Source organism: Staurois parvus, unplaced genomic scaffold (genome assembly GCF_062004578.1).
Source record: "Staurois parvus isolate SC_StPar_1 unplaced genomic scaffold, SC_StPar_1.0 ptg000096l, whole genome shotgun sequence".
Taxonomy (NCBI): Eukaryota; Metazoa; Chordata; class Amphibia; order Anura; family Ranidae; genus Staurois; species Staurois parvus.
Window position 1 is genome coordinate 9,821,261 of NW_028317892.1, and position 144,179 is coordinate 9,965,439.

At 42.3% G+C, this 144,179-nt stretch overlaps 2 protein-coding genes across 4 annotated transcripts in view; both read right to left on the reverse strand.

Annotated features, from left to right (window-relative positions):
- Positions 1-13,347: 13,347 nt before the first annotated feature.
- TRIM14 (tripartite motif containing 14) lies at positions 13,348-109,029 on the reverse strand. The gene is made up of 6 exons (XM_089670890.1): positions 108,326-109,029; positions 44,116-44,211; positions 38,050-38,283; positions 31,545-31,707; positions 29,435-29,527; positions 13,348-16,070 (listed from the first exon to the last, which is right to left on the reverse strand). Exons 1-6 carry the CDS (start codon positions 108,893-108,895, stop codon positions 15,535-15,537), a joined length of 1,692 nt encoding a protein of 563 aa, XP_089527016.1. The 5' UTR covers positions 108,896-109,029; the 3' UTR covers positions 13,348-15,534.
- A 33,341-nt stretch (positions 109,030-142,370) lies between these two features.
- RNF38 (ring finger protein 38) overlaps positions 142,371-144,179 on the reverse strand; it is a 357,368-nt gene continuing 355,559 nt past the window's right edge. For all 3 annotated transcript variants that reach the window (XM_089670891.1, XM_089670892.1, XM_089670893.1), the window contains one exon: positions 142,371-144,179. This exon is cut by the window's right edge and continues 3,889 nt beyond it. The gene's annotated coding sequence lies outside the window, so the exon portion shown is untranslated.

Below are 144,179 nucleotides of genomic sequence, written 5' to 3' on the forward strand. Positions count from 1 at the left end.
TTTCTATTACGTGGAGCCTTTAGGTGCCCAAAGCAAAACCATTTCTTTGAGCTAGAATTCTATTGTTAGGCAAGCCAAAGATGGTTCAACTTTCTTTCTTGCAGCCCAAATTTGCTCAATTTCCCCATCAACAGTCAGTATTGATGGAGGAATCCCTCCCGCAGCGCTATTCTGTTCTGCTGGCCGTGAGCTGGCAGAACACACTGATTACTGCCAGCAGCTATAGCTGCTGGCAGTAATCGCATGGAAAACGTCACAGGCTAGTTCTACCCAAGTGGATCAATGGATCTACTTGGATACAACTAGCCTGCCCATACATGGATTGAATCTCGGCCAGTCCCTGCTGTGAGATTAAATCCATCTATGACTAGCTTTGTCCCCTCCTTGCATTTTAAATTCATGTAACCTACCAATGTACAACTCTGAAGACTTTTGCTTCTACATTTTCTGACTAAACCTCACACTCTGTACTTAGGTTATCTGCATATCCTTCAGCTACCATGTAATATCCACAATAAATATCTATAAATATAACTAAACCACAGTGCTGCTACACCTTAACCCATGTTCTAAAACCTAAATAAAAAAACCATACGTCTTGTGTGAGTTGCCTAAAGTGAGAGCTTCTTTTGTCCACATATAAGGGCTATATTTATTTTAGAAGCACGAGTCCAGTTTTAATGTAAAGTATAGCTGCACTGTCCCAAAAAACTTGTGCCAGTAATCTCCAAAACAGAGTGCAAATTACTGTATTTACTGTGAATGGTAATTCTGCCTGCAGCCTCAGGCTCTTAGAACATGCTAATGTGCTCTTAAAAACTGCATTGGTCAGAGTTATCAACTCCCCTCTTGGGAGCATAGTAGATCCCCTGTCTCCAAATTGGACCACTAATTGTGGCCAGGATTAGCTGGTATTCAACAAAGATGGACACAAATGCAGCAATAGGCCATGCAGTTAGAAACCATTTATCTTCAGTAAAGTTAACCACTTAGTATTTTTTGCATAGGCTGCAGGGACAAGTACAAATTCACATGTTTATTAAAATAGTACAAGTGTAGCTGTATTCCTTTTTATATAAAACTGTAAATATTTAAAAATGTATATCAAGCCAAAAACATTTTAGCTTTATGGTATGGAAGAATTGTAACGCCTGTCTAAAACAGATGTATATTTAGGGGTCCACAAAGGGACACATGACATCCTAACCCTTTGGGCTCTACTGAGGATTGGACCATGGCAAACACAAAATAAGCAGGCTGCCCTGGGATACTCCCTCCCTCTACTACTAGCAGGATTTTCAAGTGAGCATACAGGACATAAATGTAAACCTTTGGGATATCCAATGGTAGTCCAACTAAGAAGTTGGCAACACAGCAAACCATCCTTAGACAGTGCCAAATTCCTGATTATACTGGGGTTAAGGCTCAAACAGCTGTTTGAAGGGCCTTACACCCAAAACTAGCATCAGATGAGGCTAAAATGTCCATCTGGTACAACTTTAGGAAATGGAAATGGTGTATGAACAGGACAGGTGGCAGCCTTACAAATCTACAAAACTGTTGCCTGTTACCAGAAAGCCCAAGCTCCCTGATAGAGTAAGCCTTTACAGGAAGTCTTTCCTCCATAAAGTTGAATGATGATTTGTCTAAACCCCCAAGGAATGGTGAAATGTGAGACACCGGGGAGCTCTTCAAGGACCTATCTAAACTTACAAGAAGGGAATTATTAGTTCTTAAATTACAGTGGCTAAGAGAAACTTGCATAAACAGATCCTGGCAATTGAGGGAAATTTCCTTTTTGATGACCTGGAGCTGGACAGAGGATCGGAAGAACAATGTCCTGTTTGACGTGTAAAGCAAAACTGATCTCAAGCAGGAAGGAAGTCCTGGCCACTCGAGGCAGCTTACACCATATGCTTGATCTGAGAGGATTAGATTGGTGGTGTTGCAGTGATCTTGTGGCCTGTACATGGATATCCATACAGTGTCTGACACCATTTAGCATTTTTTTTAATGCTGTATACACAAGTTGTGTTTTTATCTTTAATCATTACATAAACATCTAAGAAAAGGACTTTTGACCAGTAAAGACTACTAAGGTCCTTTTAAGCTACACTTGTCGCCAAAGGCAACTACTTTTTTTGCTACGGTGACAGCACTTAATATAGTGAGTTTGCATACCACTATTACACATGAACAGAAATTTTTCTATTGAGAAGGAAGGAAGTCCCGGATCCTAACCCCAAGACCAAAAACATTTTTCCAAGACACTGCCAACTGTTTTCTTGCATTGCAGAGGTTGTGGTTGCATTTTGAACCTAGAGACATTCCTCCCTTCACACAGTTTCTAAAGCGCAGAAAGAACCAGATTCAGATCCCACAGACTGATGAAGACCACTGTACGGGGGTGGGAAATCACCCATGTTTTTCTCAAAGAGTGAATCTCTGAAACCGAATAGAAAGCGTAGAAACCTAAACTTTGATAGTGCCAAGTGTAAGATGCTGATTCACAGGCTGCTGCAAAACCTGTCTTGTGGAGAAGCTTCTGATGTGAATGTCTTGCCTTGATGGAAATAGGGACAACCCTGACAGGTAGCACTCTTCAAACTATTTTTGACCGTGTGAGTTGTTTGCTGTAGCGATTAAAACTAACTTTGCAGTAAAAGGATTTACGGTTAATCAGTTCACAGTTGCGCTGTATGCAGGATGACATGCTGTTGTTCCTACAAGACTAGCTTATCTTTACAGTCTGCCTTGCTAACTCTGGAGGAGTTCTGTTTTCCCTGGACTTAAAATAAACTGGGGAAAGTCAGACATGTTCCCAATAGATCCTGTTTCACCTGAAACATGGGACAGGACTATGCATTTTCAGTGGGTAGCACAGATACCTGGGTATTCAGGTCTCTGCTAATGTAACAGTTTGTGCCCTTAAATTTTATGCCTGTCTTGGGTCTCTCAGTATCTAGATTTGAGGTTTGGCGATCCTTACCGTTATCCCTCATGGACAACATCAATGTAATTAAAATTTAATCTGCTTCCCCTCTTCCTATATGTACCAAACACCCCTGTATGGACTCCCTTTTCTCTAATTAAGTAGTTAGATGCACAAAAAGGCCTGTTTTCTCTGGAAAAACAAGCCTCCCAGACTTAATTTCTCCATTTTGCAACAACATCTTGCTTCAGGCAGGCAGTTGGCTTGCATTAAACCAGTGTTTCTCAACTCCAGTCCTCATGGACCCCCAACAGGTCATGTTTTCAGGATTTCCCTCAGATGAAACAGCTGTGGTAATTACTAAAGTAGTGAAACTGATCAAATCACCTGTGCAAAATAATGGAAATCCTGAAAACATGACCTGTTGGGGGTCCATGAGGACTGGAATTGAGAAACACTGCATTAAACCAAGATAATGCCACGGTAATACTCAACGTGGCAATTCTGGGTTCTTGTGAGGTGCTGCAGTTGCTGTTATATAGAGGATGCTGTGCTCCATAAAGCTTTGCTTGTACTATGCATCCTTCTAATCAATGGTCCCTCTACATACCACTGTTCCACAGTGCCCAACCCCAATCCTCCTCCTTTTCTCCACATCCTGGTGTCTGGCGTATAGACGTTAAGAGACCTAAAGGCTAAGTACACTGTTCAAAAAAAAAAGAAAGGAACACTTTTTAATCAGAGTATAGCATCAAGTCAATTAAACTCCTGGGATATTGATCTGGTCAGTTAAGTAGCAGAGGGGGGTTGTTAATCAGTTTCAGCTGCTTTGGTGTTAATGAAATTAACAGGTGCACTAGATGGCCAACACTGAGACGATCCGATCCTGAAAACAGAAATGGTTTTCCAGGTGGAGGCCATTGACATTTTTCCCTACTTTTTTCTGACTGGTTTTCACTAGTTTTGCATTTTGCTAAGGTCAGTGTCACTACTGGTAGCATGAGGCCATACCTGGACCCTACAGAGGTTGCACAGGCAGTCCAACTCCTCCACGATGGCACATCAATACTGCCATTGCCAGAAGGTTTGCTGTGTCTCTCAGCATAATCTCAAGAGCATGGAAGAGATTCCGGGAGACAGGTAGTTACTCTAGGAGAGCTGGGCAGGGCCGTAGAAGGTCTTTAACCCATGAGCAGGACCAGTATCTGCTCCTTTTGTGCAAGGAGGAACAGGATGAGCTCTGCCAGAGCCCTACAATATGACCTCTAGCAGTCCACTGGTGTGAATGTCTGACCAAACAATCAGAAACAGACTTCATGAGGGTGGCTTGAGGGTCTGACGTCCTTTAGTGGGCCTTGTGCTCACTGCCCAGCACCATAGAGCTTGATTGCCATTATGCCAATGAACACCACAGATGAGAACAGGTTCACCCTAAGCGCATGTGACAGACGTGAAAGGGTCTTGAGAAGCCGTGGAGAACATGCTGCCTGTAACCTCATTCAGCATGACTGTTTTGGTGGTGGGGCAGTGGTGGTCTGGGGAAGCATATCCATGGGGGGACGCACAGACCTCTACAGACTAGACAATGGCACCCTGACTGTCATTAGGTAACGGGATGAAATCCTTGAACCCATTGTCTGACCCTTTGCTGGTGCAGTGGGTCCTGGGTTCCTCCTGGTGCACGACAATGCCAGGCCTTATGTGGTGAGAGTATGCAGGCAGTTCCTGAATTTTATACCATTGAATGGCCCCCACACTCGCCTGACCTAAATCCAATAGAACACCTCTGGATATCATGTTTCAGTCCATCCAACACTGCCAGGTTGCGTCTCAGACTGTTCAGGAGCTCAGTGATGCCCTGGGGGCCATACAAACTACTGAGTACCATTTTGAGTTGCTGCAATGAAATTTCAGCAACATGGATTAACCTGCTGCATAATTTTTTCACTTAGATTTTTGGGGTGTCTTTAAATTCAGTCCTCTGTAGGTTGATAATTTTCATTTCCATCAAATGATGGGACATTCTTATGTTCCTAACACATTATCCAGTCCATGTCAATATAGATATCCAGCATGATATTTTTCCCCATTGAGAACTTTTTTTGAGCAGTGTATAATCTTCCAAACTGGTACTTTTTTGATATATACAGCTGCATCATGCATGCACCATATCTCCCAATTTGATTTGTCTAGGACTCATCTCTCTACTATAGGATTGGATTCAGTCCTGAGATCGCAATTTTTGCCCAAAACTCTCATCAATATTTATATCTCTACATCATCCAGCTCATCCGCCACTGAGTATATGTAGAGGATTTTGGTCTCAGGATCTTGTATCTATAGATAATGATGACACTGGGATGATTTTTGGGGCTACCCATTTCAACAACTGGGCACTGCCAGGGATCAACTCATACAATTTAAAAGAGTTCATTGCACCTACCTCAAACCAACAAGGCTGCGGAGGACCTTTGTTAATTACTCAGATGGTCTCTGGAGGTGTTTTGCAGCATCTGCTTACTTGATATATACAGTGCATGAATATACAGTATTCAGACCTCCTTCACTTTTTACATTTTTTCTATGTTGCCTAATTCTGCAGTTGTTTAAATAATTTTTTCCCATTAATCTACACTTATTACTCCATAATGACAAAGTGAAATTTAGAAATTTTTGCAAATGTATGAAAAAAGGAAAAGCTGAAATACCACATTTACATAAGTATTCAGAACCTTTGTAACAACACTTGAACTTTAGCTTACATGCTTCCCATTTGATCATTGCTGAGATGTTTCTACAACTTGAATGGATTCCACCTGTGGTAAATTGAATTGATTGGTCATGATTTGGAAAGGCACACACCCCTATAAAAGTCCTCACAGCTGACAATGCATATTGCAAAGTAATTTCTGCTGCGCTGAAGGTTCCCAAGAGCACAGTGGCCTCCATAATTCTCAAATGAAAGAAGTTTGGCACAATCAGGACTCTTCCAAGAGCTGGCCACCTGTCCAAACTGAGCAATCAGGGGAAAAGGGCCTTAGTAAGAGTGGTGACTAAGAACCCAATGGTCATTCTGACTGAGCTCCAGCGATCTGTGTGGATATGGGAAAAAGTTCCAGCAGGACAATCATCACTGCAGCCCTCCACCGATCTGAGTTTTATGGCAGAGCGGCTTAGCCTCCGTGCAAAACACATGAAAGCCAGTTTACAAAAAAGCACCCGAAGGACTCTCAGACTGTGAAGAACAAGATTCTCTGGTCTGATGATACCAAGATTGAACTATTTAGCCTCAATTTTAAACATTATGTCTGGAGGCAACCATCTCATCACCTGCTCAATACTATCCCAACAGTGAAGCATGGTCATGGCAGCATCATGCTGTTGGGAGTGTTTTTTTAGCAGCAGGGACTGGGAGACTGGTCAAGATTGAGGGAAAGCTGAATGGAACAAAGTACAGAGATATCCTCAGCAAAAACCTGTTCCATAGCACTCAGGACCGCAGACTGGGCCAAAGGTTTATCTTCCAACATATCAACAATCCTAAGCACATAGCCAAAGCAAGACAGGAGTGGCTTAGGATCAATTCTATGTCCTACAGTGGTCCAGCCAGAGCCCTGACTTGAACCCCCTGGACATCTCTGGAGAGAACTGAAAATTGCTGTCCACCGACAGACTCCATCCAACCCGACTGAGCTTGAGAAAATTTGCAAATAAGAGTGGTAGAAAATCCCCCGATCTAGGTGTGCAAAGCTTTTTGCATCCTACCCAAAAAAAATTGAGTCAGTAATTGCTGCCAAAGGGGTTTCAACAAGGTACTGAGCAGAGGGTCTGAATACTTAAGTACATGTGATGTTTCATTTTTTATTTTTAATAAATTCACAGACATTTCTAAATTTCTGTTTTTACTTTGTCATTATGGGGTACTGAGTATAGATTAATGAGAAAAAAATGAATTCAAACAACTGGAGTATCAGGCTGCAACATAACATTGAAAAAAGTGAAGGGGGTCTGAATACTTTATGAATGCACTGTATATTTTGGACATGTGGTGTACTTTATGCTAGAAAAGCAATTGTCCTTCAGTGAAAAGCTCAGGCTCCCCCTACTTAAGATAAGTGGAAATCACTTATTGTACTCCTTCTCTATAAAGCTGCACATAACAGCAGGGCATACTTTACGAAGTTTGAAAAGATTTGGTCTCCTTGGTTGGCGACTTCGGACATTGGTTTTAACTTGAGTCTCTTTCTTCCCAGCAGTTTTTCTCTAATCCGGTAATCCAGTATCTGTTCAGCTTTATCATTGTGAATGCTCCTCACATGCTTTCCTGGTCCTCCCTGCATTCATTATTTAGAGTTTTTTCTTTTTCCTACATCCCCAGCTGTTTTTATGTTCTAGTAATGGTTTCCCATTTATTTTAGTGGTTGTTAATCTGATTGTATACTGGACTCTATATATCGCCTCTGCTGGTCATTATTGCCTGATAATACCTTTAGGTTACCTTCTTCTGCTATTTCAAGCTTGATGTGACGTGTAAGTCTTTTTCTTTTTGCTATGTCTCCTTACATTAATATGTATTTCTTTTTTGTTTTAATTTATTAGAAAAAGAATAAAAGAAATTATTTTTTGCATGGAAATATCACCAAAAGAAAGCCCTCTTTGTGCACAAAAGCATATCTATTGAAGTATTAACTTAAGTAATGACACATTTATTGACAAATAAACAGGCCATAGAGCTGAAATGTAAAAATTACTCTATAATATACCAGCCATAGGGGGTGTGCAGGTGTGAGAGCTGAAGTGGTTAAACTACAATCCTTTTTTCACTGTTGCATATAGTAAGAACTGGTAAAAAATCTCTGTCTGGTTTTGATTTGCTGTCTGGGTCCTGTTAGGGATGTTTTCAATTACTAACCCTAGAACCTGTTTCAGTGGCATTTGTAAAATTTTAGATTTTCCCTTACTTTTAGTCTCAGTGAAAGTGGTCACCACAATAAATAGAGAGTAAGAAGGAGTTTCAGGGTTCAAGGTAATTCTGCAGTTTAGCTGTAGTGTCAGTAAATTAAAAGCTGTTGCAGGGAATACACAGGGAAAGCTGACAAACTGAATAGGGAAAGATTAGAGTCGGTTTTGACATAATTCTTTAATTCTGATTGTTAGCTTCTTGTTTAATCAACCCCTTTATGCCTTTTTTTTCTTAATTTTAGGGACTATTTTGTTTTGTTTTATGATTCTTTTGAGGTCGTCGTTCACCTTTAGCTGCTGTCCCATCCAAACTTTTTTTAAGTCTTCCTTTTTTTAAAAAAATTGGCTTTTCTTTCAGGGGTGGTATGTTGAGGTTTTCATGTCTTTTTATGGTATTACATTGCTCAAAAAAATTAAAGGAACACTTTGAAAAAACTATCAGATCTCAATGGGGAAAAATATCATGCTGGATATCTATACTGCTATGAACTGGGTAATGTGTTAGGAACATAAGGATGCCCTATTGTTTGGAGGAAATGATCAACCTACAGAGGACTAAATTCAAAGACACCCTGAAATTCAAAGTGAAAAAATGATGCAGCAGGCTGTTCCATTTTGCCGAAATTTCATTGCAGCAACTCAGAATGGTACTCTGTAGTTTGTATGGCCCTCACGTGCTTGTATGAATACCATTGGGGCTTTCTCCTAATGAGACGACGAATGGTGTCCTGGGGTATTTCTTCCCAGATCAGGACCAAGGCATTACTGAGTTCCTGGACAGTCTGAGGAGGCCTGGCGGCGTCAGATGGACTGAAACATGATATCCCAGAGGTGTTCTATTGGATTTAGGTCAGACGAGTGTGGGGGCCATTTAGTGGTATCAATTCCTTCATCCTCCATGAACTGCCTGCATACTCTCACCACATGAGGCCAGGCTTTGTCGTGCACTAGGAGGAACCCAGGACCCACTGCACCAGCGTAGGGTCTGACAATGGGTCCAAGGATTTAATCCCAATACCTAATGGCAGTTAGGGTGCCATTGTCTAGCCTGTAGAGGTCTGTGCATCCCTACATGGATATGCCTCCCCAGACCATCACTGACTCACCACCAAAACAGTCATGCTGAACAATGTTACAAGCAGCATACGTTTTCCGTGGTTTCTCCAGAACCTTTCACATTTGTCACATGTGCGCAGGGTGAACTTGTTCTCATCTGTGAAATACACAGGGCTCCAGTGGCAGACCTGCCAATTCTGGTGTTCAATGACAAATGCCAATAAAGCTTTATGGTGCCAAGCAGTGCGCACAGGGCCCACTAGAGGATGTCAGGCCCTCAGGCCACCCTCATTTAGTCTGTTTCTGATTGTTTGGTCAGAGACATTAGCACCGGTGGACTGCTGGAGGTCATTTTGTAGGGCTCTGGCAGTGCTCATCCTGTTCCTCCTTGCACAAAGGAGCAGATACTGGACCAGCTCTCCTAGAGTAACTGTCTCCTAGAATCTCCTCCATGCTCTTGAGATTATGCTGGGAGACACAGCCAACCTTCTGGCAATGGCACGTATTGATGTGCCATCCTAGAGGAGTTGGACTACCTGTGCAACCTCTTTATGGTCCAGGTATCGCCTCATACTACCAGTAGTGACACTGACCCTAGCCAAATGTAAAACTAGTGAAAAATAGTCAGGAAAGATGTGTAGGGAAAAAAAATGTCAGTTGCCTCCACCTGTAAAACAATTCCTGTTTTGGGGGTCGTCTCATTGTTGGCCATCTAGTGCACCTGTTGTTAATTTCATTAACACCAAAGCAGCTGAAACTGATTACCAACCCCCTTTGCTACTTAACTGACCAGATCAATATCTCAGGAGTTTAATTGACTTGATGCTATACTCTGATTAAAAAGTGTTTCTTTAATTTTGTTTGAGCAGTGTATATTTTTTATTGATAGAGCATTTTGTTTAAGTCTAGGATGCTTAAAGCAGAGCATTCAGTTACCATCTGTTCTTTTCACATTATATCCCTAATATTCAATGCACTCCCTATTCTTATAAATAAAATAAAAGGTTAGGTATGCAACAGTTAGGCCTATTATTCCTGATTAAACAGTTCTGCTGCTATCCAGTTATACACTGCTGTATTCTTCACAGTATCTTAAAGTTTTGCTAAACCCAGGACCCTGCATTCAGTATATCTGGTCTCCCACAGTACACAGAACATGGGAGTGCAATTATTTTAGTAAATATAAACTGCAAATACCTTTTCTCATCAGAAGTCAGAGCAGTTTTGTGGCTTCTATCAGTGTCCAGAAGAGCACTAGCTAAAGGAGTTTTCTTTCTGCTCTAGGAGGATGCACAACCCCTGACCTCTTTCTGTACAGTGCTGATCAAATGCAATCTCCCAAGAAAAAAAAACCTCTCTAGCAATACGCACTACACTGACCTGTTGCAGAATGCCTATGGTTCAGTCCTTCTTATCAGGAGATAAGAGGTGGTCGTTTGAAAAATGGGAGGAACAGAGAAGTCAGGATCAAACAGCCTTTTTGCACAATGCACAGGATTAACCCTTCAGGTTCCACAGTGAGTATAACAAGCATGCTTTACTGCATATACAGACTGATTTTACTGTTGTGGGTTTAGTGACACTTTAATGCTTATAGAAAAACCTCAGCCTGTGCTCTCTGTCTCTAGTACGTTTTGGACTAGCCTTGCTTATTAACATCCAGCTGCTACCAATTTTACAGTACTGTATGTCATCTGCGGTCTCTTAAGATCCAGGTAAAACATCTGTATCATTTTCCTTTAGTACATTTGGGCCAATTATCCCTCATTAAAAATGTCCTGCTGCTGGCCATTTTCACACTGCTGTATCACCTGTGGTTCCTTAATTTTGATGAGAGTTTGATAGAAACTGGCCAGCGGCAGGACGATATTGGATAAGAGATAAAAAGGACAACCAGAGCAAACTGCTGACCAGTTTCTATTTACCAAAGCACAGGCCTATTACTAGTTCATGAGAAATCATGTGTCACTGCTAAAGCTACCTGATAAAAGCCTTTATTCACGCTGAAATGAATTAGATTGGGGTTCTGCTGTATATAAACCAAAGCTAATAGTAAAAGAAAAAAAGCCAAATAGGCACTGTCAGTGCATGCAGTTGCTGTTCTGTAACACTGCATGCAACTTTAAGGCACCCCATATTATTTATAGCATTTGTGTAATTTTAATGTCCTTCTCAAAGGTGCATGAAAAAGTCCTCTCCCTACTGTGCAGTATTTAAAAAAAAGCATTTTACCCATTGGTGCATGTCTCCCATGTCTTTATTTAACAGTATATTGCTTTAGCCCTTTAACATGGCCAGAATTAAAGTACAAGATTTACCCATACTGTATAGACTTCAATGGTTTCTAAGTTCAGGTTTGCAGTATTTCAAACAAGATTTGCAGAACCCTTGATAAACTCAAGGCGGGCAGATTTGCCCATTATTGAGAGAGTGAATCTCCACCTTGGAAACACAGCAGTGAAACCCTGACAGGGTTTCTACCGCTTCTCTACCTGGTTTGCCTGGTTTATACCACATGGTGCCTCATGGTTATCATAAAAGCCTACCAGTGTGATTTGTAAGTATCATTCTGACGTGCATCTGCCAAACAGGTCTTGAATCAGCATATGCATATCATTTCAAGGCATTTCAATCACAGAATGTATTCTGTCTATATATTCTTGGTAAGGTTCTTGTGCTTAGCAGGCATATCAGGAACTATGCATATATTAACTGTGCATAAGTATGTATGCATATGTGCTAACAAGCTTTTTTGTTGCCCATATAGAACTATACCCCCCCCCCCCCCCGACCCCCAATAGCCTGGAACTGTTTATCTTTTCCTTAACATATTTAATCATATTGATTTTATTTATAAAGATCTATATATTGGTGCAGACATTTGACAGGTTACAATTTTACAAAAACTTTTTGCTTTAGTCTTTATAAGCATTCTTGGTTCATAACTTAAACAAAGCTGTCTCTTGCTATAACTTTTGTTAATGAATTAATTAGCTCTGGAAATTAATACAGTGTGATATTTTAGAATGCATTTACAAGTCTTCAAACAAGCCACTGTGATCAAAATCACCTGGATTCTCTGTTTTACAAAAAGATGTGAAAGACTAGCTTGGTAATTAAGAAATGATGCAAAATGGTATTGTAATTATAAGGCCTCATGCATACAGATGCTTATCAACTCCTGTGTTGAGGTCTAAAATCACCAACACTTTCTGGTGCCCAGAGAGCCACAGGTGCCATGTAGTCACCAATACAACTGAATGGCTTCTGCATTGTTGTTTACCCATGCATGCAGTGGTGTTTTTAGATTTCGTGCTGCCCTAGGCAACACAAAAATCAGGTCCCCCCCACGGAGAGACCCTGACACCGACCAACACCCCCCTCCCCCATGAAGGGAGCCTGACATTGATCAACAACACCCCCACCTGAGAGAGCCTTCTACTACCACCGCCCCCCATACACTGGCCACCGCACCTCCACCCCGGTGAGAGAGAGAAGACACTCACCTTCACAGCTTCGGACAAGTCAGGCTCTGCATACCACGTCAAGCAGCCACAGCCTCTCTCGGATCCCAACTGATCCCCATGTTGCTGTCCCTTCTTCCATCCCTTCTTCTGGGGGACAGTGCTGCAACCCTGAAAAATGCTGCCCTAGGCAAATGCCTTGTTTGCCTTGTGGTAAATATGCCCTTGCATGCATACATGTACAGCACTTTTTTTTCTATACACCAAAGTACCACCTTTGTGGAAAATCATTGTATGTGCAAGTAAATGTCAATGCAGAATCCAACAGTGTTTATCTGAGTATGTCTTGTCTGCCACGTATGTATAGTCATTCACTTGCATTGCTTTACCCAGCACATGCAGTTCCTCAGGATCTTAAGCCTCGGTATGCAGGAGCTACTAAGTGTCCATGTGCATGAGGCCTAAATGTGGTGAATAAACAGCTATGCAGATAACGCTTCCTTAAGCTGGCTATACATTGTTCATTTTTTTTTCATTTGGCCTGCTGCCAGGACATTGTACTCAGACAGTGAGTCCAGGAATACACTGATTAGCAGCTGCAACTGCTGATCAAGAAATGTTCTCCAGCATGTTCCTTTGACAGAATTCAATGAAAAGAACGACTTCTGGTGAGCGGTAACAGATAGATACTGATTAAAAATCAACTGGTCTCTGATTGACGATATTAAATGGCTTCTAATCATTTTTTACCCCTTTCATTTTGAATGAATAGTAATATAATTTGCAACATTTTTTACATAATTGATCTATATAAGCAATGATTTTAGTGGGTAAGGTACGCACCACAATTCAGTAAATTCAAACTATAGAGCAGAGTGTGGGACTTTAGTGGTGTCAAACACTTTAACAGGAAAAGAGAATTCACACAGTATCTAAAGAGAAGCAAATCAATTTATTAAAAGCCAAAAGCACTCCACAATAGTGGATTAAAACTTTTAGCTATCCAAATGTATGAAATAGATACCCCGTAAACCTCTCCACTCTATATACGTTTACACACTTTATATCGTATAACATATTATGTACAGTAGATGCCTTGTTTCAGAACATAGGCATCCTCATGGATACAGACTGGAAATAGTAGAGGGTGGAATGGTACATCTCAAAATGTTTCGCAAAGAGGAGCTTATTCAGGAGATCATGGTAAAAAATTAATTTATCATATCATAAAGACACGTGGAATGGTGCTGTGTGGTGCAGAATCCCACAGAGGGAAAAGGGAGGGAAAAGAAGGAAGGCGAGAAACACAAACATGGGTGGACTCAAGTGGGTGAGGTGGTCATCAAGGAGTCTTAAACCAAAGGCAAGCCCATCATCTTCCCGCTATAGGAGGGAGCTCATATGTATAGTGTCAGAGAGGAGCAAAGAAACTTTCCATTGGCTATGAGACCAAGCATCCCCCCACACAATAGCAAGGAGGGTGTCTATGGTATAGTGTTCTTTAACCTGGAGACAATAACATGATTGCACAAGCAGTGTGTGTGAACAGAAACTGAATGAGTGTGTTTTGGCCTTAAACAGAGGCCATCTGACCAGGCCATTGCCTTAGAGGTATTCAAAGAGAAGTATGGACAATGCCTTACTTCTCTTCTGGATCACAGGAGTGCACTTACTGTCAGCTGATGTGGCAGAGCCATTCCAGGCTCTGGAAGCATCCTGACTATATTGTTAGGATCCACCCAGCTGCCTAATTGACAGCTGGCTCCAGCTCACAGCCAAAGCTTCCTGCCCCCTCTCCAGCCTGGCGCTACAGTGAGCACTGGAGGAGCAGAGCAGAGAGCGGTGATTGACAATGAGAATTGAGCGATCAGCGATAATGTGATTGCTCAGTTCTCTGCCTTAGAGCCAGCGAGGGACAGCTGCAACATAGGGGTGAGTATGTGTGCTTTTTTTAAAATGAAAATTTAATGAACAATGAGAATTGAGTGATCAGCCATAATACGATTGCTCAAAAGCCACAGGAATTTCAAATACCCAGACCTGGCTTTATCTCCTCTCCTTGCAGGGATGATAGTATGGGCTAGATGGCATCTGATTGGTCAGCACCTTTCATGTGACAGTGCTGACCAATCAAATGCCCTCTAATCCAAACTGTCATCCCTGCAAGGAGAGGAGAGAAAGTGGCGGGGATTTGAAATCCTCTCCTCTAATACCGCTGAGAATATGGAGCATCTGCCACCACAGTATACTGTACATCCCCACATGCTCATTCTCTGCTGCGGGAAACCTCCCTGCACCACTCCTGTGTGAACTCAGGCTATGACAGCCTGGGTTCACACAGGAGCAGTTGGGAAATTGCATGCGATTTGGACAGGAATCACATTCCTGTTTAAATCACATGCTATTATTTGTGGTGCAATTTGCGTCCATACATTTTGTACTGACACAAATCGCACCACAAAGTATAGCTAATCAGTATCGGCGAGTACTTGTCTGAAAGTATCGGTACTCGTCCTCGCCAATACAAAAAGGGTATTGGTGCATCTCTAATTTAAAATATACATATGACATATACCTGTGATTAAATACTTTGCCAATCTGAAAGAAAATTTGTCTGAAAAAATCAAACATATTCTACTGTATGTTGTCAGATTCTTGTGCTCTCATTAGCAAAGTTAAGACATTTGCTCTAAGCTAACCTAAAACCAAATTATTTTTTTCAACACGCAATGAGTCGCAGGGTGCGCTGAGTGCACAGGATTGCAATACGTATATAATGTTAAAGCTGAAGTTTAGCAAAGGTTCCCACAATGCAAAGTTTGCTGTGATTTCAGGTGGACCTTTCAATCTGTCCTCCAATCAGGGAATGCTTTGTATTGTGGCGACTTACAGGACGGGTCTATAAATGTAACACTGGGGAAAAAAAGAGCATAATTGGCACTTCTGATGAGTGACTGTCACAGCCACTAATATTAACCCCTGCATTTCAGCTGCAGGGGTATCTGGGGGCACAGGAGGGTTTCTACTGTAAACAGCAGCCCTCAGTACCGCAAACACATTCTGGAAAGTAGCTTCCCTGGCGCTGTTTAAAAAAGAAAAACAAATCACTAAACTTCAGCTTTAAGTTAGTCTACAGATTGTGACTAATCCATCCCATAACCGTAGAGCAGGATAGAGCGGTTCTGTAAATCTGCAGCGAAAAGTATGCAAGTGCCTCATTCCTACTGTGACATCAAAGAAAGAAAGAACTCCAGCTTCATAGTCCAGGAAAACGCCGATTTTCTCTGGAGGGTTGTTGATATGAATTGATTTCCTTTCTCCTTTGTGGAAGGCCCAGTACTCATAATCAAATCTTTTAATACACCATGATCCACTGGTCCATCCAAGGCGACTGAACTCAGAGTCTCCTTTCCTTTGGATCGATGGGTAAGTGATGCCTATCCACCATCCTTGTCCTGCTTGAAGGACATCTACCTCCCAGTAGTGTGTGCCAGAAAAGTAAGAGTCTCTGCTTAGTATCTGCATGAGTTTATCAAACCTTTGAGGGTGGCTGGAGTTAAATTTCCCTAACCAGACACAGTTTACAGTAAGAAGGTCTTCAGAGAGCCTCAGCTTAGGATGCATTGTGTTGGAATCTAATGTTGGACATCTGGCATCTGAAAAAAAAAAAATGAATTATGAGTTTCATGTTCATAGTATAAGTGAAACAGCAGTGGCTGTGGCTGCGATATGACTAGAATATATTATGCACTACTGCTATCTTGTGGCCACATGAAAAGGCACAGATGTTACAGGAAACCTGTGCTGAGAGAAATCTGGGGGTTGTCATTGGTGACCTTCCTTAACCACTTGCCCTCCAGAGGATTTACCCCCCTTGCTGACCAGGCCATTTTTTGTCATATGGCGCTGTGTTACTTTAACTGACAATTGCACAGTCATGCAATGCTGCACCCAAATGAAAGTTATGTCCTTTTTTCCCACAAATAGAGCTTTTTTTTGGTGGTATTTGATCACCTGTGCATTTTTTATTTTTTGTGCTATAAACAAAAAAAGACTGACAATTGTGAATATTAAAACAACATTTTTGACTTTTTGCTATAAAACATATCCAGTAAAATAATTGTAAAAAATCAAACTTCGTTATAAATTTAGACCAAAATGTATCCTGCTTCATGTCCTTGCTAAAAAAAATCCCAATATGTGTAAATTAATTGGTTTACTTCAAAGTGATAGCATCTACAAATGGCAGTATATATACTGGAATTTTTTTTTTTATACTAGTAATGGCGGCAATCAGCGACTTATAGTGGGACTGCAGGACTTCGGCGGGCATTCTGACACTGGGAGGGAACTGACTAACTGCCACTGACATCCCAATGACACTAATACAGTGATCAGTGCTAACAAAAAGCACTGACACTGTACTAATGACACTGGGCAGGAAGGGGTTAACATCTGGGGCGATCAAAGGGTTAACTGTGTTTTGTGTGTGTTTTACTTGGGAAACATGCTGCTGTGTATTTCTCTGCTGTTCATGTTACTGCTGGCAGGAGAGAGACCTGTTTATACACAGGTCTCTCCTCTGGCAGTGTTGCTCGGCAATCACTGGGTGCTTGCGGCCGGGACCCAGTCATCGACATCCGTAGCTGCCAATGGCAGCTTGGGGAGGGCGGCAGGTGCGCACCCTCTACCTGGAAATGCAAGTCACGTATATATATATATATATATATCAAGGGTGGACTGACAACTCATGGGTTCCCTGTGTCCTTGCCCAAACTCAAAAAAGCCTATAAAAAAGGTACCATGGGCATCTCATGGGGCCCCCTATTGACCCTGGGCCCTCGGGCACTGCCTGAGTTTCCAAATGGTCAGTCTGCCCCTGATATATATATATATATCAATGGGCTACTGTATGTGGCAACTGCAGGTTCCAAATAGTGATTATACAGGCTCTGCATGCTATGTGGCCCCTGTACAGATGTGAGTATAAAGCCTACTACTGATTCTCTGACTTCAATACTTTCTCAACTATTGACCTTGCAAGCAGCAAATGAAGTTACACCAATGTCAGAACTTCTGATCTGCATGCTTGTTCCATGTTAATAAATTTCTTAAAGCAGTAGGTGTTTTCAGTCATTCTTAAAAAAACTGTAATCTCTGGTTTCCGTATTCTTAACTCAGAAAAGTCCCTTCTATTGTACTTCACCTTCTCCAAATCTCCAAATTCCTTTATTTTGCTGCTATGATCTGACTTCATGTTTCTCAACCTTTTCAATGCAGAGGAACCCCTGAAATAACTTAGGGAACCCCTACTAAAAATGACTATATCTACAAATCGGGATACATTAGTATGATGGTCAGTGGGAAGAATGCTCCTTACACTTGTGGTCTTTGGGAAGAATTACAGATTTATAGATCGATATCAGATCAATCTTATCTCAGAGGCAGAAATTGCTCATTGCTCAAAGAACCCCTAGCAATCTCTAGAGAAACCCTGGTTGAGAAACCATGTGTTAGAGGGTGGCTACATTCGTTCTCCATGGTCCCACTATATTTAAGAAAGTAGCTACCCTCTCTTGCTTTCTCCAAAGATGGACTATCGAATTTGTAGTGTGTATTACCGCAAATAGCAAGCACTGCTCACTCCAAACCGAAAAAGTGAGGGAGAAAAAGAGACATTTGAAAGCTCATGATAGATGTAATAAAGAGGCAGCAAAACAAAGTAAGAAACAATTTCATGAAAAAATAGATTACAGGACCATTAATCAGTAAATATATATGGATTATTTTTGGAGAATAAGGATATTGTTCAGTGTTACTTAAAGCAGTGTCCATAAAACAAAAATAAAAAGTATCATGCTGTTATTATTCAATAAACCAGTTTATCCAAAATTGACTAGTGTATTCTTCAAAGTGTACCATATACAAATAACTTCAACATACAATGTAAAAAAAAAACGAGATATATATATATATATATATATATATATATATATATATATACAGTATCTCACAGACGTGAGTACACCCCTCACATTTTTGTAAATATTTTATTCTATCTTTTCATGTGACAACTCTGAAGTAATGACACTTTGCTACAATGTAAAGTAGTGAGTGTACCGCTTGTATAACAGTGTAAATTTGCTGTCCCCTCAAAATAACTCAACACACAGCCATTAATGTCTAAACCGCTGGCAACAACAGTGAGTACACCCCAAAGTGGAAATGTCCAAATTGGGCCCAATTAGCCATTTTCTCTCCCTGGTGCCATGTGACTCGTTAATGTTACAAGGTCTCAGGTGTGAATGGGGAGCAAGTGTGTTACATTTGGTGTCGATCTCACTCTCTCATACTGGTCACTGGAAGTTCAACATGGCACCTCATGGCAAAGAACTCACTGAGGATCTGAAAAAAAGACTTGTTGCTCAACATGAGATACTGTATATATTGATTTGCTAAAACTGGAGAGCGAAAAATCTGGTGCAGCTCTGCATAGAAACAAATCAACTTCCAGTTTTTTTTTTGTCAAAGCTTAATTGAACAAGTTGAAGTTAGAAGCAAATTGCCTACCATGCACAGCTGCACCAGATTTTTTTACTCTGCAGTTTAAGGCTAGGTTCACATATGTGTGGGTGGTACCACTGCAGATCCACACAAAAATCCGTGGAGCTTCACCACCCACACAGAAGAATGAGGACCCGCGGGCGGGTGCCATTAATTCTAATGGCACACCACACGCACTGGAAATAGCAACCGCACTGGGAACCAAGGTTTCTGTGCGGGCTGCGATTTCCAAAGAAGTACAGGGACTTCTTCCTTGCGTGTCCCAGGGCACATGAGTCCATTCAAATGAATGGACTCTCGTGCCCGTCCAAAATGTGGCCCGCAGGAATGCGGATATGTGAACCAGGGGTTAGGAAATCAACAATGTCCAAATCTCATATAGTGTCTAAACAAATAAAAGTGAATTTCCCACAAACTTTGTGCAGTCTTTACCCTCAAGAGTCAAGTTTAATTGTGACTTTATGAAATGTAAATTCAAGCGTGAAATATTTGTGCTTCCAATTGGTGATCACTGGATCTACAGAACATCTCCTCCTCCACAAAAAGTGCTCCCAGAACTCCCCACCAAGTGGTGCACTCACCAGATGTATACAAAAGTGAAAAAAAGGCCTGGGAGCTAAGGTGAACGGTAAGTAGTTGTTGAGCATCAGTTTGTGGCATGGATGGCAAAAATGGCAGCTCATATCATATGTACCAGATGAAGAGAAGAAATACAAGTGTGTAGGGAGCGCCAGGAATTGAAATCCACAATAAAACAGATTTGCCCACCAAAGGAGTAAACAGAGGTAAAATAAATAACACATGTATTAGAGTCAAGCAGGTATTAAAAGCACTGGTGTATAAGGTCACAAACCTTATATGAGGTTGTAAAAAAGCCTGGATTGCCTTGATGACTCAACACCCTGGTCATGAAAGGAAGTGTGGTGATGTCCTGCTGAAAAGATGGAAGGTTGCCAGCAGTGATCAGATCCAGCATGTGTGGACACTGGATGCACTGGGGAGGGCACTGGTAGTGTGCTGGTAAGCTGGTAGGAAGCCGATGCAATGGAGGACCAGAAATGTGCCCCGAAACATGTTGTTGTCTTAGTAACTGGCCGTTTTATTTCCCGCTTGTACATATTAGTTTTAACCTGTCTTCCAGCATCATTTTGAGCTTATTCTGGATCTTTAGCACAACATCACACCAGGACTGTGATGTCATATCTGTCCTGACGGCCCAACTGCTTCCTGTCCAGCAGCCAAGACCTTGGAGGACCCAGCAGGGTCATTTGTCATTTCCCCTCCTACCCACACCAACTCCTCCATTGCGTTGGCTTCCTGCCAGCTTACCGAGGCACTGCTGGTGTTAGGGATCTGGGTATGACCAGAAATGTGTGGACTGACACAGGGAAACGCAGGTTTCAGGTATAGTGTAAATAAGACAATTTATTAAGACTAAACAACACAAACGCAGTGCAAGGTAAACATAACACAGTGCAAACAACCCAAACTCCAACAGATAACCATATATACAAATCAACGTAGTTGGGCAGGCCGGGTCGGTAGCAAACGGGCAAACAGGGTACCAGGAGAGAGCGGAAGAGTGGTCAGGAATAGCCGAGGTCAGGACAGGCGGAGTTCAGAGTCAGGATCAAGCAGAATCAGGAATCAAGCAGGAAGCAGACAGGATGCAGGTACAGGGGCTCATGGGAAACATTACACCAAGGCCCTGATCACAGGCCTGGCCATTCCTTAAATACACCTGCTGCAATCAGCCTCAGGTGATGGCTCATTGCAGGAGTGAGCCTCTGGTTGCTGAGAGCACCCGCTGGCCAGCCCTGGTACTACAGCCCACAAGGCAGGTGAGTCCCACCACCACTGGCAAGTCCATTCCTGACAGCTGGCAACCTTTCATCCATTCAGCAGGACATCACCACAGTTCCTAGCTTGACCAGGGTGATGAGTCATCAAAGCAATCCAGGATTCTGTACAACCTCATGTAAGGTTTGTGACCTTATGTGGTGGACAAATCTGTTTTATTGTGGATTTCAATCCCTGGTGATCCCTACACACTCGTATTTCTACTCACCAGGTGTGTGCCTGTAGAAGTAACTAATGTTATCCTATGTGTTCATGCACATTAGGTAGTCTAGAGTCGTTTTTAAACTCTGTTTTGCATATTTGACAGCGTTTTTCTTAACATTAGCATTTTGTTATCTGCCAAGAGCACTGGCATTTTTTAAGCCCATGTACATGGCACCTAAGAAATGTGCCATTTAAGTAATTCAGATTTGCATGCCGTAGTTTTGGTCATGCGATAGTAAAATATTCATGAGGTACAACAACTATTATTGTGTTTATATAGCACCAAAAAGTTTGCTCAGCGCTGTACAATATAGTGGGGGACTGAACATGAGACAATACAGTGACAATACAATACACGAGGGGTGCGAGGGCCCTGCTCTTTCGAGCTTACAATCTAGGAGGGAGGGGATAGTGGTACAGGAGGAAGTGGCTGTGGGGGATGGAGTGGTAGGAGGAGTGGAGATCGGCTGTTAGGTGAGGGTGGGGTAGGCTTCCCTGAAGAGATGGGTTTTCAGGGTGCGCCGGAAGATGAGGAGGGTAGGCGACAGTCTGATGGATTGGGGTAGTGAGTCCCAGAGGATGGGAGAAGTCCTGGAGACGTCCTGGAGTCGGGCATGGGAGGAGGAGACCAGGGAGCTAGAAAGTAGGAGGTTTTGTGAGGAGAGAAGAGTACGGGTTGGGTGGTATTTGGGTATCAGGTCGGTGAGGTAGTTTGGGGCAGCGCTATGAATGGCTTTGTACGTCAATGTTAGTAGTTTGAATTTAATGCGTTGGGCAATCAGAAGCCAATGGGGGGAATGACAGAGGGGGGTGGCAGATGCAGAGCGGTTGGTGAGGTGGATGAGTCTGGCCGCTGAGTTCAGGATAGACTGAAGCGGGGATAGTCTGTGATGAGGTAGGCCGGCGAGGAGGGAGTTGCAGTAGTCGAGTCGTGAGATAATAAGGGAGTGAATGAGTTGTTTAGTAGTGTTTGGGGTTAGGAACGAACGTATTTTGGAGATGTTGCGGAGGTGGAGCCTGCATGAATTTGTAAGCGATTGGACATGGGGTTGGAAGGACAGATTTGAGTCTAGAGTCTAGTGACACCTAGGACTTGGCTTGTGGGGTGGGACTGATGGTGGCGTTGTTGGTCGTAATGGAGAGGGTGGGCGGGGGCTGGGGGGAAAACTAGGAGCTAAGTTTTGGAAAGGTTTAATTTGAGGAAGTGGAGTGACATCCAGTCTGATATGTCATTCAGTAGGCAGGTTATCAAGTGACCAAGGGAGGAGGTGTAGATGGAGAAGAGAAGGGGCCCAAGGACAGAGCCTTGGGGGACCCCAACAGAGAGGGGGAGAGAGGGGGAGGTGGCAGTGTTATAGGTAACGCTGGGATAGATAGGAGGAGAGCCAGGAGAGAGCGAAGTCTCTGATGCCAAGGGAGTATAGTTTATTAAGGAGGAGGGGGTGGTCTATAACTATAAAACTGTTGTTGCCACCCAGTTTTCCTTTGATGTGTAGTAATTGAGCTGAACAAAAGATATATTTCTTGACTTCAGAATAATAACAATTCTTCAAATTGTGTATGCATTTTATTCCAATAGCTTACCTACCTTATAAATTGTTAAAGTCAGTTTGGTGCCTAGCAGCTGTGGCAAAAAAAATAAGGTATATTCTCCACAATGCCCAGGATTGTATAATTAGTCTGGTTGAAAAAGGACAAAAGCCCATCCAGTTTAAACATTAAAAAAAAAAAAAAAGTTATAATCCTATACCCACAGTTGATCTGGAGGAAGGCAAAAAAACCCAGCAAAGCATATGACCCAATTTGCTCCTGCACTGAAAACAATTCCTTCCTGATCCTCCGAGAGGCAATCGGATATTCCTTGGATCAACTTTACCTATAAATGTTAGTATCCAGTTATATTATGTGTATCTAGGAAATAATCCAGGCCTTTTTTAAAACAATCCACTGAGCTTGAGTAAAAAATATTGCTCTCTAGGTAATCAATGTACATTACAAGGATTTTAATAAACTGCAGGTTCTTACTTTTGCTATTCTGAAGAAATGGCTGTTTGTGTCAATGTGCAAAGTGAATGTGAATGGGAGTGACTCTATAATTATCAATCAGCTGCTGCACTTGCAGGGCTCAAATGAGGAAAGTGGCATGGTCTGCATCTCGTTAGAAGTGATTAATCCTTTGCAAGTATCTCACCAAAATTTAAATGGTTATTGCAGAGAATGTTCAAAATCTGATTAGTATGTTAGTGCAGACTTCTGGGAAAATCAGTAAGCTAATCACATAAACAGAACATTTCTGGGGGGTGTTCCCTACACTATCTGTGTACAGAACACCTCCAAGTTGCCATACTGCTTTGCATTTTACAGAAAATTACAGAAAAGAAAAGGTCATTTTTAATAATGTTATATTACAATATGGCTTGTGTCACAATAGTACATGCAATATTATTATTTTTTTACTTGCGATTTCTTTTTCCCACAAAAGTGGAATTATCTTTTAAAGTGTTACGAAACCCACAACAGTAAAATCAGTCTGTATATGTAGTAAAGCATGCTTGTTATACTCACTGTGGAACCTAAGGGGTTAATCCTATGCATTGTGTAACGCTGCTTGATCCTGTCTTCTCTCATCCTCCCCTTCTCCCAGTGTCTCCCTCTTATCTCCTGACAAGACATATTGTGTGGAATCACTCTGCACATGCTCAGTTTGGTGTGCATTGCTAGAGAGGTAATTGTTTTCTTGGGAGAGTCCATGTGATCAGCACAGGGCCAATCAGCACTGTCCAGACAGAGGTCAGGGGTTCTGCATCCTCCTAGAACAAAATTAAATCTCATCCTACAAGCTTTAACCAGTGCTCTGCTGGACACTGATAGAAGTCACAAGACTGCTCTAACTGCTGATGGGAAAAGGTATTTAGCAATTTACATTTACTAAAATAATTGCATTTCCATGTTCTGTGTACTGTGGGAGACCAGATATAGTGAATGCAGGGTCCTGGGTTTAGTAACACTTTAAATTTCCTCTCTATGATCATATGTACAAAACTACAATAAAAAAAAAATCCAATTATTTTTCTCAAAAGCAGATCAGAATATCAATACTTACTGATAGATTACAATTTTACAAAAACTTTTGCCTTAGTCTTTTTTTTTGTGAATCTAAGTTTTTATTGTCTTATAACAAATACAGTAGGAACAACATATGTAGATGCATGGGAGCTTAAGCTCCAGAAGTAATATAGCAAAATATTCTATAATATAAAAAATATAATATATAGACGAAAGCAAACAATAGCAGACACAAGATAATATTACACAACTCATTTGGATCTTTAGATAATGGCGGTTAGATGGCATACAGTTGGAAGAAAAAGTATGTGAACCCCTTGGGATTACGTGGAGTTTTGCATGAATTGGGCATAAAATGTGCTCTGAACGTCATCTAAGTCACAACAATAGAAGAACACAGTCTGCTGAACATAATACTACACAAACATTAGATGTTGCCATGGTTTAATTGCACATAACATGTAAACATTCACAGTGCAGGGAGGAAAAAGTATGTGAACCTTTGGACTTAATAACTGGTTGACCCTCCTTTGGCAGCAATAACCTCAACCAAACGTTTCCTGTAGTTGCAGATCAGACCTGCACAACGATCTGGAGTAATTTTGGACCACTCCTCTTCACAATTGCTCTCTTAAGGTCATGCCACAGCATTTCAATCAGGTTGAGGTCAGGACTCTGACTGGGCCACTCCAGAAGGTGTATTCTGTGCTGTTGCAGCCATTGTTTTGTTGAATTACTTGTATGCTTTGGGTCATTGTCCTGTTGCATCACCCATCCTCTGCGGAGCTTCAGTTGGCGGACAGATGGTCGTACATTTTCCTTCAAAATGTCTTGATAAACTCTGGAATTCATTTTCCCATCAATGACAACAATCCGTCCTGAAACTTCAAACGTGCTGCAATATTCCTTTTGGACAGCAATGGCTTCCTCCGTGGTGTCCTCCCATGTACTCTATTCTTGTTTAATGTTTTCCTTATTGTAGATTTGTCAACAAAAATGTTAGCATGTGCCAGAGATTTCTGTAGGTCTTTAGCTGACACTCTGGGATTCTTCTTTACCTCATGCAGCATTCTGCGCTGTGCTCTTGCAGTCATTTTTACAGGACGACCACGCCTAGGGAGAGTAGCAACAGTGCTAAACTTTCTCCATTTGTAGACAGTCTGTCTTACCGTGGACACATGAACATCAAGGCTTTTGGAGATACTTTTTTAACCCTTTCCAGCTTCATGCAAGTCAACAATTCTTGATCGTAGGTCTTCTGAGAGCTCTTTTCTGCGAGGCATGGTTCATCAGACAGTGCTTGAAACCAGTAAACCCAAAACAGGTTTGTGTTTTTTAAGGGCAGGACAGCTGTCAGCAACACATCCAATATCATCACACTGATTGGAGTCAAGGTTGGCTCACTCCTGGCTCCAATTAGCTCTGGGAGAAGTCATTAAGCTCGGCCTCACATACTTTTTCCTCCCTGCACTGTGAATGTTTACATGTTATGTGCAATTAAACCATGGCAACATCTAATGTTTGTGTAGTATTATGTTCAGCAGACTGTGTTCTTCTATTGTTGTGACTTAGATGACGTTCAGAGCACATTTTATGCCCAATTCATGCACAACTCCACGTAATCCCAAGGGGTTCACATACTTTTTCTTGCAACTGTAACACCAGTAATACCAGGAGATACAATAGGGTACAATAATCTCAGATTTAGGATTCATGAACAGAGCTCTATCCAGAGGTACCAGATCTTTAAGAAGAAGAAATATGAATGATTGCTAATGGCAAAGGCTTTTTCAACCTTAATCTTTGAATATTCTCAGTTCATTAATGGTTGAAACAAAGTTACCTCTTGGTTTAGCTTGGCATAGGAAGGAAGAAGAGGAAGCAAAGGGAAATCTCCCAAATGATACACAGGTGGCAAAAAAACAACCTGACATGGGTTATAACCTTTCCTTACTATTATCCAAAATAGAGCAAAAAAAAGTGTTGCCTTTAGTTCTACTTTACTAGTAAGTGTGAATAGTATTTGAAAGCAAATTTCTAAATTCTGCCTTGTTCAATTTTATTCCCCACAGCACACCCCTGAATATATCCATCAAAGGACTAGTAAAAAATGACTCCCCTCCAAAATACGGCCAATCCCCACTTCTCACTAAAACACTGGAGCTGAGTATTAGTGAAAACAATGTTTTTTCATTTGCTTTATTGTGTTATCTGTTCAGTACTGGTCTGCTGCCATCTAGTGTCTAAATTAATGTGTTACATAATCTAATCAAAAAATAATAATTCAGTTTAAAGGATAAGTTCACCATTTACAAAAAAATAAATTCACATTTTTTTGCAGGTAAAAAAATCTGCATTTATTATTTTTGTCTTTAGGAGCCTGTAAAGCATTGCACCAGTGATCAGCAGATTGCTGGTGCCATGTAGGTCTGCGGCAGATCTGTTAGTATCAGGGGTGGACTGACAACTCATGGGGCCCCCGGGCAATAAGGGATCATGGGGCCCCTGTGTCCTTGCTCAAACTCAAAAAAGCCTATGAAAAAGGTACCAGGGGCATCTCATGGGGTCCCCTACTGACCCCGGGCCCTCGGGCAGTGCCCGGGTTTCCAAATGGTCAGTCCGCCCCTGGTTAGTATATCTGCTTGCCTGTACGGGATGTACGAGCAAGCAGATATACTGACAGGAAGAATCAATGAACTACAAGCTGACAACCGCTAAGGCTGTAAAAAACAAAAGCATACAGGTGGCACAAACACCTAGTGCATTATCCAAGGTTTATTTAAAATTGTGAAAAAGGACAAAAAACATAGCATGTATGTAAAGCCTGTAAGACCATGGAGATGGCCACACGATGGCAGAGTGTCTGACTGATGGTGTGGTCGGCCTGCAGACACGTTTCGGGGACAAATCCCTTTCCTTAGAGCTATCATGTTCCCTCGAGGCACTAGAGAGTACATATATTTGTCCGTTTTGGTTGTCAGGACTTGTAGCCTCTCATTCACAGATGACTGTGAATCAGTGAACACCCACACGGTCACTTTTTTAAAAATTTGACAGCTAGCGAGGGGAGAAAAGATCCCCCGCTAGCTGTCACAGCGGGGATCGGGGCAGGAGTGGGGCCCAGGCTGATTGTAACATGTTACATGTTACACCCTGAATATGGGTGTAACATGTTATGAAAATTGTATTTCTCCTTTAAAAGTTCACTTTTTGGGAAAAAAAAGTAAATAAATAAATGCATATTTTTTTGCAGGTAAAAAATCTAGCCAATCTGATTTGGGTGTGCAGTAAAAAAAAGTTAGGGAGCATAATTTCAACACTGTGTGAGTCACTGACAGTCTTTCACACAGTGTCACAACTTGAAAAATACTAGTATGTATTAGGCTGTTTTAGTTTAGGGTGATTAAAAAGAACCTGTATCCCCTTATATCAGATGGCCCTATCAGAGTCCCCTTTATATCATGTTCCCATCAGAGTGCACCCTTACATCAGTGTCTCCATTGAGGCCCCCTCTTACATCACAGTCCCCTTCAGAGTCCATCTTAGGAGTCCCTCTTCACATCTGGGTCCCAATCTGAGCCCATCTTACATCCAGGTCCCCATCAGAGCCCCCCTTACTTCCAGGTCCGCATCAGTGCAACCTTTTACATCAGGTTTCCATCAGAGCCCCCCTTACATCAGATGTCCCCATCAGAGTGCCCCCTTACATCAAGTGTCCCCATCCCCCACCAGAGTGCCCCCTTACATTAGGTATCCGCATCAGAGTCCCCCTTACATCAGGAGTCCCCATCAGAGTGCCCCTTACATCAAGTATTCCCATCTCCCACCAGCGTGCCCCCTTACATTAGGTATCTGCATCAGAGTTCCCCTTACATCAGGTGTCCCCATCCCTCATCAGAGTGCCCTTTACAGCAGGTGTCCGAATCAGAGTTCCCCTTACATGTTTTGTTACCATCAGAGTGCCTCCTTACATCAACTGTCTGCACTAGGCTAGGTCATGGATTAGTGGATGCATTCTCAAGGACCTGGGAGGGGCACAGCAAAGATCTGGGGGGGGTCACAGCCCTCCCTAGCAACCCCCTAGTTCCAGCCCTAGGTGGTGCCATCTGTCAAATCCTGCAAGCCAAGTTAAAAGTGTCACAGGTGCAAAGCAAAGCTGGCCTTAAAATTTAGGTGGGCAATCAGGGGGTGGGAGCTATAAAACCACAGTTCAAACCACTTGTTTTTACCACCCTTACTGCCTGTATGAGAGCCATAATGTTACATAGTTAAGCTGGCTGAAAAAAGACAAAAGTCCATCTGGTTCAATAATAATGAAAAAAGAAAAAGCTATAATCCTATACCCACAGTTAATCCAGAGGAAGTAAAAAAAACAGCAAAGCATGACCCAATTTGCTCCTGCAGGGGAGAAAATTCCTTCCTGATCCCCCGAGAGGCAATCAGATATTCCCTGGATCAAATTTACCTATAAATTTAGTATCCAGTTATATTCTGTGTATCTAAGAAAGAATCCAGGACTTTTTTAAAGCAATCCACTGAGTTGGCCACAACCAATTCTTGAGGGAGTCTATTGTACATTTTCACAGCTCTCACTGTGAAGAAACCTTTCCATTTTTGGAGATTACATTTCTTTTCCTCCAGACGTAAAGAGTGCCCCCTTGTCCTCTGTGATGACCTCAGGGTGAATAGCTCTACACCGAGTTCACTATATGAACCACTGATGTATTTATATATGTTGATCATATCCTCCCTTAATCTCCTCTTCTCAAGAGAGAATAAATTCTGTTCCTCTAATCTTTCCTCATAGCTGATCTCCTCCATGCCTCTTATCGGTTTGGTTGCCCTTCTCTGTACTTTCTCCAGTTCCCCAATGTTCTTTTTGTGAATTGGTGCCCAAAACTGAACTGCATATTCCAGATGAGGTCTCACTAATGATTTGTACAGGGGTAATATGATCTCTCTCTCTGGAGTCAATACCTCTATTAATACAAGAGAGGATTTTGCTCACTTTAGAAACCGCAGCTTGGCATTGCATGCCATTATTAAGGTTGTGATCTACCAGAACTCCCAGGTCCTTCTCCACCATTGATTCCCCCAGTTGTACCCCCCCTAGTATGTATGATGCATGCATATTCTTAGCCCCCAAGTGCATAACCTTACATTTATCAACATTAAACCTCATTTGCCACATAGTTGTCCAATTACACAGTGCATTGAGGTCGGCTTGTAAGTTGGAGACAATGTAATACAATATTTCTAGATGAGAAACAAGCATCCAATTGTTACTTATAAAAAGTAAACCCTGCATAAGGTTAACAGAACTTACGTTTTAGGAACAGTGATCTGTCCACAAAGGACCTTGTTTTAACTAACATTCCAGGTTTTTGTGTTGCTCTGTCTCTAAGTCCGCTAAATGTATCTAAAAAAAAAAATGAATATTTTATTGTATTTGTTTAAATTTAAACATAGCACATCTTTGATTACAGTGGTTGATGACCTATCTCAAGGAAACTCCTCTTCCAGACAATTTATATCTGTGTCTTTGGATGTGGAAAAGCATAAAAATAAAGCACACTGGACAGTGCAGATTAAAGCACTCAAATAGGAATAAAATGGACACAATTGCACTTAAACCTCAAGGAAGTGACTTGACCATGGTATATCCCCAATATAAAATCTCTCCAGGAACATCCAAACACCACCAGTTGATGGACAATCTCTCACTAGTCAGCAGTGAGGGAGGATATTAGGCATGGTAGCAATGCTGACATGATCACTAGGAGTACTAAAATGGAGCAAGAGGCATAGATGTCCCAAGTATGTGCTGTGTGGAAGAGGGGATAACATTGTACACTTTCTGTTAAAGTCTAGTATTACCTTACCAGCCTCATCTTTTCTCCTGCTCTTGTAGAAAGTTCTCCCCTGTGTTGTAACTGGTTATTCCGTATTCACTGAAAACGTATTTATTTATTTCAAGTACTTATATAGTGCCACCCATTTACGCAGCGCTTTGCATATATATTGTACATTCACATCAGTCCCTAACCCTTAAGGGGAGTACAATCTAAGGTCCCTAACTCACATTCATACATATACATACTAGGGCCAATTTAGACAGGATCCAATTCACCTGCCAGCATGTCTTTGGAGTGTGGGAGGAAACCCACGCAGGCACAGGGAGAACATGCAAACTCCAGGCAGGTGGTGCCGTGCTTGGGATTCGAACCGATGACCCTAGTACTGCCAAGTGGAAGTGCTAACCATTTAGCCACTGTGCTGTCCAAACTTGAAGTAACCCTGTGAAACTGCAGAAGCTGTCTTGAGCCTACCTTAATATCCTGTCTGAATAACTTCAGTCATTTATCAATCATGTCTCTCCCTGATCAGTAGGTCATTGACCATCCTCTTAAAGCTTTTATCTTTCTCTGCCACCAATCATTTTGTTCCTGAGTTTTATTGAAGAACACATCCCTGATATCCCTTTAGATTGGCATGATTAAAGTATAACTACTGTAAAGGCATAATTATTTCTTTTGTTTTTGGATGGAGTGCAGAGGGATTAAAACACCTGTCAGTTTTTATTGCTATCTGTGCCCCCATTACAGAAATCCCCCCTCTCTATTTGTCCTATTAACCATTATCATTGAAAGTGAATGTAAAGAAAAATCCCAAATTTTGGGTTGTCCTCAGAATGGTAATAGAGGGGAAATCTTCAAATGGGGACACTAGTTCTGATGACCTTGGGGTCCTCAGGGAATTTCCTTAATTTTCAGGGATTTTCTCCCACCTCCTGTTTGGTTATGAGAAAGGAGGTGAAGGGAAATCTCCACAATGAGACACAGATGGTGAAAAAAAAATCTGACGGGTTATAACCTTCCCTTGCTTTATCCAAAATGAAAAACAAACGTTTTGCCTATATTACTTTAACAGCAATCAGAAGTCTTGCACAGTTAACGTCTGTACCATCCAGTATATCTAAAGGGATCCTGGGGATATGTTCTTTCATTGAATGCTTTTGAAAAAGAGGCAGAATGCTGGGGTGGTTACACTTTACAGGAGCCTACCAGGTCCTCCCACCAAACTTGAGCAAAACTCAGCAGAGGCAACCAGTGATGATGAAAATAAAATTATTTGTTGGAAACATTTTTATTGCATATTGATCAGGGAGCATGGGGGAATAAAGGAAGGTGTTTTATGCGAAGGATACAGTTCAACTTTAAGGTACTGTTTATACATTTCCAAAAAATAAGGTCCTGCTGGCTTTTCCTGTGTAGTGTAAGGTAGAAGTAATCCCTATTTGTGTGCCATATTTTGTCATTCATATGCAAAAGAGTACACTGTCTATAGCATATTACAATCCACCAAAAAATGTAATTAAAGCAATTTGGAAATGTTTACTATTTGCAAATGCTTACCTACCTACCTACCATGCTTACCTTTTTGAAGACGTGTTGTAAGGGGCTCCTTGAATTCAGACTTGAATGTTTCTGTGAAGGAGCCATAGTAATTTTCCAGATGCTCAAAAGTAACTGGGACTGGATGCCACTGTTCAGCTGGAGTCATGGAAGTCCTAATCTCCTTCTCTGAAGCTGTATAATCCTGTTTAAAAACACAAGTACCATGTCATCTACTTCACTGAACGAATACTCATGGTAACATAATGAGGTTAGTGATATACCCCGGGCTGGGACAAGGGGTGGGCAGGAGGGGAAGCTGCCCTGGGCACATTGGAGATTTTTGGGGGGTCGTGCTAAAATGGATGATTTGAAGGGGGGATTTGTAGTAGGAGAGTGGATATCTGTTAAGGGGGAGTGGGGGGGGGGGGTAATTTGTACTAGTAGGGATGATTGAAGGGATTTGTGCTAGGGGGGACAATTTTTGGGGGGGATTTGTGCTAGGAGTGGGGATTTGGGGGAGGAGGATTTGGAGGGTGGGAGAGGATTGCTCACAAGGGAAATTTGAGGGGTAGAGGAACTGTGCTAGAAGGGGAGAGTTGGGAGGAAATTTGAGCTGGGAGCTGGGAGGAGGGATTTGTACTGGAAAAGGGGGAATTACTTTGGGAGGAGAACTTTGGCTTGCAAAAGGGAATTTATGCTTAGGGGCAGGTGTGAAGATTAGTGCTCAAATCTTTTGGGGGGAAGGGAGAGGATCTTTACTGATACATAATGCTCAAACATTTTGGGGGGATGGGGCACGCCATTTGGCATCTTCGCCCAGGGCACTAGATGACCTTGTCCCAGAACTGGATATACCAGAACAGAATGAATTACATGCTAGATAAACTAATGCACCTCTGCACTACTATGTTCTATTCACAATCAAATGAAAAGTTTCTAGAGCAAAGACAAAGTAAAGCTCAGCTGCCATTAAAATATTTTCTTGTAGGCTTGTAGATTTTATATCTTTTTAGAGTCATCCAAGCAATACCTAATATTACAGGTCAAATGCAAATTCAATATGCGATATGGCTTGCAATTGGAATTGAAATAACATGAATAATATACATTGAATGCACATATCATTTTATTTGAAGATTGTTGTTGAAATTAAACAAATATATGATGAAATGAAATGCCAACCCTTTAATCAGGAATAAAGCCTTTCAATGGGTGAAACACATTTGTGATATGTCATCACACTATATGTTGTGGCTCCTAAAAGTATATAATATATGAGCCATGGCAGCATATTGGTAAATAGCTAAGGTTTAATGCCGACGAGGGAACATCAGTACAAGGGATTCCGTTTTTTTTTTGTTTGGTCTCAGTGAAGGGTGGAGGCAGTTTGGATAGACGTGCTGGCAGTCTGTGGTCAGTGTTGAGCCCTTTGTGTTTAGCTAGCAAGTGCAAAGCACAGTAAATTCAGCTGTATGGTGGAAGCTGGGTTTGGCCATTTGAGCTTGTTGATGAGCCATATGTATTTTTTCCAGACTTCTAAAGACATTAGGAGTACACATTATTACCTTTCTAATCAGCATTAGGAACATCTGAAGGAGGGCTTATGACCCAAGTTTTATACAACTAAGCAATGTCTATGTGGATCCTGAGGAAGCAAATGCAGAAAAACGCATTGATCCTATATGATTATTGTGCATCTTATATGAATGTAATCACATGCTGATATCATCTTCTAAGATCATTTGGTTTTAAAATGTGCTGTGTGACTTCATTTTTTAATGATGAACCATTAAAAGTGTATATATTTTTTAATTACTGTTGTTCGAAGTGATAGTACAGATTTATCCTCCCAGTGGCTGACACATACAAAGTCCCATTTTTACTGGAGATAGAACAAGACCACCCAGTTTGACCGGATGCAACTGCAGGGATTTTCGATTCCCATCACCCGGCGCCCAGGACTTGTAGGTCCAGGCGCCGGGCAGGTAATTTTTTTCTACATTTAGCTCTGCTGCGGGCAAGCAGCAGGCTCACCTGTCAGGTGGAAGCATTCGGGCGATCCCATTAGGTCTTCCGGGCTCTGCTTGCCCATCTGCGGTCCTGGGACCGGCTCATCGCCATCGGATAGAGGGAAGGGAGGAGAGCGGACAAGTCCGCTCCCCTTCCCTTCTTGTCCTGACCCGGAAATGATGTTATGATGTCACCTCCGGGTCCCCGTTGAGAGATTCCCAGCCTTGGAAGCCGGAAAAGAATGTAATGCGGTGCGATGTGCACTGCATTTCATTTAGTGGAGTACATGGGGAGACATGCAGGGTCTTTTAGACCTTGGATGTCTCAATAAAGAGAACCTGTCACCACAAAATCATCACTTAAGGAACTTTGTCCCCTATGTGACGAAAAAAAAGTAAAAAAAAAAAGAAAAACATTTTTTTTAATTGTAAAAAATTAAAGCTACATAGCTACAAGCACATACCATCCCCCCAAAAAAAATTGAGCCCCCCAACATATACGCACATACAAACATAAAATCACCCACTGGGGCAACTACGCATGAAAACGTCAATTGCGATACACATGTCACATATCGCCGCGCACACATCCGCATTTAAAAATGTCAACCTATAGAAAATATAGGGTACTGAAGTTTGTCGCCATTTCATGAGCACGCACAAATTTAAGGTTTGACAAGTTGGATATCTGTTTACATGATGCAACCTCATCTTTTATATTTTACAAAAAAATAGGGTAATTTATTGCTATTTTGTGCCCTAAAATTAACTTACTTGTATTTTTACTGAACTTTTGTAGTCATATCATGCGACATAAAAAATTGGAACTACCACTATTTTATTCTCTAGGGTCTCTGCTTCAGAAATTAAATAATGTTAGGGGATTTTACGTAATCTTCAGGCCTAAAATAATTTTTTAAACTTGTGCAAAAAATGCAAAAAAGGCTTTGGCAGCGAAAGGGGTAAAGGAAAAGCCCTGACCCACCCTTTCCTGAGAAGCAGCCAATAAGTGCTCATTACACTGCAAGGTCTCTCCCCTCCCCGCTAGTCTCCGGGTGCGGTGCTGGAGGGAGTAACCCCTGGTTCACAAATATGTGGCCATGCGGGCCTCATTTTGCACGGACACGAAAGCCCATTCATTTGAATGGACTCCCGTGCCCTGTGACACGCAGGGAAGAAGTCCCTGCTCTTCTTCTGAAAACGCAGCCCACACGGAAACCTCGGTTCCCAGTAATGTTGCGTTTTCCAGTGTGGGTGGCATGCCATTAGAACTAATGGCACCCGCCCGCGGGTCCGCATTCCTCTCTGCGGATGGTGCGGCTGCATGGATTTTGTGCGGATCTGCAGTGGCACCACCCGCACATATGTAAACCAAGCCTCAAAAAGAGGAGGAGGAATCAGCGCAATGTTAAAAATATTAAACATTTAAGTCACCATAAAGCTTCTTTTGTTTTTAAAAGCCCCAGACATTCCTAAAATCACCTCTGATTTAAATACGGTTTATCTGGACAAGTAGATTGTCATGAGGGACAAGTAGATTGTCATTAGGGACAAGTAGATTGGGACACCGATTTAGTCCCTGGACAAGTAGTTTTTTCAAAAATTTCCACACCCCTGATTTACTGTACATTCTGTTTTTTTTGTTTTCTGTTCTAGACATATGCTGGGATGGTGCCATGCCGGGGGTACATATATTAAATTCCAGACCCATCTTCCGTCCTATAGATACAATGCCTTTTAAATATTCTTGTTGAGCTTTGAAGATCAATTTACTTGAACTGAAAAATCCACCGTTTAATTGATTGGAATATTCTACTAGTTATATAAGAGTGTCCTGAGTGGTTTCTCCTTTCTATTTGGATTGTTTTCGAGATATGCTATTAGGAGGAAATGCACCACACTAATTAGTGTTGGCAAAAAAGATTGGGATGTGGTTAGTATTATACATCCTATTTCTGTTTAGATCACAAAGTACATGTTGGATATATGCAGCACTGAGATAATCCAAAGTATGGTGTTTCCTGAGACACATGGTACAGCAGAAGAGAAATCTTCAGGCAGGTGTCCACTGAAGGCTAATTAATTAATACTCTAATTTAACACATTGAAATCTTATAAAAACTATTTTCAATTTTATGTTGGGTAGTGGGTAGTAGTGTCTGAATAAAACTTTGTCATAGTTCAAATATTTTTGCAGGTAGAAAAGTTTTATTGACTATGATTGTTAGTGGCATCAGATACGTATCTACTCATATTTTTAAAAATCACCTCTTCTACAATAAAACCTAATTAGTTGCAATGGGCCATAGTTTTGAATTAGCTTTAATTGACTCATTCACAGCAGACAGCCATTTACTTTCAAACTACCTAAATACTAGGAAAAGTGTTCCCATTTGTTAATTGGGTTGACATAACACATTCTTAATAAAAATTCCTAACAGGTTACTGAGTTCAGTGGTCTGGGAAATGTAACATATAGCATACTGAGTGCAGCAGTTGGGGGTACATATTATATAGTAATGAGTATGTGATTTACAGCCTGACATGCAGCATGCAGTGATCCAGAATATGTAATGTGCAGTGTGGTGAACACAATGCAACAGTCCAGAGTATGTAATGTACAGAATGATATATAGAGTGCAGCAGTCTAGAGTAATTAAAGTGTTACTAAGGTCGTTTTTTTTTTAAATTAAACTAACAAACATGTTTTAGTCAACTGCTCTGTGCAATGATATTGCACAGAGCAGCTCTGATCCTCCTTTTCTTGGGTCTCCTATCAGTGATCTTGGCTCCTCCTCTTCTTTGTGTGTCCCCATAGCAAGCCGCTTGCTATGGAGGCACACAGTGTCTGCATACTCCCGAGCTGTGTGTCTATGGACTCCATAGACTTACACAGTGAGACTTAGCTCTGCCCCCCATTTCCTGCTCAGTGCATTTGATTGACAGCAGCAGAGCCAATGACTCCTGCTGCTGTTTCTTGGAGTGCTGTGTGAAGAGGAAGAGAGAATAGATGCAGTCAGGGGATCTATTCTCCCTTCTTTTTGCCTTCACACAGGGAAGTGTGGGCAGAGAGATAGAAAACGTTTTTTTACCTTAATGCAAGAAATGCATTAAAGTAAAAAATGTTTTAAGCTTTAGTATCACTTTAAATTTAAGCAAAGTAGTCTGGAGTAGAGCTAAGGAACCCAGCTGGTATGGCTACTATATGACAAACTATGATTCACCCTGATGTGTACACTTATGGGAGACATCTGCCTTTCCATGTGGCCACTCAAGCAGATGTATTGATTCTCCTACTGGGAATGTTTTTAAAATGGTTATAAAATCTTAAGGTTTTTTTAACTTAATGTATTCTATGCATTAAGGTAAAAACCTTCTGTGTCTAAGATCCCCCCAAGCCTCCCCCCTTATACTTACCAAAGCCCCATTGCAATCCAGCATTGTGCATGAGAGCAGCGACTCTCCCAACTCTGTCCGTCCTCACAGAGCAGATCAATAACAGTAGGAGCCATTGGCTCCCACTGCTGTCAATTAAACTCTGACTGTCAAAACTGCTGTCAATTAAACTTTGACGAGGGAGTGGGGGCGGGGTCATGCCTCACTGTGTGTGTGTCTATGGACGCAGGCAGCGAGGCTCAGGAGTGAGCCCACACAAGTACCCCCATAGGAAGCAGCTTCCTATGGGGCACTGGATGAAGAGGAGGAGCCAGGAGCGCCGGCTGGGGACACAAGAATAGGAGAAAACCATTGCACAGAGCAAGTAAGTATGACATGTTTTTTTTTTTTTTGATCAAGACAAAATAAAGCTTTATAATCACTTTAAATTGTTGTTTCATGGCTCTTTCTGTGTGTCACCAAAATCGAATTAATCTCGAGCCCTTGATGAAGAATTCCTTTGAAACCTAAAGGGGGCTGTTCCTATACAGAAAAATTATTTTATGTGAATGTGGATACCTTGTTTCTGAGATATGGGAACATGGGGAGATCAAATCATTTGTGACAAGATGATGCAATGGGGTTGATTAATTAAAACTGGAGAGTGCAAAATCTGGTGCAGCTATGCATAGAAACCAATCAGCTTCCAGGTTTTTTGTCAAAGCTTAATTGAACAAACTGAAGTTAGAAGCTGATTGGCTACCATGCACAGCTGCACCAGATTTTGCTCTCTCCAGTTTTAGTAAATTAACCCCAATATCCCCAATATTTCAGCCATGGGGTTTTATGCTTTTTTTAAATTATGATATATTAGCAATACAATTTGTATTGGTTTTATATATTTAAAAAAATGTTGTCTGTATGGTCAAGAATGCCTAAAATGTCCAATGCTTTGTAATTGTTTGTAGTATATGAAGGCCATGGGGTGCTTACAAACAAACATTCCCCAATTTAACTGTAACCAGCTTGATGTCTGAAGCACCTTCACTGTGGTGTGTGCTATCTTTGCTGTCTGTACTTGTTTAATAATATGACTTGATACAATAATATCAATGGAAATTGTGCTAGCGCAATAATCAAATACTACTACAGTAGCTTACCTCAATGAGTTTTATGGCATCAGGCTGTTGATGTATACTTCTGACTTTGGTTGATATTCTGTCAATGGCCTTTATCTGGTCTTGGCATGTCTCTATTTGACCATCATAGGCCCACAGAACCATTTTAGCCTTGTCATCAATATATCTCTTTGCTAATGTTTCTTCTTCTTCAAGCAGCAGACGCAATTCTGTAAATTTCGAGGTCATAGAATCCTTGCTTGCCAGAGCTTGAGCCTAATGATACAGGTAGGGGTATTGGTGAATGGTGAGAGATTAAGACAAAGCACAGGAGATGAGCTACAAGCATTTACAGTATGTTAAGGTGTTACCTTTCTACATTTCCTGTCTTTTACAAAACATCACCTATGGGCAATTTTGGGTACCATAAATTTTTGCAATTTCACGGGCGTGCACACTTTTAAAGCTAGACATGTTTGATGTCTATTTACTCAATGCAACTCCATCATTTATATTAAATACATTCAATTCAGTGCAACGTTTCCTGAAAAAATTTGCTAAATAGCTGGGCAAATATCATGCAACATAACAAAATTGCAACTACCACCATTTTAATTTCCAAGGTCTCTGCTTTCAAAAAATATTTAATTCTTAGGGGGTTTAAAGTAATTTCTACCAAAAAAAAATGCTGATTTTTAACATGTATGCAAAATTGTTTTAAAAAATGCCCTGGCAGATAAGTGGTTAAACACAAGCTAAGACCATGGAGGGCTAATTAGTCTTCTTGAGATTACACAGCAAGTGTGAACATGATGCAGGGCAGCTTTGAATTTCTGACAAGATCTGCAGGTATTTTTTTGCACTTATTGAACATCATTTTTTTTCTTTAACTTGTTATAGTCCTGAACTTTAAGTGATTGTAAAGGCATATATATATATATATATATATATATATATATTTATTTATTTTTAAATAACAATCATGTAATACTTACCTGCTCTGTACAGTGGTAATGCACAGAGCAGCCCTGATCCTCCTCCTCTCGAATTCCCCGCAGCCGCTCCTGCTCTCCCTCCTGCCAAGTGCCCTCATAGCAAGCAGCTTGCTATTGGAGCACCCAAGCAGGATCTGTCCCGAGCTGCTGTTCTGTGTGTCTGTGGTTCAGCCCCACCCCTTCTCTCATTGGCTCACTGATTGTGAATGACAGTAAGGGGAGGAAACGGGAGCTGCTGAGGCTCTAATGCACATTGAAGGATTGAGAGGGAGCTCAGGTAAGTATTGAAAGAGCTGGGGGATGACTGTTGCACACAGAAGGTTTTTACCTTCATGCATAAAATTCATGAAGGTAAAAAACCTTGAGCTTTTACAACCACTTTAACTACTTCCCCTCCAGAAGATTTACCCCCCTTCCTGACCAGGTCATTTTTTTGCGTTACGGCGCTGGGTTACTTTAACTGACAATTGCGCGGTCATGCAACGCTGCACCCAAATAAAATTTACATCCTTTTTTTCCCACAAATAGAGATTTCTTTCGGTGGTCTTTGATTGCCTCGCCGGTTTTTATTTTTTGGACTATAAACAAAAAAAAAACAATATTTTTGACTTTTTGCTATAAAACATATCCAGTAAAAAAATGTAAAAAATATAATTTCGTCATAAATTTAGGCCAAAATGTATTCTGCTACATATCTTTGCTAAAATAAATCCCAATACGTGTAAATTAATTGGTTTACGTGAAAGTTATAGTGTTTACAAATGGCGGTATATATACTGGAAATTTTTTTTCTTTTAATACTAGTAATGGTGGGACTGCGGGGGAACCTGACCAACTGCCACTGACATCCCAATGACACTAATACAGTGATCAGTGTTAATAAAAAGCACTGACACTGTACTAATGACACTGGGCAGGAAGAGGTTAACATCTGGGGCATTCAAAGGGTTAACTGTGTGCTGTGTGTGTTTTACCATGTAAACGTGCTGCTTTGTATTGCTCTGCTATACAGAGCAATACAAAGCAGTATGTCGGTGCTGACAGGGGAGAGATCTGTGTTGTTTACACAAAGGTATATCACCTGTCACTGTTCCTCGGCGATTGCCAGGTGCTGGCAGGGAATCTTCAGGGCCGGAACCCAGTCATCAACAGCTGTAGCTGCCAATGGCGTTGCAATTAGGGCAGCGTGCGTCCCCTTCCCTGAACTGCAAAATCACATATATATATATATATATATATATATATATATACGTGATTTTGGGCAGCTCTACCGTCCTGTAGCAGTAGTTCTGCTACAGGGTGTCGGGGAACTGATTAAAGAGGAAAGTTAGTTAGAAAGTGAAGTCCTGCTAGATCACAACAGGCTGGCCCCTTTTCCCGGTATGACTATGTAGAACATTTAAAAGTGTAAGTGCCAATGCTGTTTAAAATCCAGTAATACACTATCTCACCCTGCTCTGCACAAGCTCAGTTTTTCTCTATTTTACAGCACTGTGCCAAAAATGTAGAGGCCGATCTGCTGACAAATTTCCTGCTGCTCAGGGGCTCTGGGCTTCATTGAATTGGCAGCCTCCAGTAAGAAGAAACAGGAGCTAAGCTGGAGGCAATTTACAGCACACACTAATTTTGGTAACATAATTCTTAATGTGGAAAGTATGTTCTTTGGTAAAGAAAATCATTTTTTTGTGCTGTTATGGGTAAAGTTGCACTTTAAGTTGCTGCAGATGAGCCAGATGGCAGAAGCATTGAAACAGTATTTCAGTTTGTGAAGGAGGAGTGCATTGACTGAACCTAAGAAGAGAGCCGAAGAGGAGTATATTTTTGTGATCAGGAGCAGGAAGAAAGGGCATGGATGTTGCCCAGTTAAGATGAAAACAAGAAGAAAACAGATCTCTGTAAAAAGTAATACCTAGACTGGTGCTGCCCATTCAGCGCTGAATCATTATAACAGTAATACTTAGTAATTTAAAATCACATAATGACATCTAAGAGTGGCATTTACACATTATAACTAATTACAACCAGTGCCCAGTAATTGTCTATTCTAGAGAAAAACCATTAGCAAATGATGACCTTAAAACAAGAAAAACAACTTTGATTGCGTACATCATCAAGAGACTGATGTATGATCAAGACCCATAACCTGGTCCCTCATCTAAAATATAATTAAAGTGCTGTATGGTATATCTATACTATACAACACTTTCATTGTATTTTAGTGTATCTACACTGTATTCATTTTATCATGCTAATTCAAAAATGAGTTGTTTTTGAGTGCAGAGTGAGTGCAAAGCTGTTATATTGTAGAAGACAGAAAAAATTTAGAAAGTTAACACCTTAAGGTAGGTGCTTGTGGCCCATCCTCAATTCACAAAGCTTCTGGTAAGGCTTCTCTTGGTCATCCAATCTGCTGTCTTGCTTTCCACATCCAAGAAAGTGACCAATATTTATCCTGCCCTAAAAATGTGTCTTCATTAATTGGAACAATATGACAACTATGACTGCTACACATATTCTGTAATCTAATTTACCAGCAATCCTGACTAATATTGCAGAAATAGAGGTCTGTTTATATACTATATCCTTTAAATATACTTTTGTACATATCAAAAATACTTTCTATACAGCCCCACCGAACATATATAGAGTGCTATCACAGAAAAAAAAGGGAAGAAGCAGCTATTTTCTCTCTGGAAATCCAAAGCAATATAACTTGATATAAGGAATTGTATAAGGAAAACAGCGCTCCCTGACACCCTGGTAATATACTCTCCTCAATATATCAAACCTATATAGGTATGCAAATCATAAAAGAAAAGTGCAAAAACAAAAGTACTAAATACAAACACTAAAAAAGTGTCATATGCATCAAAAAGCTCACATATTCTAATTAATATACAAAATCATAGTGCACCCCCCCCCCATCATAAAACATATCACGCTAATATAACAAATTGTGCAAAAATATATATAAAGGAACGCTCAGCCAATGGGTTATAGGAATTATACTGACAGCTCTGCAGATTGTTGCTCCTAGAGTCAATGCGCTGTAGCTGGTTTATGATTTTACCAGTCTGGAGCTCTGGTGAGTCTATTTAATACACCTATATAGGTTTGACATATTGAGGAGAGTCTATTACCAGGGTGTCAGGGAGAGCTGTTTAATTCCTCATATCCACTTTTGTACATATGCAATCTAAAATAACAATATTGTATTACTGTATTTGATCGGCTGTTATGAAATGTGAAAAAGCCCCTTTCAGGATTCCCATAGAAAAAAAAACACTTTGGAGGGAATTCAATAAAGCTGCTGTGCCACTTTTCTGGTGTTAACCCTTTGAGGACCAAGGGACGTATTTGTCCCATGTTTTTAATTGCGTGTATCATCTGATTAAGAACTTAAAACTCTTTTTTTTTTTTTTTGGTTTGAGTCAAAATATTAGTTCTTATCAACAAACAACAAATGGATCTAGCTTTTTGCCAATTATTTCATGAAATGGCTTAGTCACAGCAACTGAAGTGTACGAACTTTAAAAACAAAAAAATTGATTCTTTTGGCGTTCCAAAATCGTACGGTCCTCAAAGGGTTAATCCCTCTTGTTAATGTATTGCACAAATTCATGAAGCATTTGTGTCACTTTTGGTTCTGACAATGACTCGTGCACCAAATTCAGGTAGTTCTAAAGTGTGCTATTTTTGCATTGTGTCACATTGAATGCACCACTTATACATTGTGTTGCACTTGTAGCACTACCCCTTTAGGAGTTGCTGGAGATTTGGGTTCCCCTATAGTCTTATACAGCCAGGCAACATGCATTTCTTGCAGACTTGCATCCAGGAGATGCAACTTGTTTTTTTTATGGAGTTTATTAGGGGAATTGAACTTGGATGGGGTAAGGGGTGTATGGGATGCCCAAGGGAACTGCAGCCAAGGACCATTTTTTGGGACTATGCACAAGTCTTTACACAGCTAAATTATCTTCTTGGAGAGCTCCCAGCCTCTCCTAACGTACCACCCTAGACCCTGGATAAGCCTCCTCTATCCAGCTGTCTGAAGGAATTCCTGGGCAGGGGATCCGGTGCCTGCCACTTTAAGGTGGACAGTCTCAGGCAAGGAGCTAATCCAGTTTCCAACTAGAGAGCTTCTTTCCCCTTAACTGGCCCAGGGGGTGTAGGTCTACTCACTCAGTCCTCTGTCTATGAGCTGGTAGGTTGGTGGTTGCTTCCAGGCCTTCTGCTGTTCCGCTCCTTCCCTGCTGCACAGGTGGTCCTCACTCTGGTGGCTGGTGAGGTCCTGAGCTTTTCTCCCTTTCCAGCACCACTGCCTGGAGGTGAGCCCCTTCTCAACTGGGCCCCCTCCCAGGCTCCTGCACCTCAGCCTTCTCATTCCATCTTCCACCAGAACTCTCCTGCTGCTTAGCAGGCTCCAAAACATTTGAACGCTGCCCTGGCCCATGCCAAGTCTCCTGCTTGGGAATTGGCCAAGGTCCTCCAAGTGTACAGGCCAGCCCCTTTGCATCCCCACCCACTTCTTCTAGAATCTTGCCCACGATTCTAGAGCAGGGGAATTGTCAAGTAACTGACCTGCATAGCCTCTCAGCCCTGACTTGAAATTACCTCTTCTAACTCAGCCTTTCTAGCTAAAAACCTAATCTAGCTCACCTCCAGATATCTAGGAGGGTGCTACACACTGAATGGTCCAAATGTACAAGTGGTGCTATTTACGACCAACTCTCTTTTGGTGTACAGAGAGAAAAACTGTGCTTTCTAAAAGCGGAGCAGCATGAGCCAAATTCCTGTACAAGTTTTAGACAGGTACATGAATTTGGTGCATTTTTCACCACTTTTAGAACGCACGAGAGACACTTTAGCAAAATCTGTCTTTATGATTTATGGGTATGGTATGGGTGTTTATAACCCATACCCCAAATATGCATTAGCAGAATTTAGGAATATTTTGTTAATGCGTGCAAGCTTTGCTGATTGTAGTTGGTACCTTTGCATTACGTGTTACAGAACGGTAATAAAATAGCAAACACATGGGCTACATACAGTATGTGAGTATTGAATTAAACCCTCTGATGTTCTCTTGTTCTTAAGAAATGCCTCATACCTTGAGTTCAGTGGCAGCTTGCTCAATATTCTGTATGTTGCCAAGTACATTGATTGTCTTTTGATCAAGCTGCTCCAGGCATCTGTTCGTCAGATTCTACAAGAAATAGGAAAGTTTATTAGTATAGCACACTGTTTTCAGCAAGGCTATATGGCTCACTTTTTCAGCAGCAGAAGGCCTGCAACGCACTCCAGCAAAATGTGCTTGCTCAGCTGTTACAAGTGCATGGTGCACGATGCCAATCATCTTTGTCAGTAATTAAAAAATGGAAACACTTCATAATAATATGTGCACATACCTGGCCAATGATGCATTATAAACACGGGCAGATTTCAACAGTCATCAGCCCATTACTACGGCCTGCAGTCACACAACCTTTGGCGCCTAAAGTAACAGGTTTTTTATGATCACCTCTTTTACACAGAATATTTGAATTTCAATGAAATGACTGTGTTTTTATTGAAGATGGGGAAAAATGTGTGACTGATAACTATAGAGAAAAGCCACCAGTTGCCTTTGTTGCCCAAAGCTACTGCTGATTTCCTTCAGAACGTGTGAGTTGTCTTGGTGTCACTGTCTTCAGTACTTTTTTAGCCACTTACCTGGAAAAGTTATGCCTCAAGTGAAAACTTCTGTTCCACTTACTTGTTCTGAGCCACTGCTTCAAACTATTGAAGCAGTGGATGATCATGATAGACAAGCAACTGGAATTTTCAATGCATGGTCGGCAATGGCAGTCCACATATTTCTCTCATACCAAATTTCCTTTGATGCTTGTTTATTTACTATGTGCTTCATACAATGTGCTTTAAACACTTGCTGTGAGTTTCACAATAGCCAGTTATTAAAGGTGTTACTCATCTTATTTTATTTCACCCATGTCAAGGTAACCACTGCTCCTGGAAGGGCCTGGGGCCAGCCTCCTTCCTACCAACTATGGACCCAGGACTAAGGAGACCCCCCTATTAGGGTTAAAAGGAACCTTTTCCCCAAGAGTGTTATATTACTTCCCTGGGTACCTGGCAGGCCAGGAATTATACCAGCTACCATTTACATGCAATTTGAGCTAGAGGGACTGTTTCTGGGACCCCTTGGCATACTGTGCATAGTGGAACTGTGTGCAGGGGTTGAATTCCAACATATGTGGGGTTAAGAAACTTTACTTTCTATTACAGGTTTCCTGGCATCAACTATTGTTGCTGTAATTAGGTTTAGGTGATGGGTTTTCACTTTGTTAAATCCCCTCCAGAGTCCAGGTGCTAGGTGCCAGGAAGGAATCCATTGTTTCCTTGTGTTTGATTGTTTATTTATGCAATGTAATTTTCTCCTGGGACTTATAGTTTGAGCCATACCTGTCTAGGGGGAAGATTTCTGTGTATAAATGCTGTGCTGTTTGTTAATATAATCAGTCCTTGTTTTACTCCAACATTGTTTCTGTCTGATGTTTGGGGTAAATTTGCTATATTCTGGTTCCAGAGTGGAGGAAGATGTAGTTTGGTGGAGATACCCAATCAGGGTCTCAGGCAGTCTGTCACAACCCACAACCTTGTGATCTGTTGCTCTGTGACATGCTTCAAATGCAAAGGTGGTGTAAAGTTAGAATTGAGACATCTTAGTTACGAATATCTGTAGCTATGTGTGGTGGATCTCCCTTTAAAGTCTCCATACATGAAGAGTGAAGTGAGCAACCCACTGTAATAAAAGTTTTAGATGCTGGTAGATAACTGTGACATTGGTTTTGTTTGGATTTACATTATTTGCATCTTTCAGCAGAACTAAACCCATCAATTTAGCTGTTTTCCAAAACAGTTACATTCAAGGCACGCTGTGAATGATAGCTGTCACAGTTACTTGTGCTGTCAATAGAACTGTCAAGCCATCAAGTGGCAGGCTTTATAACCTATCACATGTGCAACACCATAGCAACTTCAGATCAAACAGAGGCTAAGATTGCAGCTTCTTTGGCTGTAAAGTATAGGAGGAGTTACTTTCCCTTTAAGTGGCCACAAAACAATGCTGTTTTAAAGAAAATAAAATATTTATCGGAAAAAAATAAGTTATCATATAAACATAGTATAATATGCTTCAATAAAGGTTTGACCCCTAACAAAATATTCTACTCATACCATCAACCTCATACCAAAAAAAACTACTGCCATCTCCTTTCCAGGTAAACGTAAAGACTTCACCTTCTTTGGAGTGGGTCAGCATGCTTTATCATTGTTTTGACTGTTGTTTTGTATCCGAGATATAATAATTATCATAATCATTACAGGCACGTTTTTGCATTTGTTTAAAAAATTGCAAGATTGTTCCATGACATACTATATGTCCTCTGATGACTTTTTGTTCAGGTCTCAAGAGCTTTGGGATCCAATGAGCAGTAATATTTGTCACTGCGATATATTTCAGTATCTGAAAATGTCACACTAATCAGCTTGATTATTGTGTTTTAGTACTGATTTGTACAACTTTTCCAGATTATCTGAAGTAATGGTCTCGGGTTGTTTGCCTCACCAAGAGATATCTTTAACACTCTCCATCTGGTAAATTAATTCCACTATCCACTTCTTTACAGTACTACTGTATATGAAGAGGTAACCAGCCCTAGTGCTAACCCATATCTTTAAAATGTCTGTCTCCACTTGGAGAAACTATTATGCTGATGAATTGTTTCTTCCCTGTTTTGCCTTGTTTATTTACTCTACCAATCTCTAAAAATTGCAAAAAAAAAAGAACACATCTAATAATAAGATAAAATTTAAAAAAATCTGCAACCCTACAACATTACTTTCATGATTGGTCTTTGAACCTATGGGATAATGTTAACAGCAAGCTATATGCAACAAGCATGAGTTACTATATATGAGTTCCTTGACCTGATCCAGGCCAAAAAAAAATTAAAATTCATGAACCACGTAAAAAAATCAACCAACAAACCCAACAGACTCTCTGCATGACATTTAGCTTGCATACGCAATAGTTTTACAAAGTTGCTCAGACAGTGCAATTGCGCCACTTTCCATATGGTCAAACCCAATTCCATTTTATCTTACTGCTACACAAATAATTCACATAGGTATTTTGTAAACCTGTCCAAAATCAACATATGTATAAAATGAGAAAAAAAACAGGCTCTGCTCCTCAATTTATCATTCTCAGAGGGATAGAAGCCTCTGCTCCTCATATGGTAAAGGCCAACCTTTTACTTCGGTTTTGGTCAGAAGAAGAAAGTTAGGAACCCCTGTTGGGTTTTTATTGAGTTAAAGATAAAACAAATATGTCCACCAATCAGTTGTTAATTTTTTTTCAAAAATGTTATATAGTTGGGACTCATCACCTTCAAAAAAATGGTAGCAGGAATGAAATTACAAAGAATTATAGAGTTATTTTACTACAATTCCTGTATCAAACAATTAAATCATTTTAATATATCAGTTGCTATCACCTAAAAGGGTGCACTGCAATTACAAAAACACAGTTTTTCTCTTCATGCTGGTCATAAACAGACTACTCAGCTTCTGGATGTTGGCATTACCCTCACCATTGCTTGCTCCTGATACTTGGCATCTAGTTCTTCATCAGTGAGGACATGTGGATTTCATCCCATTGATTTTCCTATAGGCTGGATAAGCATGTTACACTGCCTGTGAATTACCAGTATTATAATCACATTTGAGCACAGTGTTTATGCAAATATGTACTACTGATCATTGCCTTCTTGCACCATTGAATATGCCAGCTTGCGGCTATACATTGCTGTGTCCTTTGTGAACAATAGATACATCATTCTTGGAGAAAATTAAGCTTATTGTCACACAGTTTTACATTACTTTGGATGCATTCATTATTATGAGGGATAACTTTTTATCTATGTTCCAATGAGTTTTTGCAAGTTGAACCATACATGTTTTCTAAACGACTTGAATAAATTCACAGATGCTTCAAAGGTGTAGTATTTAGAGATGGGAAGGTCTGTAAAAAATGGAAAAATTGGGGGGAAAACATTTTTTCCCAATTTTTCAAAGCCCCCTTTTTTTTCTGGAAAATTAAAAAAAAAAGTGTGGAATATGTTCTTTTACAATAATAAATAATATACTGGGTCTATGACATGGTATTCGAACTATATAACATGAAGACCTTAATGAAAGATATCTGAGACTTTATCTCAAGTCTTAAACTATTGCAAGTTCTCTCAGCTGAAGACAAGGAAACCCTATAGTACAATTCAAGTAATACTGTACGTCTCAATGCAGTTCTCAAACAAGAGAAATATGCATTTTTGCCACTGGGGGGGGGTACTGCAGGGGAAAGGTTCCAGTTTAGTTTGTTTGTGAGCTCCATCTTGCACCTCCTACAGTTGGGTGATTGTCGGGATATAGTAGAGGATAGTTCTGTCCTCTCAGGCCTTAATTGCTGGTGGGTGGCAGCTACAGGCTAGACAATGTACCTGTAGGTAGCCTAGAGCATTTGCATTAGTGCTACATGATCCCGGCTTGGTACCCGGCTGCTGTGAGTGGTCAGAGTATCATGATGACCAATCATTGATCAGCGATCACATGAAATTATGTATGCAAACTGTCATGAATGGCTTTCATTCATGAACAACTTGCTCACTGTTGTGATGCTGTGATTGGTGCACAGCTATCACATGGTACCTGGCACCCTGTACCATGTGATTAGCGGTGGCCAATCACAACACCACAACAGTAAGAAAGCTGGAAAGCCATTCATGACAGTTTATACAATTGCTTATAACAGTGATCCTCGCTGTTATAAGCAATAACAGTGTAAAAAAAAGACCTGTTCACCCCCCTCCCCCCCAGAGTAGTGCTGTGCCACTTTGGTGACACTGAACTACTCTGATGGCAGTATGTAAAAAAATATAGTAAAAAAAAGAAAAGTATGTTTGAAAAATTTAATAAAAATTTATTTTTTTTAAAATTTACATTCTGTCACCAGTCAGTATCCCTGATCACCGCCACACCAGTCATGTAATGACACTGTACTGCACTGGTGACAGTATGTAAAAAAATAATTGTGAAAAAAAACACATTTTATTTAATGTCTTCATCTTCCAAAAAAGTGAGAGAAAATTAAAATTAAAAATGGCTCTTACTTGCCTTGAATTGTCTACTTTCCAAAAAGGTGTAATTTGGGTAAATAAATATAAATAAATATATATATATATATATATATATAAATAAAATTGTTTGTAGACTCCATAACTTTCGCACAGGAAAAATAATATACAGTGATTTGGGTTTTTACCCAAAAAATGTAGCAGACTACATTTAAAAAGAAAGATTACTTGTGGGGATACACGGACACTGCCAATTACTGATATCTGCCGTCTATGCTTTTGACTACACTTCAGCTATCAGCAGGGGAAACCCCTCTGACAGCTGAATGAGTGATTGGTTGTTAGGGAAGCTGTGGCCCCACTCTGGCTCTTACACCTGTTTACCCCTTATGGACCAGAGCAATTTTTATATTTCTGCAATGGACCTGTTTATTCTGCGATAACTTTGTCATTACTTAAATAAACAACATCATATATTTATATTGTTTTTTAAAGACAAACAAGGTTTTCTTTTTGAAAATATTGTCTTGCAACAATTATATTTTTTTCACAATCCTTAGACAATTAAATGTAACAAAACAAAATTCAGTTTTTTTTGCGCAGTGTTAGTTTAAAAATAAATAGTGCTACTGCACATAAAAAAGGCACATTTTATTATGCAATTTGCCCTGTTTAAAATGGCACTAAAATGATGATTCTGGTAGAATCGAAGTTATTTACAAATGAAACTTTTTTTTTTTTCAGTTTTGTGCTTTTTTCAATGTGAAGCGTGTAAATATGTGTTAAAGGTGTAAAAAATATTAGCAAACAAACAAAAAAAAGCTTTAATTATGAATAGTGGATTACTATAATTATTTATAGCTATATAAATCCTGTATAATAATAATAATTTAATGGAGAAAGAGAATAAGGTGTTAATTAGGGCCGATTAGAGTAAATTAAGGGTTAATAAGTGGGTTACACAGACGAATATTTCATTTAAAAAAAAACTACTTTTTTTTATTTGACAGGTGGCCTTTAACTGACTTCATCTGCAGATGGAAGTTCATCCCTTTGATCTGTAGATGAATAAACAAAAAGATACAACATGAGACAATGTTTCTTTTTATCTTTCTGTTTTAGTGGCTGAGCAATGTTGTTGATAAACATTGTCAGGCTGCTTTTTTTTGACAGCTCTAATTGCCAAGACTTGATTACACTTCAGCTATCAGCAGGGGAACCCCTCTGACAGCTGGATGAGTCATCGGTTGTTAAGGATGTAGCAGTCCCACACTTTAACAAGTGGTAATTGCCAGCTTTTTTTAAAATTTACATTTCAGCTGTCAGTGTGGAATCTGACAGCTGAAAGAGCCAAGCCTGAAGGTGTAGGTTTCATGTATCAGAGCATTTGCTAATGCTTAGTATAGGCTCCAGGTACAGGTGCAACCCTAATTATTTGTTTGCAAAATTGTATAACAGAAACGTGAAAACTGTATTTTTTTTAAATGTTGGTCTTTTTTCATTTATATAGCAAAAAATTAAAACACAGTGGTGATTAAATACCACAATTTGCAATGTAAAATAAAATTCTAAAAATCAAGTTTAGTACTTTTATTTCAAGCATAATACTTTTATATACACTTTTATATACACTCAACTTTCCACTGTAACAAAATGACTTGCAATTTTGTAACACTACTCCATACTATTTGTTTTCCATTTTTCAAAAATTCTCCATTTTTTCTGGAAAAAAAACAGGGAATTTTTCTTTCATAGCATTTTTCCTCTAGAAGAAAATAAAACACTGTTGGATGTTCCTGATAGGAATGCATTCATCAGTGATGACCATTCATGACTGGGAACCTGTCTGTTACTTTATGTGGATTTATACATATTATATGTGCCAAAAAAGAATGAACTTCCTTATACCACTATTAACACTGAAATAATATAAAGTGCACACATTTTCTGGATTAGTGCTCTTAAATAAATAAAATTATAGATAGGGTCAAATTCAATATGGATTATTTATTTATTTCATCTACTTTTATAGTGCCGTCAATTTACGCAGCGCTTTACATATATATTATACATTCACATCACTCCCTAACCTTCAAGGGGCATACAATCTAAGGTTCCTAACTCACATTCATACATACACATACTAGGGCCAATTTAGACAGGAGCCAATTAACTTACCAGCATGTCTTTGGGGTGTGGGAGGAAACCGGAGTATCCGGAGAAAACCCACACAGGCACAGGGAGAACATGCAAACTCCAGGCAGGTGGTGGGGATACGAACCAGTGACCCTAGTACTGCCAGGCGGAAGTGCTAACCACTTAGCCACTGTGCTGCCCGCATTTACTTTACAAACGACTGTGGAAAAATTGCATATTGTCTGTTTTGATGAGTTGATATACAGTACCTACTCACCTGTCTGGTTATTCTTCATGTTTGTTATGAAATTGAATATACAGGTGCATTTCAATAAATTATCATCAAAAAGTTAATTTATTTCAGTAATTCAACTCAAAAAGTGAAACTCATATATTATATAGATTCATTACACACAGAGTGATATATTTTTTTTAAATCAAAGAAGAACTTTATTGAAGGTCAAATAATAGATGATCCATAGCTCACAACCAGTACATACAAGGGGAAAAGCATAGAAAAGTAAATTTACATACAGGGGCGGACTGACAACTCATGGGGCCCCCGGGCAATAGGGGATCATGGGGCCCCTGTGTCCTTGCCCAAACTCAAAAAAGCCTATGACAAAGGTACCAGGGGCATCTCATGGGGCCCCCTACTGTCCCCGGGCCCTCGGGCAGTGCACGAGTTTTCAAATGGCCAGTCCGCTTCTTAGTGAGATTTGGAGCACTCTACATTCCTTAGATCTAGCCGGAAAAAACTTGGGGTAACTTGAGGCTAGATGCTGCACCCAGAAACTGGGGGGAAAGGTGAACATGGTATTTTTTTCCCTTGTGGGTGTTTATTTACACTTTTAGTAGTTCAGCAAAAAGGTGATTTCTAGATTCTAAGGTTTGCTTTTAAAAATAAAACAGAATATGGTCAGTCCGCCCCTGTTTACATATATACTTGGAAACAACAAGACACTGAACGTGTCAGCTCTACAGTTTGAAAATAAAAACCTAAATAACAAAGAGTATACACAAAATTGAGACAGGTACATCCTGTACAGCCCATAAAGGGATGGATTTAAGCACCTCCCAGTGAGGGGATCTCATAGAAGCCTATCCAGAATTATGTCAATGGGGAGAGACCCGGTGTAGCCAACCAGTCATCCTACAACTTATTGAATTTACCATGACATCCCTGATGTTGATAAATAAGTTTCTCCAACTGCACAATATAACCCATGCGGTCCACCCATTCTCTATGTGTGGGAGCTTGTTCCACATTCCAGTGTTGTAAAATAAGGTTCCTGGCTTGGAACAGGGCCCGGTTACAAGCAGCACTGGAATGTTCAGTCAGCTGGGGGTCAACCAAGACACCCAGCAGGCATACTTTAGGATCTAAGGGTAGAACAATTTGTTATAACTTGTTTATAGTTTCCAGTATCTGAGCCCAGTACCTATGTAATTTTAGGTAGCACCATAACATATGAATGAGATTGCCCTGATCTCGGCGGCACTTACAAGTAGGTGAATCCAGCAAGCCCATAACATGCAATTTACTAGGAGTATAGTGGGCCCAAAGAATATTGTACAATTGTGAAAGCCTTTGGGAAGTATTCAAGGAGCTAACATGGACAGACTCAAGAACCTTATCCCATTGGTCCTCCTCAAAAGGCACCTACATCCTTCTTCCATTTTTCCAGGGCATTACAATGGTAGCCTTCCAGGAACCCTAGGAGGAGTTCCCTATAACACTGAGATATAAGGCCTTTAGTAAAGGATGAATTCTGGAGTAAATGAAAGACAGGGGTGGGGGACATATGCCAATTCAGGGTGATATATTTCAAGCATTTCTTTCTTTTAATTTTGAAGATTATGGCTTACAGCTAGTGAAAAGTTCAGTATCTCAGAAATATATCACTCTTTGTGTAATGAATCTATATAATATATGAGTTTCACTTTTTGAACTAAATTACTAAAATAAATGAACTTTTTCATAATATTTGAATTTATTGAAATGCACCTGTATATATATTATAATTAAATGGACTAGATTTTTTATACCCCCACCAGACCAGAAGGGCTTGCCTAAGCTGCAATATATTTGCCTCCATTTTAACCTTTGTGGTGTTCAGCTTGCATTATTATTTTTTCATGTTTTCACCAAAGGTAGCAGCCACACCGATAAGGCCACCACTCTGTGCTCGCTTCCTGTCAGCAAGTTCCCAATGTTAGAATGACAGCATTATGCAAAGTAGCCTGACTGCCTGATATTGCTGCTCATTCCTCTGCCATTGTGAGTCCTGTATACATATGTAAGGAAGAGTTAAGCGAGCGCTACAAAAATATTATAAAATGCAAAAAACGCAAATAATATTACAAACTTGTCCCATAAATATTAATCAAAAATACAATATATAAAGCAATAAATATAAAGTGCAAAATACATATAAAACCACATAAGAGTGGCTATAGCGGTAAGTATGTGAAAGTTCAAAGAATGAACTTGGGGATCATAGCAGATCTCAGCAAAAGTGTTCAACCCTCTAAATAAGGTGTGACGGATGGTGTGACTAATAATAAGCGAATAACGTCCCTCGATTGGTATCACTGCATCAGGTCACCTCTAAAATAGACTCTGTGCATGATGAGACTCACAGAGACCCAAAAAAGGATGCCACATAGCGCGATACTGCGTTTATCAAGGAATTTTATTTCCCAATCAGGGTGCATACAACAGAGATAAAAAAACGACTGACCATGTATATCCAAGATGGCCTCCAGTGGCGACGTGACGTCAAGATGCTGTAGCCCCTCCCTGACGCGTTTCGTGCAAAGCATCATTCACAGAGCCTATTTTAGAGGTGATGCAGTGATACCAATCGAGGGACCTTGATGGAAACAGGAACCTGACCATACATTGGAGCTGATGATCTGGCTGACCTGAGGAGACAGTAGTGATCGCAAATGCGTGTTTTTAGCGCACATCTGGTGAGTGCACTATTCGCTTATTATTAGTCACACCATCTGTCACTCCTGATTTAGAGACTTGAACACTTTTGCTGAGATCTGCTATGATCCCCAAGTTCATTCTTTGGACTTTCACATACTTACCACTATAACCACTCTTATGTGGTTTTATATGTATTTTGCACTTTATATTTATTGATTTATATATTGTATCTATGATTAATATTTATGGCGCAAGTTTGTGATATTATTTGCATTTTTTGCATTTTACAATACTGGTATGAGGCTGATTATACCATCATCATTTAACTTTTCAAATTAACACCTTTTACACATTTGTGATAGCAGCACTGCACCTATTTTAATGTTACCTGCTATACATATTATTTACAGGTACAAATTCCTTATATATTCAATAATAAAATTATTTTTTAAAGGAATACATAACTTGATTAAATAACTTTAAATAAATCTATTAAAGTAATATATCTTCTTCATTCTTCTCAATGTGTAGAAGTTTCTGACTGATAAGTTTCCTCATATAAGATGCCATACTCTAAAGAATATTCAGATCAGCACATTTGTAGACATGATGCAACAGATTGTTCTGAATTATATAATAATGGCTTGTAAAATTAAATAATATCTACAATATACAGGGCAATGTAATAGGTTCCTTTTAATAGCCAGCTTCCCCACCAGCCACATGCCGTAGTCCACAAAACAAGCTATGGTGGTATATAGTGGTTCAATAACTTACAACTTATTTTTTAATTATTATTACACATGGCAGATACACCTCAAAATGATTCGGTTTGCAAGGCACAGAGGAAAAAGTTAACTTATTTGTGGCTTGATACTAGTAAAGAAAAATGAAACTTGTTTAGAAAGAAGACTGCTGAACTTGCATTTTTCCTACGACAAAAACCTGTCTGTATGTAACTAGCTGTGATAGACGTGTTCAAGTACACTAATTAAAAGATGGCTTTTGCTATTCCGCTAATTGTTTGTCAGCAGTTTTAAGTAGCTTCTTTTTTTTTTTTTAGCATGTGGCAGTAATTAATTACCAGCCTAAAATAAAAATAATGTAAGTCTATGGCAAGTTGCCAGCATGCTTCTTAGTAGTTGCCAGTTCTTTCATACCTTGATTAACTTTCATATTTCAAGTGATCCACCAGATGTCAGTAGACAACCAGAGCTCTGCCTGTGTATTTCTCTCTGCGTAGGACTTGGGAATGTGAATCTATTTCATATGCATTATTTCATCCATTTACAGTACTGGTCTGAACTGAAGTACTGTTTGACAGTAATATCAACAGCAATGTTTGCAGGTACCTACATTAACAAATACAGTTTTACAAGAGTATTATGTGCCAAGGCATTGTGGCATTGCTAATGCCACTGCGGATCCTTTAAACAGACGTCACGTTACCAATTCAGGATAAAGTGACAGTATCTGCACATAACCCACTTGTCAGCAGGGTTGGGAAAAGGGGTGAGCAGGAGGGGAAGCTGCCCTGCGTACAGGGTAGCAAGGGGGCAGAGGTTGGACACAGGACAGCAGGGTCGTCTTAATAGCATCATAGGCTCCCGGGCAAAGTAATGTACTGGGATTCCCTACCAGCCTGCCCCAAGTTACGCACCTACGCTCAAGAATTAAAGCATAAATAGTTGATAGAATGAAACATATCTTTATTAATACTTTCAATAAAAATTTATTTTAAACAATAAAAAGCATACCATAAATCAAAGTCTAATCAACACAAAGGGCACAGTACAGGGGGAGTCAGGAGGGCACAATACTGGAATCAGGAGGGCACAGTGAAGGTTCTGGAATGCTGCCTGGGCCATCCCAGGACCTCTTAGTAAAAACAGTGACTGTCCCGGCAAATCTGGGACAGTTGTCAAGTATGATGTAATGCAAGATTATCATGGGGCCCCCATGCACCTGGGACCTCAGGGTATTGTCCAGGGGTGCCTATGCATTAAGACAACCCTGCAGGACAGTAAAACCTATTCTATGGCATGCATTACCAGTGGGGGAGGGACACAGTTCCACATCCTTGCCCTGACTGCTGGATAAACCTGTCACGGTACTGCTTGTCACGTATGTATTTTTAAATGGCCATATTCTCTTATCATCTCCCTGCACTGCTGGATTTTGAGCATGGCTTCTTTGTATGCAACTTCGGTTATGTGACAGTGCCTGAGTGGCCAACCACAGGGCCTCAACACTTAGGCAGGGGGTACCATAGTGTCATCCGTTTGTATAAACTCCAACACAAGTCCACACCAAAGCTTACACAGGTGGAAATGCTGTAGTGGGGAGGTGACAAGAGAGTGAAGCCTGGTAAATATACCTTTCTGAGGGGGAGGTGGGCTATGTGAAAAAACTGTAATTGTGCCTGAAATGGGCAAAGTATCAGTGTCTCTGTAACCATTGTACCTCTATGGGAATAATACAGGGACCACTTTCTCCAACAGTCTTCTCCATAAAGCCTATTAGGTAGATGATGTAGTACCACCCATATGGAAGAAAAATATATTTGAAATACATTTGAAAAATATTCTTCCCAAATATACTGTGTATATATATATATATATATATATATATATATATATATATATATATATATACACTGTACTGTATATATATACTGTATGTTGAAATGTGTTTTTATTACAAAATATATGAAAAATATTTTTAAAAATACATTTCAAATATACTGTATTTCAACATGCAATATATATATGCACCTCCTGCCTGGAGTTTGCATGTTCTCCCTGTGCCTGCGTGGGTTTCCTCTGGGTACTCCGGTTTCCTCCCACACTCCAAAGACATGCTGGTAGGTTAATTGAATCCTGTCTAAATTGGCCCTAGTATATGTATGTATGAATGTAAGTTAGGGACCTTAGATTGAACACCCCATGAGGGTTAGGGACTGATGTGAATGTACAATATATATGTAAAGCGCTGCGTAAATGGATGGCGCTATATACAGTTGCAAGAAAAAGTATGTGAACCCCTTGGGATTACGTGGAGTTTTGCATGAATTGGGCATAAAATGTGCTCTGAACGTCATCTAAGTCACAACAATAGAAGAACACAGTCTGCTGAACATAATACTACACAAACATTAGATGTTGCCATGGTTTAATTGCACATAACATGTAAACATTCAGAGTGCAGGGAGGAAAAAGTATGTAAACCTTTGGAAATAATAACTGGTTGACCCTCCTTTGGCAGCAATAACCTCAACCAAACGTTTCCTGTAGTTGCAGATCAGAACTGCACAACGATCTGGAGTCATTTTGGACCACTCCTCTTCACAAAACTGTTTCAGTGTAGCAATATTCTTGGGATGTCTGGTGTGAATCGCTCTCTTAAGGTCATGCCACAGCATTTCAATCGGGTTGAGGTCAGGACTCTGACTGGGCCACTCCAGAAGGCGTATTCTGTGCTGTTGCAGCCATTGTTTTGTTGAATTACTTGTATGCTTTGGGTCATTGTCCTGTTGCATCACCCATCCTCTGCGGAGCTTCAGTTGGTGGACAGATGGTCGTACGTTTTCCTGCTAACTGTCTTGATAAACTCTGGAATTCATTTTCCCATCAATGACAACAATCCGTCCAGGCCCTGAGGCAGCAAAGCAGCCCCAAACCATGATGCTCCCTCCGCCATGTTTTACAGTGGGGATGAGGTTTTGATGTTGGTGTGCTGTGCCTTTTTTTCTCCATACATAGTGTTGTGTGTTCTTCCCAAACAACTCAATCTTGGTTTCATCTGTCCACAGTATATTTTGCCAGTAGTGCTGTGGAACATCCAGGTGCTCTTTTGCAAACTTCAAACGCGCTGCAATATTCTTTTTGGACAGCAATGGCTTCCTCCGTGGTGTCCTCCCATGTACTCCACTCTTGTTTAATGTTTTCCTTATTGTAGATGTGTCAACAAAAATGTTAGCATGTGCCAGAGATTTCTGTAGGTCTTTAGCTGACACTCTGGGATTCTTCTTTACCTCATGCAGCATTCTGCGCTGTACTCTTGCAGTCATTTTTACTGGACGACCACGCCTAGGGAGAGTAGCAACAGTGCTAAACTTTCTCCATTTGTTGACAGTCTGTCTTACCGTGGACACATGAACATCAAGGCTTTTGGAGATATTTTTGTAACCCTTTCCAGCTTCATGCAAGTCAACAATTCTTGATCGTAGGTCTTCTGAGAGCTCTTTTCTGCGAGGCATGGTTCAGATCAGACAGTGCTTCTTGAAACCAGTAAACCCAAAACAGGTGTTTGTTTTTTAAGGGCAGGACAGCTGTCAGCAACACATCCAATATCATCACACTGATTGGAGTCAAGGTTGGCTCACTCCTGGCTCCAATTAGCTCTGGGAGAAGTCATTAAGCTAGGGCCTCACATACTTTTTCCTCCCTGCACTGTGAATGTTTACATGTTATGTGCAATTAAACCATGGCAACATCTAATGTTTGTGTAGTATTATGTTCAGCAGACTGTGTTCTTCTATTGTTGTGACTTAGATTACGTTCAGAGCACATTTTATGCCCAATTCATGCAAAACTCCACGTAATCCCAAGGGGTTCACATACTTTTTCTTGCAACTGTAAGTACCTGAAATAAATAATAAACAAATATATATATATATATATTTTTTACATTTATTGAATATGGACAAAATTGTACCATTTGAAATATACCGGTATGTCAATATATTTGGGAAGAATATTTTTAAATATATTTCTTCCATGTGGGAAAGTACAGAAACGCAAATGCCTACCTGTGTAGAAACATTCAAGAGAATTAACTAAGCGTCCTGTACCATTCTAATTGTGCAGAAAACTGTCAGGAGAGTCCTTCGCCACATTGACTAAACAGATAGATCTGTTTCAAGTCTATCTGCACCATTTGCACCAGGTTCTATTTCAGAATGCATATAGAAAACTGCTGGAAATTCCTGCCAGATATGACCTGTCGTACTAGTTGTAAGCTGACTATTCTCTGTACCCCTGTTGTGATTACACTACACCAACAGAACATGCAGAGCTAACAACCCTTCTTCTCCCTCCTGCTCTGAGCTGGGGGGAACAGCAGAAAGAATGGAGCATGCAGCACCTGCTGTCATGTTCTCTGCGATCACAGACATTGCACAGCCAAGAACTGATTGCCCTTAATTAACATGTATTGTATTTGCAGGAGGGGCGAGGGGGCTTTTAGATTTATTTTTTTCATTCATTTTATTACAGTTTAATTTTTTTAACTTTTTAATTTTTAGAATTTAACTTTATTGCTATTACAATGTGATGCGATAGCGTGGGCAAGTGACAGGTACTCTTTATGAAGACATCAGTGATCTTTTACACCCCCAATATTTCCCCTGCCCTCCACTGCAGCTTATCAAGCGTAGATTGTGCTTGATTAGCTTCTTTCCCAGCTACAGTAGCCAGGGAAGTGACAAAATGCGCAGTGCTCCTGTGGAGACATCTGTGGAGCCCTCTGCATCACTGTTATAGAACAGCTGACCACTGGCTAAAAAACATGACATCAAGCATATGGCTGCAGCCATGAGCTTGTTTTAACCACTTGAAGTCCAGTATGTTTTAAAAGGCCTAAGGATTATTATTATTATACAGTATTTATAAAGCGCCAATAGTTCGCTCAGCGCTGTACATTACAAAGGGGGACAGAACATGTGACAGAACAATACCAATACAATGCAAAACATGAGGGGATCGAGGGCCCTGCTCTTTCGAGCTTACAATCTAGGAGGGAGGGACAAGTTTATAAAGTTAAAGCTGATCTGCAGGCAGATATGAATGACACTAATTAAAAAAACAGTTTTCATCAATACAAACACTGGTTTTTATTAATGCAAGCAATGTAAGTACTTGCAATTAACAGTTGTTCAGCAGAGCTCAGACAGGAAGAGGGAGAAGCAGCACCAAGTTAAAGTTATTGTAAGGTGTCGTACCATTTGGATGTTTCACTGTGTAAGTTGATGTGTGGCATGGCACTGATTCACAGTGTATGAAGGATTGTGTAACCACCTGAGTTTTATAAGCAAGTTTTTACCTACTCTGGGTAAGGATAGGAATTACAGTCACTGGATGTATACATGATCACTGGGGGCACTTGTTTTGAACACTTTGATGTGTGCACATCACCAGTATTTGCGTTATATCATAAGGATAATGCACTATGTATAGTTTATTTTTTTTTAGGTATTAAGAGTAGAAGAGGATGTATTGGTCTGAGTCAAATTGAGAATTGGTGGATAAAAACAAGATATCACCAGGGTGTATGGAGAAACCATGAGAACTTTTTGGGACTTATACGTTGGACGTTTTTGTGTGTTTTGAACTTATATTTCACGAGGACCGCTATTTATTATAATCAAGATCTGAAGCTTCCAGGTTGGAAGTGTTACTATAGCGGTTTAGGGGTCACAGTAGACCTTTAAATTCCACTTAGTAGGGTGTGGTTTATTTACATGTTTTAGCACTTGAGCGTTCATTGATTTCAGTGGCCAGAATAAATTTATATTCTGGCTAATGGAAGGAATGAATGGCCAAAAGGTTGATGTGCCCAAACGCGTTTCCTAAACATGGCTTTAGACACATTTTTTAAGCTGCTTTTTTCTTGACAGAAGGTGTTCAGAGGAGCTGGGCAAATAACCAGTGTACATGAAGCCTTAAAGTGGATCTTGCACTACATGCAATGTCCACTGCATACGTTTGCTCCCCTTTCACCTTGCTGAAAAACTGGAAAGAAGGTAGAAAATAAACACCTGAAGGGCAGAAAAGTATTATACTCACCTTTCCCCTGACTTCCATGGTGGAGGGGTCTGAGATCCCAGGGAATAGTGAGTTCTCCAAATCTAGTAAGAAGATGCTTCAGCACTGTGCTGGGAATGTCGTCTTAGCAGGGGCGGACTGACAACTCATGGGGCTCCCAGGCAATAGGGGATCATGGGGCTCCTGTGTCCTTGCCCAAACTCAAAAAAGCCTATGAAAAAAGGTACCAGGGGCATCTCAGGGGGCCCCCCACTGACCCCGGGCCCTCGGGCAGTGCCCGAGTTTTCAAAAGTCAGTCCGCCCCTGCTTCTTAGTGAGATTTGGAGCACTCTACATTCCTTAGATCTAGCCAGAAAAAGCTTGGGGTAACTTGAGGCTAGATGCTGCACCCAGAAACTGGGGGGAAAGGTGAACATGGTATTTTTTGCCCTTGTGGGTGTTTATTTACACTTTTAGTAGTTCAGCAAGAAGCTGATTTCTAGATGTAAGGTTTGCTTTAAAAAATAAAACAGAATATGGACAGAGAACACTTTGTCTAAGCCTACCTTGAAAATGAACAGTTGGAAAGTACTTAGCAGCCAGTAACTGTTGAGACAATAAAGACTTTAGTCAGGAATGAGGGGTGTCTCATGAAATCAGTGGGCCCCTGTGCAAGATCAAAAGTGGGCCCTAGGCATTGATAAAAATAAAAACCAGCTCTCTTGTTTAAAGATGCTGCTAACCAGTGTTGCACAAAGGGATGGAGCATGCCTGAAAGTTATTTGAGGTTTTTCTGACACAAATTTACCAACTTCAGGAGTAAGGAGATGGCAATATTTATATAATGTTTGTGTTGATCAATAAATCTAGTAGTGATAGCTATAGAGCAGAAGTGTATCATGAAATCAGTGGGCCCGTGTGCAAGATCAAAAGTGGACCCTAGGCGGTGCCAGAAATAAAAGTGTGGTGCGCAAAGTTTGCCATGATGAAAAGTGGGCGTGTTTTAAAGTCCATTACATATTGGCCATGGCTTAAAAGGGGTGTGGTTAAATAGAGTCTGAGATGACTTACATCTGCAGAATGTGATAATGTTAAATAGGGAATGTATAGTGCAGATTGTACGGTGGTGGGTAGTATGTGCAGGAGAGGAGTGCAGAGTGTATGGCGGTGAGTGTCATGTGTAGGTGAGGAGTGCGGAGTGTACAGTGGTGTGTAGTATGTGCAGAAGAGAGGCACAAAGTGTACAGCAGTGGGTAGTATGTGCAGGAAAGGAGTGCGGAGTGTATGGCAGTGGGCAGTATGTGCAGGAGAAGAGTGCAGAGTGTATGGCAGTGGGAAGTATGTGCAGGAGAGGAGTGCGGAGAGTATGGTGGTGGGTAGTATGTGCAGAGAGAGGAGTGCAGAGTGTATGGCAGTGGGCAGTATGTACAGGAGAAGAGTGCAGAGTGTATGGCAGTGGGCAGTATGTGCAGGAGAGGAGTGCAGAGTGTATGGCAGTGGGAAGTATGTGCAGGAGAGGAGTGCGGAGAGTACGGTGGTGGGTAGTATGTGCAGAGAGAGGAGTGCAGAGTGTATGGCGGTGGGTAGCAAGTGTTGGTGAGGAGTGCGGAGTGTACAGTGGTGTGTAGTATGTGCAGGAGAGGGGCACAAAGTGTACAGCAGTGGGTAGTATATGCAGGAGAGGAGTGCAGAGTGTATGGCAGTGGGCAGTATGTGCAGGAGAGGAGTGCAGAGTGTATGGGAGTGGGAAGTATGTGCAGGAGAGGAGTGCAGAGTGTATGGGAGTGGGAAGTATGTGCAGGAGAGGAGTGCAGAGTGTATGGGAGTGGGAAGTATGTGCAGGAGAAGAGTGCAGAGTGTATGGCAGTGGGCAGTATGTGCAGGAGAGGAGTGCAGAGTGTATGGCAGTGGGAAGTATGTGCAGGAGAGGAGTGCGGAGAGTACGATGGTGGGTAGTATGTGCAGAGAGAGGAGTGCAGAGTGTATGGCGGTGAGTAGCATGTGTAGGTGAGGAGTGCGGAGTGTACAGTGGTGTGTAGTATGTGCAGAAGAGAGGCACAAAGTGTACAGCAGTGGGTAGTATGTGCAGGAGAGGACTGCGGAGTGTATGGCAGTGGGCAGTATGTGCAGGAGAGGAGTGCAGAGTGTATGGCAGTGGGAAGTATGTGCAGGAGAGGAGTGCGGAGTGCATGGTGGTGGGTAGTATGTGCAGAGAGAGGAGTGCAGAGTGTATGGCAGTGAGTAGCATGTGTAGGTGAGGAGTGCGGAGTGTACAGTGGTGTGTAGTATGTGCAGGAGAGGGGCACAAAGTGTACAGCAGTGGGTAGTACTGTATGTGCAGGAGAGGAGTGCAGAATGTATGGTAGTGGGTAGTATTTTCAGGAGAGGAGTGTAGAATGTATGGTAGTGGGTAGTATGTGCAGGAGAAGAGTGCGGAGTGTATGGAGGTGGGTAGTATGTGCAGGATGTCAGTAGCGCAGTGGATGGTGTCAGTAGTTCTTTATTTTTTCTATTTTATTTTTTTTACAATTTTGATTTTTTTACAACTTACTTTATTTTTGGGGGCCAGTGGATGGTGTCAGAAGGGTAGTGGATGGTGTCAGTAGAACAATAGACACTGTCAGAATTAGTTTTTATTTTTCTTATTTCATTATTTTTTGCAATCTTATTTTTCATTTATTTTTTACCATTTATTTTGGCAGTAGGGCAGTGGGTAGTGTCAGTAGTTGTTTTATTTATTTATTTATTTATTGTTTACAAAGTTATCTATTTATTTATTTTTATGATTTTTTTCCCCCATTTTTTTAAATATTTTTCTTAATTAAAATTGTAATTTTTCAACATGTATTCAATTTTTTTTTCAGCCCTGTTGAGGGGCTTTGGTGAGATATCAGGGGTCTAAATAGACCCATGATATCTTCCCTTTGAGACAGAAAAAGGGACGGAGGGCATTGATGCCCCAGTCCATTTCCCTGCAGCCTCAGCTGCACTGAAGATGAATGAACAGGAGACAGAGGCTCCTGTTCATTCATAAACTGAAGAATAGTAAACACAGTTACGATACCGACCACTAACTTTGCTCGTTCAGAAAAGGAAGGGGCCATTGACATGTTTACCAGCCCCTTCCTCCGCTCTCCAGAGACAGATCGGGGGAGACGAGGGGGGGCCTCATCAGGGCCCGTGTGTAGTGAATACCTTGCAACCATGGATGATACACCACTGTCGGGAGTATGTCATGTACAGCATAGCACAATGTGTAGAGTGCAGAAGTCAGCAGTATGTATCATAGTGCCCCTTTTATTGCTGGTGAGCAGGAAGAAAAAATGACAACCATCTGTAGTCAATAGAAGGAAAAAATGAGAAGTATCCATAGGTGCGTGCACAGGGTGTGCCGATGTGCCTGGGCACACTCTAATCAGCCCATGTGCCACTAGCAGAGCTTGAGGGGTCACAATGGCGACCCCCTCCCATGCTCCAGAATCTGATGCTCCCATGGGAATCTAATGTGGGCGGGAGGGGGGTTGATGGGTGTGGCAGGGGGGAATTAAAGGAACTGATCCTGCTGAGTGTCTTTCCCTGTGTCAGCTACTCCTCCTCTCCCTCCTGCCAGCTTTCAGCTGCTGCAGGAGAGATACACAATGGGATCGGTTCTTGTAATTAACCCCCCCCCCCCCCCTCAAGTGCATACCAATCACCCTCCCTGTCCAGGATTCGATCCCCATGCTGCAATTTATTGCATGCTTGCTGCCACTTCAATCACTGTCATCATTTCCAGTATTCACAAAGAGGGGATGCAACACTTCATTTTAGCTTCAAATTCAAAACAAATTTTCATTTAAGATGGGCTTCCAATGCACTAAAAAGCAGATATAAATTTTTTTAAACCCAGCATACCATAAAGGCCAGATGGTTAAGATATATGTATTTTATTTTTAATTTTTTCAGGTACTTATACAGTGCCGTCAATTTATGCAGCACTTTACATATATATTATATATTAACATCAGTCCCTAACCCTCAAGGGGTGTACAATCTAAGGCCCCTAACTTACATTCATACATACACATACTAGGGTCAATTTTTAGAGGAGCCAATTAGCCTACCAGCATGTCTTTGGAGTGTGGGAGGAAACCAAAGCACCCGGAGGAAACCCACGCAGGCACAGGGAGAACATGCAAACTTCAAGCAGGTGGTGCCATGGTTGGAATTCGACCCAACAACCCTAGTACTGCCAGGTGGAAGTGCTAGCGATTTAGCCACTGTGCTGGGGTGCACTACAATGTAAGTGCTGTGCTGCACTACCTAGGTGCATGGGTTCTGTATGTTACAGTAATGCACTAGTGTGAATGGACCCCTAACCTGGACCTGAATTATTCACATCTCATTGTGAATAACTTCACAAACCTACATCTCTACACTAACTTCATGTACTGATAAACTAATCTCTATTGTATCGTTTAGCCTTGGTTCACTATAAAAGCAAACAGAGGCTGCTGGTGTTAGAGCACTGTTTTTTAATTTTTGTTTATGTGCAATCGATAGCCCCTGTGTGGGTGTGTTTTGTTGCTCCTGTCTTAAACTGTTTATAAATTAACAAAAACATTTAAATACAAAAAAAAAGCAAACAGAGGCTATAACCCATACACTAAAAGATACCCATCAGCTGGCAAACAGAATAGTCCAAAGAACACTTTAACTGTCTATATTTAAATACTTTCAGTGTGCCTTATGATGGCATTTAATGATAATTAGGGATTAGATTTCAATATCACTTTCTATAAAACAATGTTTTGTTTGGCTGAACAATAAATTATACTAAAATCAAACCATCAAACAAATGAATGTAACTCATTATGCACAGCAAACCCCTTTTCACTGCTTGTTTGTTAACAAGATTGGCAGGTACCAACCTCTTCTCCCAGCCAAGGTCAAATGAAGAATCAAACTCATTGCCCCAGTGACCAAATTATCATGGAAATAAAAGAGTAAACATTAGAACTTGGCATGGCCAAGTCAAATAAACAAAGCATCTCTCTGGCACGAAAATACCCATTTTGTATTTGGGAAAAAAATCAACAAAAAGCTGCACATACTCAGTCTTCCAACATGGGTGCCATTCAGGACTTTTATTTCAAATTCTGTCTTTTGCAAATGCTATTTTTGCATGCTAACCAATGGTATGTTACCTGTTTACACTACAAGCTGTTCACACTCTAATTTCTGAGAGCGCCTGAAAAAGAAATGTACTTTCCCTCCTTAGTATCCAATCAAATTACTGCTTTTTTTAGATCTGCACTAGAAGAATAAATGACAATATTTTGATTGCTATAGACTACAGACTTTTTTCTTTTAGTTTTGTTTTTTTTTTTTATACCAGAAAAAGCTCCAATCTGTATACTGGGAACTGTAGTCTCAGGATTTACATAATTAAAAAAGATGATGTTACATTAAAGGGATCCTTTACCTGCATATATACCCATATGGAAGAAAAATATATTTGAAATATATTCTTCCCAAATATATTGCCATATCAGGGCCCTCCTATCCCTCTTGTATTGAACTGTATTGTTGCTGTATTGTCTCCTGTTATATTGTAAAGCGCTGAGCAAACTGTTGGTGCTATATATTCCTGTATAATAATAATAATATATTTGAAATGCTACAATTTTGTCCATATTCAATATTTTTCAATATATATATATATATATATATATATATATATATATATATATATTGCATGTTGAAATGCCTTTTTATTACAAAGCTTATGAAAAATATTTTTAAAAATACATTTCAAATATACTGTATGTCTTTAAAAATACAAATCTACATTTTTGGAATGCATTCACACATATATGTAAAAATATATGTTACAATGACTTTTTTATATGTTAAAAAAAAAATCTGAAGAATATATTTAAAAAACTATATATTTAAAAAGATATTTTTTTATATATATTCTTCAGATTTTTTTTAACCACTTGACCTCCAGAGGATTTACCCCCCTTAATGACCAGGCCTCTTTTTGCTACTCGGCACTGCACTAATTCAACTGATAATTGCGCGGTCATGCAATGCTGCACCCAACCGAAATTTACGTACTTTTTTTCACACAAATAGAGCTTTCTTTCGGTGGTATTTGATCACCTGTGCGCTTTTTATTTTTCACGCTATAAACAAAAAAAGCCAAAAATTTTGAAGAAAAACAATATTTTTTACTTTCAGCTATAAAAAATATATAGTAAACTCAAAGTTGGTTATACATTTAGGCCAAAATGTATTCTGCTACATGTTTTTGGTAAAAAAAATCCCAATAAGTGTATATTGATTGCTTTGTGTGGAAGTTATAGCGTCTACAAACTATGGTATAGATACTGCAATTTACGAAATGTTTTTGCTATACAGCGCTGCGCTAGTTTAACGGACAATTGCGCGGTCATGCAATACGGTACATAAATGAAATTTACATCCTTTTTTTTCCCACAAATTGAGCTTGTCCAGTAAAAAAAAATTTAAATATCAAATTTAGTCATAAATTTCTGCCAAAATGTATTCTGCGACATGTCTGCTAAAAAAAAACCCAATACGTGTAAATTAATTGGTTTACGTGAAAGTTATAGCGTTTAAAAATGGCGGGAAAGATACTGGGATTTTTAGGTTTTTTTTATACTACTAATGGCAGCGATCAGCGACTTATGGTGGCGATCAGTGACTTATGGCGCGTTCAGCGACTTATGGCGGGACTGCGAGACTGCGGCAGACATTCTAACATTGGGGGGTACTGACTTGGGGTCACTGACATCCCCAGTGACACCAATACAGTGATCAGTGCAAAAAAAAAAACACTGACACTGTACTAATGGCACTGGGGAGGAAGGGGTTAAGTTTATTTTTCAGGGAAAAGGTTAACTGTGTGAGGGGGGTGTTTTACTAGGGGGCAGGGGTGTGTACTGCAGGGAACAGCTACTGCAGCTGTGCTCTCTGTCAGCGATTGCCGCTGCTCGCCGGGACATAGCCGGTAACGACCAGCTGTGACCCGGCGACTGACATCCGCGGCTGTGATCGGCAGGATAGGTAGGGCGGCGGCGCGCCTCGCGCGCGCCCCCTACCTGTTTTAAAACGTGCTTTTGCCCAGCCGTGCCGCCCTACCGCCGTATTTATACAGTGGATGGGCGGCATGTGGTTAACATATAAAAAAGTAATTGTAACATATATTTGTACATATGTTTGTAAATGCATTCCAAAAATGTAGAGTTGTATTTTTAAAGACATACAGTATATTTGAAATGTATTTTTAAAAATATTTTTCATATATTTTGTAATAAAAAGGCATTTCAACATATATATATTTATTGAAATATATTTTGAAATATATTGAATATGGCCAAAGTTGTAGCATTTCAAATATATGGCAATATATTTGCGAAGAATATTTTTAAAATATATTTAAAATATATTTTTCTTCCATGTGGGTAATAACAGAGTAGTACCAGCATTACCCTTCAATCTATGGAATATATGGCATGAAAGAATCGCTTCCCACTATCAATGCACAATAGCCAGCAAAGCTAAGTACAAGATAAATGTTATTGCAGCAGATGTATTAAAATATGCTGTAATATCAGCCATGCTGCCATAATAGAACTACCCTTCCATGCATTTCTGGGCAATATTTCATACACTTTTTTTACTGCTGACTGCCAGGTAAAAGTTGCATTCTCAATTCAACACCATATAAGGTAAGTGAACGGAGTCATAATTAGAGATCATTCTTCTTCCTAAACATGGCAACCATACAGAGATAAACATTACCTATCAGGGGTCTAGATACGGAAGGGGTGATATAGAGGAAAATAGGTAAGCTTTTGAAATGATCCTTTAGTGGCAGTGTCATGAAGAACATGTTGTCTGAAGGTCCAACAGCATTATGAGACCCTAAAGTCAAAGACCAAAAAAAAAGCCACGTCTCGATATAAACCGATATGTCTGACAGAAGAACCATTTGTTCTGCCCATATCAGTAATATCCAAGGCTTATTATCAGACATCTGGAACTTGGTCTTATCAAAGCTCTACCTACAGTATCATCTAATTTAAAGCAATGTCCATTCGTTAAGATATTTATTTTCTGCTGTCTAAAAAATTTGGTCTGTGAAAGTAGCCAAGGGGAGCTGCTTTTATCACTCCACATGATTTATACCAAGGGGGAATTCGTTCGTATTTAATTCTATACTGGTTTATTAATTTATTTTCTGCAGATCAGTGTAGGCAAAGGGATATATCAAAGATAAGAATGTGATTACTGTGTCATTAAACCCACATCATAAACAAACTATCAATAAATGCTGTATTACATACTGTTCATACTCAGGCTCATACTTACCCCCAGGACTTATACACAATGCTATAGTGCCTGGCCACCATGCCGGGGCAGGCGTGAATTGAGCACAGCAAACAGATAATGTGCAGAACGAAAAAATGTGTTTAGTTTTAATTCATTATTTAAATAACTTTGTTTAGTTAAATTCATTAAGTTTGTTTAATTTGTTTTCCAAATTTGTTTTGTTTCGTTTATTTGTTTTAGAATTCGATTAGAATTTCCGGAAATTCAGTCAAATTGAATTCAATTCAAGCGAATCAAAAAGTATCGAAACGGCATTCAAATTGTTTCTATTCGAAATTAAAATTTTGGAAGACAGTTATAGTCTTTCAAATCAATCTATTCTATTGTTTTTTCTATTCGCTCCAATTGTTTTCTATTCTATTCTGTTCTTTTCTATTCTATTCTTTTCTATTCGAATTTGAATTTAATCTATTCAAAATTTTGAAAGAAGGTTATATTATTTCTAATTTATTCTATTCTACTGTTTATTCTATACTATTCTTTTCTATTCTATTTTTTCCTATTCTATTTTAATCTATTCTATTCAAATTTGAATTTATTCAGAAGATGGTTATATTTTTTCTATTTAATTCCATTATATTGTTTTTTCTATTCTATTATTTTCTATTCTATTCCCTTATTTAGTATTCTATTTTATTCCATTCCTTTTATTTTTTATTCGATTCTGTTTGTTTTTGTTATTTTGCATTCATTTAAATTTGTTACTGTTGTAATTCAGAAATTTGGGTACAACAGAATCTTTGACTTCCAAAAAATTAATCAGAATAATGATTCAGAACGAAATGAACCGCGCATGTCTACAAACAGGTACTTGCGTTTGGTAGACAGGAAAAATGGTTCAATGACAGTCCAGTTACAATGCAAGCAAGCTTCAGAATAGCCAGGGTCAAATCCGTAGTCAAAGTTCAGAGAATAGTCCAAGTTTCAATCCAAGGTCATAAACAGGGTAATCTAAACAGCAGAGCAGGGAAGACAAACTTGGAGTTTGAAGCACAAGTTAAACACACTACACAATCATGAGACTGCAGGCTTGGCTGATTTAAGGGCCAGCTCACACCACATGCAATCTAGTGCATTTCTTTCTGCATCAAAAAGGCATGAAAAGTAGGTTTTATGGTTTACAATGGCATAGTTCACGCCAGTGCAGTCAGTTGTAGGGCGTTCTAATTCCAGAAAAAAAGTAGAAATTGCTTCATTTTTCCTGCACTGGACTGTACTTGAACATGGTAAAGCGTATCTAAAAGAGCACCAGAATGCATCAAAAATGCACTGGACCCCAGTACAGCGAAAAATTAACAGCAAAAAAAGAAGAAAAAAGCATATGGAATGCATCTGGAAATGCATCAAAAACGCATAAAAAACCCACAAAAATGCACTGGAATGCATAAAAATGCGCATGCAAAAACGCATCTGGAACAGATCTGGTGTGCATTATTGTGGTGTGAGCCAACCCTTGAAAAAAAACAACTGCTAGAACCTAGACAGTATTATAGCGGACTTTATAGGCACTACATGAAACCACACTTTGTGTCATTAAAAAAAATATATTTTATTCTACATAGATGTATAACAATTTAGAGTACATTGAGACATTTTGTACATTCAAAAAACGGGGGGGAATGAAAAAGATCCCCCCCAAAATACATAACCTCCTCTTTTCAGTTAATTGTGTAGCCACATAGATTGTGCTAATAGCTTGCCCAGCTTCAACGGTCAACGTGTTTTGCATATACCGGTAGCTTCCTCAGGACCAGGGGAGGACTGAATATTCGAGCACTCGGACAGTGCCTGAAGGCCCGGGGTCAGTAGGGGGCCCCATGAAATGCCCCTGGTACCTTTTATAGGCTTTTTTGAGTGTGGGCAAGGACACAGGGGCCCCATGATCCCCTATTGCCCGGGGGCCTCATGAGTTGTCAGTCCGCCCCTGCTCAGGACCATATGTTAAGGGAGGTACAACACTAACATTATAAAAGAATGACATACATTAGTACACATCTCAGTAGAAAATCAAGAACCATACAGTTAAACCTAAAATGGGCAAAAATAGCATGTGTATATAGGCTCACGTTAATAGGGTGTACTGCAGAGGGACCCAAATGCAAGGTCTGGCAGGCAAATATAGGGGATCCAGAAAGAACCACTCTCTGAGGGGCACATTTGCAATAATATAAGCGATCACCAATAGACTCTACAAAGATAATTAGATTTGATTATTTTTCTCTACATAGATTGTATCAAAGAGACTAGCACACATACTGTGAATACCTACATAGATGGCCTTGAGTACAAAAGAGGAGAATTCTCAAACTTCGTCATGTTTGATTAACCATAGTTTCCAATCAAGTACAGATTATTCCATCCTAATCAGTAGCTGTATTCAATCTACAGAAAAGAGCGAACATAGGAGCCCCACATGAGAAACCCTCATCATTTCATTAGCATGTATGTATACATAAGCATGCCAAAAAGAAGTATATATATATATATATATATATACACACACATATATATATATATATATATATATATATATATATACAGTATATATATACAGTCAGGTCCATAAATATTGGGACATCGACACAATTCTAACATTTTTGGCTCTATACACCACCACAATGGATTTGAAATAAAACGATTAAGATGTGCTTTAACTGCAGACTGTCAGCTTTAATTTGAGGGTATTTACATCCAAACCAGGTGAACGGTGTAGGAATTACAGCAGTTTGCATATGTGCCTCCCACTTGTTAAGGGACCAAAAGTAATGGGACAGAATAATAATCATAAATCAAACTTCCACTTTTTTAATACTTGGTTGCAAATCCTTTGCAGTCAATTACAGCCTGAAGTCTGGAACGCATAGACATCACCAGACGCTGGGTTTCATCCCTGGTGATGCTCTGCCAGGCCTCTACTGCAACTGTCTTCAGTTCCTGCTTGTTCTTGGGGCATTTTCCCTTCAGTTTTGTCTTCAGCAAGTGAAATGCATGCTCAATCGGATTCAGGTCAGGTGATTGACTTGGGCATTGCATAACATTCCACTTCTTTCCCTTAAAAAACTCTTTGGTTGCTTTTGCAGTCTGCTTTGGGTCATTGTCCATCTGCACTGTGAAGCGGCGTCCAATGAGTTCTGAAGCATTTGGCTGAATATGAGCAGATAATATTGCCCAAAACACTTCAGAATTCATCCTGCTGCTTTTGTCAGCAGTCACATCATCAATAAATACAAGAGAACTAGTTCTATTGGCAGCCATACATGCCCACGCCATGACACTACCACCACCATGCTTCACTGATGAGGTGGTATGCTTAGGATCATGAGCAGTTCCTTTCCTTCTCCATACTCTTCTCTTCCCATCACTCTGGTACAAGTTGATCTTGGTCTCATCTGTCCATAGGATGTTGTTCCAGAACTGTGAAGGCTTTTTTAGATGTTGTTTGACAAACTCTAATCTGGCCTTCCGTTTTTTGAGGCTCACCAATGGTTTCCATCTTGTGGTGAACCCTCTGTATTCACTCTGGTGAAGTCTTCTCTTGATTGTTGACTTTGACACACATACACCTACCTCCTGGAGAGTGTTCTTGATCTGGCCAACTGTTGTGAAGGGTGTTTTCTTCACCAGGGAAAGAATTTTTCGGTCATCCACTACAGTTGTTTTCCGTGGTCTTCCGGGTCTTTTGGTGTTGCTGAGCTCACCGGTGCGTTCCTTCTTTTTAAGAATGTTCCAAACAGTTGTTTTGGCCACGCCTAATGTTTTTGCTATCTCTCTGATGGGTTTGTTTTGTTTTTTCAGCCTAATGATGGCTTGCTTCACTGATAGTGCCAGCTATTTGGATCTCATCTTGAGAGTTGACAGCAACAGATTCCAAATGCAAATAGCACACTGTTGTAATTCCTACACCGTTCACCTGATTTGGATGTAAATACCCTCACATTAAAGCTGACAGTCTGCAGTTAAAGCACATCTTGTTCGTTTAATTTCAAATCCATTGTGGTGGTGTATAGAGCCAAAAATGTTAGAATTGTGTCAATGTCCCAATATTTATGGACCTGACTGTATATAAAACCACTTACTAATGTTCAGATCATCCACAGGTTGTATTATATATGGATAGTATTATATATGGATAGTAAAGCCACTGTTAGTACAGTGATCCCTCATTTTTCGCAGTTAATGGGGACCAGAACCTTCTGCAAAAGCTGAAAAACCACGAAGTAGTATTTGCCCCTAGGAATTTTTGTGTATGCGGGTACTGTACAAGAATGTTTTAAATATGTAAACAATATTCATACTTTACTCATTTAAGACAAAAATTACAACAGTAATGTACAGTATACGTATTTACTTAAACGTGTCAGTGCTAATTACAATAGGGTTACTGTAATTACAAAACCTTATACAGTACAGTAATACTGTAAACATTAATCAACATTGCTTTCTGAGAGAGGCGAAGAGTCTTGTGTTGGTGGCGGAGGAGAGGCTCTCACTTGACTCGGAGACTCTTCTGCTGGAGGCGCTGACGGTAGAGCCGGGGGCTTTACTTTGGAGAGAAACATGGTGATGGGTAGTTGTTGTCTTTGTTTTTTCTTTTCCTTCAAAATTCCCCTGTACAAGGACATAACCCCGTCAACGCGATTGCTGAACTCGACAGCTCGAACCATATTGTCGTCAATGTCTTGTGCAAATTGTTGCATCGCTCTTGCCATGTTGCACAATTGTTGCAGATTCTCCAGGGTAAGGCCACGCTTTTCAGTTTCTTCTTCGTCTTCCTCTTCGTTTTCTTCCTCACTTGCAGACTTTGTCATCTCAAGGAGGTCTTCATCGCTCAGTGGGTCCGAGTGGCAATCGATAAGGGCGCTGATGTCTTCTTCTGTCATGTCGACAAATCCTTCATTCCTTATGATTAGAGATGAGCGAAGTATTCAAAAATTCGATTCGACTGAATCGGCGAATTCGTGGAAAAATTTCGATTCGAGTCGAATATATTCGCTGTGAATTTAACTTAAAAAAGGGTGTTTCTAGGCTTCAGAGAGACTTAATATTAGTGCTGAACACTGTACCTTTAATTTAAATGCCCTTGGAGTCTGCTGGGGAAGAGAAATAATACTGTCAGTCAGTATGACATGCAGATGAGTGCCGTCGATCTTAGAATCACCGCACACTTCACTCATTTGGGCAGTCACGGGGCCAAAACCAGAGTGTGGAGCCACAGTGTGGCGGTGGAGGCAGCAGCAATGGGAGGCCATACAGCACCCTATGACAAAAATGGAAACCACCAGCAGTGTGAGGAGACCTGAAAGTGGCACATGGCAGAGTGTGGCGATAGAGACAGCAGCAATGGGAGGCCGTACAGGGACCCATGACACACTCTGGACCTGGCAGCAGCATGAGGAGGCGGTACAGGGGCCCATGGCAGATTACGGGCCTGGCAGCAGCATGAGGAGTCGGTACGGGGGCCCATGGCAGATTACGGGCCTGGCAGCAGCAATGGGAGGCCGTACAGGGACCCATGACACACTCTGGACCTGGCAGCAGCATGGGGAGGCGGTACAGGGGCCCATGACAGATTACGGGCCTGGCAGCAGCATGAGGAGTCGGTACGGGGGCCCATGACACACTCTGGACCTGGCAGCAGCATGAGGAGGCGGTACAGGGGCGCATGACAGATTACGAGCCTGGCAGCAGCAACTTGGACAGGAGGACGTTCAGCTTCTGCACCGTCTGGTGCGTGCTCGCAAACTGTTGTCTCTTGGAAACGGATTCCAAGAAAGACTGCTGACGGAATCCGTGAAGAGGAGTAGCAGGAGAAGGAGCATCTGAACGAGCAGAATATGCCAACAAGCGACAACAGGGGCCCATGACAGATTACGGGCCTGGCAGCAGCATGAGGAGTCGGTACGGGGGCCCATGGCAGATTAGGGGCCTGGCAGCAGCTATGGGAGGCCCGTAATCTGCCAGCACCCTATGACAAAAAATGGAACCCACCAGCAGTGTGAGGAGACCTGAAAGTGGCACATGGCAGAGTGTGGCGATGGAGACAGCAGCAATGGGAGGCCGTACAGGGACCCATGAGAGACTCTGGACCTGGCAGCAGCATGAGGAGGCGGTATAGGGGCCCATGGCAGATTAGGGGCCTGGCAGCAGCTATGGGAGGCCCGTAATCTGCCAGCACCCTATGACAAAAAATGGAATACACCAGCAGTGTGAGGAGACCTGAAAGTGGCACATGGCAGAGTGTGGTGATGGAGACAGCAGCAATGGGAGGCCGTACAGGGACCCATGAGAGACTCTGGACTTGGCAGCAGCATGAGGAGGCGGTATAGGGGCCCATGGCAGATTAGGGGCCTGGCAGCAGCTATGGGAGGCCCGTAATCTGCCAGCACCCTATGACAAAAAATGTAACACACCAGCAGTGTGAGGAGACCTGAAAGTGGCACATGTTTGGGGCATGATTCATGGCGGATTTAGTCAGTTGTGTCAGGAACTGGTGGTTTGAAATCCAGACTAATCCACGCCTGATTCATTTTCACAAACGTCAGTCTCTCCACACTTTGGGTGGACAGTCGTGTCCTCCGCGGAGTTGCAATACCTCCTGCCGCACTAAACACGCGCTCCGATGCCACGCTACTGGCCGGGCATGACAGCCTTTCAAGGGCAAATTCAGCTAGTTGGGGCCAAAGGTCAAGTTTCGTTGCCCAGTAGTCAAGGGGATTGTCTACCTCGGTTGGCAGGGTGCTGTCCAAGTAGGCCTAAGCCTGTTGTTTGAGGTCCTGCTCCAGGTCCACCTGATGCTGCTGCTGCTGCTGCTGCGGCTGGTTAGTAGTTTCCTCACTGCGCTGGTGAAGAAAGCTACTCATCATCGACTGCAGACTGAGGCAGCCGCTGCTGGTGGAGCTGCCACTGCTCCTACCACCCCACCCCTCTCCTGCTGCCATGGCAGCGGAACGCGAGCGCACAGGGCCCACAGTGTCTGAGGATGGACGTTGGCGCAGACAGGCAGAGACCAGCTGACTACATAGGTGGTTTTTATAGTACGTTATTTTGGCCTCCCTCTCAGCAGGTGTGAAAAAGGCCACCATTTTTGAACGGTAGCGAGGGTCCAACAAGGTGGACAGCCAAAAGTCATCCCTCTGTCTGATGGTTATTATTCGGCTGTCGCTACGCAAGCAAGCGAGCATGCTATGGGCCATTTGTGCCAAGGAATGCGAGGGACTCCCTGCCTCCATCTCCACAGCATACTGCCACGGTGCGTCTGGGTCCTCTGTCTCCTCCTCCTCTACCAGATGCTCCTGCTCCTCCACTCCTGTCCGCTGAGTGGAAAAACCACCCATTTCACTCAATAATTCCTGAGCACCAATGTCCTCCTCTACCTCCTCCTCTTCTTCCTGTCCTGCCCCCACAGGGGTCATGTGGCGTTGAGATCTGTGCGCCACGTCTACCGCACCCTGACCAGCCATTGTTAACAGCATTTGTTCCAGGACGTCGTTCATCCCATAGTCCTGCCGACTCACGAATAGCGTGGCCTCCTCAAAGGGCCTGAGCAAGCGCAGGTGTCACGCATGAGCTGCCAATGGCTGACATCTAAGTTACACAGGGAGTACCTTTATCCGCTTTTAACATCAGGAAATCTGTGATGGCCTTTCGCTGTTCGTAAAGGCGGTCTAACATATGTAGGGTTGAATTCCACCTTGTTGCAACGTCACAGCATGAGGAGTCGGTACGGGGGCCCATGGCAGATTACGTGCCTGGCAGCAGCAATGGGAGGCCCGTAATCTGCCAGCACCCTATGTCAAAAAATTCAACACACCAGCAGTGTGAGGAGACCTGAAAGTGGCACATGGCAGAGTGTGGCTATGGAGACAGCAGCAATGGGAGGCCGTACAGGGACCCATGACACACTCTGGACTTGGCAGCAGCATGAGGAGGCGGTATAGGGGCCCATGGCAGATTAGGGGCCTGGCAGCAGCTATGGGAGGCCCGTAATCTGCCAGCACCCTATGTCAAAAAATTCAACACACCAGCAGTGTGAGGAGACCTGAAAGTGGCACATGGCATGAGAGACTGTGGACCTGGCAGCAGCATGAGGAGGCGGTATAGGGGCCCATGGCAGATTAGGGGCCTGGCAGCAGCTATGGGAGGCCCGTAATCTGCCAGCACCCTATGTCAAAAAATTGAACACACCAGCAGTGTGAGGAGACCTGAAAGTGGCACATGGCAGAGTGTGGCGATGGAGACAGCAGCAATGGGAGGCCGTACAGGGACCCATGAGAGACTCTGGACCTGGCAGCAGCATGAGGAGGCGGTATATAGGGGCCCATGGCAGATTAGGGGCTTGGCAGCAGCTATAGGAGGCCCGTAATCTGCCAGCACCCTATGTCAAAAAATTCTACACACCAGCAGTGTGAGGAGACCTGAAAGTGGCACATGGCAGAGTGTGGCGATGGAGACAGCAGCAATGGGAGGCCGTACAGGGACCCATGAGAGACTCTGGACTTGGCAGCAGCATGAGGAGGCGGTATATAGGGGCCCATGGCAGATTAGGGGCCTGGCAGCAGCTATGGGAGGCCCGTAATCTGCCAGCACCCTATGTCAAAAAATTCTACACACCAGCAGTGTGTGAGGAGACCTGAAAGTGGCACATGGCAGAGTGTGGCGATGGAGACAGCAGCAATGGGAGGCCGTACAGGGACCCATGAGAGACTCTGGACCTGGCAGCAGCATGAGGAGGCGGTATATAGGGGCCTATGGCAGATTAGGGGCCTGGCAGCAGCTATAGGAGGCCCGTAATCTGCCAGCACCCTATGTCAAAAAATTGAACACACCAGCAGTGTGAGGAGACCTGAAAGTGGCACATGGCAGAGTGTGGCGATGGAGACAGCAGCAATGGGAGGCCGTACAGGGACCCATGACAGACTCTGGACCTGGCAGCAGCATGAGGAGGCGGTATATAGGGGCCCATGGCAGATTAGGGGCCTGGCAGCAGCTATGGGAGGCCCGTAATCTGCCAGCACCCTATGTCAAAAAATTCTACACACCAGCAGTGTGTGAGGAGACCTGAAAGTGGCACATGGCAGAGTGTGGCGATAAAGACAGCAGCAATGGGAGGCCGTACAGGGACCCATGAGAGACTCTGGACCTGGCAGCAGCATGAGGAGGCGGTATATAGGGGCCTATGGCAGATTAGGGGCCTGGCAGCAGCTATAGGAGGCCCGTAATCTGCCAGCACCCTATGTCAAAAAATTCTACACACCAGCAGTGTGAGGAGACCTGAAAGTGGCACATGGCAGAGTGTGGCGATGGAGACAGCAGCAATGGGAGGCCGTACAGGGACCCATGAGAGACTCTGGACCTGGCAGCAGCATGAGGAGGCGGTATAGGGGCCCATGGCAGATTAGGGGCCTGGCAGCAGCTATGGGAGGCCCGTAATCTGCCAGCACCCTATGTCAAAAAATTCAACACACCAGCAGTGTGAGGAGACCTGAAAGTGGCACATGGCATGAGAGACTGTGGACCTGGCAGCAGCATGAGGAGGCGGTATAGGGGCCCATGGCAGATTAGGGGCCTGGCAGCAGCTATGGGAGGCCCGTAATCTGCCAGCACCCTATGTCAAAAAATTGAACACACCAGCAGTGTGAGGAGACCTGAAAGTGGCACATGGCAGAGTGTGGCGATGGAGACAGCAGCAATGGGAGGCCGTACAGGGACCCATGAGAGACTCTGGACCTGGCAGCAGCATGAGGAGGCGGTATATAGGGGCCCATGGCAGATTAGGGGCCTGGCAGCAGCTATAGGAGGCCCGTAATCTGCCAGCACCCTATGTCAAAAAATTCTACACACCAGCAGTGTGAGGAGACCTGAAAGTGGCACATGGCAGAGTGTGGCGATGGAGACAGCAGCAATGAGAGGCCGTACAGGGACCCATGAGAGACTCTGGACTTGGCAGCAGCATGAGGAGGCGGTATATAGGGGCCCATGGCAGATTAGGGGCCTGGCAGCAGCTATGGGAGGCCCGTAATCTGCCAGCACCCTATGTCAAAAAATTCTACACACCAGCAGTGTGAGGAGACCTGAAAGTGGCACATGGCAGAGTGTGGCGATGGAGACAGCAGCAATGGGAGGCCGTACAGGGACCCATGAGAGACTCTGGACTTGGCAGCAGCATGAGGAGGCGGTATATAGGGGCCCATGGCAGATTAGGGGCCTGGCAGCAGCTATGGGAGGCCCGTAATCTGCCAGCACCCTATGTCAAAAAATTCTACACACCAGCAGTGTGTGAGGAGACCTGAAAGTGGCACATGGCAGAGTGTGGCGATGGAGACAGCAGCAATGGGAGGCCGTACAGGGACCCATGAGAGACTCTGGACCTGGCAGCAGCATGAGGAGGCGGTATATAGGGGCCTATGGCAGATTAGGGGCCTGGCAGCAGCTATGGGAGGCCCTTAATCTGCCAGCACCCTATGTCAAAAAATTCTACACACCAGCAGTGTGTGAGGAGACCTGAAAGTGGCACATGGCAGAGTGTGGCGATGGAGACAGCAGCAATGGGAGGCCGTACAGGGACCCATGAGAGACTCTGGACCTGGCAGCAGCATGAGGAGGCGGTATATAGGGGCCTATGGCAGATTAGGGGCCTGGCAGCAGCTATAGGAGGCCCGTAATCTGCCAGCACCCTATGTCAAAAAATTCAACACACCAGCAGTGTGAGGAGACCTGAAAGTGGCACATGGCAGAGTGTGGCGATGGAGACAGCAGCAATGGGAGGCCGTACAGGGACCCATGAGAGACTCTGGACCTGGCAGCAGCATGAGGAGGCGGTATAGGGGCCCATGGCAGATTAGGGGCCTGGCAGCAGCTATGGGAGGCCCGTAATCTGCCAGCACCCTATGTCAAAAAATTCAACACACCAGCAGTGTGAGGAGACCTGAAAGTGGCACATGGCATGAGAGACTGTGGACCTGGCAGCAGCATGAGGAGGCGGTATAGGGGCCCATGGCAGATTAGGGGCCTGGCAGCAGCTATGGGAGGCCCGTAATCTGCCAGCACCCTATGTCAAAAAATTGAACACACCAGCAGTGTGAGGAGACCTGAAAGTGGCACATGGCAGAGTGTGGCGATGGAGACAGCAGCAATGGGAGGCCGTACAGGGACCCATGAGAGACTCTGGACCTGGCAGCAGCATGAGGAGGCGGTATATAGGGGCCCATGGCAGATTAGGGGCCTGGCAGCAGCTATAGGAGGCCCGTAATCTGCCAGCACCCTATGTCAAAAAATTGAACACACCAGCAGTGTGAGGAGACCTGAAAGTGGCACATGGCAGAGTGTGGCGATGGAGACAGCAGCAATGGGAGGCCGTACAGGGACCCATGAGAGACTCTGGACCTGGCAGCAGCATGAGGAGGCGGTATATAGGGGCCCATGGCAGATTAGGGGCCTGGCAGCAGCTATGGGAGGCCCGTAATCTGCCAGCACCCTATGTCAAAAAATTCAACACACCAGCAGTGTGTGAGGAGACCTGAAAGTGGCACATGGCAGAGTGTGGCGATGGAGACAACCCACCGACTGTTTTGCTCGCTGCCAAGCTGCCACCCTCTTCTCCTGATGATGCGGAAGCAATAGCCTGATGACGACGAGGCTGCCAAGTGCGATCAGCCTCATCATCATCAATTAGGGTCTCCGCCTCACTACTAGCCCCCTCGGCTGCGTGTGGGTCAGGAGACAGACCTGTCTCTAGACCGGCTACCGAGCCACTCTCCTCGCCACTACTTCTTCGCCTGGCTGCTGAAGAGGCGGATGTCTCCCCCCGTTCCTGACCGCCCTCTGTTAGCTCTTCCTCACTGTACTGGATGACACCGGGAGCACTAGCCCCTGGCTGCGAATAGTGCTGCCTCGACCCCTTCCTCTGCTGCCACGTCTGCTCGCTCCTAAAACATTGCCTCCTCTGCCACTCCTCTGCATGTTGTCTGACATACTCTTTAATTAAACGATTCTGTGTCCCTGAGTAACAATTCTGTGTCCCTGAGTAACGTTTCTGTGGCCCTAAGTAACATTTCTGTGGCCCTCAGTAACAATTCTGTCTGTCCCTGAGTAACAATTCTGTGTCTGTCCCTGAGTAACAATTCTGTGTCCCTCAGTAACAATTCTGTGTCCCTCAGTAAAAATTCTGTGTCCCTCAGTAACAATTCTGTGTCTGTGCGAGTAACAATTCTGTGTCTGTGCGAGTAACAATTCTGTGGCCCTAAGTAACAGTTCTGTGGCCCTCAGTAACAATTCTGTGTCTGTGCGAGTAACAATTCTGTGTCTGTGCGAGTAACAATTCTGTGGCCCTAAGTAACAGTTCTGTGGCCCTCAGTAACAGTTCTGTGTCCCTGAGTAACAATTCTGTGTCTGTGCGAGTAACAATTCTGTGGCCCTAAGTAACAGTTCTGTGGCCCTCAGTAACAATTCTGTGTCCCTGATTAACGTTTCTGTGGCCCCAAGTAACGGTTCTGTGGCCCTCAGTAACAATTATGTGTCCCTGATTAACGTTTATGTGGCCCTAAGTAACGGTTCTGTGGCCCTCAGTAACAATTCTGTGTCCCTGAGTAACAATTCTGTGTCTGTGCGAGTAACAATTCTGTGGCCCTCAGTAACAATTCTGTGTCTGTGCGAGTAACAATTCTGTGTCTGTGCGAGTAACAATTCTGTGGCCCTAAGTAACGGTTCTGTGGCCCTCAGTAACAATTCTGTGTCCCTGTGTAACAATTCTGTGTCTGTGCGAGTAACAATTCTGTGTCCCTCAGTAACAATTCTGTGTCCCTCAGTAAAAATTCTGTGTCCCTCAGTAACAATTCTGTGTCTGTGCGAGTAACAATTCTGTGGCCCTAAGTAACAGTTCTGTGGCCCTCAGTAACAATTCTGTGTCTGTGCGAGTAACAATTCTGTGTCTGTGCGAGTAACAATTCTGTGGCCCTAAGTAACAGTTCTGTGGCCCTCAGTAACAATTCTGTGTCTGTGCGAGTAACAATTCTGTGTCTGTGCGAGTAACAATTCTGTGGCCCTAAGTAACAGTTCTGTGGCCCTCAGTAACAGTTCTGTGGCCCTCAGTAACAATTCTGTCTGTCCCTGAGTAACAATTCTGTGTCTGTCCCTGAGTAACAATTCTGTGTCCCTCAGTAACAATTCTGTGTCCCTCAGTAAAAATTCTGTGTCCCTCAGTAACAATTCTGTGTCTGTGCGAGTAACAATTCTGTGGCCCTAAGTAACAGTTCTGTGGCCCTCAGTAACAATTCTGTGTCTGTGCGAGTAACAATTCTGTGTCTGTGCGAGTAACAATTCTGTGGCCCTAAGTAACAGTTCTGTGGCCCTCAGTAACAGTTCTGTGGCCCTCAGTAACAATTCTGTCTGTCCCTGAGTAACAATTCTGTGTCTGTCCCTGAGTAACAATTCTGTGTCCCTCAGTAACAATTCTGTGTCCCTCAGTAAAAATTTTGTGTCCCTCAGTAACAATTCTGTGTCTGTGCGAGTAACAATTCTGTGGCCCTAAGTAAAAGTTCTGTGGCCCTCAGTAACAATTCTGTGTCTGTGCGAGTAACAATTCTGTGTCTGTGCGAGTAACAATTCTGTGGCCCTAAGTAACAGTTCTGTGGCCCTCAGTAACAGTTCTGTGGCCCTCAGTAACAATTCTGTCTGTCCCTGAGTAACAATTCTGTGTCTGTCCCTGAGTAACAATTCTGTGTCCCTCAGTAAAAATTTTGTGTCCCTCAGTAACAATTCTGTGTCTGTGCGAGTAACAATTCTGTGGCCCTAAATAACAGTTCTGTGGCCCTCAGTAACAATTCTGTGTCTGTGCGAGTAACAATTCTGTGTCTGTGCGAGTAACAATTCTGTGGCCCTAAGTAACAGTTCTGTGGCCCTCAGTAACAATTCTGTGTCTGTGCGAGTAACAATTCTGTGTCTGTGCGAGTAACAATTCTGTGGCCCTAAGTAACAGTTCTGTGGCCCTCAGTAACAGTTCTGTGTCCCTGAGTAACAATTCTGTGTCTGTGCGAGTAACAATTCTGTGGCCCTAAGTAACAGTTCTGTGGCCCTCAGTAACAGTTCTGTGTCCCTGAGTAACAATTCTGTGTCTGTGCGAGTAACAATTCTGTGGCCCTAAGTAACAGTTCTGTGGCCCTCAGTAACAATTCTGTGTCCCTGATTAACGTTTCTGTGGCCCCAAGTAACGGTTCTGTGGCCCTCAGTAACAATTCTGTGTCCCTGATTAACGTTTATGTGGCCCTAAGTAACGGTTCTGTGGCCCTCAGTAACAATTCTGTGTCCCTGAGTAACAATTCTGTGTCTGTGCGAGTAACAATTCTGTGGCCCTAAGTAACAGTTCTGTGGCCCTCAGTAACAATTCTGTGTCTGTGCGAGTAACAATTCTGTGTCTGTGCGAGTAACAATTCTGTGGCCCTAAGTAACAGTTCTGTGGCCCTCAGTAACAATTCTGTGTCCCTGTGTAACAATTCTGTGTCTGTGCGAGTAACAATTCTGTGGCCCTAAGTAACAGTTCTGTGTCCCTGTGTAACAATTCTGTGTCTGTGCGAGTAACAATTCTGTGGCCCTAAGTAACAATTCTGTGTCCCTGAGTAACAATTCTGTGTCTGTGCGAGTAACAATTCTGTGGCCCTAAGTAACAGTTCTGTGGCCCTCAGTAACAATTCTGTGTCCCTGAGTAACAATTCTGTGTCTGTGCGAGTAACAATTCTGTGGCCCTAAGTAACAGTTCTGTGTCCCTGTGTAACAATTCTGTGTCTGTGCGAGTAACAATTCTGTGGCCCTAAGTAACAGTTCTGTGGCCCTCTGTAACAATTCTGTGTCTGTGCGAGTAACAATTCTGTGTCTGTGCGAGTAACAATTCTGTGGCCCTAAGTAACAGTTCTGTGGCCCTCAGTAACAATTCTGTGGCCCTCAGTAACAATTCTGTGTCCCTGAGTAACAATTCTGTGTCTGTGCGAGTAACAATTCTGTGGCCCTAAGTAACAGTTCTGTGGCCCTCAGTAACAATTCTGTGTCTGTGCGAGTAACAATTCTGTGTCTGTGCGAGTAACAATTCTGTGGCCCTAAGTAACAGTTCTGTGGCCCTCAGTAACAATTCTGTGTCCCTGAGTAACAATTCTGTGTCTGTGCGAGTAACAATTCTGTGGCCCTAAGTAACAGTTCTGTGTCCCTGTGTAACAATTCTGTGTCTGTGCGAGTAACAATTCTGTGGCCCTAAGTAACAGTTCTGTGGCCCTCAGTAACAATTCTGTGTCCCTGAGTAACAATTCTGTGTCTGTGCGAGTAACAATTCTGTGGCCCTAAGTAACAGTTCTGTGGCCCTCAGTAACAATTCTGTGTCCCTGAGTAACAATTCTGTGTCTGTGCGAGTAACAATTCTGTGGCCCTAAGTAACAGTTCTGTGTCCCTGTGTAACAATTCTGTGTCTGTGCGAGTAACAATTCTGTGGCCCTAAGTAACAGTTCTGTGGCCCTCTGTAACAATTCTGTGTCTGTGCGAGTAACAATTCTGTGTCTGTGCGAGTAACAATTCTGTGGCCCTAAGTAACAGTTCTGTGGCCCTCAGTAACAATTCTGTGTCTGTGCGAGTAACAATTCTGTGGCCCTAAGTAACAGTTCTGTGGCCCTGAGTAACAATTCTGTGTCTGTGCGAGTAACAATTCTGTGTCTGTGCGAGTAACAATTCTGTGGCCCTAAGTAACAGTTCTGTGGCCCTCAGTAACAATTCTGTGTCTGTCCCTGAGTAACAATTCTGTGGCCCTAACTAAAGTTTCTGTGGCCCTAAGTAACAATTCTCTGGCACTCAGTAACAATTCTGTCTGTCCCTGAGTAACAATTCTGTGGCCCTAATAACGTTTCTGTGGCCCTAAGTAACAATTCTCTGGCACTCAGTAACAATTCTGTCTGTCCTTGAGTAACAATTCTGTGGCCCTAATAACGTTTCTGTGGCCCTAAGTAACAATTCTCTGGCACTCAGTAACAATTCTGTCTGTCCCTGAGTATGAATTCTGTGGCCCTAACTAGCGTTTCTTTGTCCCTAAGTAACGATTCTGTGGCCCTAATTAACAATTCTGTGTCCCTGAGTAATAGTTCTCTGTCCCTAAGTATCGTTTCTCTGTCCCCAAGTATCGTTTCTGTGGCCCTAACTCTGTCCCTGTCCCTAATACAGAGCGGTCTGCCTCTGTTCAATGACTGCAGGCAAATGAAGAATTCCAAAATGGCCGCTATTTATAGCTCGACCATTACACAGTGCTAGCTGGCTGGCTGCTGATTGGCTGATGCGATCACATGTCGTTGAGGAATGCATTATGGGTCAGCGCGCCTTGTCTGCGCGCCTTCCCAGACATCCCCGCTCCGTCGCCGCACATGTCAGCCGCCATTTTCGGAAAAATTTCGATTCGCGCTTTCGAATTAGGCTATTTTTCGGATTCGGCGCGAATCGAAATTTTTCCGATATTCGACTCGAATTCCACTTCAGCTACTTCGATTCGCTCATCTCTACTTATGATGTGAGCCAGCCTCACCGCCTTCTCCACCGCTGAGTGATGAACTTCTTCAGGAGTGAAGCCTGGATAGTCGTGCACCACGTTCGGCCATAATTTCTTCCAGCTAGATTTTATGGTCTCACTCTTCATGTCCTTTAATGCTTGCTGAATATTAGACAAACATGAGGCAATGTCGTAACTGCGCCAGTATGCTTTCAAGGTGAATTCATCATTGGCATCGTCAACTGCCGAGATGAGGCTCTCCATCGTGGAGCGAGTGTAGAGTGCCTTAAAGGCACGAATGACACCTTGATCCATCGGCTGAATTAGAGATGTAGTGTTCGGGGGCAGAAACTCTATCTGCACACCGTCATATTGCAGGTCCGTTGCATGGCCTCCTGCACAGTCCATCAGGAGAAGGACCTTAAAGGGGAGGCCCTTTTCAGCCAGATACAGCTTCACCTGGGGAATGAAGCAATGGAGGAACCATTCAAGGGTCAGAGCTTTCGTTATCCAGGCCTTGGAGTTATGCATCCAGAACACGGGCAACAGGGCCATATTTTTGTTTTTTAATGCCCGTGGTTTTTTGGCTTTATAAATAAGGCCTGGCTTAAGCATAAAACCTGCAGCATTGCCAGTCATGATGACAGTCACACGGTCTTTGTGAGCCTTGAAGCCTGGCCTCTTCACTTCGTCCTTGAAGAGGAATGTACGTGAAGGCATCCTCTTCCAAAAAAGGCCTGTTTCATCCATGTTAAAAACTTGTTCAGGAAGGTAGCCTCCCTCACTAATGAGGTTAGGAAACTTTTCCTCCACGTAACGACAAGCAGCATCGTTGTCAGCAGAGGAAGCCTCACCATACAGAAGCACATTTCTGAGGCCGTATCTTTTTTGAAATTTTTCAAACCAGCCTTTGCTGGCTGAAAAGCCTCGTCCGCGAGGAGGCGAATCACTCCTGGCAGCGCTAGTACTGGCTTGAGGTTCGTCAGCACCTTCTTCAGCCTCTTCATTGTCGTCATCGGGCAAGATTTGGTCGTAGAGAGCTTTGGCCTTTGTCCTGATCATATTAGTGTCCACACTCACTGTCTTTTTCCTGCAATCAGCAATCCACAATGCCAGTGCACCTTCCATTTTCACAATTCTGTTATTACGCGGAGTTATCACACGTTTTGCTTCTTTGTTGAAGGTTATTGAAGCAGTTTTGCGGATGTTTGCTTCCGCTTTCTTGATGTACCGCACTGTAGATTCATTCACCCCGTAATGGCGTGCCACAGATGCATAACTTCTGCCCTCTTTGATCATATCTAAAAGTTTAACTTTTTCGCTGATGGTCATCATCTTCTTCCTCTTGGGCGCCCCGGAGGAAGCTTTCGCAGGGGCACAGCGCTTAGGCGGCATTATAAGGGCTCCTTCATGCAGGGATCCTTCTCTCTCGCGCATCAACACAATGTGGCTGCTGACCCACGAAGCACTGAAGCCGCAAAACATGAAGCACGAAGTGGCGAGGGAACACTGTATATAAGTTTAAGAACCCTTCGAGTGAATAGGCCTCAGCCACAACTCCTTGGGCTCTTATCTGGATTATATATTAATAAGCCCCATATAACTCTACAAGTATAATAGTATATCACAATATTTGTGTATGTATATATATATATATATATATATATATATATATACACTGTATATATCCAAGAAGCCATACACCTTGTATCCAAACATAGTATGCATATACTTCCATATAATTCCAATGGTAACATCTGCCCGCACAATGGGGGGATGAATGTATACGTTGGCCTCAATGTCCTCCTATATCCACCTAAAATACAAACAGTGTCCACATAAGTTAACCTCTTCAAGCCAGTGCCTCCCGGCCCTTTAAGGGGTTTCTGATGTCGGGAGGTGGGGCGGGGTTTAGGGTCATGTGACCACTGTGATTGGCTGTCATGGCAGCCACATGATCGGAAAGGTCCCGATCGCAAGTAGAGATCAGGACCTTTCCGTGGGACAGGGCGCGCGCTCTCAGCACATATTTGTTTACAAATGGTACGCATATATGCGGCCACCCAGTGTCAAGGACCAGCCGCCCAAGGCCCAGCCAACGAGAGGTCGCATATTTGCATACTGTCAGTGTGAAGAGGTTAACTAAGTATACACACAAACAAAGTCCAAACAGATCATAAGTTTCTGCCTCCAAATAGTCCTTCAAAAAACATAGCGTACAGGTCTCGTATATCTACCTTTCAAGACTTTAGCAGACGCATCCAACACCCTATCAATGTCCCTCCGAAATGACATACCCCTGCCACGTCCGTCAACGACGTCAGCGTAAAGACGGTGTACACTCTAGAACTGCGTATTCACAAGATACATCAATACACTCAATACATCAATGCCTCCCCCAAACAGGAGGTGGCAATGGAAGGTGCATATGTCTGCCCAAAAGACCAATCAAGCAGTAGACCACCATTATACAAAAAGCATGAGCCAATCAGTCAATTAACAATAAGTATATCTATTTTATACAAAGTTAAAGCATTAATAATTTGCCAATTCTCATACATATGGTTGTGGACATAACTGGGCAAATATATGTACATAATCATACAGGTTGTAAAGAAAAGGGGGTGCTGTTGCGCTTAGGATTTATATAAAAAAACTAAATAATACCTATACAGCAGCAGTCCTAATTGTGAACTCGTATACACAAAATCTTAAATATTTCATATATACCGCGCTTAGGTCATACAATCAACTAAATAACAGTGTACCAATTGAAGTGATAACAATGGACAAAAACAAATAAAATATTGGTATTTAGCCCCAACATGTGAATTTAAGTGCAATGGTGCTGTATCCTTAACGGTGAACCTCCGTACTGAGGTAACAAGTGCTTCACTGTGCTCACACTGGTGCCCCACGTGGAAGTAAACTCACCGTTATCCCATGACCAGCTTCAGGAGATGATCTATTGGTCGAAACGCATCGAGGGCTTATGACGCAACTTCCACCGACGTCACTGTCGCCGTTTGGAACGCACGCTGGAACGCGGTGGCCATTTTAACTTCCATTTATATACAAGAAGGCTGAATACACCTAATGCCAGGAAAGGCACTTTTTTTGTGAGTGCCATTTTTATTGTTTGACCCCATTATTAAAGCTCTTACGGTTTTACACTATGGAATGTCTGGTTTTGTTTTATTTTATGCTGAGAATATGAATTACTGCATGTGGAGGAGGGGAGCTTTCTATTATTGATGCAGCCCTAGTGGAGGGTTACAGGTTACCACCAGCAACCACGGTTAATAGTGTGAAGGAATACCGGCCAACAATGCCATATTGCATACTGGGATAGTCCCAAAAGCGCATTTGACTAACCTAGAGATAGGTGGTCATGGGATGACGGTGAGTTTCCATTCATGTGGGGCACCAGTGTGAGCACAGTGAAGCACTTGTTACTTTTTTTAGTTGATTGTATGACCTAAACGCGGTCTATATGAAATATTTAATCATACAGGTTAACATCCGTTGTATTTACATACCAGATTCAAAGTACTGACCTTGTACTATAAAGCATAAGGCATCTGAATTAACACTAAATGTACAGCATCGTAAAACACAGAACATATCATGCCACAAATTCAAGTCATTATAAGAAAAGTTTGAAATTGATCGTTTCATTCAATTCAAGTGGTGTTGTTGATTCAAGATGGTATCTCCAGCGTGTTTCATGCTGTAAGATAATTTTATCAAAATTGCCCCCTCTAGGATTCTCAATGATTCATTCCAAGGCTGAAAATTTGAGGACTTTTTGTATCCCCTCTATGGTGCAACCCCAAATGTCTTCCAATCGGGGTAGACAGCAGGTTATTTTTTCCATAGAATACATGGCCTTTGATCCTTCACCAGAATTGGCATTATGTTTTGCCTACATAGAATGCACCACATTCACAAAACATGATATAGGCAATCCCAATAGTTTGACAATCTACAAATTGATTGATGGCATAGGATGTACCATCTGGCAAAAATAAGGATTGATTTTCGCATATCCAACTACAAAAACTTCCATGTACCATTTGGAGATCTATCATCTCGTCTCTCATACGCCCTGAAATGGCTCTGAATTACCCTATCTTTAACTCAGAGTAGTCTTTCTGGGGAATCCTTCAAGTACTTCTTGAGGATATCATTATTTGTCAACAAGTACCAGTGTTGTTGGATAATTCATCTAATTTGTACATGTTGTTATGTGTATGAAGTAATCAATCTAACCGTATTAGATTGTGATTTTTTTCTGCAGTTTCAATAATAGATTCTGACGTAATAGGCCCTATTATAGGCTTTCCTAAGCATTGTATGCGAATATCCTCTAGCGAGGAGGCTATCTCGTAACCCGCCCTTATTTCAGGTTTGGTCTCCACTCAGAGACTGGATAAATCTATCAACTTGCAAGACAGTCAGACAGGGAGAATGCATCACAGACAAACCAGGATGCTGGAATGAGAACAGCAGCTGTCATGGAGCCGGAGTGTTCTGACGTTACCCTGAGCATTTCCTCCCTATCACATCTGAGCAGCCCATGTGACTACAGAGTCACACATATGGGCGTATACACAGTGGTAAATGATGGCCCACTCCTCCCCTCCTCCTCCATGCTTACTAACTAGCTAAACACAATTGGAGTGGGATTTTACATCTTGATTGATGGAGGCTTCACCTTCCTGTTGGTTTAGGACACAGACTGGAGGAAGGTGACACAGCCTGTGAGTGGCAGAAATCTGCCCACACCATGTTATTGCCAAAAATAAATACAGATTTGATTTCAAATATATATTTGTATGATGTTTTGACACATTTCATTGATATTAATTATTTCTTTTTACTCTGTATCCCGAAGGCTGTTTTTTTATTTTTTATTTTTTTTTGAACATGTGACCAGTAGCAGAGGACTAGAAGCCCCTGTTTACCTGCAGACAGGCTAGGAAAGAGCTGGGCCATGTGACAGCTGCATATTTATTGGGAAAAAGGTACTTTTTTCAATGTTTTTTTTTTAAATATAAAAATAGTCACAGAGGCATCATCCCCATACAGAAATAGAAGGGATAATGTAAATTAAACAGTGTGTTTAGTATCACTTTAAGCAATTGGTTAACAGATAAAGGTTTGAAAGTAATCAAAGACTTAGGAAAAAAACTTAAAACAAATACCTGGATTAGATGTTATTTTTACACTCATTCATGTCAAAAGTCATGTTATTCATAATAAAATTGCAAGTACAAAGCACACAACAAAAAAAACCAAAAACCAACCCTAACATGTTTGCATCATAATAGCGATAACCAAATATAAGAAGCACAACTGTGAATTAACTGTTTACTTGTTAGCTGAATATTATGAAAAAAACATTTACCCTGGGTTGACACCTAAGCTCTTTCACCCGGTGCGTTTTTTGGAAAGGGTCAAAGACTTTTTTGAACGCAAAAAGTTGCATTTTATACACTTCAATGGAAACGCTGCAGAAAAGCATAATAAACAATAGTGCAGCGCTAATAGTGTTAGCAGCTGATAGGTAGGGATTGGGGGTCCATTACAGCGCAGGAGGAATTCTTCATTAAACAGCTGCAGAAAAGCATGTAGTGTGTTTTTTCTGTGTTTAAAATCTGCCTAGCAACAAGAAAAAAAAAACACAAAATGCATCAAAAACTTAGGTGCAAAAAAACGCAAAATGCAACACAAAACGTAATGCAGAAATGGGTCAAATGCAAACTGCATAGGTGTGAACCTAGCCTTAGGTAAGCAAACAGTGTGCAAAGAAAATCTTGGAGTAAACACATGTAACCAATGATTGCTATTAAAAGAACAGAAATTTAATGAAGAATTCCCAAGAGAATACCACGTCTGACAAAGAAATTCACAGTGAAGCAGCTGGGAACTGATATTACTGGTTCCTCCAGCTGGTGATCGTTGTCATTGGAGAGCAATCACGCAATAAAGGAATCACTCTTCTGCCCACATGAGATATACACACTAGGCATGTGATGTACTAAACTGGGGTGAGGTGAAGGGATGTGAACAGAAGCATCCAATATGTGCAGAGGAAATGAATAAAAATTGATCCTGTCTTGCAGGGGTGTAACTAGAACCTCTTTACATTGGCAGGAGCTGGCTTCTTAAATAGGCTTTGATGCCCAAGGCAAGCAGAGGTCTTAATTATGCGCCACTGTGATCGGCTGCACGGTGCTGATGTGACTGGGATCCACAGGTGGGATTGGTTGCAGTAATTTCACCTCCCTCCTCCACTCCGATCTCCCCCCCCACGACCATTTGACTCCCCCCACTTCCCGCTGCTCTGATCTCCCTGTGGCCCCCTTCCTCCCAACAGCACCACCAGCTTCTTCTCTTCTCCCTCCTGCCGACTTTCAGCTGCTGTGGACAGAGGAGGATCCATGTCAGGATGAGGAGCGAGTAACTAGTAAACATGTTTACTGACCCCTTAAATTCCTGAATGAACAGAGTAAGTAATTGGTAGCAATCACTCCTTTGTTCATTCATAAGTAAGCTATGACTACTGTGCTTCAGTTTGTGAATGAACAGGCAACTGAGGTTGCAGAGGGATTCAGGGATGCAAGGGATTGAGAAATCTGTGTCAATAGTGAGACATCACGGGTTTGTTTAGACCCCAGATATTTTCCCAAAGGTCCCTCTCCCCCCAACAGAGCTATTAAATTTTTTTTAAAAATAGTCAAAAATAATAAAACATGATCAAGGGCTCGACATTTGGATTGCTTTTTAGAGAGCATCTGAAAGGCAGTGAGATGGCGTTGTATTGCCTGCTATAACCCCTTCAACCCCTCAGAGTGGTACCATTCATTTTAAGGGGTCACGTATGGCCCCCCAAAAGTGATAGGGGTATAATTCCTGCTGCGGTTGTGAAGCAAAGCATCAAGGCCATGGTATGTGAACACTCCCTGCAGCTAAAAGGGGTAGTGGGTTTTTTTTTTATGTGTGAACAAGCCTTAGAGTCTGTGTGAATGAGTGATTTGTTTATGTGGCTGGAGCCACCTGTACATTTATGGGGATGAATTGGTTGTAACACAGCCGCAGGTCCTAATTTGGCATGTTTGCAGGTGAGGGTGAGTGGCCCTGAATGCACATTGTCTGTGTTCAGGGCCATACACCTTCACTGACATGCCTGTCAAATTAAGACCTGTAGCTGTGCCTGAACAGCTGCTGTGTCCCCATAGGATAACATAGGCGTCAGCCACATAAACAAACCACTGATTGCCACTGTACAGCCCACAGTGCCCACGTGACTCGTGAGTCAACACGTGAGTTCCAAAAACTAATTCACACACAGAGCTTTATTACAACTCAAAGCAGTTTTGGATTTACGAGGAATTGTATAAGCTATGTTGTGTTTGTGTCCTCTAATAATGCTTTGAATATATTTTTTGCCAAAATATCGACATTTTCGGGGGGGGGGGGACCCTGTTAGGTGGACTGTATGGAGCCCCATGATTTCTAACAAAAGCCCTGATGGCTATTGTTACACCACTGCTATCTGATATAGGATTGGATATTTGAAGTGGACAAGTATTACTTTATTGCATTTTACCTAATTTTGCAATTTACCAAATCAAGTTCTGTGTGTTTACTAGACAGGTACCATATTGCATGTCTACATCTTGTCACCTGCACAATGGTAGCAGTATAAATGCTTGTGTTACTGAACATCATTGGCACAAAGTAGGTCTAGTGTCCCCAAAGCCTGTGTACCATCTCTTGTTTAAGTATTATTATTATACAATATTTATATAGCGCCAAAGGGTATGCTCAGCGCTGTACAGTAGCAAGGGGGACAGAACATGAGACAAGACAGTAACAATACACTACACGAGGGGTTAGAGGGCCCTGCTCTTTCGAGCTTACAATCTAGGAGGGAGGGGAAGGTGGTACAGGAGGAAATGGCTGTGGTGGATGGAGTGGTGGGAGGAGTGGAGGAGGTTAGTTGTTAGGTGAGGTTGGGTGTTAGGTGAGGTTGGGGTAGGCTTCCCTGAAGAGGAGGGTTTTCAGGGTGCGCCTGAAGGTGAGGAGGGTAGGTGACAGTCTGATGGATTGGGGTAGGGAGTTCCAGAGGATGAGGGAAGTCCTGGAGAAGTCCTGCAATCGGGTGTGGGAGGAGGAGACCAGGGAGCTAGAGAGTAGGAGGTCCTGTGAGGAGCGGAGGGCACAGGTAGGGTAGTATTTGGGTATCAGGTCAGTTATGTAGTTTGGGGCGGCATTGTGAATGGCTTTGTAGGTCAGAGTTAGCAGTTTCAATTTGATGCGTTGGGCAATCGGGAGCCAATGAAGGGATTGGCAGAGGGGGGAGGCAGATGTGGAGCGGTTGGTGAGGTGGATGAGTCTAGCCGCTGAGTTTAGGATCGACTGAAGTAGGTAGACTTCATGTGCACTCAGAAAATAGATGAGCTTTTTATATATTTTTCTTGTCCTTTGAAAATTGTCCTAACTCTTCTAGGACCTATCCTAACTAATAATGTATCTAGTATTAAACCAACATCATTGTGCAAAGTAGTAGAGCAAGGGTCCCCAAACCTTCTAAACAAAAGGGCCAATTTACAGTTGTTCAGACTTTAGGGGGGACCAGACTGTGGCCAGTGGGAGAGGAAATTCGTCCTGGCATTAGTGGGAGTAAATGGTGTTCCATTTTTAGTATTAGGGGGAGGAACATTGCCCCATCTTTGGCATCAGTTCAGTGAATAGTGCACCATTAATGGTGTCAGTGGAAGAATAGTGCCCAATTATTGGTGGCAGTGGGAGAAATAATGCCCCATTATGGGTGTCAGTGGGAGGAATAGTGCCCCATTATTGGTGTCAGTGGGAGGAATAGTGCCCCATTATTGTTGCCAGTGGAAGGAATAGTGCCCCATCATTGGGGTCAGTGAAGGAATAGTGCCCCATCATTGGAGTCACTGAAAGAATAGTGCCCCATCATTGGTGCCAGTGCAGGACTTATTGCTCTGCTTTTGGTGTCAGTTGGAGGAATATTGACTCATATCAGTGGTGATTGAAGGGCCAGATAAAAGTAAGCAAAGTGCTGCATCTGGCCCCAGGCCGCAGTTTGGAGACCACTGTAGTAGAACATGAATGGCTGAAAGCAATGCCCCTTTCACTTTCAGTCTGAGTACTGCTGTGTAGGGGATTATGGGACAGTGATAATAATGAAAAATGTAGGTAATTTTACTTGCAGTATCTAAAACAAATGAAATATAATTTCATGAATACATATCTGGAATAAACTGTGTTTTTACATCTGGAGTAAAGTTATAGAGCCGGTTCACACCACTTGTGGTTTGGGACCGTGTGTGAGAGCCTTTTGCCTCTTGATTGCACTCTGTGTTCCATTCATGATTTTGGCACAAGACCTTCATGTTTTCATCATAGACTCTCAGTGAGTATGCAGCACAATAGTCAAGTGGTGGAGGAGAAGGTGGAGTTAAGTGTTAAGGAACAGTTTAAGGGTTAGGTGTTGGGGTGGGGGATTTATTATTGGCTCACTTAAGGGTTAGTTTAGGTGTCACACTCCTGATACTGAGAAGAAAGGTATTGCAATTCCAAGGACCCACAATGATTCCTTTTAAAATCAAAGACACTGTGTATACTCTGCCCCTTGCCTGTAGTACATGCCTTATGAGGCAAAGGAGTATGGCAGAACCAGGGGCGGACTGACAACTCATGGGGCCCCCGGGCAATAGGGGATCATGGGGCCCCTGTGTCCTTGCTCAAACTCAAAAAAGCCTATGGAAAAGGTACCAGGGGCATCTCATGGGGCCCCCTACTGACCCCGGGCTCTCGGGCAGTGCCCGAGTTTCCAAATGGTCAGTCCGCCCCTGGGCAAAACACAAATCTCTTTTTATCCTTCATGTTTCTTCGTAAAGCCTTGCATTTGGTTTACCATTGCAACTTAGGTCCTGGAAGCGCTTTTTTTGTGCTCCAATTACAGCGGCAGCACCAATATAAGGCAGCAGTATGGGAATACCTGCAGATTCCCAAACATTACAGAGTACTCACCAAAGGGACCTTTGCAACAGATGAATTTCACTGCGTCTACTATCAGTGGAATCATGGGTAGCATATCCATTTTGATAAAGTGGTGAGGTTCAGTCCCACTAGCGAAGACATACACTACTATGCAGTTAAGCAGGTCCTGATTACAGAGGAGTGGAGGGGTACCCAGATTCAAATTATTATCTGTGATAGTGTGTCAAATTTGATGTCAGATGTCATAGAAGTTACAGTAAAGTGTAGAAAGTTCATTTTATGTGTGGACGTTTCTATATTCTCAAATATTAAAGCCTCAGGCCAGGGGATGTTGTGAGCAGGCCTATGGCCAAGAGTATGACACAATATGGCGGAAGGTAATCCAACTACAGGTGGGTACCTGTCCTATCCAAGAACAAGCAGGGATGGGACTTATACACTTTGGTGCCAACATCCACCCAATTGTAGTTCCCGTTACATCTCGTTTTTTCACAGGAAGTGTCAGTTCTCATGCTAGAGACAGGGGTCATGCATTAAAGTGGTAGTAAACTGCACTTAAAAAAAAAGAACAAGTTTCCCCCTGCAAGGTAATATCATAATGTGCTAGTATGCATCGCATACTAGGCTTCCATGTTTACCTGTCTTCCTTCTGGGTTTGTGAGCTCTGGTTGTCTGACTAGCCAAGCCGCGATGACTTCACTCCCACGCATTCGCGCAGGAGTCCCGAGTCACAGCACAGTGCCGTACCTTCAGAGCACATGCGCCGCCTGTCAGAAGGAGCAAATATCTCCTAAACATTGCACATTTAGGAGATATTCATTTTACCTTAAGCTTTATTATAAGCTTACCTGTAGGTAAAAATAAAAATCTGGAGTTTACTACCACTTTAACCTGTGCAGTGCAATGTGGCTTGTCACATGTTCAACCACAAACAGAATCTTCAGACACCAGAATGTGAAGATTTAGGGCCAGAGGTGCAGGAAAGGCATTCCCTGCGCATTTCCCACAACGCAGGTGAACGTGCTGCCCTTGCAAGATGTATGCATGTGCCAATGAATTGTTAATGCACCTGTGTTTGCAGCCACCAAATCACATGATACCACAATACCATGAGGTTTTCTGCAATGCATTCTCAAAAAGTAGTGCTTCCACTACATTTTCCATGTTCTAGTGTGTTTTGCAGCCCATTCTAATTATTGGGCTATCAAAACCAGACTACAGGGAACATGCGTGTTCCAGAGTGAACTGTTCCTTGCTCTGCTACAGAATGTGCGTACAGTACAACAAATGACACCATGAAAATCTATAAACAATGTAAATCTTATGCAGGTGAAAAACACCACAAGGTGCACCTAAGAAAGTTTATAATGCCTTTAGTTTCCCACCAGCAGACAGGTTTCCCATACCAACATAACTGCACTATCAACATTCCACATGAACTTCATATCTCCACTCTGTAGAATAAACATTTACACATCACTTACAACAAACAGACAGCTCTTCAACCAACCAGCCAAGCCTTACCATTTGCTCTGCAAGTTTGAGCACTGTTTTCAAAGATGGTATTGTTTTCAGCTCTTGGTTTTCAGGCATTCTGGAACTATCCATTTACCACCATAAACTGCATTGAACCCCTAATAACTTAGTAAGCTTTTCACTGCATTCCTTTCATTGTTCATTGACACAAGGCATGGAGGAGCTCAGCTATGAGGAAACATTAGAGGAACTGAATTTATTCTCTCTTGAGAAGATGAGATTAAGGGGGGATATGATCAACATGTATAAATACATCAGTGGTTCATATAGTGAACTCGGTGTAGAGTTATTCACCCTGAGGTCATCACAGAGGACAAGGGGGCACTCTTTACATCTGGAGGAAAAGAAATTTAATCTCCAAACACGGAAAGGTTTCTTCACAGTGAGAGCTGTGAAAATGTGGAATAGACTCCCTCAAGAGTTGGTTCTGGCCAGCTCAGTGGATTGCTTTAAAAAAGGCCTGGATTCTTTCTTAGATACACAAAATATAACTGGATACTAACATTTATAGGTAAAATTGATCCAGGGAATATCTGATTGCCTCTCGGGGGATCAGGAAGGAATTGTTTCCCCTGCAGGAGCAAATTGGATCATGCTTTGCTGGGTTTTTTGCCTTCCTCTGGATCAACTGTGGGTATAGGGTTATAACTTTTTTTTTTAAATGGTTGAACTGGATGGACTTTTGTCTTTTTGCAGCCAGACTAACTATGTAACTATGTAACTGTCACTGTTCTGTGCATTTAGCTGCATTTCGAACATGAGTAGAATACATAGTCAATCATTAACACTATGTACAGAGACCTGCATTATTCTGCACTAGAAAAACACAGATATCTGCAAGAGCACACAGACAACAATTGTTTTGGTTTTTTAATTCTTTAATTTTGTTTTTCAGTGAAAAAAAAGGTTTACAAAGCAAACAAAATGGTATTAAATATTGTCATCAAAAGGCATGTAGACTATGGATGTACAAAGCTAACAGAGATTGCTTAAGCACTTGCCTACTAGACTCTCTAACCCCCTTCCTGCCAAAGCCAATCTTCAGCTTCCAGCGATGTCACAATTTGAATGACAATTGCTCGGTCATGCAACACTGTACCCAAACAAAATTTTTTTATCATTTTTTTAAGACAGATAAGCTTTCTTTTGGTGGTATTTAATCACCACTGGGGTTTTTATTTTTTGCTAAACAAACTAAAAAAGACTAAAAATTTTGCAAAAAACTGTTTTGTCTTAGTTTCTGTTTTACAATTTTGTAAATAACTAATTTTTCTCCTTCACTGCGCTAATGAGGCTGCAGTGATGGGCACTGATAGGCTGCAGTGATGAGGAGGCATTGATAGGCGGCACTGATGGCCATTGACAGTCATCACTGGTGGGCATTGACAGGCATCAGTGATGGGCACTGAAAAGCAACACTCATATTTGGCACTGATAGGCAGCACTGATTGGAACTGTTAGGTGGCACTGATGGGCACTAATAAGTGGCATTTATGGGTATGCAACAGGACAATGACCCAAAGCATACAAGTAATTCAACAAAACAATGGCTGCAACAGCACAAAATACGCCTTCTGGAGTGGCCCAGTCAGAGTCCTGACCTCAACCCGATTGAAATGCTGTGGCATGACCTTAAGAGAGCGATTCACACCAGACATCCCAAGTATATTGCTACACTGAAACAGTTTTGTGAAGAGGAGTGGTCCAAAATTACTCCAGATCATTGTGCAGGTCTGATCTGCAACTACAGGAAACGTTTGGTTGAGGTTATTGCTGCCAAAGGAGGGTCAACCAGTTATTAAGTCCAAAGGTTCACATACTTTTTCCTCCCTGCACTGTGAATGTTTACATATTATGTGCAATTAAACCATGGCAACATCTTTGTTTGTGTAGTATTATGTTCAGCAGACTGTGTTCTTCTATTCTTGTGACTTAGATGACGTTCAGAGCACATTTTATGCCCAATTCATGCAAAACTCCACGTAATCCCAAGGGGTTCACATACTTTTTCTTGCAACTGTATGTAGAAAATGCTGCACAAATTTATGGTGCTATATAAGTACCTGAAATAAATAAATATTCTGCAACCCATCTGCATCATGGCAATGGTAATGTTCTCTAAATTCTATATCAGTTATAATACCAGTGCTGCCTCCATTACAATCAATCTTTGCCGACTCTCAGACCTGGAAGCGCCAGTGTTCACTATTGAGCGTGTGGGATTCTGGCTGCAGGTGAACTGGATCCCACTGGGTACTGTTGCTCCTGCAACGACACACTAGTGAACATTACCTGGGGCAGATGTTAAAACCCTCCCGGCAGATGGGGGAGCCACAGCAGGCAGAGGGGAGATACCGGCTGTAACACTTACCTGGCCCTTGTTCCAGAAGGTGCTAACACCACAGCCAATCCATAGCCAGCCTCTATCTTGAAGTGCAGGTGCTGCCCTGCATTTGAGTACACTGGTTGCTGGACCTCTGTGTCTTCAAAGACTTTCTCACTTTCTGAAAAGATAAAAGAACAGTACCTGATCCCCAATAGCATGTAGATTCCATTTATTTCAACTAAAAACATAGCACACTTACATATACAATGCTTGACATCTACATAGGAATAGCCCCTTGGACACCATCAGATAGTAATCTGCAGCAGAAGATGGTAACTCTCATGTGAATTGTCTGACATTGAGTTCAGCGTCCTGCAATGTTATGCACTGCATCATGGTAATCCCTAGGTGATACTGGAACATGTGGGTGGTGAGTGGGGGGCGGTAACGCGTTTCAGAGGAACACTTTTCCTTAGTCATAACCACGAGGCAGTGCATAGCACTGCAGGATGCTGAATGTGTCAGACATGTCACATGACGGCATGAGAGTTACCATCTTCTGCTGCAGATTAGTGGCTGATGGTGTCCAAGGGGCTATTCCTATGCTGATGTCGTACATGTCAGTGTATTATTGTATTTATTAAATAAATGCAATCTACATGCTAATGGTGATCCCACGCTACTGTTCTTTTATCTTTTGAGCTCTGCTGATCTACCCGGATCTACTGTTCAAAGTTGCAGGATGCTGTGTTGTATGGCCCTTTCAGCCCCTCACTGAACGTTGAAGGCTGGGACTTGTAGTGCACTGTCTGGTTTGTAAAAAAAAACTGTATACAGTTCTGAGGATTCCGGTGACTTGCTGTCGCCTCCTATATTCCTTTTCCCAGTTTGTGTGTTTATTTCGCCTCCTGCAGCATTTCAGCACCAGTCTGCCCAATGAACTCCAAGTGAGCATCCATGTGCTCTACGAGACTTCGACACTTCTGCCATTTGTGATCCCAGCATCCAGTGCTACAAGAAACTTTCACTACTGCTCCTGTGATCCCAGCACCCCAGTCCTGCAAGAGACTTTCACTACTGCTCCTGTGATCCCTGCACCCCAGTCCTGCAAGAGACTTTCACTACTGTTCCTGTGATCCCTGCACCCCAGTCCTGCAAGAGACTTTCACTACTGCTCCTGTGATCCCAGCACCCCAGTCCTGCAAGAGACTTTCACTACTGCTCCTGTGATCCCAGCACCCCAGTCCTGCAAGAGACTTTCACTACTGCTCCTGTGATCCCTGCACCCCAGTCCTGCAAGAGACTTTCACTACTGCTCCTGTGATCCCTGCACCCCAGTCCTGCAAGAGACTTTCACTACTGCTCCTGTGATCCCTGCACCCCAGTCCTTCAAGAGACTTTCACTACTGCTCCTGTGATCCCTGCACCCCAGTCCTGCAAGAGACTTTCACTACTGCTCCTGTGTTCCCAGCACCCCAGTCCTTCAAGAGACTTTCACTACTGCTCCTGTGTTCCCAGCACCCCAGTCCTGCAAGAGACTTTCACTACTGCTCCTGTGATCCCTGCACCCCAGTCCTGCAAGAGACTTTCACTACTGCTCCTGTGATCCCTGCACCCCAGTCCTGCAAGAGACTTTCACTACTGCTCCTGTGATCCCTGCACCCCAGTCCTGCAAGAGACTTTCACTACTGCTGCTGTGCTTCCTGCACCCCAGTCCTGCAAGCGATTTTCACTACTTCTTCTGTGATCCCTGCACCCCATTCTTTCAAAAGACTTTTCCTACTGCTCCTTTGATCCCTGCACCCCAGTCCTGCAAGAAACTTTCACTACTACTCCTGTGATCCCTGCACCACAGTCCTTCAAGAGACTTTCACTACTGCTCCTGTGGCTCCCAGGCACCACACAACAGGCAGATTGTACTCTGTACGCTGCACTCCCTATTGTATGACTATGTTCAAAAGCCCTAAGGGCATTTTTCAACCAATCTGTACTTCTAAGATTGATGCACAAATGACATAAACATACAATAGCTTTATGTAAGATTCCTGCAACTGTACGGATTTGCCTTATTTCAAAGAGAATGATCACATTTTTATCATCTAACCTTTTGCCAAGTAAAGTCCATGGTTTCTTTCACATACCAGCTACACATCATAAATCAATCTTATCCTATTATCACTTGGACTTTGCAAGTTAATGTTTAATAAAACTTTATTGCGGACAAACATAAAATATACATTTGAAATACATTGAGGAGAACTGTTTTGTAATTTTGTCCAGCCAGTGCTTGGATTAACTCAGCCTTGCTAGAATAAAGAGACACACTGGCTACCTTGTTTTTCTCTTCAGCATTAATTGTAATATAGAACTTCTCCCTGCCCTCAGTTTGTGATTGGACAAGGAAGGAGCAGCAGTATCTTGATGAGCTCATCTCTCTCTTCTCTCCATCTCACAGCATGTTTCCTGTGAGCACATATACAGTACATAGAGTAGAGTTGAATTAGATCCTAGTGCTGTCTCTCACAGTCTTGAGCTCACCACTAAACGATATAGGGTCTGAGATTAGAAATCCCATTTCAGTCTTTGCAGATGACACCAAGCTTTGCAGTGGAATAAAGTCCTTACCGGATGTCTCCAATTTACAAGCCGACCTCAATGCACTGTTTAATTGGGCAACTATGTGGCAAATGAGATTTAATGTTGATAAATGTAAGGTTCTGCACTTGGGGGCTAAGAATATGCATGCATCATACATACTAGGGGGGTACAACTGGGGGAATCAATGGTGGAGAAGGATCTGGGGGTTCTGGTAGATCACAAGCTTAATAATGGCATGCAATGCCAAGCTGCGGATTCTAAAGCGAGCAAAATCCTCTCTTGTATAAAAGAGGTATAGACTCCAGAGAGAGATATCATATTCCTCCTGTACAAGTCATTAGTAATACCTCATCTGGAATATGCAGTTCAGTTTTGGGCACCAATTCACAAAAATAACATTGGGTAACTGGAGAAAGTAGAGAGAAGGGCAACCAAACTGATAAGAGGCATGGAGGAGCTCAGCTATGAGGAAAGATTAGAGGACTCCCCCAAGAGTTGGTTCTGGCCAGCTCAGTGGATTGCTTCAAAAAAGGCCTGGATTCTTTCCTAGATACACAGAATATAACTGGATACTAACATTTATAGGTAATGTTGATCCAGGGAATATCCGATTGCCTCTCGGGGAATCAGGAAGGAATTTTGTTTCCCAGCAGGAGCAAATTGGATCATGCTTTGCTGGGTTTTTTTTTTTGCCTTCCTCTGGATTTTTTTTTTCTGTGGTTGAACTGGAGTGACGTTTGTCCTTTTTCAGCCAGACTATCTAACTATGGAACCCCAAACAGTATGTTGCAATATGACTGTACAATGTTCTTTAGATCTACCAAAACTATATAGTACAAGAGCCTTCCTGACTGTGTGCAAAATTAATGGATAGTTTGGGTAGGTCCCCATAGTATAGTCATGGTAAACCTAATGGTGAGTGTACAAAAAATTGTAGGGTTAGTGTAACATACACTCACGAGTAGTGATGGACCGAAACCCCCCAGTGCGGTTCGCATTCGAACATTCAAACCTAATGAAAGTTCGACCAGAAACTCTGAAACGGGACAATTCACTAAGCGACATCTTACTGCAACCGAAAATATGGTAAGATACCACACAGCATTTTTCCAAAAAACAAACTACTAAAATACCGCATGAGTTATTTTATTAAAGTGGAGCTCCACCCAAAAGGGGAAGTTCTGCTTTAAGGACTGCTCTCCCGCTCCACATTAAGGTTAAGGATTGGCACCTTTGGTTGGTGGGGGGGAGGGAGTGGGTACCTCCCTCCCTCCCTGTAGTCTTTGTGACAGGTCCCAGAAGACCACAGGACCATTCATGAAGCGCAGCGCTACTCTTGCATACACAGTGGGTACCCAGCTGTGAAGCCACAAGCAGTCACAGCCAGGTGCCCACACTGAAGATGCCGGCCTCCTGGAATATAGAACAGCTGGTGAAATGGGCTGCCGGGGACACACTGTGAGACCAAGGGACAGGTAAGTGGCTGTTTTTTAAAAGTCAGCAGCTACAGTTTTTGTAGCTGCTGACATTTATTTTTTGACAGGGTGAGCGGAACTCCGCTTTAAGTCATGCGGTATTTTAGTAGTGAAAACATGCTTTAATGTTTCAGCTCCAGCTGAATGTAAAAAGAATTGCTGGCAATAAAAAATTTAGCAAAAAAAACCCAGCGTGGGGTCCCCCCCATCCATACCGAGCCCTTCAGATCTGGTATGGATTTTGACGGGAACCCCCACGCCCAAATTAAAAAAAAATTTAAAAAGTGCCCCCCCCAAATCCATACCAGACCCTTATGCGAGCATGCAGCTTGGCAGGTCAGGAAAGGCAGGGACGAGCGAACAAATCGAACATCAAGCCCAACACACTTACAAGCCCCTTTACCTGAACTGTTGATACAAGGTAGGATGGATTCCTGCTTTCATATTGTTAATGCCAAATTTTGACCCTGCCATCTGAATGTCACAGTAACCAGTTTGCCCATTCTCCTCTGTCCTCTGACATCATCAAGGCATTTTCATCCTTGCAACTGCAGCTCACTGGGTTTTATTTTTATTTTTCGGACCATCCTCTGTAAACCCTAGAGATAGTTGTATTTGAAAATCCCAGTAGATCAGCAGTTTTTGAAATACTCAGACCAGTCACCAACAACCATGTCATGTTCAAAGTCACTTAAATCCCTTTTCTTCCACATTCTGATGCTTAGTTTGAACTTCAGCAAGTCATCTTCACCACGTCTAGATGCCTAACTGCATGGAGTTACTGTCATGTGATTGGCTGATAAGCAAATTGTGTTACCGAGCATATGAACAGGTGTACCTAATATAGTGGAGGTAAGTGTATACTGTGAACTGTGCCATTGTAAAAGGGCTACTAACTAGGGTTGTCGATTGGCATTGTTACCCAGCTTCAAAGGAATAGGTTCTTTTAGAAGAAGACATTTTTGGAATTAAATATGATCTGATCTTATGGATTCCCAAAATATACAGAGCACAAATTGACCAACACTTTAAACTAATTATAGGCATTTTACTAATTTGGATCAACCTTGAGATAAATATAGAGTAGCTACAGTTTAATTCTCAGCTCTCTGACCCCAATATCTAAAGCCCCTGACTTCTCTCCAGGTTTGATCATGTCCTTCCCACAAGATGAATATAACCATATAATGCCTAAAGTAAAGCACTTTATGATAAAAAAGAAGTTCTGAAACAGAACAGACTTGAACCACCTTGGCCTCACAACCTACCTTTCCAATCATTACTATGGGACAGAGAGTTCCATGGCCACAGCTGATTGGGCTGGTGACCTGCAATCATGTGACCATTTGCCCCGGGTTCAGACCTTAGCTCATGCGTACAAACTACTGCTGAGGTGGTACAGGTTCTTGGAATCTTCAGCCTATGTTGGAGCAGATGTGGCAGCTTAGACTCCATCCTACACAATTGGTAGGAATGCCCCTGGATTGCTTCTTTGCCCATTGCAATCCCAAAGCACCGACAAGGCAATTTGCATTTGTCCTATTAGCTCAGTTCACACCAACTGGGGTGTGCTAAAAAAAAATCAGTACACGGAGCATATTTTACCTCGTGCAGACTGTTATGGCACATTACAGTGCACTACAACACTCTGCAGTGCATGGACATGTATGACATTTAATTTGGTGACATTTCAACAAAGTTTAAAAAAAAGAAGTGCAATGCAATGGAACAACACATTGCACTACCCCTTCAGAGTACACAACACAGTATAACGTGCTGCTGGTGTGAATGAGCCCTTGAAGAACATGTATTTATATATGTTCAAGAAAGTATTTGTATAAAATTGTATGAGGGACATTCAAGTCAAACCAGGACTTTTTATTTTATATAAATAAAAGAAGAAATTTCAAGGAGTGGAAACAGCACTTATTTTTTTACATACTTCCCTGCTACATTTATACACTTATCCCAGCATTTAACTAATGTCTGGAAAGCTTCGGCATAGAAAGATTTGTCAGTACGCCTGAACCATCCTAGGACAGTCTGCTCCACGGGGGGTAGAAAATCCACATATATAATGCCACATTTGTCCCAGAAAACACTTGCCATCACTTTACCTGCAGAAGCAATTGTTCAAAATTTTTTTGGTGGTGGTGAGTCTGCATGACTCCACTGCTTTGATGATCATTTTGATTCTTGAAAATCCTGGCCTTCCCTGTCAAAATGCTCCTTCAATGCAGTACAGACTTCAACTCTTCTGTGCCGGTCAAAAATGGAAAGCTGTCTTGGTACCCAGCGTGCACTAACATTTCAAAAATGCAAATGTTCGTGAATGATTATGTTCACCATTCCCACAGAAATTTTTGTCTCTTGTACAATTTCATGGCAGGTTATGCATCGATTTTCCAGGATTAGGCATTCCAGGTGCTGAATGTTCATAGGAATGACTGCTGTCGGCTGGGAACCACTACAGCTGGGACCATCACTGATGGACTGATGCCATTCCAAGGTCTTTCTGCGGTTGAGCATCTCATCACAGAACTATGCTTAAAGTCTTCTGTAGATAACTGCAGGTTTTACACCTTCGTTCACAAGAAGCTTTATACTACACGCTGTTCTATGTATGCACTAACACTGTTGTCTGCCATCTTGAATAGCAGTCTCTGGACTGGCTGCAACATGTGCACCACTTATCAGCAATAGGACACACTTGCCCTTGTGTGTAGTACCACCATGCTAGCATCCCCTTTTATACCTGTAAAATTGAAAGTTACAGTTTGACCTGAACGCCCCTCGTAACTCTTAGTTTTATAGTGCTCTGTGGTGGATCAAGACAAGCTGATGCAATAGCAGTGCTCCTGGAGATGTTACAATATTGTCATTTAAGCACCTATGGTTTTGGAAGCTGATGGTGGAATATTTGTGTCACTAAGAGAAAAGCATTCCCTGTAGATTAAAGAGCATGTTACCCCAGAATTTCATGTTCCTGATATGTTACATAATTAGTCTGGCTGAAAAAAAAAAGACAAAAGTCCATCCAGTTCAACCATTAAAAAAAAAAAAGTTATAATCCTATACCCACAGTTGATCCAGAGGAAGGCAAAAAACCCAGCAAAGCATGATCCAATTTGCTCCTGCAGGGAAAAAAAATTCCTTCCTGAAAAAATTGCTGTACCATGTACTTTTTTAAAAAAAAAAAGGGCACTGTTCTCTTTTATTGCTTCCTTTGTTTGAAATACCTGGTGCTCCTGCCAGTGCCCCTGCTTTCCTATTTCAAAGTGACCATGCCAGGACATGGAGACACACATATCCCAGGATGGTCAGTTTTCTTCCTTGCATTCTACTTGGGAGCACAGCTTGTCTGTAATCAAATGAGCAGACTTGTGCTGACAACCCCCCCCCCCCCCCCGCACAGCTCTTTAATGGGAATATTATTTCTCTGCCTCCTGCTGACACCCCCCCACCCCCCTTGCAGTCTCCACCCCCTACCTAAGTCACGTCTACAAAAGATAAAAGGTATTTATAATGAGCATATATACACTATATTGCCAAATGTATTGGGACACCTCTCCAAATCATTGGATTCAGGTGTTCCAATCACCTCCATGGCCACAGGTGTATAAAATCAAGCACCTAGGCAAACATTTGTGAAAGAATGGGCCACTTTCAGGAGCTCAGTAAATTCAAGCGTGGTATCCTGATAGGTTCCCACCTTTGCAATAAGTCCATCTGTGAAATTTCCTAGCTACTAAATATCCCACGGTCAACTGTTAGTGGTATTATAACAAAATGGAAGCAACTGGGAACAACAGCAACTCAGCCACGAAGTGGTAGGCCATGTAAAATGATAGAGTGGGGTCAGCGCATGTTGAAGCGCACAGTGCGCAGAAGTCGCTGTCTGCAGAGTCAATAGCTAAAGACCTCCAAACTTCGTGTGGCCTTCAGATTAGCACAACAAAAGTGCTTAGAGAGCTTCATTGAATGGGTTTCCATGGCCGAGAAGCTGCACCCAAGCCTTACATCACCAAGTGATGGTGTATATTGCCAAAAGTATTGGGACGCCTGCTTTTACATGCACATGAGCTTTAATGGCAACCCAGTCTTAGTCTGTAGGGTTCAATATTGAGTTGGCCCACCCTTTGCAGCTATAACAGCTTCATCTCTTCTGGGAAGGCTGTCCACAAGGTTTAGGAGTGTGTCTGTGTATATGTATGTATATATATATATATATATATATATATATATATATATATATATATATACATACACACACAAATGTTTTACATTGTATTTCTATTTTAACTGAATGGGTTGCTTTACAGTAATTGTTCAAGTATACATTAAGCAGGGAGAGATTACCTTACCTTCTTCTGCATGGCTTCCTGCGGTATGAGGGTCACTGGGTGGCCTTTATGAGTGCCAAGCAGGGGGCACAGGGTACAGATGCACACTCTGCAAATGCCACAGTACATCTCCACTAGCCTATCCCTGTGCTCTGGGCACCGCCGAGTACCGCTCCTCATATTCCTGGCCTCCTCTCCTGCCGCATCACAAACATGGTGCCCGGCTAGTGACACCCCACCATTCTCCTCTTCCAGCATGTGTGGTTGGAAGTGCTCAGGGCAATAGGACTCTCCGCAGGTCAGGCAGCTCCACCGGGCAATACAAGGCTGATGGACTGGGCACAGGTTGCATTGCAATGGGTGCTGCCTCACACTTTCTTGGCTCTCCCTGGGCAAGGTACAGGTTGGGCAAGGCTTTTCACAATCAGGAAGCTGCTGCCAGAAGCCCTCAAGGCAGCCAAGGCAGAAGCGATGCCCACAGGATACTAAACACACAGGTACAGGACAGCCAGCACCACACAGACCACAAAGCTCAAGGAGGGTAGGATGACTTAAGGCAGAGGCTGCTGATGGTGGCACCCCCTTGTCCATAGCACCTCTTGCAAGTTGGCAGCACTGCTCTGAATTTTCTTCTTCTGAATCACTCCCAGGTATCCACTCACACCCTATGGAGAAGCCATAAAATGTGCAGGTGTATTGTGCTGATTGTAGGCGAGGAGCTGTCTCCTGTACACACTGCACTGCCCTAGTGAACCTAGCACCAGGAAATGAAACCAAATCAGCTTCACGTGTAACTCTTTGTGAGCTGAAAGCTTCCTTCTAAAGAGAAGTCATATGATGAAGTAGAATGACCAAGATTTGCATCTACTGTATACAGAGGTCAGAAAATATATTCCAAAGTATATAAAAAGGCCAGAACTTTCTTTTGTTTTCGAAACAGTAGAAAAGGATTAAAACGCGTACATTTTTCCCCTGCTTGTGTGCTATTAGACTGCATTCACACCTGAGCAAAGTGCATTTCAAGTAAATTGCCAGTGTTTTTGTCTTGCATATACAGGCATTTGTAAAACATTTTTCATGTGTTTGTAAGCTTCATGTGGAAGGGGAATTGATAGGCAGAGAAAAGCTTGAAAACATGCATAAACAATTATAACGCATGTATTCCGGCAGAGCCACTGAATTCTATGAGGCTAAATACATGCAAATCTGCTCAAAAAAGAAGCTCCTATGCTTCTTCCCACAACAGGCAACACACTGCAAGCGATAAAGCGCACTAATATGAACAGGTGCAATTTACATAAATGGATTTTTACTTGGAGAACATTGTTGCGCATAGACGTAAGTGCAGCAAAATGCTCAGGTGTGAATGGGGCCTTCATATCCATTCCCAGAGACATTCACTACCTCCCCGAGGCTACGATCACATGAGCATAGCGTGCATATTCAGGCAATTTTAAAGGCTTTTTTTCCCCAGTGTTTTTAGGAGTGACATGTCTTATAGGGGTGTCTGAAAAGATATTTTACAAAATGCAAAGTGAGTGAACAGAAGAAAATTCTAATTGAAATCAATATTTTGTGTGACTACCCTTTGGCTTCAAACCAGCAACAATTTTTCTACAGTGGATATAAAAAGTCTACACACCCCTGTTAAAACGTTAGGTTTCTGTGATGTAAAAAAATTAGACAAAGATAAATGATTTCAGAACTTTTTCCAGCTTTAATGTGACCTATAAACTGTACAACTCAGTTGAGCAACAAACTGAAACCTTTTAAGTGGAGGGAAGTAAAAATAAAAAACTAAATAATATTGTTATTTGTTAAAGCACCCTTGACTTTTATTACAGCACTCAGTCTTTTTGGGTATGGGTCTATCAGCACGGCACATCTTGACTTGGCAATATTTGCCCACTCTTCCTTGCAAAAACACTCCAAATTTGTCAGATTGCAAGGGCATCTCTTGTGCACAGCCCTCAGATCACCCCACAGATTTTCAATCAGATTCAGGTCTGGGCTCTGGCTGGACCATTCCAAAACTTTCATCTTCTTCTGGTGAAGCCATTCCTTTGTTGATTTGGATGTATGCTTTGGGTCGCTCTCATGCTGAAAGATGAAGTTCCTCTTCATGTTCAGCTTTCTAGCAGAAGCCTGAAGGTTTTGTGCCAATATTGACTGGTATTTGGAACTGTTAATAATTCCCTCTACCTTTGCTAAGGGCCAATTTCCAGCTGAAGAAAAACAGCCTCAAAGCATGATGCTGCCACCACCATGCTTCACTGTGGGTATGGTGTTCTTTTGGTGATGTGCAGTGTTATTTTTGCGCCAAACATATCTTTTGGAATTATGGCCAAAAAGTTCATCCTTGGTTTCATCAGACCATAACACATTTTCATACAGTCTTTGGCAGACTTCAGATGTGTTTTTGCAAAATTTAGCCAGGCTTGGATGTTTTTCTTCGTAAGAACAGGCTTCCGTCTTGCCACTCTACATAGCCCAGACATATGAAGAATATGGGAGATTGTTGTTACATATACCACACAGCTGGTACTTACCACGTATTCCTGCAGCTCCTTTAATGTTGCTGTAGTCCTCTTGGCAGCCTCCCAGACCAGTTTTCTTCTGTCTTTTCATAAATTTTCCAGAGATGTCCAGTTCTTGGTAATGTCACTGTTGCCATATTTTCTCCACTTGATGATGACTGTCTTCACTGTATTCCATGGTATATCTAATGCCTTGTAAATTCTTCAGCTGAAACACCTGAACTTTATTTGGGGTTAATCAGAGGCACTTTAAATGATTGCAGGTGTGTACTGACTCCTATTTAACATGATTTTGAATGCGATTGCTTAATTCTGAACACAGCTACATCCCCAGTTATAAGAGGGTGTGCAGACTTATGCAACCACATTATTTTTCTTTTTATATTTACTCCCCCCCTAAAAGATTTCAGTTTGTTTTACAATTGAGTTGTACAGTTTATAGGTCACATTAAAGGTTATTATTATTATTATTACTTCGAGTTTATATAGCGCCAAAGGGTTTGCTCAGCGCTGTACAATAGAGGGTGGGACAATACATGGCACAGTACAACAATAACAAACAACGTACGAGGGGTAAGAGGGCCCTACTCTTTCGAGCTTACAATCTAGGAGGGAGGGGGTAAAGGTACAGTAGGAAGTGGCTGAGGGGAATGAGGGGTGGGAGGAAAGAGGGAGACTGGCCGTTAGGTGAGGGTGGGGTAGGCTTCCCTGAAGAGATGGGTTTTGAGGGAGCGCCTGAATGTGAAGAGGGAAGGCGACAGTCTGATGGGTTGGGGCAGTGAGTTCCAGAGGATGGGGGAGAAAGGTTGAAATTTTATTACATTTTATTACATCACAGAAACCTGACATTTTAACAGGGATGTGTAGACTTTTTATATCCACTGTAAGTACACACAATGCTTGTGCACATGGTTTTTGAAGGAACTGGGCAGATAGGTTGTTCCAAACATCTTAGAGAACTAACCATGGCTCTGTAGATATAGGCTGCCTCAAATCCTTCTGTCTCTTCATGTATTCCCAGGCAGACTCGATGATGTTAAGATCAGGGCTATGCAAGGGCCAAACCATCATTTCCAGGACTCCTTGTTCTTCTTTATATTGAAGATGGTTCTTAATGACATTGGCTGCATGTTTGGGGTCATTGTCCTGCTGCAGAATAAATTTGGAGCCAATCACATGCCTCTCTGATGTTATGGCATGATGGATAAGCATCTGCCTGTATTTCTCAGTATTGAGGACACCATTGATCGGGCACAATTAAGGACCATAGACGCAGTGGTCAGCCAAGCAAACTAAATGCAGCAGATGAAAGATCCATCATGCTTACTTACCTTTGACATCGGAAGGTGTCCAGCAGTGTAATCAGCACAGAACTTGCAGAAACTAGTGGGACCAAGGTACACTCATCTACTGTCCGGACATGTCTGGCCAGAAGTGGTCATCTTGGAAGAATTGCTACCAAAAAACCATATCTTTGGAGATGAAACAAGAATAAGTAACTCAACAATGTACAAGTACATAGGCACTGCGGTGCAGAAAAATGGCAACAGGTCTGTTTGTCCACCAAACGGCTGGACAGCGGTACAATAATGAGTGTCTGCAGGCAACAGTGAAGCATGGTGGAGGTTTCTTGCAAGTTTGGGGCTGCATTCTTGCAAATGGAGTTGTGAATTTTCTCAGGATCAATGGTGTCCTTAGTGCCTTAGAAATACAGGCACATACTTATCCATCGTGACATACCATGAGGGAAGTGTGTGATCGGCCCCAAATGTATCCTGCAGCAGGACAAAGACAGACAATTATAATTAAGAACTATCTTCAGTGTAAAGAAGAACAAGGAGTCCTGGAAATGATGAATGGCCCCCACAAAGCCCTGATCTCAACATCATGGAGTCTGTCTGGGATTACATAAAGAGACAGAAGGACCTGAGGCAGCCTACATCCACAGAAGATCTGTGGTCAGTTCTTCAAGATGTTTAGAACAACCCACTAGCAGAATTCCTTCATAAACTGGGTGCAAGTGCACCTAGAAGAATTGATGCTGTTTTGAAGCCACAGGGTGGTCGTATTAATTTGATTTGAATTTATCTTCTGTTCATTTACTTTCAATTTAGCTAATTGATAAAAATAAACTATTAACAATTCTATTTCTGAAAGCTTTCTTACTTTACAGCATTTTTTTCACAGCTGCCTAAATTTTTTGCACAGTACTGTATGTCATTAGGTTTATCTGTGCTCTTTCCTTTCTTTGTTGCTTTCTGATATAAGTATCTCTTTCTGGCATTTGCGGCAGCAGTATTCCTTTCCAGGTTTAGTTTTTTCATGTCAACGCGTGGCGCTTGGAGCCGTGCTGTTTTAGTCAAGGTTAGAGGGAGGAGGGAATGGGAACTTAGCACAAAACTTAGAAATATTAATATGGTGGATCCATACACTATCAGCACTACACCCACTTAGTCTGAATATAGATTATGAGTTATATCTTAATGTGATCAGAGGGGAGGTTTTGACATGTTTGTATTAGACTTCATTGAGACAGGCGCTGGCACCTGTACTGCATACAGACTGCCTTTGTTTTGACGTCTTCATCCACCCCATGCTGTATACAGGCAGCCTACAGGAGTGGATGTAGATGGAGCAGCTGCATGGACATAACGACCATACAGTTCAATATGAACAAACTCATCAAAGTGTCTATAACAAACTCTCTCTCTATTAGGTTGCCCAAACATACCTCTACAAGGTAGTAGTTCATGTTTGGCGCTTTCCAGACACTGGTAAATCTCTGGCCTCCTAGTTCCTCCAATGGAATGCAAGGCACAGCAGTCCTACACTGTAGTAATTACATCTTCTTTCTTGCAGGAACGGGTGAAGGGCTCCAAACCCCTGCCTTCCCCCTTGTTATAATACCAGGCACATGGGCTGGGTTCAAAAAGTCCACAAACAGCACAATATTAACCCCTTCCCAGCCTGGGTCAGCCACTATGTAAATAGCCCATAAACAACCTGCCTACATGCTTGCTCAATTTCCTAATCATCAGTGGGGCCAAATTGGTGTTTATTTTCAACTGCGGTGACCAGAAAATTCAAAGCAGCAGGGTAAAAGATTTTTTTTTAACACATTTACAACAGTGTATTTGGTTTTTGTTCACAAAATTACATTCATTGCTAAACCAAATGTTAAAAGGAAACAAAATGCTCAACAACATTCATCATCAAATTTAATTAACATTTTTGTATGAAAATCTACTAATTTATGGCCAGATTATTGCTTGCTTAACTCAGACTTACTGGCTGGATCTTTCTCTTACAGTCTCCAGGTCTCACTATCAGACATCTGCCTACTTCAGGTGATTTTAGACAAATTCATCCAGCACCTGACCCTGAACACTGTTCTTGGGGAATGCATGGCTACCAGTGATAACATTTTAGAACTCATAAAATGGAAAAAGACATCTTCCCATAATGTGCCTAAGTTATTTATTGAAGGCTCAACAAAATGAATGACAAAGAAAAAGTGACAAAAAACATGTTCCTCCACTGACAATCCAGGGCCTAACATCACCCCTTTCTCAAGGTGACAGATAACAAACAGCAAACGTAGAACTACAATATATGTACCATCCAAATGAGCAAGCTCACTTTGTATCCATGCTATTGGGAGAACTCATTGCAGCTCATTATTACCCATGGAACCTGGATAAAGTAATATATCCTATATGAAGAAACAGACCGTGGGTTGTATGTGAAAATAAGGCATTCCAGCCTGATGGCATTCCATTTACTCTGTACCCCAAGTGTATTTTTCTGACACCTTGAGAAAGTGAGGGTCTCTATGAAGCTGAAATAGTCTAGGAACATGTTTTTGGCACTTTTTCTTAGTCATTTGTTTTTGTGGAGCCCTTGATAAATAACAGAGGCTAAATATGAGGTGCTACTTTTTTTCTATTTTATGGTTCAGGTGCCTGTCTGTACAGACCAGCCTGGAAACAATCTTGCATCTCTGGTCCCACACAGGAGCCCTGGCTGAGAGTAGACTAATTCTATTTATGGGTAACTCTCACCTGTTTCCAATTAGCCTTCTCCTTTGGGATGCCTGTTTTGCTTGTGTGTGCAAGTGGTACCTTCTTGAAGGGCAGCCGTTGATCCTGAATAACAAAGTATAGCAATTGGTTAGCACACAACTTTGTATGGAGGGGTTAAGATTACCTGTCCTTTAAAAGGGGTAGCTGCAATCCTAATAGTGGTATAGGCAGGGGCGGACTGACCATTTAGGCACTCGGGCAATGCCCGAGGGCCTGGGGTCAGTAGGGGGCCCCACGAGATGCCCCTGGTACCTTTCATAGGCTTTTTTGGGTGTAGTTTGAGTGTGGGCGAGGACACAGGGGCCCCATGATTTCCAATTACCCGGGGGCCCCATGAGTTGTCAGTCCTCCCCTGGGTATAGGGCAGCAGACACAAGAGGCTCAGATCTTGCAAAAGACCTGATGCATAACTTGGGGAGTTGTACCCAAAGTGCCAATTGCACCGTTACTCAAGAATCTACCAGGTGGGAAAATAACAGGGATTGCATGCAGTGGGACCCAGCACTTCCTGAGTCTTGGTGGGGATAAATGAGGTTCTCACATTCATGTTTATCTTTCCTACATTTTTGGCTGACAGTTATGTGAAATCTGCAGAAGTGTGTATAGAATGTTTGGTAAAATGTCCAGAAGCATACAGTGAGGAACAGAAGTATTTGAACACTCTGTGATTTTGCAAGTTCTCCCACTTAGAAATCATGGAGGGGTCTGAAATTCACATTGTAGGTGCATTCCCACTCAGAGACAGAATTAAAAAAAAAATTGAGGAAATCACATTGTATGATTTTTAAAGAATTTATTTGTCCTGCACTGCTGAACATAAGTATTTGAACACCTGAGAAAATCAGTGTTAATATTTGATACAGAAGCCTTTGTTTGCAATTACAGAGGTCAAATGTTTCCTGTAGTTCTTGACCAGGTTTGCACACACTGCAACAGGGATTTTGGCCCACTCCTCCACACAGATCTTCTCTAGATCTGTCAGGTTTCGGGGCTGTCGCTGAGCAACACGGAGTTTCAGCTCCCTCCAAAGATGTTCTATTGGATTTAGGTCTGGAGAGGTCACTCCAGAACCTTGATATGCTTCTTACAAAGCCACTCCTTGGTTATCCTGGCTGTGTGCTTCGGGTCGTTGTCATGTTGGAAGACCCAGCCACGACCCATCTTCAATGTTCTGATTGAGGGAAGGAGGTTGTTGCTCAAAATCTTACAATAAATGGCCCCATTCATCCTCTCCTTAATACACTACAGTCGTCCTGTCCCCTTCACAGAAAAGCACCCCCAAAGCATGATGTTACCACCCCCATGCTTCACAGTAGGGATGATGTTCTTGGGATGCAACTCATCCTTTTTCCTCCAAACACGACGAGGGAAGTTTAGACCAAAAAGTTCTACTTTGGTCTCATCTGACCAAATGACTTTCTCCCATGCCTCCTCTGGATCATCCAGATGGTCATTGGCAAACTTCAGACGGGCCTGGACATGTGATGACTTGAGCAGGGGAACCTTCTGTGCAATGCATGATTTGAAAACATGACGGCGTAGAGTTCTACCGACAGTGACCTTTGAAACTGTGGTCCCAGCTCTCTTCATGTCATTGACCAGCTCCTCCCTTGTAGTTCTGGGCTGATTCGTAGCCCTTTCCAGTCCTGTGGAGGTCCACAATTTTGTCTATGGTGTCTTTTGACAGCTCCTTGGTCTTGCCCATGGTAGTAATTGGTGTCTGACTGACTGTGGGGTGGACAGGTGTCTTTAAAGAGCTCAGACAGGTGCTACTAAGTTAGATTAATGAGTGCAGTAGAGGTGGACTTTTTAAAGGCACAGTAACAGGTCTTTGAGAGCCAGAATTCTTGCAGTGCAAGACAAATACATTCTTTAAAAATCATACAATGTGATTTCCTGAATTTTTTTTTTTAATTCTGTCTCTCAGAGTGGGAATGCACCTACAATGTGAATTTCAGTCCCCTCTGTGACGAGCGCGGCGTCAAACCCCAGCCCTTCTCACCAAACTCGTGACCGAAGGACTAGCCAATCTAAAAGCGCGCGGTCACGTGCGTAACAATGCCACGCCCAGCTGCACCCTGCAGAACGATTTTCCAGCTAATTGGACCACAATCTACGTACCGGCAGCCTGGGAGCGATTGTTTTTCGGTCAGGTTAATTACGCAATTAATCCTTATCATGCACACAGGGAGAGGTGCAGTTCTCCATTTTGCTTCAAACTTCTGCATTGTGGTATTTTTATTAAACTAATATGCAGTCACCAGAGGGGGAGGGGGAGGTGTAGCAGGCATTCTCACTGTGTGAAGAAGTCTTAATGTTATCCCCTCATTCCCCCTCCCTCAGGAATGCGTTCAGTGTAGCTGTTTAAACAATCCTCTTGCCAAATAAGGTAGTGAAGATACCAGTTGATTTTGTGTAGAAAAAGAAGCTGTTATGCTTTGTGTGTAGTCAGAGCAGTGAGGACTGTCTGACATATAACATCTAAGAGACAGAAAGCAAAGGAGAATCTCGCGGCAACAACGAAACCGAGTGCGAGACCAGAAATCCCTTTTAAGCTCATCAGACTTGAAACTGCTTAACCCCAGGCATCTTTGTGGGCAAGTACTTATTTACCTAAACTTCTTTCTGTTATCGGTTTGCTGTGCTGTTGTGCTCTGTATATTTATATATATATTGGTTACATCTTCTTTCTGTAAATATTTCTTCTGCACCCCTTTAACCTTTTGGTAATAAATCTTACTTTCTGAAAGTGTTGAACTGTTTCTATAGCTCTTGAATGTAACTTACAAGTCCCTGCCGCCGAAGAACGCTAATATGAGTGTTTAACCCTCTGTATAACCAGTCTGTAGAGATAGCGGTATACTGTTGATTAACCAATCATCCTAGTGTATTGCTGAGTTTCCGCTTTCTCTGTATAAAAAGGAGGTGGTGGCAGTGTGAAGGATTAATTGCGTAATTAAGAAAGAAAGATTCATTACCAAAAGGTTAAAGGGGTGCAGAAGAAATATTTACAGAAAGAAGATGTAACCAATATATATATATATATATATATATATATATATATATATAAATATACAGAGCACAACAGCACAGCAAACAGATAACAGAAAGAAGTTTAGGTAAATAAGTACTTGCCCACAAAGATGCCTGGGGTTAAGCAGTTTCAAGTCTGATGAGCTTAAAAGGGATTTCTGGTCTCGCACTCGGTTTCGTTGTTGCCGCGAGATTCTCCTTTGCTTTCTGTCTCTTAGATGTTATATGTCAGACGGTCCTCACTGCTCTGACTACACACAAAGCATAACAGCTTCTTTTTCTACACAAAATCAACTGGCATCTTCACTACCTTATTTGGCAAGAGGATTGTTTAAACAGCTACACTGAACGCATTCCTGAGGGAGGGGGAATGAGGGGATAACATTGAGACTTCTTCCCACAGTGAGAATGCCTGCTACATCTCCCCCTCGCCCTCAGGTGACTGCATATTAGTTTAAGAAAAATACCACAATGCAGAAGTTTGAAGCAAAATGGGGAACTGCACCTCTCCCTGTGTGCATGATTGTGACACCCTCCATGATTTCTAAGTGGGAGAACTTGCAAAATCGCAGGGTGTTCAAATACTTCTGTTCCTCACTGTATTAGTGGCTAAAGAGTGTGCTTGAATGCTGCTGTCTTGCTTTTCCATAGCTGTGTCAGTTATAGTGTCACAATTACTTGTCAGCCCCTTGGATATATAGGGATGTAGGAGGCAAGCAGACTGGAGGAAAGTCAGGAAGCACACAAAGTACCAGAATATGGCAAAGATGCAAATGTCTTGATCAAAGGCACAGAGGTAAGTGTAATTCACTTAATTATACACTATATCTGCACATTTTGAATCCAGAATGTGTTCTTTAAATACAAAAGACCAAAACTGCTGATTAGATGCAACAACAGCCCAACATAAAAGCAATTCCTACATTGCTTCTTCGTGTTTTAAATTCCTACTATCACAATGTGCTTGCTGTAAATGCATGATAATGAAACATGATAAAGTAAATTCTTATCTTCTATTTTGATGTAATGTATATCTTAATTTAAGGCATACATGAAGCTAAACCGAACTGTATTGTAAGGGATGAAAAGCTTTAAATAAAAGTTGACTCTAATCAGATATAAAAAGCCAAAATGAAACATTATAGGGTCTAGGTCTAAAAAGTTTGCTGAATGAAAAAAAACACATACCTGCACAGCTCCAACGCTGCTCTTCTTTTTTTTTTTCTTCTGTTTAATAGAAAAATTGGATGGATGATATTTCTTACTGCCAACATCCCTAACTTAACTGAAAACTATCCCCCCATGGGACTTTTAAGGTGATAAGACAAATTTGTATATTTCAATCGAAGGCTAATTTGGCAAAATTTATTGAAAAAGATCCAGAGTATACAATTACATTACATACACAAAAAATACAGTATCAGTGTTATTTCATAAACACGGCTAAAAAGTATTTAAAACCCCATGTGTCCATAATATATAAAATACTGTATTAAATATGTTTTGGAAAAACTCCTTCAGGAGATAAAACAGGGGTATGTCATGTATACTAGATCAACAACAGCATATAAATGATAGTCAAATACAGATGGTTACAGGAATAGCGCTGCCAAAAGACTGCTCATCCACCCTAGACCCAGATGGGGATGCATCCCAGGGGCCAACACACATCCACTGGGGCCACCTAGTGTGAAACAGAGCAGCCACCTGCTCCCATCTTGATGTCAGTAGGCTGACTTCTTCTAAGTCACTCCCAGGTCTCTACTCACACTCTATGGAGAAGCCATAAAATGTGTAGGTGTTATGTGCTGTCTTCTGTACATGTCATTGCCCTAGTGGACCTAGAAACAGGTATGGAAACCAAATCTGCTTTACATATAACTTATTGTGAGCTGAAGGCTTTTTTGTTACCATATGCCTGATGGTGAAACTGAGATTCGTAGCTATACATAGGCCAGAAAGTATATCTAAAGCCAGTATTCAATACAGTAGGGAAGGGTTAAACACCTGTCGGATTTTTATCTTTTTTTTGTTGCTGCTTGTGTCTCATTGGAGACATATTGCTGCACTTCCTGTTAGCCCCAGTTCACACACTGCTGCAATTTTTCATGCAACTTTCAGCACATACAGTTGCTTGACAATTGCAAACCTAGTTATACTATATTGCCGAAAGTATTGGGACACCTGCCTTTACATTCACATGAACTTTAATAGCATCCCAGTCTTAGTCCGTAGTGTTCAATATTGAGTTGGCCCACCCTTTGCAGCTATAACAGCTTCAACTCTTCTGGGAAGGCTGTCCACAAGGTTTAGGAGTGTGTCTATGGGAATGTTTGACCATTCTTCCAGAAGTGCATTTGTGAGGTCAGGCACTGATGTCGGATGAGAAGGCCTGGCTCGCAGTCTCCGATCTAATTCATCCCAAAGGTGTTCTATCAGGTTGAGGTCAGGAATCTGTGCAGGCCAGTCAAGTTCCTCCACCTCAAACTCACTCATCCTTGTCTTTATAGACCTTGCTTTGTGCACTGGTGCTCAGTCATGTTGGAACAGGAAGGGGCCATTCCCAAACTGTTCCCACAAAGTTAGGAGCATGAAAATGTCCAACATGTCTTTGTAAGCTGATGCCTTAAGAGTTACCTTTACTGGAACTAAGGGGTCAAGCCCAACCCCTGAAAAACAACCCCACACCATAATCCTCCCTCCACCAAACTTTACACTTGGCACAATGAATTCAGGCAAGTACCGTTCTCCTGCAAAACCCAGAAATGTCTATCAGATTTCCAGACAGAGAAGCATGATTTGTCACTCCAGAGAACACATCTCCACTGCTCTAGAGTCCAGTGGCAGCTTGCTTTACACCACGACACAACACTTTGCATTGCACTTGGCACTAAGGCTTGGATGCAGCTGCTCAGCCATGGAAACCCATTCCATGAAGCTCTCTACGCACTGTTGTTGTGCTAATCTGAAGGCCACATTAAGTTTGGAGGTCTTTAGCTATTGACTCTGCAGACAGTTGGCGACTTCTGCGCACTGTGCGCTTCAGCATGCACTGACCCCGCTTTGTCATTTTACGTGGCCTACCACTTCGTGGCTGAGTTGCTGTTCCCAGTTGCTTCCACTTTGTTATAATACCACTAACAGTTAACCATGGAATATTTAGCAACAAGGACATTTCACTGATGGACTTATTGCACAGGTAGCAACCTATCACGGTACCATGCTTGGAGTCACTGAACCCCTGATAGCGACCCATTCTTTCACAAATGTTTGTAGAAGCAGTCTGCATGCCTAGGTGCTTGATTTTATACACCTGTGGCCATGGAGGTGATTGGAACATCTGAATCCAATGATTTAGAGGGGTGTCCCAATACTTTTGACAATATAGTGTATTTCAATGGCAACCTTTCCAATCAATGCGACTCAAGTTGCAGCAACTTTTAAAAAGGCTCCTACTTTACTGCAAATGTCATGCTACCTCAGAGCCATAGACTCTTCAAGTTGCATAAAAGCCGTAGGCAAGTTGCACTGCATAGTTGCACTGACACTAAAATCACACGACAATGGAGTTGCAGCAGTGTGAACCAAGCCTTACAGGGTTAGCCACATTATTTTTCTCAAAGACACAGCAGGAAGTGAGTGAATCTCCCTAAAGGTAAAGAAATCTCCTCTTAAAAAAAAATTAGTGTAAATGGTGTTCACATTGTAAGATTATCCCACACAAAATTCCAACATTTAGGACAATGATCACCAAAACAAACAGAAGGTAGATCACACAGCAATAAAAACCTGTGAGGGTTTTATTTCCATATTCCATCCAAAAATTAAAACAGTCTGTTGACTTTGAATATACTTCAATTTATAATAATGCACTGCTCAAAGAAATTAAAGGAACACTTTTTAATCAGAGTATAGCATCAAGTCAATGAAACTTCTGGGATATTTATCTGGTCAGTTAAGTAGCAGAGGGGGTTATCAATCATTTTCAGCTGCTTTGGTGTTAATGAAATTAAAAACAGGTGCACTGGATGGGTAACAACGAGACAACCCCCAAAACAGGAATGATTTTACAGGTGAAGGCCACAACATTTTTTTTCCTACTCATCTTTTCTGACGGTTTTTCACTAGTTTTGCATTTGGCTAGGGTCAGTGTCACTATTAGTAGCATGAGGCGATATCTGGACCCTACAGAGGTTGCACAGGCAACTCCTCCAGGATGGCACATCTATATGTGTCATTGCCAGAAGGTTTGCTGTGTCTCAAAAGCATGGAGGAGATTCCAGGAGACAGGCAGTTACTCTAGGAGAGCTGGACAGGGCCATAGAAGGTCCTTAACCCATCAGGAGGACCAGTATTTGCTTTTTTGTGCAAGGAGGAACAGGGTGAGCACTGCCAGAGCCCTACAAAATGACCTCCAGAATGTCTCTGATCAAACAATCAGAAACAGACTTCATGAGGGTGGCCTGAGGGCCCGACATCCTCTAGTGCGCCCTGCACCATAGAGCTCAATTGGCATTTGTCAGAATTGTCAGGTCCACCACTGGCGCCCTGTGTTTTCACAGATGGAGCAGGTTCACCCTGAGCACATGTGACAGACATGAAAGGGTCTGGAGAAGCCGTGGAGAATGCTATGCTGCCTGTAACACCGTTCAGCATGACTGTTTTGGTGGTCGGTCAGTGATGGTCTGGGGAGGCATATCCATAGAGGGATGAACAGACCTCTAAAGGCTAGACAATAGCACCCTGACTGCCATTAGGTATCGGGGTGAAATCCTTGGACCCATTGTCAGCACCTACACTGGTGCAGTGGGTCCTGGGTTCCTCCTGGTGCATGGCAATGCCCAGCCTCATGTGACGAGAGTATACAGGCAGTTCCTGGAGGATGAAGGATGATACCATTGAATGGACCCCACACTCGCCTGACCGAAGTCCAATAGAACACCTTTGGGATATCATGCTCTGGTCTATCCAACGCCGCCAGGTTGCACCTCAGACTGTCAGTGATGACCTGGAACAGATCTGGGGGGAAATACCCCAGGACACTATCCATTGTCTCATTAGGAGCATGCCCCAACATTTTCAGGCATGCATTCAAGAACCTGGGAGCCATTTTGAGTTGCTGCAATGGAATTTCAACAAAATGGACTAGCCTGCTGCATCATTTTTGTATTTCAATAGTTTTTATTAATTTGTAACATTTCAACAAGACTTGAGCAGCAAGACACGCCCACACAGGGGCTATCAATGGCATAAAAAAAAGTAAAGAAAACAGTGCTCTAACACCAACAGAGCAAAAGGTGCGACCACATAGGGGCTATCAATGGCACATAAATTACAAAAACAGTGATATAACACAAACAGTAGCTCAAACCAAAGGCAGCTATCCACCGCCTCATTAAGGGCAAGCAAAAATAGAAAGGAAAAAGGAGTAGAAAAGGAAGAAGAAGACAAGACCAGGAGCAGGATTCTGGGAGCGCCAACACCGAACAACATCACAAATCCAGAATAGCCGGGGGGAACGTGGGAAAAGCATATGTCAACCACGGCTCTCATATTTTCAAAGCTGCATCATTTTTAAACTGATTTTTGGGGTGTCTTTGAATTCAGTCCTCTGTAGGTTGATAATTTTCATTTCCATCAAATCATGGGGCATCCATATGTTCCTAACACATTACCCAGTCCATATCAGTATAGATATCCAGCATGATTTTTTTCCACATTGAGATCTGATGTGTTTTCAAAGTGTTCCTTTAATTTTGAGCAGTATATAATCAATGTGTGTGTATGGAAAGGCAGCCCTCTGAATAATCAAGCATTGCAAGTGGTTAGCTCACAATGCCAAGTGTAAGGAGTCATTGCCTGAAAACCAAGTAAATCATGGCGTTTTTATAGAGGAGGTTAGTACTACCTTTCCATACTTTCCTTTAAAAGGGGAAACCATGATCCTACTAGTAGGATGGGGCAGCAGACACAAGAGACTTGGGAGGAGGCCTGATGCACATTCAAGGAGCTTTGCCCAAAGCACAGATTGCATTGTTACTTGAAAACCTCCCAGGTAAATTTATAACAGGACAAACTAGGAGGGATTTGGAGAGCTAGTAGTGGGCAGTGGGGTGATGGCATGGATGTAGATATAGAAGGGGGATGAGTGTGCGGATGGTGAGAGGTAGGGTATGTATGAGGCAGGGGGTAAGGGATGTTATTCTTCATAGGATCAACAATGGGAAGGGGAATTGCAGCAGATCTCTCATTTGTAGAATATTTCTTATTTTTGAGAACCCAGAATGGGTGTAGCTGTGTACAAGACTAGAAAATGTAGGACATCGTGCCAGAAGAATCACTGCACATAATATGTCTGGGACTTTGTACCATCTTGTTAAGATTTTATAGCCCTGTTTTTGAAATGTTTTAGCAATGGAAGATGTGTGAGAAAAGTATAGAATGCATTCCCCCTGCTGCTGCGAGAAGGTAGTTAAGTGACGATATAGTTTTTGGGTCCTAAGGACAGCTTGAAGAAATTGTCAAGAGCTGGTACAAGGCTTCAAATGTTTAATTGAGGGTTTATTGAGGTTCTGTTGTCTTTATGGAAAGGCCAGGCGCTATGAAGTCAAGCAGACAGAATTTGTTAGTAGAAGTAGGCAGCAAAAATGTTTTTCTAAGCCCAGAGGAAGGTCTGGGTCTCCCAAGACCAGGTCTCCTCATCAGGAAGTGGCTGAATTTTGTAGTGTGTACAGGAGTCTATCATAATGGATGTCCACCTGGTAGAACTTGGAGAAGGTATCCACTTAAGACCAGGTGGCAGCCATGCAAAGCTGGGCAACAGAGGCTTGTTGTTGAAATGCCCAGGAAAACACCCATTGATCTGATGGAGTGAGCATGCAAGAAAGCTGGAGGTATTTTATACTTTGGAATGGAAGCTGTTGAGATGATTTGTCTTATCCACCTGGCAGTAGTGGAATTTGAAGTAGGATGTCCGTAGTGGTGCCCTGACAGGAGACAGAGTCCAACTTTCTGAGTGAAGCAGTGGACTTCAGAAAAAATGTGATAGCTTTGCTTAGGAGCATGGCACAAAGAGAGGACTACATCTTCATTCAGGTGGAAGGTAGATACCACCTTAGGTAGAAAGGTAGGTCTAGGGTACAAGACTACTTTGTCTTTGTGACACAACATCACAAAGGTCTTAGAAGACAGGATACTGCTTGGTTGTTTATTCCCCTAGTCCAGTTAGCTGCAATCTGGCAAACAGAAATGGAAGGGATAGCCTATTACAGAGCTGCACCTTCAAAGTTAAAGACCCTTTAAAAGCATCCCAAATTTTCTGTCAGAAGAATCTTAAATGAAGGAAAATCTTCTATAAGCACAGTAGGAGATTTATTTAAGAACAAGACAGCAGGGTCTACATCGGAATAGACCACTGGATATCTTTCACTAATGATTCCTGGAGGGGTGAAAAATCTTTTCAGGGTTAACCCATTCTTCATACATTATCCATTAAATTTTCTCATAAATGGAGAATGTCATCAGGGAGGGTATTCCCCTATAGGGTACATGTAGTGTGCAGAAATGGGGTAAGTGTGCCCATGAAGGAGTACACAGCAACCCAGGTGTCAACCATCCTATAGCAAAGTTCTTCTTGTAAAAGGACAGTAGGAACTGCCCGAATATTTCTTACATTACATTGAGTTTATATAGCGCCAAAGGGTTTGCTCAGCGCTGTACAATAGAGGGGGGGACAATACATGAAACATTACAGCAACTACAAACAGCACACGAGGGGTTATAGGGCCCTACTCTTTCGAGCTTACAATCTAGGAGGGAGGGGGTAGTGGTACAGGAGGAAGTGGCTGTGGGGGATAGAGTGGTAGGAGGAATGAAGGAGAGCAGCAGTTAGGTGAGGGTGGGGTAGGCTTCCCTGAAGAGGTGGGTTTTCAGGGAGCGCCTGAAGGTGAGGAGGGAAGGTGACAGTCTGATGGATTGTGGTAGTGAGTTCCAGAGGATGGGGGAGGACCTGGAGAAGTCTTGCAGACGTGCGTGTGAGGAGGAGACCAGGGAGCAAGATAGAAGGAGGTCCTGTGAAGAGCGAAGGGTACGGGTAGGGTGGTACTTGGGAATCAGGTTGGTGAGGTAGTAAGGGGCAGTGTTGTGAATGGCTTTGTAGGTCAGAGTGAGTAGTTTGAATTTGATGCGTTGGGCGATAGGGAGCCAGTGGAGGGAGAGGCAGAGGGGGGTGGCAGAGGTGGAGCGGGTGGTGAGGTGGATGAGTCTAGCCGCTGAGTTGAGGATGGTCTGAAGCGGGGAGAGCCTGCACTGGGGTAGGCCGGTGAGGAGGGAGTTGCAGTAGTCAAGGCGTGAGATAATCAGGGAGTGCACAAGTAGTTTAGTGGTGTCTGGGGTAAGGAAGGAGCGTATTTTGGCGATATTGCGGAGGTGGAGTCTGCATGTGTTTGTAAGTGATTTGACATGAGGTTGGAAGGAGAGGTTAGAGTCCAGAATGACTCCAAGGACTTTGGCTTGCGGGGCGGGATTGATGGTGGTGATGTTAGTAGTGATGGATAGGATGGGGGGGGCGCGGGCAGGAGGGAAGACGAGAAGCTCGGTTTTGGAGAGGTTGAGTTTGAGGAAATGGAGCGACATCCAGTCAGAGATGTCGTTTAGGAGGTGAGTGATGCGGGCGGAGAAAGTGGAGGTGAGGGGTGGAGAGGTAAATTTGAGTGTCATCAGCATAGAGATGGTAGTTGAAGCCGTGGGAGTGTATGAGTTTGCCAAGGGAGGAGGTGTAGATGGAGAAAAGAAGGGGTCCAAGGACAGAGCCCTGGGGGACCCCAACAGAGAGGGGGAGTGAGGGGGAGGTGGCACCATTGTAGGCGACACTGAAGGAGCGTCGGGATAGGTACGAGGAGAACCAGGAGAGAGCGGTGTCTCTGATGCCAAGGACCAGGAGAGAGCGGTGTCTCTGATTTCTTAAAGGGCTTAAGGTGGAAACTGCAGTAATAGTGCAGATTGTGGTTTGATGTAACACCTACTCATGCACCTGAGACTAAGGTCTGAACGTTGGAATTTTTGCTACCAAGTTTTAAGTTTGAAACGTTTAATGCTTCATAAGTGAATCATTTCCAAACAATTCTCGGTTTCTTGACATTTTTAAAGTTTTACTATTCAGGAAACCTGTAATAAATTGAGGCTACAGGATCAATCCCAACACCGAATAAACCTGTCTTAACTGTCCATGCTGCTGGTGGCTATTTAAGGTCCAGGCTTTGCCTGTCATAGTGGGCATACCCCTGAGAGGCCTTCAGAGTCTGGTTTTAATAAGGATGGACCATAGCACAGGCCCTGTAATGCATCCTGTGGCTAGCTACACGTGTTTGCAATAAGTGCCCAAGTAGGATCCAGTGCCTGAAGCAACATTACAGGCTGTCCCCACAGGTGGGATCTGGGTGTGACTCCCAAGGTTGCCCCAATCTGGATGCACTGCTTCTATTGATGTATCAGAAGACCATTACCTAAGGACAATAGCAAAAAAAACCACAATGCCTCACAAAGTGGGGTAGTGTTATAAGGGGTATATTCAAGAGGGGGTGTCAAGCAAAGCTTTGTCAGTGTCCAATCACCTGGAGGTAGCAGGATATAACCCAGGGTTTTTGAATATCCAACTAAAATCAGAATATTTTGTGCCCACCCTATGCCATTAAAACAAAATGAATTCTCCTAGGTATATTTGTAGTTTTTGCTTTTCTTGTAAGGGAAGTCGGCAGTCAGACTGTTTCATATCTCTTGGAGGAGGACTAACCACAGACATTTGTTCATGAAATCATAGACAGGTTCAATGTTGAAATCGGGGGGGGGGGGGGCTCTGTGGGAGCCATGCCATCTCTTTTAGAACTCCTTGTTCCATTCTTCACTGAAGATAGTTCTTTAGTACTTCTGTAAGGTACATTCACACTGCATTTGAGGCTACCCACCAGCATACCTCTCAAATTAGAAAGAGCTGCATCTGCGCAGTCACTGTATCCCTGAAACACTTACATAGGTTGTCCACACAGAATATGGAGGCTCAAACCACAGAAACACTTGGTCCATTCATAGTCTATGGGCCTCGGCACCCATGTGATTGAAGCCTTACACAGAGGTTTTTCAAATTTGGACTAGAGCACCTGCTATTTTTCTGCACGCCAGATCTTGTTTTCATTCATAGGCAAGATGGCCTTGGCATGGCTGTTTAGCCCCATGTTTCTTATGAAAAACACTTCTGACCAGAAACTTCACTAAACTGTACATGGGGGTACCAGGGTCCCACTGGTTTCTGCCAGCTGTATGCTAATTCTCTGAACGGAAGTCAGCATGTGTCTCATGTGCTGCACTTCAACCTACCACTGTATTTTCATCCCCTGAAACTTGCAGGCCTCTTTGTGTTTCTGCAGAAGAGCATCAACAGTACATCTGGAAACACCTTTTTAACATATCTGCTCAAGAGAGACCATAGTGATGCTGTAAGTCTACCCTATGTCTTTTTGCTGTGCTCGGTCTTACCATTGTGTATTTTTTTTTTATTACATGAAACTGTTCTTACTGGCCTCAAATTGTTACAGCACGGCTTTTCTTTACCCAGCTTTATTCCTCCTACACAGCATACTCTGTATTTTAACCTATCAGGTTGACCATTAGCCCCTCTTTTGTATAATTGTTTAATTGTGCACTGGAACATATGCCTGCAAAAATCTGTGTGCAAGTGTACAGTTGCAAGAAAAAGTATGTGAACCCCTTGGGATTACGTGGAGTTTTGCATGAATTGGGCATAAAATGTGCTCTGAACGTCATCTAAGTCACAACAATAGAAGAACACAGTCTGCTGAACATAATACTACACAAACATTAGATGTTGCCATGGTTTATTTGCACATAACATGTAAACATTCACAGTGCAGGGAGGAAAAAGTATGTGAACCTTTGGACTTAATAACTGGTTGACCCTCCTTTGGCAGCAATAACCTCAGCCAAACGTTTCCTGTAGTTGCAGATCAGACCTGCACAACGATCTGGAGTAACTTTGGACCACTCCTCTTCACAAAACTGTTTCAGTGTAGCAATAATCTTGGGATGTCTGGTGTGAATCGCTCTCTTAAGGTCATGCCACAGCATTTCAATTGGGTTGAGGTCAGGACTCTGACTGGGCCACTCCAGAAGGCGTATTCTGTGCTGTTGCAGCCATTGTTTTGTTGAATTACTTGTATGCTTTGCGTCATTGTCCTGCTGCATCACCCATCCTCTGCGGAGCTTCAGTTGGCGGACAGATGGTCGTACATTTTCTTTCAAAATGTCTTGATAAACTCTGGAATTCATTTTCCCATCAATGACAACAATCCATCCAGGCCCTGAGGCAGCAAAGCAGCCCCAAACCATGATGCTCCCTCCGCCATGTTTTACAGTGGGGATGACGTTTTGATGTTGGTGTGCTGTGCCTTTTTTTCTCCACACATAGTGTTGTGTGTTCTTCCCAAACAACTCAATCTTGGTTTCATCTGTCCACAGTATAGTTTGCCAGTAGTGCTGTGGAACATCCAGGTGCTCTTTTGCAAACTTCAAATGTGCTGCAATATTCTTTTTGGACAGCAATGGCTTCCTCCGTGGTGTCCTCCCATGTACTCCATTCTTGTTTAATGTTTTCCTTATTGTAGATGTGTCAACAAAAATGTTATCATGTGCCAGAGATTTCTGTAGGTCTTTAGCTGACACTCTGGGATTCTTCTTTACCTCATGCAGCATTCTGCGCTGTGCTCTTGCAGTCATTTTTACAGGACGACCACGCCTAGGGAGAGTAGCAACAGTGCTAAACTTTCTCCATTTGTAGACCGTCTGTCTTACCGTGGACACATGAACATCAAGGCTTTTGGAGATACTTTTGTAACCCTTTCCAGCTTCATGCAAGTCAACAATTCTTGATCGTAGGTCTTCTGAGAGCCCTTTTCAGCGAGGCATGGTTCAGATCAGACAGTGCTTCTTGAAACCAGTAAACCCAAAACAGGTGTTTTTTAAGGGCAGGACAGCTGTCAGCAACACATCCAATATCATCATACTGATTGGAGTCAAGGTTGGCTCACTCCTGCCTCCAATTAGCTCTCGGAGAATTCATTAAGCTAGGGCCTCACATACTTTTTCCTCCCTGCACTGTGAATGTTTACATGTTATGTGCAATTAAACCATGGCAACATCTAATGTTTGTGTAGTATTATGTTCAGCAGACTGTGTTCTTCTATTGTTGTGACTTAGATGACGTTCAGAGCACATTTTATGCCCAATTCATGCAAAACTCCATGTAATCCCAAGGGGTTCACATACTTTTTCTTGCAACTGCACCTGGAAGAGTTGAAGCTCTTTTAAAAGGCATTACAGAGAGGGGGAAGTAAAGCACAACCATTGTACAGTACTGCCTGGAGTTAATTTTCAAAGGTAGTCAGATATACAGTGGGGCAAAAAAGTATTTAGTCAGCCACCAATTGTACAAGTTCGCCCACTTAAAAAGATAAGAGAGGCCTGTAATTGGCATCATAGGTAGACCTCAACTATGAGAGACAAAATGAGAAATAAAATCCAGACAATCACATTGGCTGATTTGGAAAGAATTTATTTGCAAATTATGGTGGAAAATAAGTATTTGGTCACCTAAAAACAAGCAAGATTTCTGCTCTCACAGACCTGTACCTTCTTCTTTAAGAGGCTCCTCTGTCCTGCACTCATTACCTGTATCAATGGCACCTGTTTTGAACTGATCAGTAAAAAAGACACCTGTGCACAATCTCAAACAGTCACACTCCAAACTCCACGATGGTGAAGACCAAAGAGCTGTCGAAGGAAACCAGAAACAAAATTGTAGACCTGCACCAGGCTGAGAAGACTGAATCTGCAATAGGCAAGAAGCTTGGTGTGAACAAATCAACTGTGGGAGCAATAATTATAAAATGGAACACATACAAGACCACTGATAATCTCCCTCGATCTGGGGCTCCACGCAAGATCTCACCCCGTGGGGTCAAAATGATCACAAGAACGGTGAGCAAAAATCCCAGGACCACATGGGGGACCTAGTGAATGACCTGCAGAGAGCTGGGACCAATGTAACAAAGGCTACCATCAGTAACACACTACGCCGCCAGGGACTCAGATCCTGCAGTGCCAGACGTGTCCCCCTGCTTAAGCCAGTTCCTATCCAGGCCCGTCTGAAGTTTGCTAGAGAGCATTTGGATGATCCAGAAGAGGATTGGGAGAATGTCATATGGTCAGATGAAACCAAAATAGAACTGTTTGGTAGAAACACAACTCCTCGTGTTTGGAGGAGAGAGAATGCGGAGTTGCATCCAAAGAACACCATACCTACTGTGAAGCATGGGGGTGGCAACATCATGCTTTGGGGCTCTTTCTCCGCAAAGGGACCAGGACGACTGATCCATGTATAGGACAGAATGAATGGGGCCATGTATCATGAGATTTTGACCACCTTCCATCAGCAAGGGCATTGAAGATGAAACGTGGCTGGATCTTCCAGCATGACAACGATCCCAAACATATCACCCGGGCAACGAAGGAGTGGCTTCGTAAGAAGCATTTCAAGGTGCTAGAGTGGCCTAGCCAGTCTCCAGATCTCAACCCCATAGAAAACTTTTGGAGGGCGTTGAAAGTCAGTGTTGCCCAGTGACAGCCCCAAAACATCACTACTCTAGAGGAGATCTGCATGAAGGAATGGGCCAACATACCAGCAACAGTGTGTGCCAACCTTGTGAAGACTTACAGGAAACGTTTGACCTCTGTCATTGCCAACAAAGGATATATAACAAAGTATTGAGATGAACTTTTGATACTGACCAAATACTTATTTTCCACCATAATTTGCAAATAAATTCTTTCCAAAACAGCCAGTGTGATTGTCTGGATTTTTTTTCTCATTTTGTCTCTCATATTTGAGGTCTACCTATGATGCCAATTACAGGCCTCTCTCATCTTTTTAAGTGGGAGAACTTGCACAATTGGTGGCTGACTAAATACTTTTTTGCCCCACTGTATGATGGAAGTTGCCTGATCGAGCCAGTTTGATTGCAGCCTACATTCTTGTCTATGGGTCTCCCTGATACTCTCTTGGGGAATCAAATGAAAGTTATGAAACTTGCTTCACTTGACCTCTCCCCATTAGGCCAGTGAAGGCATGGTTTTGTCTGCACTGCATAAAAAATGTAATGAAAAAAATGTATGAAAGTACCATAAAAGAAATATGCTAGAAAGTAGCCAGATGTCTGCACATTGTGTTGACTTTGTGCTTATGGCTAATTTCAGTTGTTAAGGCCACAAATACCAAGATTCTAAGATAGATAATTCATAATTAATCAGTAAAGTAAAAAAATTCCTCAGGCCTTGTTTACATATGCTATTGTGTTACCACCTCCTTTGAAAAGCAATCTTTGTTAATTGCTTTTTAGAGGCAGTGACTGGCAACTCAAAGGCAATATGTCTCCTCCTCGAAACCAGCACAATGAGCCACAACCACCTACATTACACATTGTTGCATAGCGATTGCAGCACAGTCTTATGCACTTGAAAATGCTGGATTGGTAGGCAGAAGAGACAGGTTGTGTGATTTTCACAGCGGAGATGTGTACTAACATGGCCGTAGGCTTTATTAACGTGCAGCTCAGCGGTCGGTAAAACTGCAGCTTAACCATGTGTTTTTAGTGCCCCTTACCTGCCTGTGTAATTGAGGCCTTTGGGGAAGCTGAAATCCAATTTGATCATCAGTTGTGCACAGTTGTACAGACTCAGATATGTTGAAATTGCTTACTCCAATTTCACTGCACACTGCAAGCTTCCCAAAGGGTGCATTAGAGACTTCAGCAAGTCTGACCTGGTAAAGTATACAAGTCTATGGGGATAGGCTATATGCAGATAGTGTAACTGTCAAAATGGGCAAAGTTAATTGCTTTTAATTTATGGGCATATCACAGCCATTAAATCTTGAAGTCCATAAAAGTCAAAAAAATTAGAAATTTTTTTTCTACTGAGAGATTTACCTAACAGACTCCATGGCAGCATATGTTTGGATAGCTGGGTAGTTTGGGTAGACCTCACTCCCATAAATTTTGAGGCTGAGCAAAAGGCAGCTTCTAGGGTTAGTCGCCTGGTGTCTTGCGGAAAAAGCTGTGAGGATACAAGAAGCACCTTGCAGCATCCAGGAGACTTCCAGCTTCAACAGGATGACTCAAATTATCACTGTGTTCCCAGCTAGCAGCAGAGTGGTGTTTGGCACACACTTGCAGAGGATCAATTCCTGGAGATTGAGCCCTGCCATTGGTGGGCATTTGTGTTGGTCAGATGCCCTGCTATCAACGGGTGACCATTGAATGTGCCCAGCATGGAAACAGTAGCTGTAATCCTGCTGCTGGGAACTGGGCAGCATGGTAGTGGAAGAGGTTTAGGATGCATCAGAATGTGTGGCTTGAGGACAGTACAAAGCACTTGACCACTGTATAGGCCAGCAATGGGCAAACTACGGCCCGGCGGACCTCTTAATCCGGCCCGCAGCCAGGGCAGGCAAACATGGGCTGTCAGGATGTGTGTAGGCAGGGCAGCGTGATGAACGTGAGAGGAGCTAGGCTCCTCTCACAGTCCGCGCTGAAGACCGGAACGGCGCGGAAACACGGCGAGAGGAACGCGCGGAGCAAAGGTAAGTGAATTGACACGGGAGACTTGGCTTACTACTTGGGGGGAATAGTACTGTGAGGGATGAAATACTGTATGAGGGATGAAATACTATAGGGGGGATGAATTACTATATGGGGATTAATTACTATATGGGGGATGAATTACTATGCTTACTATGGGGGAATATTACTATACTTACTATGGATGACACATACACATCATTCAACTACTCTTGGTCCAGCCCCCGGGTCCAATATATGAACCCATTGCGGCCCTCAAGTCAAAAAGTTTGCCCACCCCTGGTATAGGCTGTTAAGGAGGTAAATTTACTCCAAAAAAAAAAAAAAAACATATGGAAAGGACTACGCCCTCTGGGTGATCAATGTATTTTATCAATGTTTGGTGCAGCATCCTACCTTTTTCTTTTCTTTCTGTCCTGAACAGAAAATGGTTTGTTTTTCAGCATGGCTTGCTTTCTGTATGGCAGGGTCTGGTTCATTAGCCACCTGGTAGAATCACTGTGCTCTGATGTGGGAATCTGTAGTGTCAGTATTCCTTTAGCAGTGCTTAACACTTTAGGGGTTTTTCTCACCTAGTAAACAGAAATAACATGATCTTTTTGACAGCTTAGAAAAAACTTCAGCAGCTGCAGTTTGAATGAGGAAAGTTATGTTTAAATTACTACATGGCTTTAGATGCAGTTGTACGGTTTTTTTTTCTTAACAATGGGAGGTTCTCCTTTAGACTTGCGCAGTGTACCTGTTTGGCAGGAATTTGTGTATTTTACTGTGACAGGTCCTTGTACTCTATGCAGGTTATTGCTGGGGGGGGGGGGGGGGGGGGGGGGGAGTGTCTTCCTTATGGGTACCTTTACCTGGATTGCAAGTCCTTCTGCAGGCCTCTAAAAGCACTCCTTAACATCTTGTATTTCTTACTGCCAAGATATATGCTGACTGTTTAGAACTAATAATTGTCATTTCATCCTTGTAATCAGCCAGCAACAAGAAGGTAAGAGGCATTTCATTAGATGAGATCTTACAGGAGGTACCTGCAAGTATTTTCAACACTTCCAAAAGGTGTGGGTTGCAATTTTGCCTTGGATGTCTAAGCTATAGTTGAAGCATATTCTAGAAGACTGGTGCAAAATTGAACAGGACAATCTTATGGGTACCTGGTTGCTCCTTTTCCGATAGGAAGGTACAGCTTTGGGCTCAGACCTTTAGGACAAGCAGCTTAGGCCATCTTTGGACAATCAGTACCCTTCAAGCCTCTGACTGTGCCAGGAGGAAACCTTTGCTCCTGCAACAGTAGACACATTCTGCTAAGCAATGTCAACTCTTACCATCTCTGGGACGAGTACTATTGCTGCTCAGAGAGATGCCTATTACCAACTCCCAAGAGCTGTCTTTTTCGCTGTATCTCTGATTGTTTGTGGGTCAAGACATGATGCAACTTACCTACCCTGCTGGTTGGATTCTCGAGCTGTTCCTTCTCTAGCCAGAGATCCCTTTCAAAAATACAGAGGCAGTTCCCAGAACCCCACAAGAGGCAGGCTGGCTGGCATTTAAAAAAAAAAAAAACAAGGACATACATGTTTGTGTGTCATAACCTAATTCAACATGGTTCATGATACATTGTTTTTGCCACTAGAGCATATTGGTGGTAGGATGCTGGGTTATCCTGGCTTTCCTCTCTTCACCTATCAGCATCTCAGTGTCTGATGATGATCATGACCATGGTCTCTCCTATCCCTATATCAAAGTGGGCTCAGTGGAAAAGGTTTCCTGTCCAGAAGAGCTTTTCTACAACAATGGACATGTACCCAGGCCCAGCTATTCATGTCTCTCAGTCAGATGACGTGTCGACTGCTGCTAAAGTTATAAAGCTTATGTGCTGCAGAACTATGGCCAGTGGAACTACTAATTTTGTGAAAATGTTTTGGACATTCCAGTTTTCTGGCAAGCCCATATATGCTCCCTGTGCCTTTTGTTACCTGACAATAGGCTCTTTAGTCTCTAATGAGGCTAAACATCATTACAGTGGTGATCTATAGGAGGGGGCAGGACAGAGCCTACAGTGAAGGAAATAAGTATTTGATCCCCTGGTGATTTTGAATGTTTGCCCACTCACAAAGAAATGATCAGTCTAAAAAGCGAATGGTAGGTGTATTGTAACACAGAGACAGAATAGCAACATAAATTTTAAAAGAAATGCATGTCTAACAAATTATGCACTGATTTGCATGTTCATGAGGGAAATAAGTATTTAATCCCCTATCATTCAGCAGGATTTCTGGCTACCAGGTGTCTTTCATACAGGTAACAAGCTGAGATTGGAAGCAGTCTCTTAAAGGGAGTGCTGCTAATCTCATTTTGGTACCTATATAAAAGACACCTGTCTACAGGAGCAATCAAACAATCAGATCCACCATGGCAAAGACTAAAGAGCTGTTCAAGGATATCAGGAACAAGATTGTAGAACTACACAAGGCTAGACTGGGCTACCAAACTATCGTCAAGCAGCTTGGTGAGAAGGTGACAACAGTTGGTGCAATCATTCACAAATGGAAGAAACACAAAACAACGGTCAGTCTCCCTAGGTTTGTTGAACCATGAAAGATCTCACCTCGTGGAGTGCCAATGATCATGCGAACAGTGAGGAATCATCCCAGAACTACACGTGAGGATCTTGTCAATGATCTCCAGGCAGCTGGGACCACAGTCACCAAGAAAACAATTGGTAACACTAGGTCGACAAGCACTGAAATCCTGCAGTGCCCGCAAGGTCCCTTTGCTCAAGAAAGCACATGTCCAGCCAGTCTGAAGTTTGCCACTGAACATCTGAATGATGCAGAGGAGGACTGGTTGAAAGTGTTGTGGCCAGATGAGACCAAACTCAAGCTCTTTGGCATCAACTCAACGTGTTTGGAGGAGGAGGAATGCTGCCTATGACTCCAAGAACACCATCCCAACTGTCACACACGGTGGCAGAAACATTCTACTTTGGGGGTGTTTTTCTGCTAAGGGGCAGGACAACTGCACCACATCAAAAGGGACAATGGATGGGGCAATGTACCGTGAAATCTTGGTTGAGAACCTTCTTCCCTCAGCCAGGGCATTGAAAATGGGCCATGGATGAGTGTTCCAGCATGACAATGACCCAAAACACACGACCAAGGCAACAAAGGAGTGGCTCAAGAAGCACATTAAGGTCCTGGAGTAGCCTAGCCAGTCTCCAGACCTTAATCCGATTGAAAATCTGTGAAGGGAGCTGAAAGTTCGAATTGCCAATCGTCAGCCACCAAACCTTAATGACTTAGAAAGGATCTGCCAAGAGGAGTGGGCCAAAATCCCTCCTGAGATGTGTGCAAACCTGGTGGCCAACTACAGGAAACATCTGACCTCTGTGATTGCCAACAAGGGATTTTCCACCAAGTACTAAGTCATGTTTTGTGAAGGGATCAAATACTTATTTCCCTCATGAACATGCAAATCAGTGCATAATTTGTTAGACATGAATTTTTTGTTGATATTCTGTCTCTCAGTGTTACAATACACCTACCATTTGATTTTTAGACTGATCATTTCTTTGTGAGTGGGCAAACATTCAAAATCAGCAGGTGATGAAAATACTTATTTCCTTCACTGTAAAGGGTCAGTCTACTGAGAAAGGTAGAGATGATTGTAACCTGGGTGGAGAGAAATCTAACTTTTCAGCAAGTCTACAGGTGAAACTCGAAAAATTAGAATATCGTGCAAAAGTTCATTTATTTCAGTAATGCAACTTAAAAAGGTGAAACTAATAGATGAGCAAGATAGTTCAAGCCGTGATTGTCATAAATTGTGATAATTATGGCTTACAGCTCATGAAAACCCCAAATCCACAATCTCAGAAATTTAGAATATTACATGCAATCAATAAAACAAGGATTGTACATAGAACAATATCGGACCTCTGAAAAGTATAAGCATGCATATGTACTCAGTACTTGGTTTGGGTCCCTTTTGCAGCAATTACTGCCTCAATGCAGCATGGCATGGAAGCTATCAACCTGTGGCACTGCTGAGGTGTTATGGAAGACCAGGATGCTTCAATAGCAGCCTTCAGCTCTTCTGCATTGTTCGGTCTCATCTTTCTCTTGGCAATGCCCCATAGATTCTCTATGGGGTTCAGGTCAGGCGAGTTTGCTGGCCAATCAAGCACAGTAATCCCACGGTCATTGAGCCAGGTTTTGGTGCTTTTGGCAGTGTGGGCAGGTGCCAAGTCCTGCTGGAAAATGAAGTCAGCATCCCCATAAAGCTTGTCTGCGGAAGGAAGCATGAAGTGCTCCAAAATCTCCTGGTAGACGGCTGCGCTGACCCTGGACTTAATGAAGCACAGCGGATCAACACCAGCAGATGACATGGCTCCCCAATCAACACAGACTGTGGAAACTTCACACTGGACTTCAAGCATCTTGCAGTGTGTGCCTCTCCATTCTTCCTCCATACTCTGGGTCCTTGGTTTCCAAATGAGATGCAAAAGTTGCTCTCATCACAAAAGAGGACTTTGGACCACTGAGCAACAGGCCAGGTCTGTTTTTCTTCAGCCCAGGTAAGACGCTGACGTTGATTGTTGTTCAGGAGCGGCTTGACAAGAGGAATACGACATTTGAAGCCCATGTCCAGGATCCGTCTGTGTGTGGTGGCTCTTGATGCACTGACTCCAGCCTCAGTCCACTCCTTGTGAAAGACCCCAACACTTTTGAATGGCCTTTTCATGACAATCCTCTCCAGGCTGTGGTCATCCCTGCTGCTTGTGCACCTTTTTCTTCCACACTTTTCCCTTCCACATAACTTTCTATTAATGTGCTTTGATACAGCACTTTGGGAACATCCAACTTCTTTCACAATTACCTTTTGAGGATTTCCCTCCCTATGGAGGGTGTCAATGATGGTTTTCTGCACAACTGTCAGGTCAGCAGTCTTTCCCATGATTGTGATTCCTACTGAACCAGACAGAGATCATTTAAAGGCTCAGGAACCCTTTGTAGGTGTTATGGCTTAATTAGCTGATTAGAGTGGGACACTTTGAGCCTAGAATATTGCACCTTTTCCCAATATTCTAATTTTCTGAGATTGTGGATTTGGGGTTTTCATGAGCTGTAAGCCATAATCATCACAATTATGACAAATCACAGCTTGAACTATCTTGCTTTGCATATAATGAATCTATCTCATATTAGTTTCACCTTTTAAGTTGCATTACTGAAATAAAGGAACTTTTGCACGATATTCTAATTTTTCAAGTTTCACCTGTACATTCAAAACATCTGTGAGGAATTCCTATTTGGTGGCCTAATTGGGCATCAAGTGGTTTCTACATCCAGGTTTTCAAGTGGATTATATCTCTGTGCAAAATTCTACAGTTAGATCTGCTAGCATCTCCTTACCGTTCCAAGCCAGACAGCCTTTCTCCAAGAAACCTGGGCCAGCAAGCACTGGGTGGGGATGCTGTGACAGATCATGAAAGGCCTTATGCTTTCCCTCCAGTTCAATTAATACAGTGGGTAAAATTATTTGATCTCCTGCAGATTTTGTAAGTTTGCCCACTTACAAAGAAATGAAGGCTCTATCATTTTTATCATAGGTGTATTTTAAATGATAGAGACAGAATATCAACTAAAAGTCCAGAAAAAAAACATACATACAAATGATGCAAATGTTATAAACGGAGTTGCAGTTCAATGAGAAAATAGGTATTTGATCGCCAAGCAAAACAAACATGATTTAGTACTTGGTGGAGATACCCTTGTTGGCAAGCACAGAAGTAAGGAGTTTCTTGTAGTTGGTTACCAGGTTTGCACACATCTCAGGAAAGATTTTAGTCCACTTTACAGATCTTCTCTAAATCCTTAAGGATTCTTGGTTGTCACTTGGCATCTCAAAAAGTTTCAGCTCCCTCCATAAATTTTCTATAGGATCAAGGTCTGGAGACTGGCTAGGCCATTCCATGACCTTAATGTGCTTCTTCCTGAGCCACTCCTTTGTTGCCTTGGCAGTATGTTTTGGGTCATTGTCATGCTGCAAGACTCATCCACGACCCATCTTCAGTGTTCTGGCTGAGGGAAGAAGGTACTCATCCAAGATTTTACAATACATTGGCCCATTGGTCCCTCAATGCGGCAAAGTTGGCCTGTACCTTTAGCAGAGAAACGGCCCCAAAACATGTTTCCATCACCGTGCTTGACTGTAGGGATGGTGTTCTTACGGTCATAGTCAGCATTTTTCTTCCTCAAAACACTAAGTCGATTAAATGTCAAAGAGCTCAATTTTGGCCTCATCTGACCACAGCACTTTCTCCCAATCCTTCTCTGAATCATTTAGAGGTTTATTGGCAAACTTCAGACGTGCCTATACATGTGCCTTCTTAAGGGGATCCTTGCAGGCGCTGCAGGATTTCAATCCATGGTGGAGTATTGTGTTACCAGTGGTTTGTTTGGTGACTGTTGTCCCAACTGCCTTGAGATCATTCACAAGCTCCTGCCGTGTAGTTCAGGGCTGATCCCAAACTTTTCTCCTAATCATCCTTACCCCATGAGGCAAAATCTTGCATGGAATTTCAGACCAAGGGTGATTGATGGTTATTTTGTATTTCTTCCATTTGCAAATAATCGCTCCAACAGTTGTCTCCTTCTCACCAAGCTTCTTTCTGATGGTCTTGTACTCCATTCCAGCCTTGTGCAGGTCTACAATCTTGTTCCTCTTTGGTCTTGCCCATGATGGTGAGGTTTGAATGGACGAAAGATGCTGTGGACAGGTGTCTTTTATACACATAAAGAGTTGTCATTAGGAGCACCTTCTTAAATTGACAAGACTAATCTGTGTACCACATGAGCAAATAGCCAGTCTGTGGGAGCCAGAATTATTGTTGGTTGGTAAGGGATCAAATACTTATTTTACTCACTGAACTGCAACCTAATTTGTATTGTTTTTTTCAGAATTTTTGGTTGATATTCTATCATTTAAAATATACCCATGATAAAAATTATAGACCCTTTATTTCTTTGTAAGTGGGCAAATTTAAAAAAATCTGCCAGGGATCAAATAATTTTTTCCGCCACTGTATAGTCTTTTTGGGTCTATTGTGGAAGGCAATGGCAATTATCTCAGCAATTGCCCACTGGCCAAACAGGCCTTGGTTCCTACTTTTGGTACCAGGTTATCAGAATCCAGTCCTTTCACTCAGATGAGATCTTCTGTTGCAGGGTGCAATACTCCACTCTTGTACATCTCTTTTCCAGTTTTTCATCGCAAGAGACTAATCAGCCTTGGCTGTTTTTCTCTAAGCAAATATCTATAAATCCTACAACAGGTTTTGAATAAAAAGTTTGTTCAATTTGGACTGCATTGTTTTCCTTTGCTTCAGTCCTCAAGTCAGGTACATGCTAGACTGCAACTAATCTTTAGCTCACTTAGAGGGCAGATCTCTGCACTCCCTGTCAATTCCAATGTCTCATGTGTGAACTATCCCACACTCATCCAATACTTTCAGGGGGTGCTGCATCTGAGACTCGAGGAAGAGCTCTCTACGTGGGAATTACTATTTACTCTGGACTTCCTTGTCAGCTCAAGAGGAGATCTCCTTTCAGTCCAGTTGTACTAAGGACTGAGCCATGATGACAATCTCTCTAAGGGCTATATCCTCAGCCAGGTATTTTGCCAGGATCAGGCCCTTTATGACCCTTGGCTTACTGCTTCAGATGGGATCTCTTTCAGTCCAGTTTTGAGTAAAGGCTTGGTCATAAAGGCAGCCTCTCTAAGGGCCTTAGACTATGAGGGATCCTTATTGGCATTCTCCCCGAGAGGGGTCGTGTTTATACCCATACTGGGTTGCAAACGTGGAGGTGGCTTCAGCATCCTATGACAACAAAAGAATTGTTCTTTCCACATGCGGGACCACACTAAGGATAACTGGTTCCATGGCCTGGATATTGGGAAACTTCCAGCATGTTCACAAACTACAGCTTTGCTTAGAGTTTTAGGACATCTTTGTCAATCTCTTTAGCAGAATGTAGATATCATCCAGAATCATCGCTGGATGGGTCATGTGGCTACCCAACTGGTTTATAAGCTTAAGGCTTGGTTCCTATGGAAACAGTGACAACACAGTCAACCAGGAGTGTGTAGACGTTGTGGTCTCCCTGTAACAGGGCGCCAGGAATAGTTGTAGGGTAATGACATGGTCCTCAACTAAGGCTCTTCTGGTACATTGTTCTGTTAATCTAGCTTCTTCATTTTTAGCTTTTTAGTTTTCTGTTGACCAAGTGCTATGATCGAAAGCTTACCCCCACCCTTGTTCTTTTGGCTAGTTCATTCCCAAACATATGCTGCCAGAGAGTCTGTAAGGAAAACAGAAAATTTCCAATCAAATACTAACAATAATTTTCTTTTCCTGATGGACTCCATGGCAGCATAAGTACTCTCCCTGTGTCATAAATAGCCAATTATGGAATGTGGCCTCTGGCATAGGCTTAACATTTATGGGAGTGGGGTCCCATGGGATAGGAGCAAGGGTGGAGCTACCCTAACGTTTGCTACAATGGAGTCTATCAGGGAAGGAAAATTACAGTATAAGATAGGAAATTTTTCATTTTAATCACCCATGTAGTTCTAGCCCAACTGTAGCATCAGTTTCAGCAATACAAACTGTATGGGCAATAATTTAGTAGACAAGTCAAGCACAACAAGATAGGTGTACATCATACATTTATTACTGAACAACCCTCTCTCAACTCCAAAATTGGACACAGGGATAAAAAAAAAAATAAAAATAAAAAATAAATCATTGCACTACTTAGTAAAGCATTACTAGTAACTCTCATAAAAAAATGTACAAATTTTGTTAAAAATTTATCAAGCCTTCAAATGATTTGGTTACAGATATTTATAATACATTTAAAACTACATGTCATGTTAAATGATACCATAGAGAATGATTTAAAGAAAAAAATATGAATCCAATAAAATCCATTACGCTTTCATTGGCAAATCTGAAAACACATAAATAGCAAAATGAGGTAACTGTAAATGTACCAAGAGGGGAGAACAAGCAAAAGGCTCCTTCCTGTAAGGCCTAAAGATCATTCAGTTGAAGCATTTCATTCAGAAAAAATACTGTAACAGTGGCAAAGCATGTTATACAAACAAAAGAAAAAAAACTGAACATCTATAGGCCTTGACCACAAAATATGCAAAAGGCTAAGATGTCATGCAAAAACTGAAAGAAAAAAAAATGCAAACAAAATGCCAGATGCTGAAGCCAAAATTAGATAAAAGAATGAGGGAGTGGGAGATGACAACCAACATCTGTATTGATTCTTGTGCAGGTCAGGCACTACTGCAGGCTAGGGCTAGAGGCATCAGAAATAGAACATATGGCAGTAACAGCTGAAAGACATCCTCTGGCTCTTTTCAAATGTTGGCCTCAAAAGTGAGAGGGACATTAAAAAAAAAAAAAAAAAAAAAAGTTTGTAGTTGGTCCGAGCTGGTTCAGAACACATGCTGGTCCGAGCTGGTTCAGAACACATGCATGTGTGCTTTTTATAGATTTTGAACATTAACCACAGGAAGCAGGTCAGCATATGTCTGCAAGAGATTCATGCAAGAAGGAAAAAAAAAAAAAAAAAGAAGAAATCCAGAAGTACCAGCCTCCAGAGTTCAGCTTGAAAACTGAACAAGTCTACTTGTAGTCCATAAAACAAAAATTGCATTGTGTTTGAAAAGTGGGGAAATAAAAAAAAAAAAAAAAAAATAAAAAAAAAAAATACAGGTGTGTACCCTAGACTTTAATTTTCATCTCTCTTTTTTGCATTTCGCTCAGTCTAAGCTAGAAAAAGTGCAATGCTTGCATGCTTTAATAAAGTGAATATTGAGTGTAGTAGTGTTATTAAGTCTATACAAGTAAAAACATTTTCTGCAGTATATAAAAAGTATTTGTAGCACTATAAGAGGAGTCTGATATACAATTTCTGCAATTACATGGTTTTTGTTTATTAAAAATAGGTGACGACATCCAGTGGCTGGTTAGTATTAAGCAAATTTTGATTTAAAATGATACCAAAAGCAACTTTTGTCCATTTGGTTTCAAGAAAATATGGTGTTTGCAGGTTCTGAGTTTACAGAGATTAAAAAACCAAGCTGTTCTGAATTCACTTTTGGGCGATTGAGGCAACAGTGTGTAAAAAAACCATAGGCAAATTGTGCTTTTGTTTTAGTCCACTGAACCACAAGCTCGGAGAAAGGGCAAGCAGCATGGAGTAACAGAATAACACTGTCAGACACAGAACTGTGACAAGCACAGGGACAGACATGCATCACAAATGACACACACTACTAATTTAAAGCTGGACTTGGCAGCAAAGTACATTATCAATGTGCTGCTTGTGCTATTGCAACCAAAGAAAGGTGAGGAAAAAAGAAAACCCAAAAACAAATACAAAACACAAAACACTACCCAAAGAAAAGGTAGCATTGCTGGGGATAAAGAAAAAAAAGTGCA

Bases quoted from the DNA above. Each gene is read 5' to 3' on its own strand.
- TRIM14 (XM_089670890.1), bottom strand. From the start codon at position 108,895: ATGGACAAGGGGGTGCCACCATCAGCAGCCTCTGCCTTAAGTCATCCT. The intron at 44,212-108,325 runs GTAAGGTAATCT...TATTTCTTGTAG, and splicing joins AGGAAGCCATGCAGAAGAAG to AATCTGACGAACAGATGCCT. The intron at 31,708-38,049 runs GTAAGCTACTGT...GTTTTTAAACAG, and splicing joins ATGCCATAAAACTCATTGAG to GATTATACAGCTTCAGAGAA.